The 144,179-nt window shown below is 39.3% G+C and overlaps 1 pseudogene; it reads left to right on the forward strand.

Moving 5' to 3' along the window:
* The first annotated feature begins 58,096 nt into the window (after positions 1-58,096).
* LOC149241176 (protein PMR5-like) lies at positions 58,097-109,209 on the forward strand (annotated as a pseudogene).
* Positions 109,210-144,179: the final 34,970 nt, after the last annotated feature.

The following is a 144,179-nucleotide window of genomic DNA, read 5'->3' on the forward strand; positions in this document are numbered from 1 at the left end:
GACGTATGTAGTGTGACTTTGCTCTCATCAATGTCCTTTGGGACCTTTGCCTTGCCTCAACATGAAGGAATGTATTCGAGCAGTTTAGAGATAGGGTTGGACCCTTCAACGTCAACGTCCTCTACCCCCATGTCAATGTCTTCCCCACCCATATTGATTTCTTCACTGTCTTCTTCAAGTTCCAGGTCAACTACCTTGCCCTTCTCCTGCGCGGTGGGCTTTTCCTTCTGCGGGTGTTTTCTGGGTGACGCGCGCACTGACGGTGTCACTTTCTGCTTATCTTTCTTCATTTTCAGACCCTCTTTGGTCGGCGTAGGCCTCGGCTTGGGTGACCTTGGTGATTTGGGTACCTCTGTAGGTACTTCAACACTTGCTATCTCTGGGGCAACTTCCTCAACTACCATTGCTACCTCCGGGGCAACTCCCTTAGCTGCCATTGCTTCTCCAGCACTCATGGTTTCTACGGGCGCCGACATGATGCTAGTCAAAAACTCTTGTGTTTCCTTCGGCAACCTCTCAAATGCTGAACTCGCTATCAAAGCTTCAAAGTTCTCATGGTTCATACGCGCCTGAGAGCTCAACACCTCAATTCTAAAAATGACAAGTGTTTTTCACTGGGAAACCATCTGTAATTTATAGGCGTTTCCGAATTCAAATCCGACCTTTCCCTCCAAAATTCGTTCATAAATGCTAGATTGGCGACATATTTTCAAAGATCTTTTCCTTAAATTTTGACTTAAATGTTGCACCCCTGCTCCATTTAGCCATTTTTTCATCGTCAAATCATGAACAGTGACCATAACGGTCACTTTTCAGTTGCCCTGCGCGGTCCTTTCTTCGATAGCACAGCTCCCCGCGCGTTTCTGTTGACACCGTGACATTCCTTCATTCCGCGCAGTTCCATAATCGCATAGCTCCACAACCCGGGCAGTGTAGTTTATAGTCTTGTGCCTCCTTTCAGCTACTTGGAGCGCTAAGATTGTGCTTCCATCATGTAGTCATCTAGCCGGATCGCCGGTGTATGGCTTCAATCGGTTGCCATTCACCTTTCCTGGGAAGGGTTATCCGTTTAATTTTACCAACTGGACTGCTCCAACGTTGGTAATCTCCTTGATGACATATGACCCCATCCAATGCATCCTAAACTTTCTTGGAAATTTAGCAAACTTGCTATCATATAATAAAACTAAAACATTTACCTTCAAGGTCCGCAGTTTGATGTGCCGATCGCGCCATGCCTTTTCGCGCTCATTTTGAACTTGTTGATGGAATCCAACTAGAAATCTATCCTCTTCAAGCTTTGTTAGATGCGCGAGCCTCTCCTCCAGGGCTCTGCGGTCTGCCATTCCTGTGAATGCCGCTATGCGTAGACTAGGTACAATGTATTCCATCGGCATCACAACTTCAACGCCATAAACCAGCCTGAAAGGCGTTTGTCCAATCAACTTCTTACAAGTTGTTCTATAAGCCCATAACACCACAGGTACGCGCACATCCCAGTCATTTCTTTGTGTATTGCAAACCTTCGTCAACGCGTTTTCTAGTATCTTATTAAACGCTTCTACCATTCCATTAGCCCGCGGGTGATATGGCGTGCTCTTTTGATGGCAAACTTGAAATTCCTCCGTCATCGCGCTGATCGTCTCATTAAGAAAATACGTACCGCGATCACTCATTAAAATTTTTGGACAACCAAACCTTGTTAGCACGTACTCAAATATGAATTTTTTTGTTTTCGCGCTTGTACAGTCCTTCACAGGCTGCACCTCCGTCCATCTGGTTAAATACTTAATCGCGATGATGATGTACCATGCACCTGTCTTCTTTCCTGAAGGCTTAATTGGTCCTAGAAAGTCAATCACCCATTTCTCAAAGGGTTGTAACGATATCTGCAGATTTAGCGGTAGCTCATCCCTCCACGAGGGTCTGTCAATTCTTTGGCATGCATCGTATGTCCTACAATATGCCTTTGAATCCTTATGCAGTGTCAGCCACCACAACCCAGCGTGTAGAATCTTCGCACTGTTGATTTTCCCGCATAATGTCCTCCCGAAGCTCCTCCATGAGCCTCAGCGAGGATGTTGTTTCGTTCAAATTCTGGCACATAGCGTCACAGTAATTTATCTGATCCCATTCTATACAAGTGTCCTGCAATGATAGAAAAGTCTGTCGCGCGCGCCACCAGTTCCTTCTTCTATTGACTTGTATATCCTTTTGGAGCTATTCCTGTCGTCAGGACATGTATAATATCTTCAATGTGACTGTCCACGACGTGCACTGCAAAGAGTTGTGCATCAGGCAATCCTTCCTCCAAATTAGTAGGTTGTTCTCCAGTTTCAATGCACGACAGATGATCCAGTCTTGTATTCAATCGTCTTGGTTTCACAATGACTTCAAAATCATATTCTTGGAACAACAACAACCACCTGCATATCTACCCCCCAACACAGGCTTGTTGACCATGTATTTCAATGTAGAATGGTCTGTATACATCTTAAAATGTCCGCCCAATAGATAATGCCTAAACTTCTAGAGCGCGTACACCATAGCTAATCCTTCGTGCTCTGTCATGGAATAATTTTCTCAGCTTTGGACAACTTCCTACTTGCGAACGCTATAGGATGATCCAAGTCCCCTTCACCGACCTGTGTCAGTACTGCTCCCAGCGCAATACATGACGCGTCCACATGCACATGAAATTCCTTCTTCCAATCCGGGAAGACTAGGATCGACACAGTGACCATTTTCTCCTTTAGCACATCCAAGCTCTTCTGACATTCTTCATTCCAACAGAACGTAACATCCTTCTTTAACAGTTTTTCCATTAGCGTGGTGATCTGGGCATAGCTCTTGATGAATTTCCTATAGTATCTCGTATGCCCCAGCATTGCGTGCAACTGTTTCACACTCCTTGGCGCCTCCAAATTGATTATGATCGCGATCTTCACAGGGTCTACCATCAAGCCTTGTCTGCATACCACATGACCCAGCAAGATCCCAAAAGGGACACAAAACAAACATTTCTTCAGATTGAGCGCGATCTGGTACCTCTAGCATGTATCTAGCATCAAGCGCAGACTTTCCACATGGCGCTTTACCAATCCAAACACTGTCCAATCATCAAAGTATACCTCCAGAAATTTATGAATGAAGTCCTTGAACGTCGCGATGACTACGCGCGAAAAGATCGCCGACGCATTCTTCAGCCCAAAAGGCATTACAGTGTACTGAAAGCATCCCCACTCGGTCGTGAAGGTCATCTTACTTCTATCATTGGGTGCAATTTTGATCTGATGGTACCCTGAGAACCCATCAATAAACGAATATGCTTCTTGGCCGCCAACATTATCCAACATCTCATTAGTAAATTGAGTTGGGAAGGGATCATGCACGCAGGCATCATTCAACTTCCTAAGATCTATGCATATCCTTATTTCATCCTTCTGCTTCTTTTCCTGAACTACTATTGGGCTCACCCAATCAGATTCTTCCACCAGTTCAATAATACTTTTGAATCAGTGACTGGAGAATCCACAGTATGAACATTTTTATGCCAACGTTTCAAATCCCAAATGGGATCCATCATCAAAACTTATGAATGATGATAAAAGAAGAGATGCTTAGAAAGAAATAAATAATAATGAGGATAAATTTAAGGATCAGCACAATGTCGGCTGGGATATTTATTTATTAATTAATTTAATTTAATTTTAATAAATTACTTTTATTTTTATTTTTACTGTTGAGTTTTATATATTAATATTTATTGAAGAGTTAATACATTAATTCATAACCTAATGATTAAATTAGTGAATTGTATTAATATTTAAAAATTATTTAAATTTTATTTAGAAATAAATAATAAATTTTTTTTATTAATTAATTTCTATATAAATTAATTAATATATTAAACTAATTCATATTAATAAATGTTAATAAATCAAATATTTAATAATGTTAATAGATAATAATAGGGTTAAAATATTAATAATAATTAATTAATAATGTTAATAAATATTAATAATATTTAATTAATTAATGATCATTTAATAATTAATTAACCGTAATTAATATTAATAATAATTAATATATCAATTAATTGCTATAAGAATTAATTAATAAATTAAGCTAATTAAAATAAATAAATGTTAATAATGTTAGAAAATCAATATTAATAATGTTAATAGAAATTAATAGAGTAAAACTATTAATAATACTCAATTAATAATGTTAATAAATATAAATGATATTAAATTAATAATCACCTAATAATTAATTAATAATAATTAATATATTAATTAATTGCTATATAGAATTTGTCCAAGCTTAATAATTAATATATTAATTATTATAATAATTAATATAATAATTAATATAATAATGAATAATTATTATAATAATGAATAATTAATATAATAATTATTAATAATGAATAATTATAATAATAATGAATAATTAATTATAATAATGAATGATTATTATAATAATTAACAATTATAATTGATTATAATTGATTAGTATAATAATTAATATATTAATTAATAGCTATATAGAAATTATTATATTATTGTATTTTAATGTTAATTATTATATTTGTTATTATTAAAATAGGGTTACTGACTTTTAATATTAGAATAGGAGAGGGAAATCTTACCTATTAAATGCTATACCTGGGATGTGTTGGCGATCTTGATTTCCCTGATCAAGGGAAGCCAGCTCCCGCTAATCTCCATACCATTGTCTCTGTTCAGATTATGAGGATGCTTGATAATTTCAAGTGCTTCTCTGATCTTTCGTCTCTGATGCTGTTCTTCCCTTGCGATAATTGATGCGCTTTCCAAGCAGATATGGTGCTTAGTCTTTGAGGAGTGTTCTGCCAAGGCTGAAGTACGAGATCTTTCATTCCTAATATCAGCGCCATGTTCCTTGAGCCTTGTCTGGAGGGAGCGACCTGTTTCACCAATGTAGCTTTTTCCACATGAACAATCTATTTTATAGACTCCTTTAAGCTGATGTTTGTCAATATCATCTTTTACAGACCTCAAACCTTGCCTAATAGTTCCAGGTGCTGAGAAATGTGTGATAATGTTTTTCTTCCTTAGGATTTTAGCGATTTTGTCTGTAACTCCATGGATATAAGGTAGAAAAACTTTACCACACTGAGGCTGGTCTTGAGCCTTAGGTTCATGAGATAACAACTTTCTTTCACCTTTCTCTATGGCTCTTTTAATCTCTTGTTCTTTGTAGCCTATACTCTTAAAGGTTGAAACTAAATGCTTCTTTTCTTTGTTCAGATGCTCCGAGTCAGAAATTCGAAGGGCTCTGATGGCAAGAGTGTTTAGAACACCAAACTTCTGGGCTGGGTGATGGTGGGAATCAGCATGGAGGTAACTTTCTGTGTGGGTTGACTTCCTGAAAACCTTATGCCCTAAAGAGCCATCCTCTTTTCTGATGATTAGAACGTCTAAAAATGGGATGCTCATGTTTTCTTCAAGTTCCATAGTAAATTTTATTTCTGGAGAGATAAAATTTAAGTGAATGAAAAACTTGTCAAGCTCTGCTTTACCATGAGTCCATTTTATATTGGTATCATCGATCTCTTAAATTCAATAATACTTGCTGCAAGCATTTTATCCAACTCCAAACGAACCCTTTCTTTATACTTCGAATTGAGGCGGTAAGGTATTTGCTTAACTGGCTTTGCATCCAGTTTTAGAGTGATCTTCATGACACCCAAGTCCCCTATTATCCCTTTTAGATCTGAAAACTTCATGGGGAACAAATCCTGATATTCGCGGAGTAGTACGGCGACCTTATTTACTGTTGCGTCGTCCCAGTAGTCTCCAATATTTGCAAACTTTGGCTCTGCCTCTATGCCAATGTTCACCTGTCTAGTTTTGAGTGGCTCGGTTATGTCTGGGTTCTCTAATTGCGGTCCCTCAACTTCGTGGTGACCTTCAGTCTCTAGAATATTAATCTTCCTCAGGTCTTTGTCTTCTTCTTCCGTTGTTACATTGTAGCACTCTAGCGCGTGGCTCAACTGGGTAGTCCAATCAAGTTGAATCAAATCTAGAGGATCTTGCATTATCTTGAAGATCGCTACTTGAAGCTCCTAAAATGCTCTGTAGATACATTCAAACCCATCCTCAAAGTTGAACGTCATAAAAAATCCTTGGCACAAAACATCCCATTCTTCAGTGCCATGGCGGAGTTCCGTCTCCAAGTACAAATTCATCGGTATAACATCCAAAGTGTGACAAAATAGATGTACCCACTTCGGCTGAGGCTTCGCTCCATACGCTTCAGTCCATTTGGCCAAATGGTCGCGCAGATCATTTCTCCCATCATACTTTTCTGTTAGCTGCACTTGTGGGTGACGAAACCACACTCTCATCATTTTTCTGTATACGCGCTAATCATCAAAATTTTCCTTGTGTGTGCCCCACCATCTCGCAGGTGTAGCATGTAGCGCCTAGTCCAAGGCTTGGAAGCGATGCTTCTCTAGCACTTCTCTCTCAAATGCATCCAAAAAGTGATCAAAATCAATTAAACCATCATAGTAAGGCAGATTTCTTACCTCTGATGATACACAACGCAATGACTTGGTCATCATATTACAACGTAGTGTAGATACTTCATGCAGTCGATTCTTCTAGTGCTCCAGTTCTTCGTCTGAATCTGACGTGTAGGAACTTTCACGGTCCCATGCAATACATCCATCTATTATCGGATTCACCCAGTCCCAATCTTGTGCCGTTATCTTATAAATCTAGTCCAAATCGTCATCACTTTCATAATCGCGGACCGGTTCAGTATAGTGTGGTCCTTCTACAGGGTCTAGGGGTACCACTACGCAGAGCGATTTCTTCTCAAATATCATCTTCTGCTTCTTCAGATTGATTACCCCATTCATGTCAGTGGCCCAATCGATCCTAAGGAGTGCGGGGTAGGGATTGTTGTCATCCACAATCTCTATCACTTCAAAATCAACTAGTGCGCTTGCGCCTTCAATATCAATTGTTACCCCCTGCAACCTCCCCATTGGGATGATTTTCTGCTGATTCGCCATCCTTAACTAAATCAGAGACCACTGTAGCGTAGGTCTCCCCATTCTCTCCCATGTTTGTTTTAGCAAAACGTTCGCGTCCGACCCCAAATCTAAAATAACTTGATCCATCTCATATTCTCCTATTTGCGCGATGAGTCTCATCTCACGTCTAGTTATTGCCTTATACTTGCCAATATTTCTGACTACACGCGGTCTCTCAGTAGCGTTTTCCTTCCCAACGCACCTATTGATCATTTCTTACAGTCCCTTCACAACCTTGCTATCACGTAGCAGTTTCATGCAGGTCTCCAAGAACGTGGTGATCATGGATGGGTCCATTTCTTCAATCAGTTTCTCCTGACTCCCTGAGGTAGAGGCCTCAGCAAAACTTTTGTTTTCCTCCATAAACGTTTCTTTGTGCATTCTAGATCAAACCCGGTCTCATTTTCTTACGCTTTGTCGAACCACTCACCTTCTTCAAGCTGCTTCCCCTTGCCTTCACTAGTCGTTGCTCCACTCCACAACACAATATTTACCTTAGGGTCTTCCTAACGAAGCTTAGCCCTCATCATCTACAGGTTCTGAGTTGGAAGCTGAGGTTGCGCCCCCTTCTCGCATATTTTAGCCAACAATATAGGGCAATCCTCCATTGCATGGTCAAACTGAGTACATTAGTGACATGACAGACATGTCGGATTCGGGCAGTCTCGCACGTAGTGTCTTGGTTCTCCACAATTGTAACAAATAACATGCCCTCGACCTCTACTAGGTCCTCCTCCACCTCAGCCTCGTTTGCGCCCCTGATACTCGCCTCACGCTCCTTCAACGCCTTGGCCTAAAGGCCACATTTCTGCCTGCACCTTGTATGCAGGTGCTCTGTCCATCATTAATTCGTAACTCCGATAATTTCACTCATCATGACCCACTGATTGATAGAAGTTGCAGAAGAGCTATTACAGTGTCTGTACAAATTTCTGTAGTAAATGGTAATTGTCTGTCACATATTTCCCAGCTACCTGACATATAGCACACCATAGTGCGGGCCCTATACTTGGCCCTGTTGCAGCTTCCGACCTCAGAGGCATTGGTCCCCCTGCTGCAACATAATTTGCGAAAACTAGACAATGATCTTTGTCATGCCCCTGGATTTTGCACTTCAGGCACCAAACTTCTTTGCGTGCCTTGGGCCAAGCTTTTCTATCTTTATTCAGACTCTGAATTTCTAGGAAAAGGTTCTGCCACTGTGCATGAATCTGTTGAACTCCCAGATTAGCATCTTGCATTGGCGTCTCATGCAATCTCATCGCGATTTCCAGAGCTTCTGCCTGGGTCCCAATCTTCTGTTGTGATAACACAACCCTTAGATGAGGCAGGAGTGAGGCCACAAACCATTCGCGGTGTTGCCCATTAGTCAGATTCATGTTAGCCTCGCGGATCGTACACTTCAATCTTTGATCCAAATCCCAGGGTGTCTCACCAGGCTTCATCATGATCTCTTTGAATCCCATAATTTATTGCGCTTCAGACTTAGGTCTACTGAATTCCTTATTCAATGCAGTTTGGATATCTACCAACATGGACATCGGATTATCAGTGCAGTACTTTATGTACCACGTTAGTGCATGGTCCTGCAAAGCACTAACCAATGTTGCTTTCTTCATTTGATCATATGAGCTTCCCATATAGCCTTTGCGACAAACCAAAACTGGTCTGGATCTTCATTTCCCACGCCCTTGAACACATGTAGCTTTACGGAGTTCACCATATTGAACGGTGGCGGTGGTGTAGGCAAAGGCGTATGCGGCGGAGGTGAAGATGGAGGCGGTGTGGGTGGGTGAGGTATTCACGGGAACCCTTGCTTTATCAACTGAACAACGCTCTGCGAAGATGCTTGTGTTGCTTCCTCGTTGTCACTCAGAGGGGGTTCAATTAGTGGGCTATATTCAGGGCCTGTTCTTCCCTTGTTCTTGAATGTCCTTCCACTTCGCGTAGCCCCAAACATCAAGGTAGCTGCATAACCCACTTTTCACACAAGAGCATATTAATCCAAGTATTTAACGATTTTAAATACTTACCTCGTGGCCCCTTGAAGAAGCGGTGCTCTGCTTCATTGTAACTGACCGAGGTATCGACTATGAACTCTGCCACGAACCCTATAATGATATGATCGAGCTAATGATCGACAGCGCACATGATCTTATCTTCAGAGGCTTCTAATCTCTGCACTAGCTCCGGGGTCCAGACTATTGGACCGTCAAGCTTCCACCTTCCTTGGCCATCTGCCAATTTCACGATCCACTCGTACAGCTCGACCGGGAAGGAACAAAAGAAGATCTCGTGTATTTTTGTGTACAGGTATCTGTCCAACCATTGTTCTTTCGTTAATCGCGGATTCCTATTTTCTTGTGTCGCAAATTCGTGGATCTTTCTATCCAACCAGTCTTCGATCTCTTTCTTAGTTGGATTCCAATGATGCAACATCACACATCTTGTTATGTAGATCCCGGTCTCGACAACGAAACCATTTGTTGGCTTGATGGGCCCTGACCCAGGTTCAACATTAAGTAGCCAAACAAATCCCTACACTACTGGCCCTTTCGGCATCAATCGGCGGAGTGCGGACTGAAGTCTCACTCGAAGCAGTATGGGGGGATGCAGGAACCAAGTTTTTGCACCCGGAGATGGTAGCGATGTCGCTTTTAGACCTTCACTCTGCCTTTGTGCAGATCGATAAACCCTTTAGGGCTTATCAATGTACTTCTCTTATTCGTCCTTGAAGCCTCCGTGAAAGTCTCTGATCGTCCTTCACGGACCCTAAATAGCCAATTCAGGCGCTTACATGCCTCTGTAATTATCCTTACTTCGGTGTCTACCCCGATTAGCTTAAGTATTTGTTAACTTCAACATGCATTATGATTATCGTGTGTAAACATATATTCTTACTTTCATTCATATGACAAAGTAAAATACATAGATTCGCGCATCAATATAGCATTAATTCATAAACCCAGTATTCAACATCACATAATCGCAACAATCATAACAAAAGTAAAATAACTCATACACAAATATCTCTAGAATAATTCTCTTTATTGGTAATCCAAATTTCCAGTACAAACTTTGACTACCCTGCGCACACAGCTGCAGGGGTCCGCGCACTCAGCGGTGGACTTCTACCCTAGGCCTTTGCGCACTCAGCTCTAGAGCCTCTTCTTACGTTAAGACTCTTTGCTCTTAGCTCTCACAGACCCAAAAAATTGCTTAGAACTCTACCAAAGACTTGCTTAAACTCTTCTAAGACTCCCTTTTTTATACATTCCCATGGCCTGCGGACCAAGGGCGGATCTCATCAAGCCGACACAAACTATCTAAACTAAGGGCGGAAACCCTTTTTAACTTTTTACATCTTCGCGCTCCGCGACCACAAAATGCGGAGACTTTACATTCTTTATATAAAACTTGGGCCTTTAGCCCCAAAACTTGGGCTTTTAACCCCAAAATTGACCCCAGGGGACCCGTTCCCAACAAATTGAATAACTATATTGATGAAAGGATTAAATCATGCCAAGATAGGAGGGTTTTACAATAAAAAGCTGATGTCTTAATATCTTAATCTATCTATTTTTTGTACGAAGAGATTCCTGTAGATAAGTCAATGACAATTCTGAGTGGCTTGGATGCTAACCACATTGTAATCACTTGGAAAGATAACATGAAATTACAAGGTAGGACGTATGTCCATGAGCCCCAAAAATACAATATAGGCCCTTATGCTTGTCCTTGGACCATGATCAAGGCCTTGCCACCTATCCATAATGTGCCAAACTATTTATGAGTGTCAATATTAAATAATTTGGGGTAATGATTCGACTTATAAAGCCTTTGTGGTGGCTTCAAACCCTGCATATTCCATGAACCATAAAAGAATCCTTTAATACTCATTACATTGCTTTCAATTTTTGGAGCATGGGTTGTGGCTTGAAATTCATATACCATGGAAGACCTTGTAATGGTTCCCTTATGACCATATTCAAGACCTTGAGAACCATCTTTGATGAGAAAAATCTCTATATATATCCTACTTGTTGGCTAAATATACCCTCTAAATGGTGAGAGTAGTGGTTTAATACCTCCATAACCACTAGCAACCTCATTTAGGTCACACCGCCCTTTTTTTCCTCACTCCACCATAGTCATGATCTTGGGATCTATCCAGAGTCTAAAAATCCCTTTGTAGATGCCCATAGAGGTCAAACAACCATTTTATTGTGTCTATTTGGTTTTCTGAGATGACATTCATGGAACATATTCTTAAAATTGTTACACAACATATTTTATGGCATATTTGTTTGGTTTTTAAGGCTTCTCAAAACTTTTGCACGAGTAAACTAATCTTATAGTAAAGGGACTTTGTTTATGACCATAGATTTGATAGGAATAATGTAGAAATTTTAAGTAAAGTTTCACTAATAATCCAAGACCTTCACATGATGGAATAATGCCTTTAAAATTTTTGTCTAAATTTAATTTGACTAAAATTATTTAAATTTTAAATAAATGTAAACTTAATTTATTATTATTATTTATGACCTTTTTTATAAATTAAATACACTCACTTATATATATATATATATATATATATATTTTATACTATTTTAATAATATGAAAATTATAAAAATAATTACGTAGATAATGATTATTTATTATTATAAAAAGGCATTTAGTATGGTTAAATTAATAAAACATAGATAATAATTATGTGTTATTATAAGAAGCATTTAGTATGTTTAAAAATATTATTAAGAAGCATTATTTAATTTCATAATTTTAATGCGGTTAAAAACATTATTCGATATGTTTAAAAATATTTCTTAATCCCATTATTTATCTCTATCAATGATGGTTGTGTCATTTTAGAAAATTGATGATATGTCGTACAGTTTTGTAAGCCACGTGGTTTGAGTTTATGTCGTTAAAAAAAGCTAACAGCCATATTTAGAAAAAAGCCGTGAAACCAGGAAAAATGCCATAAAACTAGAAAAATAAAGCTAAGAAAAAGCAATAAAAGCCATAATAGAAAAAAAAGCCATAAAAGCCAAGAAAAAGAGGAAAACATATGACCAGGTGTTGAAGTGAGTTTGAAAGGAGGGGGATTCGCTGGGAGAGAATGAGGAAAACATATGACCAGACGTTGAAGTGAGTTTGAAAGGAGGGATTCGCGGGGAGAGGTGCGCTACTGGTTCGACTTTGGCATTGATGAGATGTGATGGATCTTCTTTGGTTATTTTGTTTTGTTTTGGTTATTCACGGGTGATTTTGTTTCTGGGTTGTTTTTTTTCTTTTCAGCATGGCCATGCTAATTTGCTGATTTTCAATTTGATTCTTTTGATTTTGTTTTTCATCTTCTTTCTTATTACCTTTTTTTCCCTTAGTTTTTTCTCTCTGGGTTGGGTTGGGTTTAATGACAGAAATGAAGGTTGCCCAAATAGCCTACTGATACAATGGCTACAGGTGAATGCTAAGGTATATTTGATTTTGGGTGAATTTATGATATGTGTATGCAGGGTGAATTTGTTATAATTGTGGATTTATTTATGTGATTTAGGGTGAATAACTGACCTCAAATGTTGACGAATTGGTTATAATTGTAGGATCTAACCGACCTGATGAAATTCTGCAAGAGTGGAGAAGGGAGGTGGAAAATTACTTTAAGGTATTTGATTCTTTCGGTTCCCATGGTGAAGCAGCAGAATGGCAACTGCCATGACTAGGAAGTATAAATTATCTCTGGAGGCACCCTTTATGCCACTGGGAAACCACTGATGAACCTCTTCGCGTTCAGGTAAGTGGCTTCGCCCCTTAGAGATACATGAACTCTTATGTTCCTCTGCATGACGGTAATTTTTGATGCATTATGATTGAGTATAGAAGGGTAAGTAGGTATGATACATGATGGTAAATACGAAGAATGTTGTAGTAGATGATGAATGAAACGATGGTGATTGATGGGTGAGTTGTTCTATATATACGAGACAGTTTCTGTAATTGAATATATATAGTTGTTGATGTCTTGGTGTTTTCCGATCAAAGAGAATCTGACAGAGTTTCTGTAATTGAATAGAGATAGTTGTTGATGTCTTGATGTGTTCTCCGTTCAAAGAGAATCTGGTTAGTGAAGAGTAAAGTGAAGTGCTGCATTGTTCTATCAATTGATTGTTTTATTTCTCTTTGGTCTAGTTTTGATCCTGTAATTGTAAAAATGAAATGATAATGTAAATTTAGGTGATGTATGAGCTGTGTATTCGGTTGCTTTTCTCCCCTTCACTGAGTAAATTGCTTTCTTCATTATGGTCCGCAGCTGAAAACTGACTGTGTATGTATGAGCAGCTTGTTTGTTGAAGTTGTTTGCCCCTTGTATTTTCCTAGTTAAACTATTTGTCAAACTATATTAGAATTTGATATGTTTTTTTTCCATGTCTGATGTAACACACCCCTCTCGATGTGTTTTTTTCCATGTCTGATGTAACACAACCCCTTCACTATACTAACCCAAAACTCAGGGTGCTGTCATGAGAATGGGGTAAAATTTCCTCTCGTTTAGGGTATCTTGGACGTTGAACCGCTTTCAAGTACTCATTGTAGTAGCTAATTCAAACATTTGTTTGGATCATTTCTTCAAGAGTTTACTTCAACATTTCGTTCAAAGTTTTCTCATCATCACCGATGAGGCTGAGTTTTAAACTCTTCTTTTAGGGTTTTACCTTTATACAAGGTTTCCACTTTCCTTTTTAGGGTTCCTTCAGCTCTAAGGTTTTATTTTACTCATCATCACCAATGAGGCTGAGTTTTAAACCCTTCTTTTAGGGTTTTACCTTTATACAAGGTTTCCACTTTCCTTTTTAGGGTTCCTTCAGCTCTAAGGTTTTATTTTACCCTTTTTACCAGAACAACATTCCTTCTCAGGTTTTTGTTTTCCCTCTCTTCAAAATCCAACGCAATCATCTTGTTCGTTTTTTTTGCAATACTTATTTCTCTGTGGTCCTAAATAAAGAAACAATACGTTACAAATTTCTTGGAAGAATGGTATTATTTCCTTTTTTGGTTTGCACAACGGGTTCCTTAAAGACTTACAAAGCCTTTTTCTTTGCTGACCCTAATGACCTTAGAATGACACTCTGCCCTAATCAACAGGGCAACTTATATTTGGGAAAATCTGATACAAAAGAACTCTATATGCAATGATTACCATACAGAGAGTGGTGCCTTTAAGTTTGGCTTACTTATATCCATAGGATGAAGAGTTTGTGGAGTTATAGTTTGCAATAGGGATCTTCTAAATGATATTGCTGACACTGTTATCCATCACACTCCAGCTCTATGCCAAACATTCTAGAAAAACTACATTTGTCCATCTTAATCTAAACTGAAATTTCTGAGAACAAAATCTTCATTTTTCAGTCATAAGAAAACTTTTAAAACTGAGATTTATATATTATAAACCCAGAATTTCTCTTTTATATCAGCACAGTAGATCTTAGAAATTACATCTTTTATTCTACACTTAAATCTGCTCCTAAGCCTGTAAAAGTCATTGAATAAAACCTGTAACATCTGACAGGTGATTCTGTCTCATAAATCTGCAATCCTTAACAATCTAATAACCCTTGAGTCAGATTTATAATAAGTCCTTAAAACCTCCAATATTCATTATATATTTTAGGACTTAGCGAAGTTAGGGAGGTCATCCTTGTGTTGGCACTACACCATCCTAAAGTGAGGGAAGATGTTGCTCACGTAACAGTGATGACTCTTCCATATATCACTTGGATTTCACTTAATGAAGACTTTACACCTAAGGGATGGTTTCAATTACGGGTCCTTCAGCTCCATCTTCCCTGCCTTACAGAGATTTCCTGTTTTATTGATTGGTATATTGCTACTTGCAGTGGAGGAAAGTACAAGAAACATTGATCTTTCTCTTGTGTAGGACTTTACTGCACTGTCAATTCTGCCAAAACATCTGCCAACTACTTGGCTGGTCTTCATGCATAATTATTAATAGTTGAACGTTGCAGTGCACATAAATGGCACAGAAATAATTTTGGATAAAATGGCACTGTAATTGCAATTACATGTAGAGTCCTGCTAAATTTGTAAATAACTAGACCATGTCTGCTGAAAATTCACAAATGGGCACTATGGTCACCCCAAGCCATTGTGAAAACGAGTATTTAATAAGTATGGACTGTAGAGTTAAATATAAGCAGTTGAACTGTACCTTCCAACGCCATCGCGAGTAACTATAGAATTACATTTAAGATGTGGATGCGGACGTACCAATCCATCACAGTCGATATACAGCATAGTGTACAGTTTGCTGACCAAGTAGCCGCTATGTCAAATTGTAACTATCGATTTAGACTAATAATTAAAATTAAATGTAGTTCTTTAATACTTGTATCAGAGCCACAAGTTAAGTAATCTCCTAGCTAAGTGAGCACAAAGTCAAGTCTACCAATCAAAAAGCCTTTCACACAAATAGTGATATCACCACCTGTGAATTATTCGCTGCAATAAACAGCATATCACTATTTGTCTTCATCTAGCATCTGGTTCACAGACATCATAACCAACATATTCCTTCTTGCAATCAACACAGTGTCCTGACTGACCACGGAGATTACCATTTTCTAAAATACAAAAGCAATAATTCGCTTTGACTATGCGATATTAGTAGCACACATGACAGACATCAGCTCCAAAAACTAATCGTTCAAGGTTCCTTATTTAACATTTACGAATTGATCGCATTGCTATGCTCTAATCATAATGAATCAGCTCTTTGAGTAGGTCAAATTGTTAAAGGTGCATATTCGGTCGTTTACTCAATGGATATGATTTGGGCAACATATCATTTACCCTATCGGCATATCGGCACATTTATATATACAGTACAGCATACATGACAGTTTGAAAAAGAAACCAAAAGTAAAACCAGCATAGATTCATCTTAAATACGGATTTAACATGAGTCGAGAGGGATCCATTTTTTTTATGTGTAATTTTTTTGATGAGCCGATATTATTTAATGTTTTGTATGGTTATTTTTTAGATTTTAAAATGTTTTTTTATTTTGGTCGACATGAGCAAAATTTCAATTTTGATGACGGACTGACATCCTTACACATCATACTGGACTGTAGATTCTAGAATGAGCCTCTGGGCTGAAACACAAAATTGTTAGGAAATGCAGCGAGTTCACTTCAAGAACAGAGCATGAAAACTCTCGTGTTAAAGAAAACTTATTGAATCAAAGTACAAAGATAGATAATGGACAAACCCATAAGTGGGCTCAAGTTTATTTTAGGCAGAGATGAGCTTACAGATCTAACTAGCTGGGTATTGCTTCGCTTTCTGTACTTACCTGTAACATTTGTCACAATAGTTGTATTTTATGAAACACATGACTATAAGTTAGCATCCTTTACAGAAGACTTCTAGAAACTCTATAACCAAAAACACCTTATCAATGGAGTGTAGTGGCATCACAAACACCTATGGAAATCTAACATCCTGCAGGTTTTTGTTTCCCCAAAACTTCATTAAAATAAACATAACCAAAATGGCGAGGGTAGTGAAAGTGAAAGGGAAAAACCTGAACCGGACTTGGTCAGGATTCAACCTGTGAACGTAAGGAGGATGCCCATTAGGAGCAACCTTTTATAATTTCCTATGCTTTTGCTGCCCAGGGTGTTCATGAAGTCTGCTACCAGTCATTCCATATTTGGGATGCATCTTGCAATGCATTTGGTTAGTTTACACCAGACTATGATCATCGCGCAGACGTTCATGTTGTTATATATATATATAGGTAGTAAGTTTACAAACCATGAGCAGTGATATGAGGCGACCATCATAATCACACTCTATATTGATTTGCGTTCATCTACGCTATATTATATGACCATAACCAACGTTATCCAACAGTTCAAATGCCATCATAACAGGAGGAAAGCTTCAGATGTGTAGCACATTTCTCAATGGTTTTGAGCTCATTTTGTACCCCAGTTCTATGCTCATCACAACTCTAAGCGATTTGCCCAAATGCCATCATAACAGGAGGAAAGCTTCAGATGTGTAGCACATTTCTAAGTGGTTTTGAACTCATTTTGTACCCCAGTTCTGTGCTCATCACAACTCTAAGCGATTTGCTTACTTCGTGGCCCATCATTATGGTTGGAATTTGCCCTTTTAACCTCAGAAATTTGCTCCGGTTTTACTTCATCAACATTGTTATCAACATTCTTTTCCCATGTTATAGGTGGCTTGCTCTCAGCCTTTTCTATAATATCAAGGTTTTGCTTTCTAATGTGTTCAAATTCAACAACTTGCAAAATGACCTAGGCTACCACTTGGAAAGGATGATCACCCTCTTCATTATGACCTGGGCTACCATAATTTGGCCAAAGAGTTCTGTCATACTGGTTATGCTGCTAGTTACATTTCAGGTTATTAGGTTATCACATGTTCTATCCAACATCAAGTTGTATGCATTGTTCTCAGGGAAATAAACAAATTCTCCCTATAAAAGAAATCTTTTTCCAAATTTGCAGTGCTTCCATCAATGATATAAACTACCATCAACATCACCCTCACACACCTCAAAATTATTAATACTCTTAGTATTACCAAACTTTTGTGTGACAATATCACTACAGCAGGGTTGTCCATTTTTAGGCCATGATTAATCCACGATCCTTTACATAAAGTACTCGTAACAGCTTATTCCTTGTTTTTTTCTGCCCAAGAAAATTGACAAATGGATGCATCTTCAGGATTTCTTTCCATGTCATTACAGAATACAAAGAAATGCTAGCTATTTCCTCTCATTTTGAGGATGATACCTAGGGTATACCCTAGATTCTTTGGGGCACAAGGCTAGTTCAAAGACAAGGATTCGATTCATTACAACAATATTCTCATTAAGGGCTCAACATGTCACTTGTCGGAATTGAACTTGGGTAGGGAGGATGACACTCCTCTCAACCACTTAATTTAAACCTTATTGACCAATTTGATGTTCTTGGTTTGTCATACTTTTGTTCTTTAGTAGCTCTCAGGCCTCCTTTATCCACTTTTTTAGTGAAACGTTATGCCTTAGAGGGTTCAAAGATGCTTTCAACTTCTTTCATTATACTAGAATTGTCTGTAGACTTCAAGGCTTTTATAAGATACACTAGTTTTTCTTATATGTAGTTTTTTGACATTATTGTACCTAGTAGTCCCATTGATCTATTTATGGTCCTTTGTTAGACATTGACCTTATATTATTTTTTCTTATTTGTTAGCAACCATTCTTATTTCTTCCAAATCCATGTTGTGTTCTGTCTAGGGTAGCCTCTCCATAGCTGCATTATCTCATTACAATTTAGTGCAGCTAAGTGACATGCTCTAGTTATCTAGGTTTTGATAAAACTTCCATCTTAGATCTATCTTAAATATGGATCTAACATGAGCCTAGAGGGATCCAATTTCTTAATGTGCAATTTTTTTGGTGAGCCAGCATTATTTAAATGTTTTTTGTAGCTATTTAATTTTTTTTTTCGCCAACATGAGCAAAATTTCAACTTTGATGACAGACAGACGGACATCCTTACACATCATACGGGGCTGTAGAATGAGCCTCTCTGCTGAAACACAGAATTGTTAGGAAAAGCAGCAAGTTCACTTCAAAAACAGAGCATGCAAATTCTCGTGTCAAAGAAAACTTATTAAATCGAAGTACAAAGATAGATAATGGACAAACCCATAAGTGGGCTCAAGTTTATTTTAGGCAGAGACGACCTTACAGATCTAACTAGCTGGGTATTGCTTTGCTTTCTGTACTTGCCTGTAACAGTTGTCACAATAGTCGTATCTTGATAAACACATGACTATAAGTTAGCATGCTTTACAGAAGACTTCTAGAAACTCTATAACCAGAAGCACCTTATCAATGGAGTGTAGTGGCATCACAAACACCTATGGAAATCTAGCCTCCTGCAGGTTTTTGTTTCCCCCAAACTTCATTAAAATAAACATAACCAAAATGGAGAGGGTTGTCACAATAGTCGTATCTTGATAAACACATGACTATAAGTTAGCATCCTTTACAGAAGACTTCTAGAAACTCTATAACAGAAGCACCTTATCAATGGAGTGTAGTGGCATCACAAACACCTATGGAAATCTAACCTCCTGCAGGTTTTTGTTTCCCCCAAACTTCATTAAACTAAACATAACTAAAATGGAGAGGGTTGTGAAAGTGAAAGGGAAAGGCCTGAACCGGACTTGGTCAGGATTCAACCTGTGAACGTGAGGATGCCCATTAGGAGCAGCCTTTTATAATTTCCTATCCATTTGCTGCCGAGGGTGTTCAACTTCATGAAGTCTGCTACCAGTCATTCCATATTTGGGATGCATCTTGCAATGCATTTGGTTAGTTTACACCAGACTATGATCGTCGCGCAGACTTTGATGTTGTTATATATATATATAGGTAGTAAGTTTACAAACCATGAGCAGTGATATGAGGCAACCATCATAATCACACTCTATATTGATTTGCGTTCATCTACGCTATATTATATGACCATAACCAACGTTATCAACAGTCCAAATGGCATCATAACAGGAGCAAAGCTTCAGATGTGTAGCACATTTCTCAGTGGTTTTGAGCTCATCTTGTACCCCATTTCTGTGCTCATCACAATTCTAAGCGATTTGCTTGCTTCGTGGCCCATCATTATGGTTGGAATTTGTCCTTTCAACCTCAGAAATTTGTTCCGGTTTTACTTCATCAACATTGTTATCAACATTCTTTTCCCATGTTATAGGCTGCTTGCTCTCAGCCTTTGTTATAATCTCAAGGTTTTGGCTTCTAATGTGTTCAAGTTCAACAACTTGCAAAATGACCTAGGCTACCACTTGGGAAGGATATCACCCTCTTCATTATGACCTGGGCTACCATAATTTGGCCAAGGAGTTCTTTCATACTGGTTTATGCTGCTAGTTACATTTCAGATTATTAGGTTATCACATGTTCTATCCAACATCGAGTTGTATCCATTGATCTTAGGGAAATAAACAAATTCTCCCTATAAAAAAAATCTTTTTCCAAATTTGCGGTGCTTCCATCAATGATATAGACTACTATCAACATCACCCTCACACACCTCAAAATTATTAATACTCTTAGTATCACCAAACTTTTGTGTGGCAATATCACTACAGCAGTGTTGTCCATTTTTAGGCCATGATTAATCCACGCTCCTTCACATTTAGTACTCTTAACAGCTTATTCCTTGTATTTTTTCCGCCCATGAAAATTGACAAATGGATGCATCTTCACAAGGATGTTGAGCTCAAAGACTGGTATTTTCACGATTTCCTTCCATATCTTTATTGTTACAAGGGTCTTTAGTACAGAATACAAAGAAAGGCTAGCTATTTCCTCTCATGTTGAGGATGATATCTAGGGTAAACCCTAGATTATTTAGGGCACAAGGCTGGTTCAAAGACAAGGATTCAATCTATTACAACAATATTCTTGTTAAGGGCTCAACATGTCACTTGTCGGAATTGAACTTGGGTAGGGAGGATGTCGCTCCTCTCAGTTAAACCTTATTGACCAATTTCATGTTCTTGGTTTGTCATTTTTTTGTTCTTTTGTAGCTCTCATGCCACCTTTATCCACTTTTTTTAGTGAAACGTTATGCCTTTGAGGGTTCAAAGATGCTTTCAACTTCTTTCATTATACTAGAATTGTCTGTAGACTTCAAGGCCTTTATAACATAGACTAGTTTTTCTTATATGTAGTATGTTGACATTATTGTACCTTGTAGTCCCATCGATCTATTTATGGTCCTTTGTTAGACATTGATCTTATCTTAATTTTTCTTATTTGCTAGCAACCATTCTTATTTCTTCCAAATCCATGTTGTGTTCTGTATAGGGCAACCTCTCCATAGATGCATTATCTCATGACAATTTAGTGCAGCTAAGTGAAATGATCTAGTTATCTAGGTTTCGTTAAAGCTTCCATCTTAGATCCATCTTAAATAAGGATCTAACATGAGCTGAGAGGGATCCAGTTTCTTCATGTGCAATTTTTTTTATGAGTCGACATTATTTAAATATTTTGTATAGTTATTTAATTTTTTTTTTAGATTTTTTTTATTTTTTACTTTTTATTTTGGCCGATATGAACAAAATTTCAACTTTGATGATGGACGAACAACCTTACACATCATAATGGGCTGTAGAATGAGCCTCTCGGCTGAAACACAGAATTGTTAGAAGAAGCAGCGAGTTCACTTCAAGAACAGAGCATGCAAACTCTCGTGTCAAAGAAAACTTATTGAATCGAAGTACAAAGATAGATAATGGACAAACCCATAAGTGGGCTCAAGTTTATTTTAGTCAGAGATGACCTTACATATCTAAATAGCTGGGTATTGCTTTGCTTTCTGTACTTACCTGTAACATTTGTCACAATAGTCATATCTTGATAAACACATGACTATAAGTCAGCATCCTTTACAGAAGACTTCTGGATAACCAGAAGCACCTTGTCAGTGGAGTGTAGTGGCATCACAAACACCTATGGAAATCTAACCTCCTGCAGGTTTTTGTTTCCCCCGAACTTCATTAAAATAAACATCACCAAAATGGAGAGGGTAGTGAAAGTGAAAGGGAAAAGCCTGAACTGGACTTGGTCAGGATTCAACCTGTGAACGTATGGAGGATGCCCATTAGGAGCAACCTTTTATAATTTCCTATGCCTTTGCTGCCCAGGGTGTTCATGAAGTCTGGCTACCAGTCATTCCATATTTGGGATGCATCTTGCAATGCATTTGGTTAGTTTACACCAGACTATGATCATCGTGCAGACTTTCATGTTGGTATATATATATATATTAAGTTTACAAACCATGAGCAGTGATATAAGGCAACCATCATAATTACACTCTATATTGATTTGCGTTCATCTACGCTATATTATATGACCATAACCAACGCTATCAACAGTCCAAATGCCATCATAACAGGAGCAGAGCTTCAGATGTGTAGCACATTTCTCAGTGGTTTTGAGCTCATCAGTTCTGTGCTCATCATTATGGTTGGAGTTTGTGCTTTCAACCTCAGAAATTTGTTCCGGTTTTGCTTCATCAACATTCTTTTCCCATGTTATAGGCTGCTTGCTCTCAGTCTTTTTCTATAATCTCAAGGTTTTGGCTTCTAATGTGTTCAAATTCAACCACTTGCAAATTGACCTAGGCTACCACTTGGAAAGGATGATCACCCTCTTCATTATGACCTGGGCTACCACAATTTGGCCAAGGAGTTCTGTCATACTGGTTATGCTGCTAGTTACATTTCAGATTATTAGGTTATCACATGTTCTATCCAACATCGAGTTGTATGCATTGTTCTTAGGGAAATAAACAAATTCTCCCTATAAAAGAAATCTTTTTCGAAATTTGCGGTGCTTCCATCAATGATAAACACTACTATCAACATCACCCTCACACATCTCAAAATTATTAATACTCTTAGTATCACCAAACTTTTGTGTGGCAATATCACTACAACAGTGTTGTCCATTTTTAGGCCATGATTAATCCACGTTCATTTACATTTATTTCCCTTAACAGCTTATTCCTTGTTTTTTTCTGCCCAAGAAAACTGACAAATGGATGCATCTTCACAAGGATGTTGAGCTCACATGCTAGTATTTTCAGGATTTCCTTGCATATCTTTATTGTTACAAGCAGGCCTGGAATTTCAAATTCTCTCTGCCAGCCATTTAAAAATTTGATGACGTTTTTCATTTTTCATGCCCTTCATTTTACGTTCTACCCAAATTTGTAAGTTTTAAACTCCCTTATTTGAAAATTATCTTTCAACTACTAAAATATAAAGTATAAATATTGGGAGAAAAACTATTATACTAAATGATGGCCTTTGTCTTCTTTCAGAGATAGCCCTGGGAAAATGAGTGAGTTTCGACATATATCGGATTCTTCATTGGTTATTCAATCTTCTTTTGGAGAGATTCATGGGAAAATGAGTGAGTTTCAACATATATAGGATGCTTCCTTGGTTATTCAATCAATGAAAGGGAAGATAAAAATTCACTAGGTTCCGTTGGAAGATTTGGTAAATCAGTGAAAAGAGGCATCAAATGTTTGAGACAATATCATTCGCTCATTTAATCATGAAACAATATCTTGGTTCCCCTAGATGAACTGTTTTGGAAGACTCTATATCTTGAACCTTGATGCAATCAAGGTATTCTATCTTTTGATTTGATGTCTAGTTTTGATGAGTCATTTTCACTAATTTTTTATTGTCTAATTATAATATATATTCCTTATAACTCAAAACTGCCATGAGATTTATATTATGGGGGGTTATTTTGGGAGGAAAGTTTCTAGAGTGGACTATAGGGCTCATGTAATCATGAAACAATATCTTGGTTCTGCTGGATGAACTATTTTGGAAGACTCTATATTTGGAACTTTGATACAATCAATGTATTCTATCTTTTGATTTTATGTCTAGTTTTGATGAGTCATTTTCACTAATTTTTTATTTTCTAATTATAATATATATTCCTTATAACTCAAAACTGCCATGAGATTTATATTATGGGGGCTTATTTTGGGAGGAAAGCTTCTAGAGTGGACTCTAGGGTGGGATTTTTTATTTTTGTGATCCACATGTATTCAGGGCAAAATATTAGTCTTTTTACTTTCCTCTACCTTTGTACTTGTGCTTAAAGCACATTAGGCATGTGATTTCTATTCTTTTTTTTAAATAGAAATTGCAATTTTTTCCACAAGGAGATTTAAAAAAAAAACTATATAGAACTTTAGAATATAGCTTCCACTTGATACCAGAAAATATATCACTATCACCATGCCCTCTTTATACTCATTAGGATATGTTAGGATATGTAGCAACATTGGATATGCATTCCTGCATTATCTGTAAATATATCATAACATTTAAAATTCCTCATTGTATTATTTGGAAAAAAATGTTGTTTATTATGAACAGTGGAAGCATAAAGAAGAACAAAGACTAAGTAGAGAATCTTCAATATATATGCAAACCTAACTAAAATGAGTTCTCATGGGCCATTAAAAAATAAATTTCCGTAATAACAGATAAAGTGAATCAATAGAAATTGTGTCGAGAGACCATTGACATTCTTGACAATTACTACAAACTAATTCCAATTTGTTTTCCTCAAACATAAGTTGCAAAATAAAATTCTAATGGTAAATTAAACCCTTAATAAAACATGACAATCCATAACTTGAATACCTGAAAAGCTGCTCAAAAAACTAATTATATCTCAACATACAACATAATGAGTGATTTATACAATGATTCAACACTCGGGATCTAACAAGGCCAACCAAATGAAAGAGATTGGTGAAGTCGGGTTATCAAGGCCCAACACGTTCAAGTTGCTACTTTATATGGAAAACGAAATGTCAAATCCTTGGGCAGTTATCACCTAGGCTTCTCTACATTAATCTATTTAATTCAATGTAGTTTTATCTTAAAAGATTGTATGTTCAGTTGTGGTTCAACAAGAAGTTGGGGCACTTGCAGTGAATTTGCTAATAGACGAGGACATGAATGCAATTCTGGATGATTTTGATGGGATGAATATTTGTTAGTTGTCATAGCTTAGAACTTTTTGGGGATAAAGAATAATTTAATTCAAAAAAAAAATTAAATAATTGAAAATAAAAACTAATTTCACAAATAAAATTAAAACCATTTCTTAAAAATCACTAAGTAACTAGAAACTACTACATCTTACTATTTCTCCAATTTCCTTTAAACAAAATCTGCATGTTGATAAGTTTATAAACATAGATTGGAAAACCAGGTAATAGGGAATGAAAGCGAAATTTCAAATTCTGAGAGACAAACCAAAAGATCACGGAACAACAATTCAAATTATGATGGGTAGTGGTCAAATTTTATACTTCACTAGGTTGTCGACGGTTCAAATCTTATTAGGAATGGACGAGGCCTCCAAGAATGGCATATGATAGAAGAACAAAACAAAATTCATGGGCACATAGCTCAACGATTTTTTTGGATTTTTTTTAAAAACTAAAAGAGAATAATAATCCATGAGGTGTTAGAGAGAAATGAAAAAAGCTTATTCTTGGTTCCCCTGAGGAAGGCCTCTGTTCAACCTTGATGTTATTATGGAGTAAATGCTTCCCAGGGGCAACTTAGTCACAGCGAGCTGCTGTTTGAATGGATTGCCTGCAAAACATTTACAAAATTCTGAATGCTATTCACGCAGCAAAGAGCTAAATAAGTAGGGATAAGAAACAAGACCTCCCAGTGAATGCAGCTGATGGAGCTACCACCATGATCACTATTATGCTAGTTTCAACAGGTGGGAATAGTAAGTCTTTGTTAGTATGGCTGAATTTGAATACAACTCATGTGATAGTATGGGTGGATTTGTTTGGAAAAAGCGGTCTAGCCTGTAGGTATCCCGCTCTCTCAATAAAGTCAAGAAAAATATCAAATGTTAATGACTCATAATCAATGGATAATTAATACAACCGTCATATGACCAGTGACTATCAACCGATTAATTGAAATGCCCAGGAAGGTTGTAAGTTGACGACCGGGTAATCACTCGTACGAATAATTGGTTTGAACAGCTCAGGCTCGTTATTTTAAATTACAAGGGCCACCTTAACACTTCTTCATGGCGTCGCACTATTCTCTGACCAACTACATGTTTTGACGAATTCAAAAAATTACTGTGCTTGAAGTTCGAAGTCGAACTCTATGGTCGAGTGTCCCATCATTCATAATTTCACATTGCTTGCAACTTTAGGTAGGATGGAGGTATCATAAATTTTTACGGTTTACATTTGAAATCAAACGTCAAAATGACGGGATGAAGAGGTATAACACAAGTCAAATATGACGTGAAAAAACTTACAACAACCGTCAAATACGTCTTCGAATGCAGAATACGTCCTACAGGACGTCAAATTCCAGGCCTGGTTACAAGGGTCCTCATTACAAAATACAAAGAAAGACTAGCTATTTCCTCTTATATTGAGGATGATACCTAGGGTAAACCCTAGATTCTTTAGGGCACAAGGTTAGTTCAAAAACGAGGATTCAATCCATTACAACAATATTCTCGTTAAGGGCTCAACATGTCACTTGTCGGAATTGAACTTGGGTAGGGAGGATTACACTCCTCTTAAGCACTTGAGTCAAAGACCAATTTCATGTTCTTGGTTTGTCATTTTTTTGTTCTTTTGTAGCTCTCATGCCACCTTTATCCACTTTTTTAGTGAAACGTTATGCCTTTGAGGGTTCAAAAATGCTTTCAACTTCTTTCATTATACTAGAAATGTCTGTAGACTTCAAGGATTTTATAACATAGACTAGTTTTTCTTATATGTAGTTTTTTGACATTATTTTACCTAATATTCCCATTGATCTATTTATGGTCCTTTGTTAGACATTGATCTTATCTTATTTTTTCTTATTTGCTAGCAACCATTCTTATTTTTTCCAAATCCATGTTGTGTTCTATCTAGGGCAGCCTCTCCATAGATGCATTATCTCATGACGATTTAGTGCAGCTAAGTGAAATGCTCTAGTTATGTAGGTTTCGATAAAACTTCCCTGCAAAGATGACATTTTCAGTCATACAGGGTGCACATACATTGGTTCCTTCGAAGTAATGTGTTTTTTTGCACATGCCCTAGAATGGAGTTCAAATGCAAGCCAAACTCGAATGAGGAAATGAAACATTAAATTATAACATAATATTCCATTCCAAGCTCTCTCTATTCATGCATGAAATGTTCCTTCCAAAAAAAATTTCCTCATGAATTGCCCTGTTAGGGAACTTTCCATTTAGGAAGTGATTTCTTCCATTAACATGTCCTCTCCAAATACTTTTCGATTTTGGTTTTGGTTTTGATGCTTTTCTTCTTATGTTTTCTCCCTAGAAAACCTAGTTTTGCCTTGTTTTCCTTCTTCCTATCCTCTTCATCTATCTATATCACTTGATAACAGGGCTAAACCTTATTTTTTGTAATGTTATCTTTGTTAGATTTTGGGTAGCTCAGAAGGTATTTCCGAGAGAGGACAACCCATCAAAAAGTAGTTTGTCAGGCGATTTACCCCAAAGTGGAGTCTTGGACCCAAAGTGTGGGTTTAGGACCAAAAGAGAAATAATCAATTATTATAAGCGTTAAGAGGTTAAAACCCTAAGTTCTAGTGGTTTCATAAATGACCCTAGAGAAAAATATATAAGGAGCCTAAGGAGAGGCTCATGAGACATATCGATGAGAAGGACTTGATTGTGTGCGAAGGCTAGAGGGATGTAGCCCTAGAGGAGTCAAGTTTAGAGGATGAGTACGGCTGAAAAAGAAGCCGAGTCCTGTCCATGAAAGAGAGGCCGAGGGTTTCTGTTGTAGGGACCGTGTATCTTATGTGTAAGGGAAGGTGGATTTGTGGCTATAAGCAGAGGTAGGTTGCAACAAAGATCAAGATCCTAGTTGCAGCCTACAAAGGGTTTGTCTTTTAGTAGGAAGGGGCAAAAAGGGTCTAGCAGCAGATGACAAGAGACTTGACTCGATGCAGACCTATAGGACGCAGATACGTAGGCCAAGACCTAGATCAGGTGTTGAGGGTTGGAAAGAGAGGTCTATTGGTTAAGCCTAGGACGTAAGAGACTACAGGGAGAAGGTCGAGTGTGTGGGATAAGGGCTGGAACGAAGGGTCAGAAGGACAAATCTAAGAAGCCACAACTGTTAATAAAAAGGCTGAGGTGTGAAGGGTAGTAAAGGGTTTGTTTAGGAATGCAATGGATGTTGATTTTTGGTAGCATCGGATGTGCTCTAGCCATGAAAATTGGTGGAGAGGCTAAGGCACATGACATCTCCAAGACCCAGAAATTGTTTGGAGAAATTCCACCTGGATGAAGAGATATTAAAATAATTAATATTTTTAATGAGTCCCTAAGTCTAAACTTAGGAAAATTAAAATATTAATGTGTATTATGTGTATTAATATAAAATGGGCGAGAAAGTTCTAAGACGAGGATCAAGCTAGATCTAATCTTAATTTTTGATTAGGGACTTAATCTCGGCTATTGAATCGTCAACAAGAAAAGTATAAGAGGAGGCTTGAGGGTTAGTTGGAGACACACAAAGAGAGATCAAGAATTCGATTTTCTGGGGCTGGGTTTGTTGAGGAAATCGAGTTAGAGATTAGTTGCAGTGAGGGGTGGTTCAACAAGGGATTTCGATCCAAGGTTGAAGAATACATATCAGAGAGGCAATGCAAAGCCGGAAGAGGCAACGCAAAGTCTAGGAGGGCTGACGCAAAGGCTAAGGAGGCCAGCGCAGAGGAAGCAGAAGCTACAGATGAAGACGCAGAAGCTGACGCAGAAAGCCGTAGAGGTAGACGCAGACAGCGCAGAGGCTGATGCTGGGCTGAAGAGGCTGTGTTGAGGAGGTTTTGTGGGGCTAACTGAGAGCAGATTAGTCGGGGGAGGGTGACGCAATTCCAGAGCAGTGCTTGGAGTTGCTTTCACTGTCCAGCACAAGGAACAATCAGAGTAACTGTGGGGTTGTTCATCTGACTGCTGATTTGTTAGAATATTTGTCTCCGGAGAGAGGTTCTACTCCCAAGGAAATTCTCTGAAGGGTAAGCCATTTCTGGCACCCTAGTTGTATTCAGAATTTTCTTAATAATGAAACCCTGTATATGTTGCATTGGTTTTCCTGCATTGGGTTTTTCCGGGGATGATTGTCCAAAAATAACGGTGTCCCTTGTGTTGTCTGGGTTTATTTCAGTTGTTGATCTATATATTTGTGAACGCTGCATTTGTGTTTACTTTGATATTTATGCATTTAAATAACTTGTTAATGCAAAGAACAAGTAGGAGATAGTAAACCAGGAAGTGCAGTAGGGGTTTCTGATGTGTTAGATTTAGGAATTTTCACATGGTATCAGAGCGATTGCAGATCAAGGAGGACTGAAGACACCAACAGAAGAAATCTGAAAATTTGCAACAGAGAAGCAATTGTCTCGAGAGACAGTGTTGTTCCAGAGCTGAAGAGGCAAGAGGAGTGACGCAGAGGCTCACACAGAGCATGCGCCAGCATTTTGAACCAGGAGGGGAAGACACAGTAGCTGGGAGGAGCCCACGCAGTAGTTGCGTCAACAGTCCAGGCCAGCATAGAGGCAGAGGGGGTGCAGATCAGGCCTACGCAGTGCCTGATCATCTTTCTCAGCCAGGAAGGATCGACGCTGAGGCCAGGAGGAGTTGATCCAATTCTCATTGTGATTGCATAGAGCCATAAGGGCTCAAATTCTTCAGTTGTCGGAGCTAAGGGAGCTGTGCAGAACGATGTCTAAGGAGACGAAACCAAGGTAGAGGGAAGCACTACCTCGACGGATTTCTAGCCAAGAAATCCAGATTCGAGTTGCAGCAGCAAAGGGGGATTGGAGAGGAGTGATTCGACAGTTGGAAAGAGGATTTCCAGGAGGGAAGTCGAGACTCAGAGGGAGTCTAGAAGAGGAGCAGAGATGGCAGTGAACGGATTAAGGGATCAGGACAGATTGTACGGGGCTTCCAATTTTGTCATTTGGAAGGCTAGGATCATGGCAATCCTGGATAAACATCGCATCAAGGACTATGCCTTGAAAACCGTCGCTGTCCCAGTTGACCTTGATGCAAATGAGATGTATGGGAGGCCATGGCGAAAGCGAAATGCATGATCCTAGATGGGGTCAAGGATCATGTCATACCATATATTGCTGAGAAGACCACAACAAATGAGATGTGGCAGACGCTGACCACCTTATACCAGGGCTCTTTCGTGCAGCGGAATATGTTATTAGAGAATCAGCTGAGGTCATATCAGATGTAGAAAGGAGAGGAGATAGATCACTTCCTCCTCAGGTTGCAAGGAATTCGTGACCAACTTACTACCGTGGGGTCTACACCGGATCTAGAGTTTATGGTCAGGACTGTTCTAAATGCAGTCTTCGAGGACTGGGAGACATTTTTCTAGAGCATTTTGGGCAAAGAGACTCTCCCCAGTTGGGAAGAGATGTGGGTAGCTCTACGACAGGAGGAGATCAGGAGGTTGACCAAGGCGGGGAGTAGTGGTAAGGGAGTTCGAGTCAAGAAAAAGGAGGAGGAGGATGCAGCTCTAGCATCTGCGGGACAGCAAGGGAAGAGGAAGAAGAAGGACATCTCAAAGGTCAAGTGCTTCAACAGTGGGGAGCTGGGACATTATGCATCTCAGTGCCCTAGGAAGAAAGGCAAGGGAGAAGCTTCCGACTCTAAGGCAACTCCAACAAAGGCGGAGAAGGATGTCGATATTTATGCATTTAAATAACTTGTTAATGAAAAGAACAAGTAGGAGATAGTAAACCAAAAAATGCAGTAGGGGTTTTTGATGTGTTAGATTCAAGAATTTTCACAATGGAGTCCAGAAGTAAAGACGAGGCCTGAACAATCTAAGAAAAGTCTACTTGGAGCCAAAATAATGCTAGATTTGCGAAGACCGAACAAAGTGGGTGCAATCTAAGAGTGGTAAAGGTGGACTATAGTGAGAACAAGGGCAAGGACAAAGTTCATTAGGATTTGTTATGTGCTAGTCTTGTTGAGGAGCTTGCCAAAGAGGCATGTGAGATTGCTAGCTTATGAGGTCTCTCAAAAGTTTGATCAATGCCAGTTGTGGTAGACATTTGATGCGGGAGCATGCGACTCAGAGGGAAAAATCTTCCAAATTATTCCAAAAATCCAAAAAAATTTACAGGCAAGGGAGTGGGGTCCTTTAGCCTGCAATTTCTATGCTTTCTTAGTTAAAAATAGAATAAATTCTAGCAATAAATCATGCTATTTGTAACAGAGCTTTTCAAGCTTTAAATCATCCTGTAAAGCATGCTTTTCTTTGTATCGGATAAGGACCGAGAAGGCCTATCCTTAGTTATAAATAAAGAGGCAGCGAAGTTCTAAAGGGAGAGAAGGAGGAGCGAGGCCACAACATTATTATTAAACTTCCTCTCGGCGTGTGCATGCATAGATTATTGTATCGTGCCTTAACAGTGTTAATTATTTATTCTTTTCTGCATGTCGACCATACTGTGTAGTTAACCATTGGAATCATCTTCTCTTTCAATTGTGCTTATACAGGCTTTAACTCTTAATTTACAATTGCACATATATTTCTAAGAATTCTTGCAATTTTCCATTAAAGTGGCTGTAGCGGGAGTGAATTATTATAATTATAAGTTCTTACCCATATCAGGTCCGAACCCATATCGGCGTCGGAGAGAATCTTTGGAACACTTAGTTGTGCACTCCGAATTTCCGAAGCCGATTTGTTATAGAGGGCGGCGTATAAAGCTTTTCGGGTCCGAAAGGATCCCATAGCGCAAAAGCTCTGACTGAGCTTTCCATATCCGGAGCCGAAATCATATAAATTACAATATATTTATTGCCGGGTCCATCATTTCGGAGGTGGGAGAATTGTTAATTGTGGCGACTGCTGAAAAGCGGACTCGCCGAAATTATAAAGGCAGTGTATATAAGTGGATCAGGTCTGCGGAGGCCTTGAAAGATCCGGACCCGAAATCTTTATAGGGCAGTTTGGAAGGAGGCATCGGGTCCGTTAGTTCGGAGGAGGAGATCATTTGGTTGGAGCGACTGCCGATACATGTATCGGACCCGAACTCAACATAGGGGGGAATATATATATATATACGTCGGGTCCGTAATATATCGGAGCGTGTGTTCTATTGCAAAGCCGCCGATAGTGATCGCCGATGCGATATCGCATCGGGGAAAAGATAAAAGAGACATTATAAAGCGGGATTATATTATAAGGTAATTCTGTGGAATTACTACCCGATAGTGTGTGCGTAAGTCCTTCCCTTGCAAGCCTCGATAGTGTTGTAAAGCCTCCGATAGTGTGTTGGCGTAATTCTTTTAGAATTACTGCCGATACAAATAAAGCCACTGTTTTAGCCAATAGCACTTGGGAAATTCTTTTAAGAATTTTCCAATACAACCACTATGTGTTAACGAAGTCAGATTAGGGGGTTGTTAAAGAAAGAAATGAATATATCAGTTTAATGACTGATACGCCTAAAGAAAGGGAAGTTGATCAGAACATTGAAGAACTTGCTTGCAGACTAGAGAGACTGTCTCTAACGCCTGCACGATCACCATCATTAGTGGTATCAGAGCCATCAACTGACATTGAACTGAATCTCAGGAGCGGAAGAAGGATGGCTTTCAGAGTTGCAAGAGGACGAGGACGTGGTGGAAGAGGACGACTTGCTGCAAATGTTGAACTAATGGAAACAGTAGAAGAGCTGCGAGCTCGAGTGGATGCATTAACTTCAGATAGAAATATAGATGATGGAGATGTCAGTGAGCCCGAAATTGAAGCTGCGGAAGAGGAGGAAACTGTACAGGTTACTCCTGAGATGAGGTTCTTTCAGTCAGTATTGAAATCCACAGCCAGGCCATGGAACCAATTAGTACCGATATATCAAGGAGGACTGAATCCAGAAGAATTGATCGACTGGATTAACAACATGGAGAAATTCTTCGATTACGAGGAAACAGAGGATGAGAAGAAAGTAAAGTTTGCTGTCACCAAGTTAAAAGGCCATGCAGCACTCTGGTGGGATGGTGTGCAGGCGGAAAGGAAGAGACTTGGTAAGCAGCCAATCAAGAACTGGAGCCGAATGGTAGCAAAGTTAAGAGGTAAGTTCTTGCCAAGTAATTATCAGCAAACATTGTTTAGACAAATGCAAAATCTTAGACAGAGAGCTTTAACAGTAAAAGAATATACAGAAGAGTTTTATAAAGTAAGCATAAGAGCTGGAGAAGCCCAAGACACAGATGAGAAGGTGGCTAGATATATGAATGGCCTCAAGATGGACATTCAGGATGAGATAAGTTTGCTGTCTCCTAAAACAGTAGAGGAGGCTTATCAGATAGCGCTGAAAGCTGAGGAAAAACTCATGAGGAAGCAGTCTGCCAAAGGGAGAGGGACTTTCAGAGGAAAAGGAAGTCAAGGTGGTAGAGGAAGATCTACAGCACCTAGAGATGGAGCTAGCAGTAGCTCAACCCAGCATGCACCCAAAGAAGGTGATGCAAGAGGTAGAGGGAGTTTTTCCAGAGGAAGGGGAGGCAGAGGAAGAGGCAGAGAATTAAGATGTTACAGATGTAACAAGCTAGGACACAGAGCTTTTGAGTGCCCAGAGAATGCAGACATAAAGCAGAGGAATGCAATTGTTGCTCCAGCTGAAGAAGAAGCACCAGCGACAGCGGTAGCAGAAGAAGAAAATACACCAGAAAGAGGAGAATCTCTGGTGGTTAATAAAGTCTTACTTAAGCCAATGAAGGAGGTGGCTACTGAACCGCCACAAAGGAAAACTTTATTCAGGACAGTGTGCAAAGTCCAAGGGAAATGTTGCCAGATGATCATTGATAGTGGCAGCACTGATAATTTGGTCTCTACAGAAGTAGTGGAGAAATTGAAGCTGAAGACAATGAAGCATTCAACACCTTATAAGGTGTCATGGTTACAAAAGGGACATCAACTATTGGTAAGTGAACAGTGTGAAGTGGAATTTCAAGTGGGCAAGTACAAAGATAAAATTGTTTGTGATGTGATGCCAATGGACGTGTGTCACATATTGCTTGGAAGACCTTGGCAATATGACAGAGGAGCCATACATGATGGGAAGAGAAACACCTACAAGTTTGGAAAGGATGGCGTAAATCATACATTGTTGCCTTTGCAAGAAGAAGATGTACCGGGACAGAAGACTAGTCCAAAAACTCTGTTGCTTGGAGGGAAAGAATACTTGAAGTAGATTGAAGAAAATGAGGTAAACTTTGCTGTAATTTGCAAGCCCAAGGTAATATTGACTTCTACTAAAAGTTCTGAATTACCCATTGAATTTGAAGAAATGCTGGAGAATTATTGTGATATTATTGTTGATGATTTTCCTCATGAATTACCGCCAATACGAAAAATCAGTCATCATATAGATTTGATTCCTGGAGCAAGCTTACCTAACAAAGCAGCATATAGAATGACTCCTGCAGAAAATGAAGAAGTTAAGAAACAGGTGCAAGAATTGCTTGACAAGGGATTGATCAAAGAAAGCCTGAGTCCTTGTTCAGTGCCAACAGTGCTGAGCCCGAAGAAAGATGGAGGCTGGAGAATGTGTACAGATTCAAGAGCCATTAATAAGATTACAATCAGGTATAGATTTCCGTTACCCAGAATTGAAGATTTAATGGATTGCTTGTCTGGCGCAAAATATTTTTAAAAGTTAGATCTTAAAAGTGGCTATCATCAGATAAGGATAAGAGAAGGGGATGAATGGAAAACCGCTTTTAAGACCAATGAAGGATTATATGAGTGGAGAGTGATGCCTTTTGGGTTGTCCAATGCACCAAGTACATTCATGAGGCTTATGAACGAAGTTCTTAAAGAATTCATTGGTAAATTTTTAATAGTATATCTGGACGATATATTAGTCTATAGCAGGTCCAAAGAGGAGCACTTGAGGCATTTACATTATGTCTTACAGAAGCTACAACAATAAAAATTATTGTTGAATCTGAAGAAATGTTTATTCATGAAAGAGGAGTTGGTGTACTTGGGATTTGTTATCTCAACTGAAGGATTAAAGATGGATCCAGAAAAGATCAAAGCAATTGTGGAGTGGCCTTCACCCAAGAGTATTTTTGAGGTAAGGAGTTTTCATGGTCTTGCTAGTTTTTACAGAAAATTCATTAAGAATTTTAGTAAGATTAATGCACCTGTTATTGAGATCATAAAGAAGGATAAACAACCATTTAAGTGGACTGCTGAAGCAGAGAGAAATTTTCAGCTGTTAAAGAGGAAAATAACTGAAAAGCTTGTTTTGGTTCTTCCTGATTTTAACAAAACTTTTCAAGTTAAGTGTGATGCCAGCGCAGAAGCAATTGGAGGGGTTTTAAGCCAAGAAGATAGACCAATAGCTTATTTTAGTGAAAAGCTAAATGATGCCAAAAGGAAGTATTCTTCTTATGATAAGGAGTTTTACGCAGTTGTGCAGGCACTAAAGAAGTGGAGGCATTATTTAATGTTGAAAGAATTTATTCTTTATTCAGATAACCATGCATTGCAGTTTATAATGCAGCAGCCAAAACTCAGCCAGAGACATGCTAAATGGGTAGAGTATCTTCAAGGCTTTCATTTTGTGTTGAAGCATATAACTGGACAATCAAACAAAGTGGCAGATGCCTTAAGTAGGAGAAGTGTATTGCTGCAAGAAAGTCAAATCCAAGTGTTGGGTTTTGATTTCTTTAAAGAATTATATGAGACCGATTCAGATTTTAAAGAGGCATTTGAGGCTTGTAAGAATCTTGTTTTGGCGGACAGGAGCAAGTGGCTGGATTATTTTATACAAGATGGACTGTTATTTAAAAAAAAATCAACTGTGCATACCCAACTGTTCAATGAGAGAGAATTTAATCAAAGAGAAGCATAGTGGAGGACTTGCAGGACATTTTGGTAGAGAGAAGACCTTTGAACAACTCAACAGATTTTACTTCTGGCTGAAAATGAAATCTGAAGTAGAGAAGTATGTAAGAAATTGTAAAGTCTGCCAGTATGCAAAAGGAAGGAGCCAGAACATAGGGTTGTATATCCCACTGCCAATTCCAGATAGGCCTTGGGATATGGTAAGTATGGATTTTGTGCTAGGATTGCCAAAGACTCAAAGAGGCTATGATTCAATTTTTGTTGTAGTGGATAGATTTTCAAAAATGGCACACTTTATTCCATGTTAGAAAACTAGTGATGCTTCTCATATCGCTAACTTGTTTTTTAAAGAAATTGTAAGATTACATGGATTGCCCAAAAGCATTGTTTCAGATAGGGATTCAAAGTTCGTGGGACATTTCTGGAGAACACTATGGAAGAAGTTGGGAACTAAATTAAATTTCAGTTCTGCCTATCATCCACAAACTGATGGACAGACTGAAGTTGTGAACAGAAGTTTAGGCAATCTTTTGAGGAGCTTTACTGCAGAACATCCAAAGCAATGGGATCAAGTGTTACCACAAGTTGAATATGCATATAATGACTCACCAAACAGGAGCACAGGACAGAGCCCATTCCATATTGTTTATGGAATGCACCCAAGGGGAATATCTGAATTAAGGAATTTGGGAAAAGAAGAAGTGAGAAGTGCAGAAGGTGAAGACTTTGCTTCAAGAATGCAGGCGATACATGAACAGGTGAAACAACAGCTACATGACAGCAACATTCAATATAAAACCAGAGCTGACATGAGGAGAAGAGAAATGAACTTTGAAGTTGGAGACTTGGTTTTAGCACACCTCAGAAAGGAGAGATTTCCAAAGGGAGCATATAATAAGTTAAAATCCAAGAAAATTGGGCCATGCAGGATATTGAGAAAGTTCTCTGCAAACGCTTATGAGATTGAATTACCACCTGGTGTGGGAATATCACCAATTTTTAATGTTGCAGACTTGTACAAGTATGAGAATGAAGCTACAGATGATACATCACAGGATCAAGAGACTCCAGAGATTGACTGGGTAAAACAATTACCCACAGCCAAGAATTTACAGCCAGAAAGAATTCTGGACAAGAAAGTGTATAAGAAAACATGGGCACGAGAGTATTTCCAGTATCTGGTGAAATGGAAGGGACAGTCGATCGCTGAAGCTACTTGGGTTACAGAAGACATTCTACAAAAATTGGGCAAATCTGTAGATGAGCTCATGGACAGGAGCCCATGAAGAATTTTGTCCTCAGGAGTCTGATGCGGGAGCATGTGACTCAGAGGGAAAAATCTTCCAAATTATTCCAAAAATCCAAAAAAATTTACAGGCAAGGGAGTGGGGTCCTTTAGCCTGCAATTTCTATGCTTTCTTAGTTAAAAATAGAATAAATTCTAGCAATAAATCATGCTATTTGTAACAGAGCTTTTCAAGCTTTAAATCATCCTGTAAAGCATGCTTTTCTTTGTATCGGATAAGGACCGAGAAGGCCTATCCTTAGTTATAAATAAAGAGGCAGCGAAGCTCTAAAGGGAGAGAAGGAGGAGCGAGGCCACACCATTATTATTAAACTTCCTCTCGGCGTGTGCATAGATTATTGTATCGTGCCTTAACAGTGTTAATTATTTATTCTTTTCTGCATGTCGACCATACTGTGTAGTTAACCATTGGAATCATCTTCTCTTTCAATTGTGCTTATACAGGCTTTAACTCTTAATTTACAATTGCGCATATATTTCTGAGAATTCTTGCAATTTTCCATTAAAGTGGCTGTAGCGGGAGTGAATTATTATAATTATAAGTTCTTACCCATATCGGGTCCGAATCCATATCGGCGTTGGAGAGAATCTTTGGAACACTTAGTTGTGCACTCCGAATTTCCGGAGCCGATTTGTTATAGAGGGCGGCGTATAAAGCTTTTCGGGTCCGAAAGGATCCCATATCGCAAAACCTCCGACTGAGCTTTCCATATCTGGAGCCGAAATCATATAAATTACAATATATTTATCGCCGGGTCCGTCATTTCGGAGGTGGGAGAATTGTTAATTGTGGCGACCGCCGAAATTATAAAGGCAGTGTATATAAGTGGATCGGGTCCATGGAGGCCTTGAAAGATCCGGACCCGAAATCTTTATAGGGCAGTTTGGAAGGAGGCATCGGGTCCGTTAGTTCGGAGGAGGAGATCATTTGGTTGGAGCGACTGCCGATACATGTATCGGACCCGAACTCAACATAGGGGGGAATATATATATACGTCGGGTCCGTAATATATCGGAGCCTGTGTTCCATTGCAAAGCCGCCGATAGTGATCGCCGATGCGATATCGCATCGGGGAAAAGATAAAAGATACATTATAAAGCGGGATTATATTATTATAAGGTAATTCTATGGAATTACTACCCGATAGTGTGTGCGTAAGTCATTCCCTTGCAAGCCTCGATAGTGTTGTAAAGCCTCCGATAGTGTGTTGGCGTAATTCTTTTAGAATTACTGCCGATACAAATAAAGCCATTGTTTTAGCCAATAGCACTTGGGAAATTCTTTTAAGAATTTTCCAATACAGCCACTATGTGTTAACGAAGTCAGATTAGGGGGTTGTTAAAGAAAGAAATGAATATATCAGTTTAATGACTGATACGCCTAAAGAAAGGGAAGTTGATCAGAACATTGAAGAACTTGCTTGCAGATTAGAGAGACTGTCTCTAACTCCTGCACAATCACCATCAACATTAATTGGTAGCAAGAGATCTATGGGCAAAAGGGTTTAGCCCAGGTATAAGAATGCTGCCAGGAGAAGTTTAGAAGGATGTTGAGTTTGTCCTAAAGTCTCTTGACAAATGAAGTTGTGAACATATAGTGCATTTTGAGGACTACTATGTAATGGGTTGATGGATAATATCTACTGTGAGTAAGCTGATTGTTGGAGGGCTAATATACAGTGATTTGAAGGGCATATCCACTGTGAGTAGTAGAGATATTATGGGATGATATGTAGTGAATTTGATGGATCAAGCCACTGTGAGCAGCTGCGTGTGATAGAGGGTAATGTGGACTGAAAGGGCTGAAGGAGAGGGATTCTCCAACAAGTCAGATTGTTTATCCTTGTATGTTTTGTGGGCAGATTGTAGATTTGAAGCAACATATCACAAGCCCTATGTTTGCGTGTACTATGTATACTAGCTGTACTAGTGATCGAAGGCCATGATCCCTAGTACGAGAGCCCCATGATTCTTTTATTGATGGATTAATAAAATAATAGAGCTTTGGGCTCCAATCTCTGTGTACTAAATTGATTTCATTGCTAAATATTTTTCATTGTGCAAAGTGCTAGAAAGTTGTGGGTTCCTAGTGTGTTTGTGTGCGTGATTAGCCTCAGACCAGATCTAGGGCCTAAAGAAAATTCAACATGGTATCAGAGCCACTTTGAAGAGCACGTGAATCTGAGTGTGCATAGGAAGCATAATGTTCTAGTGAAGGTTGTGTAGACTCAGAGGGAGTCTAGATTTGTACTAAATTGATTTCATTGCTAAAGATTTTTCGTTGTGCAAAGTTCTAGAAAGTTGTGGTTCCTAGTGTGTTTGTGTGCTTGATTAGCCTCATACTAGATCTAGGGCCTAAGGAAAATTCAACATGGTATTAGAGCCACTTTGAAGAGCACGTGAATATGAGTGTGCATAGGAAGCATAGTGTTTTAGTGAAGGTTGTGTAGACTCAGAGGGAGTCTAGCTTCAGAGGGAGGACAATCTGCAAAGGATTGTCAACTACCCTATGGAAGTTTCAATCTTCAAGTTCTATCGAGATAAAGGAGTTTTCAGCCCATGCAAGGACAATCACAAACAATGAGAGAACATTCATGGTGGTGCAAGGAAAGCTGTAGATCCTATGATGACAGTCATGGATCACGCTAGAAAAGTCATGTTGCATGTGAGAACATTCATGCACCATGCAAGACAAATCTTGGCAAAATACAGAGAAGTCGTAGGACATATGGGGCAATATATGACTACACAAGGAAAGTCATTACTCATGCGAGGACGATCATGAGCATGCAAGGAAAGTTATGGAGCTGGAAGCGTGAAGGAAATACCTTCCTCACCAAGAGGGAGAGTTAGATTTTGGGTAGCTTGGAAGGTATTTCCGAGAGAGGAAAAATCAAAAGTAGTTTGTTTGGCGATTTACCCAAAAGTGTGTGGTTTTGGACCCAAAGTGTGGGTTTAGGACCAAAAGAGAAATAATTAAAACCCTAAGTTTTAGTGGTTTCCTAAATGACCCTAGAGAAAAGTATATAAGGAGCCTAAGGAGAGGTTCATGGGACACATCAATGAAAAGGACTTCATTGTGCATGAATGTTTGAAGGATGTAGCCCTAGAGGAGCCAAGTCTAGAGGTCGAGTAAGGTTGGAAAATAATTCTAGGGTTTATGTTGTAGGGACCATGTATCTTCTGTGCAAGGGAAGGTGTATCCGTGGCTGAAAGCAAAGGTAGGCCATAACAGAGATTAAGATCCTAGCCACAAGCTACAAATGTCTGTCTTGTAGCAGAAAGGGGAAAAAAGGGTTTAACTGCAGATGACAAGATACTTGATTCGAGGCAGTAAATGAAGGGATGAGACCTGCAAGTCGCAAATTTGTAGGCCAAGACCTAGATCAGGTGATGAGGGTTGGAAAGAGGGGTTTGTTGGTTAAGGCGAGGACTTAAGAGACTATAGGGAGAAGGCCGAGTGTGGTGGAACTGGAAGGTTTGCTAAGGGTTGTAACGAAAGGTTTGAAGGACAAATTTGAGGAGCCACAACTGGTAAGAATAGGGCCAAGGTGTGAAGGGTAGTAAAGGGCTTGATTAGGAATACAATGGAGCCCAAAAGTAAAGGCAAGACCTAAACAATCTAAGAAAAGTCTACTCACAGCCTAAACAGTGGTAAATTTGTTAAGGTCGAGGCCCATACTTGAAAGCCGAACAAAGTGGGTGCAATCCAAGAGTGGTAAAGGTGGACTACAGTGAGAACAAGGGCAAGGACAAAGTTCGTTGAGATTTGTAATGTGCTAGAGTCTTGTTGAGGAGCCTGCTAAAAAGACTTGTGATATTGCCAGCCTATGAGGTCTCTCAAAAGTTTGATCAATGCTAGCTGTGGAAGACATTAATGGGTAGCAAGAGATCTATGGGTAGAAGGGTTTAGCCTAGGTCTAAGAATGTTTTTTTTTTGAATCTAGGATAATCGGTAATTGGTGAGAGTTATCCTGAACAGACCCAGGATCAAATCTAACTGGTTGCCACTATAAACCTAGGCTACGTGCAACAACCTGCAAGCCGCACAATAGCAGGAAACTTATGCCTCAACAAGAGCAGAGACGTCCTCTATGGGGTCGCCTACTCTTCTAGCCAAGACACAACAGGTCATATATATACTCAATGGGATTTGAACCCTCATCTTGTGGGTTTCACCCAGCGAAACTCACCGCTAAACCCCATATCACTGTATTCTAGGTCTAAGAATGTTACCAGGAGAAGTTTATAAGGATGTTGAGCTTGTCCTAAAGTCTGTTCACAAATGAAGTTGTGAACAGAGTGCATTTCGAGGGCTCGTATGCAGTGGGTTGATGGACAATATTTATTGTGATTAAGCTGATTGTTGGAGAGGTATTATAAAATGATTTGAAGGGCAATCCACTGTGAGTAAAAGATATACTATGAGCTAATATGTAGTGCATTTGATGGATCAAGCCACTGTGAGCAACTCTGTGTGATAGAGGGTAATGTGGACTGAAAGGGATGAAGGAGAAGGGCTTCTCTAGGAAGTCATATTTTTATCCTTGTATGTTTTGTGGGCAGATTGTAGATTTGAAGCAAAAAATTGCAAGCCCTATGTTTTTCTATATTATGTATACTAGTTGTACTAGTAATTGAGGGCCATGATTCCTGGTACAAAATCCCTGTGATTCTTTTATTGATGGATTAAGAAAATATTCGTGTTTTGGGCTCAAATCTCTGTGTACTAAATTGATTTCACTGCTGAGGATTTTTGTTGTGCAAAGTGCTAGAAAGTTGTGGGTTCTTAGTGTGTTTGAGTGTGTGATTAGCCTCCTAGGGCCTGTTACTGCTCAAACTAGCAGGGGTCTTGGGAGGGGATCCTATAGAGAAACTACTAGGTCAAGTGGCAACAATGGAGCGATAATGAATTGTCACCTCAACTAAAGCTCCTTGCTCTTTACAAACTTTCATTGATGGGAGGAGTCCTGGTATGAGAGGAATCACTAGGAATAATAGATCAATGATGGGATGAGAGGTGATTCCTAAAGCCTATTCACAAGAGAGGCTCAAATATTGGGCTTGCTTGCTATGAAAGCAAGATAGATGGCTCTCTTAGAAGGGCTATGAGGACACTTAGACCTAGGTTTGGGGGTTAACACTTAGCAAGGGGTATCCTAGGCATAAGAATCCTAAAGAAATAATGGTTTCTATGTAATCCTTGTGGAATTTGAGTCACAAAGTTGCGAGACCACAAAGAACCCAAGTGGGCCCAAACTAGGTCAAGGGTGTGGAGTTGATCAACACTAGAGGGGCTTGACCAGGTTTTGGAGGATAATAGGATCAAATGAGTAATTTTCTTTTGAAATTCAAATGCAATGATCCAAATGGATACTAACCCAAAGCAACCTAGGGAGAGGAATGATCCTTGAGCTAGGGCTTGCAATATCTTAGGATTCCACTGTCAGATTGAGCTCAAATTTGGAGGACCCCTTGAGAAAACCCCAACGTTGTTGTGGACCAAATTTCAAGGGTTTTGGATGCCTATAAAATATTTCATGTGATGCGCTAGGAGGCCTTCTAGGGTTAGGCCTAGAATTGGGAGAAGGGAAGAAAAGAACGATTATTTTGATCACCAAAGGAAAGCGAGGATCAATGCCTTGCCTCTTTGGGCTAATGGAGTCAAGATACACTTAGATCGAGAATTTTCATATGCTAAGGAGCCCTAATTGACCTTTACTAGCCCTTCCAAGTGCAACAACTAAATCATTAGAGATTTATTCTTAGGCTTGCAAAAGAGATGAAGTTTCAAGGCTTGTTAACCTATTAGGGCGCCTCTAGGAACATTTACCCTCCCTCTCAATGACAACACATGCAATATATCAATTATTCAAGGCTCTAAGAGCCCCTCATCTATTTATACATTCCAATAGGGGTTCAAATAGCCTAATTGGCCTAATTGAGCCCCAAATAATAAAATAATGTACAATAATGACATGAGTTGGTGACAAGGCCACTGAGATAGCTCCAAAATAGAAAGATAAGCCTCTCAAGAGGACAAAATAGTAAACATGATGAGTCATTGGGTCATTGAGGAGGCCTAGTGGAGTCCAAAGTGTGCCAATGTGAGAGAATAGGCTCCAAACATAGTGATCAAAGGGTTGGCCCGTTGATATCCAAGCAAGTCACATGTGGTGTCCTTAAATGGGCGTGGGGGCACAATGACATCCTCATGGGTCTCCAAGTGGATCGACAATGCCTGTAAACCATCTGTAAGGGCTAGAATGATGACATGAGCCTTCCCTTTGTCTCCCATGGTGAGACACATCCTCATATGGGCCTTGGAGCGTTTGCCAAGTGTATGGTATGACTATGAAGCTGATTGGGTGTGGTGAACCAGGTGCATCATCCTCATCCAAGAAGGTGGAACAGGAGCAATCAATGAATGGTGTTGGGGATCCATGAAGTGCTCTCTGCTATGATGGAGGCCCATGGCTCCCAACAATCACCTTACAAGTGCCAATGTGACCCTTTGGAGGGGCTTGGACCCTGTATAGGGAGACCAAACACCGAATGGAGACCCACCTACAATCCTGTATAAGATTCAATGCGTCCCCTTGCCTTCCAGTACAACAAATCATTAGAGTAATAGAGTAAAAGAGCTTACAAATCATGGAATCAAATGGACACTTCATGTTGGCATGCCCTTCCATAGTGGGCTTTAGCATGTACAGGTGTCTCCAAGCTGAATAAGGGGGTTAACCAAGGACCCTATTAGGTGGTTTCTACTTTTAAAGGGAGTTACATATCCATGGTACATCCATCAAGTGGTAGGTGGCATATGAAATGATGGTGGAACCAGTGTTGCAGGAATCGCCCCCCCCCCGGAGGATCCAAACCCGGAACCGCGGTTCGGAGCGAACCGTCCCGGAATCCATTTGGGAATCGCGATTCTGAGGAGGAGGGGGCGCGGTTCCGTCTTTTATACGCGGTTCCTGCCATATAGGTTGCGGCCACCCCGGAACCGCGGATCCGAGGGCGGTTCGGGCACGGGTGGCGCCAAGCTTCCGGCCCGGAACCGCACGCCACCCGCACGGTTCCCAGGCGATTCCGGAAGCAACCCGCGGCATCATTTTTTTAACTTGATTTTTTTTTAATTTGTTTTAACTTGAGTCTTAACTAGCATGAGGGGGTGGGTTAGGTTGGTTTAGGGTGAGTCTAGGGTGACTTTAGAAAAGAATAAAGCCCCCATTCTCTTCTCATTTTCTCACTTTGAGTTTATGAGAGTTGGAGAAGAGAAGAGAGGAGAGGAGAAGAGAAGAGAGGAAAGGAGAGGAGAAGAGAGGAGAGCTTGGAGGAGTGAAGAAGGAGGAGCTAGGAGAAGGAGGAGGAGCTTGGAGCAAGAGCTTGGAGGACTTCATCTACAAGAGCTAAAGAGGTAAGTTCAAACCCCAAACTCCCTTGTTTTTTTGAAAAAAAAATTGTATTTTTCTCCTCCCTCTCCTACTCTTTCCCATTGTTTCTACTTGCTCCTTTATTTACAGGTTGTCCACCACCTATATCCATATTCCAAGATGGTGTTCTTTTGGCTTCTATGTATCATTCCACTCTTGGTTTTAATGATGGCAAGGGTGAGGAATAGAGGGGAAGAGGAAGGGGATGAACTTGGTCCTAATAGTAGTGACCCAATGTATGATGAGGAGGAAGGGTTTGAAGAGGAAGGGGATGAACTTGAAGAGGACACTGAAGCACAAGATGGGAAAGGTACATCAAATCCCTTGTGGACCTTTGTGACCAAACTTGAAGGGGGAAAGGGTGGTGGATCTTACAAATGGATGTGCCCTCATGGTTGTCATGGAGGAAAACCATATACGGGTTCATATACCCGTCTGAGGAGGCATCTTTGTGGGGTGCTAGACAGTGATGAAAGAAAGGGTTCCGTGGGGGTAACCATTTGCCCAAACATTTCAAGTGAACAAAGACAAAAATACATCAAATTAGAGATGGCTGCACAAGGAAAAAACAAGAAACAAAAAACTCATTCTGAATCAAGTGCAACCTCTAAATTTGGTAGTTGCCCATCTCCTCATGGTACTTTTGCAACCTCTGGAGGTAGAAAAACAATAGGGGATTTCCTTAATGTTACTGGGAGGGATGATGTGGATGGAAAGATAGTCCGTTTTCTTTGTGCTTGCGGTGTACCATTCAATGTGCTTCGCTCTCCCTATTGGCATGACATGGTAAAGGCCATCAATGAAGCCCCAAAAGGATACAAGGCCCCCAACTATGAGAAAGCTAGAACAGTGTTATTAGAAAGAGAAAAAGCTAAGGTTCAAAGAGCTTTGACACGTTTTACACATGAGTGGGTGGATTATGGGGTATCCATTGTATCAGATGGGTGGACAAATATTAGAAACCAACATTTGATAAATGTTCTTGGTGTTTCTTCTAGTGGTGCAGTATTTATTGCATCTCATGACTCCTCCTCCATCAGTGCAACTGCACAAAACATTGCAGATCTCCTATTGAAATCAATCAAAGATGTTGGTCCGAATAATGTGATTCAAGTGATCACAGATAATGCAGCAAATTGTAAGTTAGCAGGAAAAATTATTGAGCGTACTCATCCACACATCTTTTGGTCTGGGTGCCTGGTTCACACATTGAACCTTTTGATGCATGATATTGTGAAACACAAAGATTGTGGGTGGATTGCTGAGGTTTACAGGAAAGGGAAGCAGCTCATTAAATTCATCACAGGGCATACAAGGGTAAACTACTTCTATGGCACTTACTCCAAGTTGCAATTGCTTAAAATTGCAAAGACAAGATTTGCTAGTTATTACCTCACCTTTAGGCGGCTAGTGAGGGTGAGACAAGCTTTAACTAATCTGGTGTGTGCTGAAACATGGGATGAAATTAACAATGACACAGATGGTGCTAATGAAGTCAAGGACATTGTTCTTGACAGTTACTTTTGGTCACAGGTTAAATATGTTTTGCAATTCACCAAACCAATTTATTACATGATCAAGTTTGCAGATTCAGATCGACCAGTAATTGGGGAGGTGTATGAGCAAATGGATAGCATGTTGGGGCAGATTAAAGACATTGTTGAGCCTAGAGATACCACCTTGTACAATTATATTCGTGAAGAGGTGGTAAAACGATGGGATAGCCTAAATGTTCCATTGCATGCATTAGCATATGTTTTGACACCTAAATACTATCATCCATCATGGCTTTCAAAACCAGCACCTGGGGGGGGAGTCAGGAGAAGACCACACCAAGATAAAGAGGTTCACGAAAAATATATGGCTGCATTGAGTAGATTAATCCCTGATGAGGAGGAGGCTGCATTGGTACGGAGACACGTGAGCAACTATACGAGCAGCACTGGTCCATTTTCGAGCATGCATGCAATTCAAGATCGAGAGAATTTTTCTGCTCTTGAGTGGTGGAACATGCATGGAGGGCCTACTCCACTTCTACAGAGTTTGGCATTGCGGGTGCTATCACAGGTGGTAAACACTTCTTCTGCAGAGAGGTGTTGGAGCTCTTATTCTTTCATCCACAGTGTTAAAAGGAACAGGTTGAATTTAGACCGGGCAGAGAGCTTGGTTTATGTTCATTACAACTTGCGATTGTTGTCCCATTACTGTGAAGATGCAAAGTCTAATAAAGACTTGTTGACTTGGGACAAGAATCCAGAGGAGCCCAATTTGGAGGATGGAGTGTTGCGACTAGAGCAATTAGAGGATTCTCTTATCCAGGTATGTCCATTGTGGTATGAATTTTCCAATTTTCCCTTATAAAGAATTCATGTTTTTAATTTTTTTGTTAACTAGTGTTTTTTTTTTGCATGAATTTTTTGAGCGATTCTAGGATGATGACACGGGTGTTGATATGCCACCACCCCCACCCCCATCTGGTCCCTTGGTTTCTACTAGAGGAGGTTCTTCTTCATCAGTTCCAGTGCCACGACTTACACAGGGACCATCTTCTTCATTGCCACCACGTGGAGGCCCGCCATCACGTTCTATTCGTGGTGGAAGGAGGAGAGATTAGTAGATATATTCACAATCTACTTCTTTTTGTCATAGATTACTCATTAGACTTGTAGACTTGTGAATTTGAATTTTGAACCTTTTTGGCTTGGCGGTGACCAAGTGACATATTTTGTAAACATTATTATTTGAATTTTGGACATGACAAATGTTGACAGTTGCTCACTTGCTAGATAAATCATAATATGCTCTATGTTTTATGTTTTATAATATGCTTAAATGTTTTATGTTTTATAATATGCTTCAAAATTTGATGTATGTTTGTAATAGCTAGAATATAGATGATTGTTGTACATACTAGTAACTACAATGGAATCATGGATGCCATATCTATCTTGATTTATGCAAAAATATGCATGTTTTCATGTCTTCTACAATTAATTTGGTATTTGGGATGTTTGTTTTGAGTATAAATGCAAAAAAATATAAAAAAATATATATATATAGCAGACGCTTCCGCGGACGCTTCGCTCCCTAGATTTTTGGAAAATGACGCTTCCGCGCTCCGCGCTTCCGCTTCGCGCTTCCGCTTCGCTCCCGCTTCGTGCAACATTGGGTGGAACAGAGTAGGGCAAGAAAGGGAAACTCTGGGCCACATGCCATGGTACAAGGGTAACTAAAATAAGGGAAGCCCACACTTGACTATATGAATGTAGGAAGGAGCAATTGTGGTACATGAGTTATCCGGGCCTTTGTTTTTCCACCCTTCTTCATATGCCTTTTGTCATTGATTGATTTTTCTTCACGACAACTCGGGGCTCCAGGGGATGAGAGCATGATGTGTAGGATATAGCAGTAGATACCCCCTTAGAGTGGGCCATTTCATTTCTCACCAAGGGTTGGGACAATCATGGGTTCCTTAATGATGGAGGGGGCTCATCTAGGGCCCATACGAACTAGGGTGATGGCCATAAATAAGGGGTAGAGCTAATGTTTGGCTTTTGCCCACACGCTAAATTTTTATGTCCCGACCATCTTTTGCATTTTGTGGTACATTTCCTGCTGAGAGTGGCCAAATTATGCTTTTTCTTTTCTTTTTTTGCTGCATCAACCTCAGGGGCATCGTTCCAGGCCTGACCCAAGGTGTGGACAAGGGCGGGGGGGCTAACCCCTTATGGACCCGGTGGACAAATGTGGACCTAGATGGGAAAAATGATGAATCGGGTTGTAATGAGTGGAAGGGGAGTAATGTATATGGTATTAAGAAGCGGGACCACACCACCAAAATTAGGGTTTCCCATGTGGTGCCATCCTTAAAACATAGTAACCAATAAAGGAGAGTCCACGAGACTAGGATACAAGGTTAACCATCAAATTGGGTAGAGGAGACAAGAGTACAAACCTAGTCCACTCTTTCCATCGAATCCCCCCACTAATCCATGCCCACAAGTGTCCATGATAAGTAAACAAAAATACCCAACTACACAATGAAAAGCCATACCTTCAGGGTTGGAAAGCCCACCTTCAAACATACGATCAAAACAAATGGGCGAGGGACCACATGGCTGGCTTATGTGGTGGAGAAAATGTGACATCGAGTTATCAGGTGGTTGCAAGGGGCTGTTGGTTGCTGGATGAGGACCATCTAGGAGAAAAATTCTCTTATGGATATCACCCACAAAGTGGTAGGTAAGAGGGCCTAAGGAAAATTCAACACTCTTCCCCCTTGTACACATGTTAGTAATGAGCTCCATTCCTTAAACCTAGTAGAATTGATGTTTGTCCTAATATGTTGTCCTCCTATTTTTGTAGACTTAAATCATCACATGCAGTGGAGCTAGGAGACAACAACATCTATGCAGTCAAGGGCCTTGGATCTACATCATTGAAGCTGGAAAGTGGAGCAAAACTACACCTCAACAACATCCTCTATGCCCTAGGTTTGAAAAAGAATTTACTTTCCATTTCTTGTTTAGAAGATAAAGGAGATAGGGTTGCTTTTGTAGATGGTAAAGTTGTGGTTTGGGGAAAGGATTCAAGTATTGAAAAGGCAAAGGTTATTGGAGTTTGTGAAGGAAGACTATATAGAGTTATAACACCATCTCCTCAAGCCCTAGTTCACATGGAGATCAATCCTATCGAAATTTGGCATAGAAGATATGGGCATATTCATTACAAGATAATACCCTCTCTTAGTCAAATGGTAAAAGGCATCCCCAACATCAAAGAAGATCATGAAAGAGTATGCAAGGGATGTCCTTTGGGAAAAAATACTGGGAAACCTTTTACAAGTAGTGATACACGGTCTAAGGAGATATTAGACCTCATTCATTCCGATGTGTGTGGGCCAATGTCTAATAAATCTCTTGGAGGCCATATTTACTCTAGAAAGACATGGCTCTATCTTCTCAAGAAAAAGGACGAAGTATTTGAAAAGTTCAAGGAATTTAGATCCGAAGTTGAGACCTTAACCGAAAGAAAGATAAAGACTTTGAGGTCTGAGAATGGAGGGGAATACACTTCAAAAGAGTTGAATGCATATTGTAAAGAAGCAGGTATTGAGAGGGAGCTCATTGTTCCCTACAACCCCGAGCAGAATGGAGTTGTAGAAAGAAAGAATAGAACCATTGAAGAATGCATAAGGACTATGATATTTGATTAAGATCTACCAAAATTTCTATGGGGAGAAGCAACCATGAAGAATGGAGGATTGGGTAAGCATTTGGCATCTGATACTCTTTGAAGATGTTGTAGGGCATCCAAGATAAGAGTAGTCGTAGAAGACCGATATTCTTTGAGGATTGGGAATCCAAGATAAGAATAGTCCTGGAAGGATATACCGTGTGAACACTCGGGTGAGGTATGCTCCTTGAGAGACAATGATGAAGGTGTCTATAAATCATTGGTCTCACCGACATTGTGTTTTGATCTTGTGGAGAGATAGAGTTATTAGTCAAGGCCTTGTTATGTGACAATGCTGAATGATATGATGCTATATAGATGGGTTACCAATCTGACTCTTCTGATGAGAATTCTTCAGATTGAGAATGTCCAAGTGCCTTGTATGGATTATGAATACCTCCCTAGTTAAGAGAGAGCGTTGAAATATGTAACTAGGTTCGGTCTTCATAATGACAAATGTAATCATGATTTTATGTATTTGATGTAATGAGAAAAATAAATTTATTATTGATCTCAAGGCATGGGTTTTATGCTCAAGGAAATTTATTTTTATAGGTCAAGCTCCCATTGTGAGCTCTTAGGGCTTATTAATCAAGTCTACAAGTCATTAAGGTCATTGTCATGTATAAAAGGCTCATTTGGGCATGTTACATATTGTAAAAGGATTTATGTAAGTCTAGTCAAGTCAAAGAACTCTCCAAGGACCAAGTCATAATGCAAAAGAACAACTCGGCCTTCTCAAGCATCGAGTCAGCCTAGAAACAACTTCAAGTCAGCCTAAAATCATGGAGGAGTAGTCTATATATAGGACTCTACCTCACTTAAGTAGGAAATTCATTCATCATCATCAAGTTCGATCTAAGTAAGAAGTGATTGAAAAAGGGCAGCGAAGGAAGAGATAATCTCCAGCAAAAGAAATTGAAGATTTGCATCTCTTTTAGGGCTTGAATTTGTCACACGTCCGAGGAAGGATTACGACATCCACCTGTTGCAGAAAGGCTGAATTGCAGACCTTTAGGGAGCTGAATCAAGACAAGGAATTGATCTATCTTTCAAGCCGAGATCACAAGAAGACTAATTCTAGTCAAGTGAAGGAAGAAAATGATCGAAATTAGCCTAAGTCTACTATGTTGAATTTCCACGACCTTGGGTCTAGGATAGAATCTTAAAATCTCTGACGCTACCAAACCAAGAATCTCAACAAAGCTACTTTGCACAGCGGAATATAAAATAGCAGTAAATCACACATGCACAATTGTAGATAACTTTTTTACAAAATATTGTACAAATATGTACAACAACCCAATATTCGTTACATTAAACCGATTGAATAATACAATAGTCTAGGGCTCCCACACAAGGGATACAAGATACAATGACAATCTCGCTGCAATCTCTATGTCGTATCTCGTCCTGTCGGCCTTTCACTTCCGTTTTGCTCTCTAGCTGCCCCTTAGTCCATCAAGAGACAACACATAGAGTCTCTAGGAGGGTTGCCACCTATCACTGCTGCAAGTCGCTTTTGCTTCAATGAACACAGGCTGATACAATCTGCTCTTCTAGGCTGGACAATCCCTGAGCTCTAATCTACCAATCTAGTAGTCACTTTCGACCATCAAAGTGCTGCACATTAGGCTCCAATCTTCACCCAACCTTCAACTGTCAATGTCACTTTATGACTGCTTGTCAAGGGCTACTTTGGGCTACCAACATGCTGCCCTCCACCAGTTTAATGATGCCCAATTCTCCACTGTGAAATCTGCTACTATGATAAGCTTTCATCCACCAAGAGAAGTCCTCCAAATGGCTTCCACAGGCTACTACAAATTCTGTCCACACATGGACACCATCCCTTGCATCAAATCAACAACCAACCATCCATACATACCTTAGTTTGTTGGTCTGTTCACTGTTGCATGTTTTGCTCCTGGATAGGGCTAATAACCCATCGCTACAACCCTCTATTCTCCCTTTGGAATGCTACAACCCTCTATTCTCCCTTCAGAACCACTCTAGCAACTGTGACTTAGCTCCAATCTGCTCCTGTGGTCAAGCATTGTGTTCTAGGGAGAGGTTAGCCCTAGATCGGGCCTTCCAGCCCTCTCCAAACGTCACTGCTCTCCTCAACACTGCTGTTTAGGCTTGCAGCGTCCTACAACAACCTTAAACAGTCCTCACAACACTCCAAGATGACCACACTACCTCACTGTAATAAATAGGGTCTTCTCCCACCAATCTGCACCCAAAACAAGCCTAATCACTCCTCTTTGTAATGCAACTACTTCCCTGCAAAAACTCGGATCTGTACCAAGCCAAAAGACACTTCAAAATCACAGAAAATGTCCCACTTTGTCCTTGTTTGCATCTGTCGCTGCCTTAGAGAAGTATGGAGGTGATTTGATGCACTTGGATGGGATGTGAAGTGACCTCAAACATCACTCTACGAATCCATGTGGTGTTAAAACATGACTTGTGGCACTTCAAATTGTCAAGCCGACCTCCATTTGGTGTCACATTAACCCAAAATTTACTTCAAAAAGTCATATATCAAGTTCCAAAGCTCCAATTTGAGTGATTTTCGAAGTGTTGGATTCGCCACGCCATCCTCTATCACCTCAATTTTTCTCATGCCCATATGTCTCATGGTTTTGGCCCAACTCCTTTGGGTACAAAACCCCAACCTTGGGTTCCAAGTACACAAATGACTTTTGTGGCGCTTCACCCTCCAAACCCTGAACCCTAGGGCTTGGAGTACCTCCCAAACTACTCAAAAATCAACATGCCACATGTGCGAAAAGTACAGTCCATTGCAGGAGGCCAAAAGTTGCAGTTAAGGAGGCCGAGAATTTCAGACTAGTGTTGCAGGAGCGAAGGTTAAGTTGAAGAGATTTCTGTTGAACCAATAAAGGATTAAATTTGACTTGAGGCAAGTTGACTTGGTCTTGGAGAAGTTCTTGGTCAAGGGTCTAGGTCTTGGAATTCGTCAATTGAAGATTCTATAAGAAGAAGAATTATTATGTTTTTCCTCTCAAACTCGGAGAGGTTTTGGCCCTTGCTGATCGGCTATATCTTGTATCCTCTGTCTCATTGTTCTTTATGATTTGGTCGCTGTTTGATGAAGAAAACACTAATAAAAATCAAGTGAAAAAGAAGAAGCTAATTTAAAAGAAGTAAAATCACATCATAAATAGTTATCATTTTAAGAGAAATCACCTACACTTGCTGCCCTGAGATTTCTCAATAGAATGAATGTGGATGAGTTCTATTGAATATCTTTGTGCGAGAGCCAGATGGTAGAGTGTGAGTCCTCACAGACGGTAGAGTGAGTCCTCTTTTGGTGCAAAACCCTTGTAAGCCTCATTTCAAATGCAATTTTTTGTTCATAGATGTAGGGTGTAAGATCTATTGTTTTTTCATAGAATGTAGTTACTTTTGCATATATTTTGTGTTAAATGTTTTTTTTTTTCATTTAATATGTAATTTACAATTTGCAGTTAATATCTCATGATATTTCAACATCATTCTAAGTTCTCATACAATTTCTTTGTCTAAGGATAAGATTTCTCATGAGTTCTTCATGTTTATAAAATAAATATTCCTCATTAGATTTCCAGTTTTAGACTAGAATATAATGGATGCCCAAAGTCTGCCCCATGCACTTGCTTTGTCAAATGAATCTCATTATCTTCTTCTCCATCCACTTGGGAAAATTATCTTTTTTCAAATTTTTCAATTTCAACAAGAATGAAGTTATAATCCTTATTACTTACTACCATATTCCTGCAACAAAACTTTTTCAATGATGCCATCAAGGTTGCTGTCATTAGATCCTTTACAAAGCTTCAAATGTGTAGCACATTTCTCAGTGGTTTTGAGCTCATCTTGTACCCCAGTTTTGTGCTCAGCACAGTTATGAGGGATTTGCTTATTTCGTGGCCCATAATTATGGTTGAAATTTGCCCTTTCAACCTTGGAAATTTGTTCCTGTTTTACTTCAACAACATTGTTATCAACATTCTTTTCCCATGTTATAGGCTGCCTGCTCTCAGCGTTTTCTATAATCTCAAGGTTTTGGCTTTTAATGTGTGCAAATTCAACAAACTGCAAAATGAGCTAGGCTGCCATTCGGAAAGGATGGTCATCCTATTCATTATGCCCTGGGCTACGATAATTTGGCCAAGGATGTTGAAATTTTGATTTTCTATGCTGCAACAATTACTTATTACAAAACTTCTTTCTGCTGCAATATCAGTTGAGCAATTGTAGATAGAGCATAAACAACATAAACCATATGCACAATGGAAGACAACCAAGAACAAAATCAAACATAGAGGATTTAGGTCCATTGACCAAGGTAAGACCCCTAAAAGGGGAAAACACAACCATATTATTCTATTAGATATCAATTGTTCAGTAGCGATACATAGTACAATGAGAGATCAAGAGAATGAATAAGTTCACCCAAATTTGAACAAGTTGCAACATAAAGATCACTAGTAGTAGCAACAGATGTAAACACTGAATCAACCTTGACTTCTCCCTTTAACTGAATCAACAATGGAACACTGAAATACTAAATCACTGAAGCAATCTTGCCTCACCAAGTCTTGCTCTTATTCTCCAAGTCTCTCTCTCACAATCTTCTTCAAGTCTCTCCAACTCTCTCTCTCTCTTTCTCTCTCAAATTCGAATTCTTCATTCACAATGCATGTGTAATAAGATGAAATGATATGTGATAGATATATAGGAGGTACAATGAATTCATGGCATAAAGGAGAGGCAACACATGCCTTAGAGAAGTGTAACTTATGCCATTAAGGAAGGCAATGCATGCCTGAGAGAAATGTAACTTATGCCTTTAAGGAGAGGCAACACATGAGTGTCATCATTGAGGAGAGAAACATATGGCATAAATGAGGAGAGTGTAAAATATGCATTAATGAGAGTGTAACGAGAATCTTGCATGCCATGCCTTTAATGAGTGTAAGAGAGAGTGCAATGTATCCATTAAGAGACAAAAATTAATGTAGTGCCATGTGTGTCATCAAGGAGAGAGGTGTGAAGTATGACATGATTGAGCGTCATGTAGGAAAGGTGACTTGTATTTCCTTTTGATAATAATATCATAATATCATAAAGGGGATAGATAATATTGATGATAAAATATCAAGTCGCGATTGAACTATTAGGATTGGTTAATGATGAGTTAAGTGATTTTCCATCAACTATAGTTGATTACCAATTGATGTAAGACAATTTACTAATTTTGAAAAGTCGTACTTGAGATGTTAGACATGACTTTCATTTTTTAGAAAGTCACTACAAAATTTCAGAAATGAGATTTTATTTAATGAAATTCATCCCCGAGCTGCTAATTTTCATCAAAGGAGTTCTGTCATACTAGTTATGTTGCTAGTTCTGTCATTGAGTTGTATGCATTGTTCATAGGGGCAATAAACAAATTCTCCCTATAAAAGAAATCTTTCTCCAAATTTGTGGTGCTTCCATCGATGATATAAAATACTATCAACATCACCCTCACACACCTCAAAATTATTGATACTCTTAGTATCACCAAACTTTTGTGTGGCAATACCACTACAGGACGCATGGTTGTCCATATTTAGGCCATGATTAATCCACATTCCTCTACATTTAGGACTCTTGTCAACTTGTTCCTTGTTTTTCTTCCGCCCAAGGAAATTGACAAATGGATACATCTTCACAAGGATGCCAAGCCCAGAAACTGGTATTTTCACAATGGCCTTCAATATCTTTATTGTTACAAGGGTCCTCATTACATAATACAAAGAAAGGCTAGCAATTTCCTCATCGTTTTGAGGATGATATCTAGGGTAAACTGTAGATTCTTTAGGACCCAAGGCTAGTTCAAAGACAAGGATTCAATACGTCAAAACTATACACTCATTAAGGGCTCAACCTGTCACTTGTCGGAATTGAACTTGGGTAGGGAGGATGACACTCCTCTCAACCACTTGAGTTAAACCCTATTGACCAGTTTCATGTTCTTGGTATTGCCATTTTTTTGTTCTTTTGCAGCTCCCATGCCTTTAACCACTTTTATAGTGAAATCTTATGCCTTTGTGGGTTCAAAGATGCTTTAACTTCTTCCATTATACTAGAATTGTCAGTAGACTTAAGGGCTTTTATAACATAGTCTAGTTTTGATTATATGTAGTTTTTTGACATAATTGTACCTAGTAGTCCCATTAACCTATTTATGGTACTTTGTTAGACGTTGATCTTATCTTATTTTTTCTTATTTGCTAGCAACCATTCTTATTTATTCCAAATCCATGTTGTGTTCTATCTAGGGTAGCCTCTCCATAGATGCATTATCTCATGACAATTTAGTACACCTAAGTGAAATGCTCTAGTTTTTTAGGTTTCGAGGAAACTTCCATGTGAAGATGACATTTTCAATCATATAGGTTACACATACATTGGTTTGTTTCAAGGATCAAACCTTGATATTCATTTCTTAAAGTAGAGTAAGGATAGTCCCTAATACCACCTCACTAATGTGTTTTTTTGCACATGCCCTAGAATGGAGTTCAAATGCAAGCCAAACCCGAATGAGGATATGAAAAATTAAAGTATACCATAATATTCCATTCCAAGCTCTCTCTATCCATGCATCAATGTTCCTTTTGAAATTTTCTCCTCATGAATTGCCCTATTAGGGATTTTTCCATTTAGGAAGTGATTTTTTCCATTCACATGTCCTCTCCAAGTACTAGTCTCACATTTTCCATTTTGATTTTTATGTGTTTCTCGTTATGTTTCTCCCTAGAAATCCTAGTTTTTCCTGGTTTCCTCCTATCCTCCTCTCCTATCTATATCATGGATAACAGGGCTACAACTTATTTTTTGTAATGTTTTCTTTGTTAGATTTTGGGTAGCTCGAAAGGTATTTCCGAGAGAGGACAACCCACCAAAAAGTAGTTTGTTTGGCGATTTACCCAAAAGTGGGGATTTGGACCCAAAGTGTGGGTTTAGGACCAAAAGAGAAATACTTAATTATTGTAAGGGTCAATAGGTTAAAACCCTAAGTTCTATTAGTTTCATAAATGACCCTAGAGAAAAGTATATAAGGAGCCTAAGGAGGATTTCATTGTGTGTAAAGGCTAGACGGATGTAGCTTTAGAGGAGCCAAGTTTAGAGGTTGAGTAGGGCTAGAAAAGAAGCCAAGGTCTGTCCATGAAAGAGGCCATGTTGATTTGGCAGCTCAGTGACAAATTCCAACCATTAGACTAGATTCCTCTTTTTGGGAGGACCAATTTTGACTTTTGAAGAACTCAATTCAGATAAGGGGAAGTGGATTTTTGAGGTCTAGCCCACAAGTACAAAATTTTCAAGGTCGGCCTTGGGTCAAATGGAGACAAGATGGCACCCCTCAAGTTGCATATAAATACATGTTGAGTCCTCCTCATTTGGCAACTCATCAACTCAACACATCTCTTCTCTATCCTGATTTACTTGGTTCGTGCAACTCATAATTGCAGGGAATCTCTCACAGGTGTGAAGGGACAAGTGTCTATTTCAGATTGACAAAATTTCAAAGTTGTTGCAGTGCATTGACCAATGTTGACTTGGGTGTGTTTGGCATGTTTTGATTGCGTTTTTGGGTGGAATATCCTTGTTTCTCGAGGCCGCATTGGAGGGCACACAGATGGAGGAAATCTAGGCAATTTGACTAGCGTTGAATTTAGGGTTGACTGCAAAGATAAGTGCAGACTTTGACCAAGTTTGACTGGTTGTTTTTGGACTATTTTGGGTTGACTTTGACCAGCATTCTAGGTCGCATTTATTGTTGCTTTTGTCGAGCTCTTTTATAGAGTTGATTGTTGACTTTGTGGACTGGTTAGCGCTGACTTTGCTACTGTTGACTTGGACAGATCTACAATTGCTCAAGAGTTGACTTTTGTTATCTCTCTCTCTCTTGTCTCTACTTTGACAAATAGCATGGCATTTTGACTTGATCAAATAATGGACATTGGTTTTGGGTATTGGCTAGTCAAAGCTTGACTTTGACTCTTGGATGATATACTCTCTCTGCTGAACGTTTGAAGACAATCTAATAGAAGAAGATTTGCAAAGGGTTTTCGCCCTAGTGGGGTTTTTTAGAGTCATTGACCAAATATTGTGTCTTTTGTCTCTTGGCTGTCTTTCATTGTGCATTTGTATAATTGTTCTATCTACTATTGCTCTACTGTCATTGGTTAATTGAAGAAGTGAAAATTATTAAATTGGATGTTATTGGATATTGTTGAAGACATAGTTACATCGTAGAACAATTGATGAAAACTTAACATGGTATCAGAGTTGAGGTGAAGAAAAACCTAAGAGACATAGAGCAAGAGCATCCATCTTCTAAGAAACTAATTGAAAGGGGAAAATCTTTTGGTAAAAATGTCTACCTCCTATTTCAAGGACAATGAAAAGCTAGCTGACTCATCTGGCTTTGCAACGTGGAAGACCATGAGCAATGTTGCTTTAGATGAGTATGATGTCTTGGAATACGTGGAAGGAAAGATTTCACCACCACCAGAAAATGCTCCTCAATCTGCCAAATCCAAGTATAAGAAAGGTGAGATTAAAACTAAGAAGTTCATTATTGATTCCTTAAGAGATCATCTACTTGTTTATATTTCATTCTTGAATGCCTCTAAAGAAATGTACAATAAGATTGTTGGCATGTATGAAGTGAATAATTTGAGCCATATTATGGATTTGAAAAATTAACTCAATGAATCTAAGATGCACAAGGGAGAGACTATACAATCATTCTTCATGGGAATCACTGAAATTAGGGATCAACTCCAAACCGCTCAAGAAAATATATCTGACAGGGAATTGGTCATGACTGCTCTTAGTGGTCTTCCTTCACCATGGGACATGTTCATTACTTCTATCAACAATAGGGAAAGGATCCCTTCTTTTGATGAGCTACTTGCTCTATGCAATCAAGAGGAAAGATTGATGATATCTAGAGGGAGAATTCAAAGGCCAAATGAAGGAGAGTCCACTGCCTTCGTTGCTCAAGGGAAGAAGAAGAATGTGAAGAAAGGAAAGGGAAATACATCTAAATCAAGAAGAACTCCTCAAACCAATAGAGATTCCAAGGATTCAGGAAGGCGAGATGGAGATGTTGAATGCTACAATTGTCATCAAAAGGGTCACTATGCTCGGCACTGTCTCGAAAAGAGAGATGATCCAACAAGAAACTCTTCAAGGTCCTAAAACAATAACCGTGGCTTCAACAACAACAGGTCATATGAAAGAAGAGATGATAGAAGAGATGAAAGAAGGAATGAAAGAAGAAGAAGAGACCCTCCCGATGATTGTGAAGATAACTACTGTCCACCAAAGAGGTCAAGAAATTCTGGGTATGAAAGTAATGCTACTAATCAATCCAAATATATTCTTATTTCCGTATTATCTAGTTCATCTCCTTATGATCCTTGGGATAGTTGGTTGGTTGATAGTGGGGTCTCTCATCATTTCTCTGGATATAAGGAGGTTCTCTCTAACTTGGTAGAGAGGGAGTCCAATTTGAAGATTATCCTGGGAGACAACTGCACTCATCCCATTAAGGGCTTTGGTTCTATCAAATTTTATTTGGATTCTGGGGATTCTGTTTTGCTTTATGATGTGATGTATGTTTTGGGATTGAAGAAGAATTTGGAATCGATTTTTGCTTTGGAGGATAAAGGAATGAGGGTTGCATTCATCAAAGGAAAAGTACTTGGCCTATTGGATCCTATATGCGAATTGCCTTCACATTAGGATCTAGGTTTGAAGGACACTGTAGAGTCACTAGAAGACCTCTTCTAGTTATCGTCCATGATACAAATCATCAAAGCGAGCTATGGCACTGAAGGCTGGCCCATCTACATTATGATGCTCTTCAAAAATTGAAGAAGTTGGTCTTTGGGATCGCTGATTTTCAAGCTCAACATGATGGAGTATGCGCTGGGTGTGCCACTGGAAAGAAGACAAGGGGACCATTCCCTTATAGTGAGAATAAAATGAAAGACATCCTTCATCTCATTCATTCCGATATATGTGATCTGTTGCCTATACATTCACTTGGTGACCATATCTATTACATCACCTTCATCGATGATTTCTCAAGAAACACATGGATATATTATTTGAAGCACAAGGATGAGGCCTTCTAAATGTTCAAGGAGTTCAAGGCTTTGGTTGAAAATCATACAGGGAAGAAAATAAAAATCTTCAGGTCTGACAACGGTGGGGAATACATCTCAAATGAATTTATAGACTTTTGCAAGAAGGATAGAGTTAAGAAGACTATTTTGCCCTACAATCCCGAACAAAATGGAGTGGCTGAGAGAAAGAACAGGTCCATTGTGGAAGCTGCCCGAGCCATGCTCCATGATCAAAATTTGCCAAAGTTTCTTTGGTGTGAAGCAACAAACACAACGGTATATGTTCAAAATAGGGTGCCTCATCAAGCTTTGGAAAACAAGATCCTCGAGGAAGTATTTACAAGTGTCAAGCTCGATATTGGTCATCTCCGGATTTTTGGTTGCCCTGTATTTTCCATGTGCGAAAGGACAAAAGAACCACGTTGGAAGTCACAGGAAGAAAGTGTATGTTTGTTGGATATAGTGAAGATTCTAAAGTATTTAGAATATATATTTCTAGTGAAAGGAAGGTTGAAATTAGCAGGGATGTAACATTCGATGAAGATGCTGTGCTTGGAAAAGCGAGAGACCTCTCTCCACCTCCTCCTGAAAAAAAGTGATGATATGGATATTCTAGAAGGTCCTTTTGTGCCTGAATCTAAGAAGGATATTGTTGATGATACCATGGAGCTTGTAGACCCCTTGGATCCTCCTCCAAGTGATCCTTCAGCGAAGAAAAGACCACTTTGGCTCAAAGATACACTACAAGATGCCAAGAGACGTGTTGCTGCTCGTGGAACATTCAGGGAGAGCAAGAAGCAATGCAGATATTGAGCATATGTTGTAGCTATGAGCAATGTGATTCAAGCTAAGCCTCATACCTTTGAAGAAGCTGTGAAGGAACAAGTCTGGAAGGATTCTATGGCCAAAGAATTTGAATCTATTATGAAAAATGACGTATGAGATGTTTTGTTGAGATTGAAGAATAGATCAGTGGTGACCTCCAAATGTCTCTATAAGATTAAGCATGGGTTTGATGGAAAAGGTTTGTAGCTCATGGATTCTCCCAAAAAAAGGGAGAAGGTTATGATGACATATTTGCTCCTATGGCCCGATATACAACCATTCGTTCGATAGTTGCCCTCACTGCCAATCAGGGATGGACTCTTCATCAAATGGATGTGAAGATTTCTTTCTTACATGGTTTGCTTCAAGAAGAAGTGTATGTTGAACAACTTCTAAGATTTGAAGTTCATGATAGGAAGACTCATGTATGCCAATTGAAGAAAGCTCTCTATGGATTGAAGCAAGCCCCTCGTGCTTGGTATGCCCGCATCGACAGTTACTTGATGAAGCTGGAATTCACTAGTAGTGCTAATCCAAACTTGTACTTCAAAGTGGTCTAAGATATGCCTCCCATTTTGGTATTATATGTTGATGACTTATTCTTGACAGGTGCATACCCTCTCATTCTAGAATGTAAGAGGGAGTTGGCTTTTGAATTCGAGATGAAAGACCTTGGTTTGATGCACTATTTCCTGGGACTAGAAGTATGGAAAAGGTTGGGCGAGATATTCCTTTCACAAGGAAAATATGTTGTGAAATTGTTAGAGAGTTTTGGCGTGGTAGAATGCAAGTCCTTGCCCCTACACCTATGGAGATGAATTTTAAGAAGCTATGTGGAGAGGTTGCTGGACCAGACCTAGCAAACCCCTCTGAGTATAAACAACTGGTTGGTGCTCTAATGTTCCTCGCGAACACTCGCCCCGACATATGATTCACAGTTAACACTTTAAGCCAGTTTATGACCGAGCCTCACCATGTACATTGGGTCGTTGCCAAGCATGTATTGAGATATCTACATGGGACTATTAACCTTGGACTGAGATATGTTGTTGTAGATGTTAGACTATATGGATATACAGATGCAGATTGGGCTGGTAGTGTTGTCGACAGGAAGAGTACTTCCAGATGCTGTTTTAGTCTGGGATCTTCCATGATATCATGGATAAGCCGGAAGCAGAAATACATAGCCCTTAGTATTATTGAGGCCGAATATATTGTAGTCAGCCTGGCAAGTTGTGAAGCTGTTTGGTTGAGAAAGCTCTTTGGAGAGCTATTTGAGTAGGTTCTGGACGTGACAGTTATCTATTGCTCCTACAACAGTGGGATTCGTTTATTAGAGAATTCTGTGTTCCATGACAAGTCCAAGCATATAGAGATATCATTACATTCGAGATATGGTGCAAAGAGGAGCTATGAAACTTCTTCACATTTCGACATATGAGTAGATAACCGATATCCTCACCAAGGCTTTGCCAAAAGGGAAGTTCTTGGTCTTTAGAGAGCAGCTTGGACTGGGTCTTTGCTGATCAAGAACACTGAGCAGTGCTCTTCCCCCCTGGTTGATCTCCTAGGGTGAGGAATGGAGCTATAAGGCTCCTGGGGATGAGAGACCTCTGACCGATAGGATGTTGAGACCCGGGATTTCCCCTAGTCAGAGTATGCCCCAGTTAGCATCCTGCCCACTTTGTGGGATAACCTCCCCATCTGGCCAATGGGATGAGGGACTTGGGATAGAGTGTGATCCCTACCCCTTGCAGTAGGTGGATCTTTCCCAAGTTGGTGGATGCAAGTGTTCTACTATCTAACACTTTAGGGTTAATATGAATTATTAGGGACAATAGGGTAGAGTGTGATCCTTACCTCCGGTAAGTTGATCTCACTTATTGTCAGGGACTTTGGGATAAAGTGTGATCCCTACGCATTGGGGTAGGTTGATCTCGCCCATTGCCTTGGGTGGTAGCCATGGCTCCCTGATGATGATGACAATGATGATGATTTTGGGTGGTAGCAGAATCTCCTGATGATGATAGAGACATGGTGGTAGTTGGAGCTCCCCTACAACAATTCTTTTTCTTTAGATTCGAGATTGTTCAACTTGAGATGGGTAGAGACAAGTAGAGATAAGCAGAGATGCACTTGATAGGATGTTGAGATGATGATGATCACATGATGCAGTTGGAATTTCTCCCTAGCTGAGAGGGAGAGTTAATTTGGCAGCTCAGTGACAAATTCCAACCATTGGACTAGATTCCTCTTTTCAAGAGGACCAATTTTGACTTTTGAAGCACTCAATTTGGATAAAGGGAAAGTGGATGTTTGAGGTCAAGTCCACAAATACAAAATTGTCAAGGTTGACCTTGGGTCAAATGGCACCTTTCAAAGACAAGATGGTACCCCTCAAGTTGCATATAAGTACAAGTTGAGTCCTCATTTGGCACCTCATCAACTCAATACATCTCTTCTCTCTCCTCATTTAATTGGTTTGTACAACTCAAAATTGCAGGGCATCTGTCACACGTACGAAGGGACAAGTGTCTTTCAGATTGGCCGAATTTTAGACTTGTTGCAGTGCGTTGACCAATGTTGACTTGGGTGTGTTTGGCATGTTTTGACTGCATTTTTGGGTGGAATATCTTTGTTTCTCTAGGCTGCATTGGAGGGCACATAGATCGAGGAAATCTGGGCAGTTTGACCCGCATTGACTTCAGTGCTGATTGCATGTTTCACTGCAGAGATAAATGTGGACTTTGACTGGCTATTTTTGCACTGTTTTGGGTTGACTTTGACCAACATTCTAGGCCGCATTTATTGTTGCCTTGATTGAGCTCTTTTGGAGAGTTGACTGTTGACTTTGTGGATTGGTTAGGGTTGAATTTGTTGCTGTTGACTTGGAAAGATCTGTAGTTGCTCAAGAGTTGACTTTTGTTGACTTTCTCTCTTGTCTCTCCTTTGACAAATAGCATGGCATTTTGACTTGATCAAATATTGGACATTAGTTTTGGATATTGGCTTGTCAAAGCTTGACTTTGATTCTTGAATGATGTACTCTCTTTGTTGAACATTTGAAGACAATCTAATAGAAGAAGATTTGCAAAGGATTTCCTCCCTAGTGGGGTTTTTCTAGAGTTGTTGGTCAAATACTGTCTGTCTTGTCTCTTGGTTGTCTTTCATTGTGCATTTGTATAATTGTTCTATCTACTATTTCGATATTGTCTTTGGTTAATTGAAGAAGTAAAAATTGTTAAATTGGATGCTATTGGATATTGTTGAAGTAATAGTTGCAGCATAGAACAATTGATGAAAAATTGATAGGCCAAGGGTTTCTATTGTAGGGACTGTGTAACTTTTGTGTAAGGGAAGGTGGATTCGTGGTTGAAAGCAGCGGTAGGTCACGACAAAGATCAAGATCCTAGTTGCAGCCTAAAAAGGATCTGTCTTGTAGAAGAAAGGGGCAAAAAGGATCTAGCCGTAGATGACAAGAGACCTGATCCAAGGCAGTAAATGAAGTGCTGAGACCTACAGGATGTAGATTTGTAGGTCAATACCTAGATCAGGTGCCGAGGGTTGGAAAGAGGGCTTTGTTGGTTAAGCCGAGGACCTAAAAAATGACAGGGAGAAGGCTGAGTGTGTGGGTGGTCTGTTAAGGGCTTGGAACAAAGTAAATGGTAAGAACAAGGCCGAGGTGTGAAGGGTATTAAAGGGTTTGTTCAGGAATGCAATGGAGCCCAAAAGGAAAGTCAAGGCTTGAACAATCCAATAAAAGCCTACTTGCAGCCTAAAAAGTGGTATATTTGCGAAGGTCGAGGCACAAACTTGAAGGCCAAACAAAGTGGGTGCAATCCAAGAGTGGTAAAGGCGGACGACAATGAGAACAAGGGCGAGCCTGCGAGGACAGTGTAATGACCCTGATCATCTTGCAAATATGTAGATATTGTGCTAATGGTCCCGGTCATAGTACATTCATGTACATGATCTAAATATTACCCTGGTCACTTTGCATTTGTATAGTTATTGTAAATATTTTCTTAGTTATCCTTGTATACAAGTTGAAGTTGCATTTATATGGTTATTGTAAACACTTTCTTAGTTATCCTTGTATATGTGTTGAAGATAATAAATAATACTTCGCACGATCGCCTTACAATGTTTTAGGAGTAAACTGTTACTTGGCATGCATAATTATGTAATTAGTGGAAAACATGATTGCCCATTAACTTCCAAAATGGGTAGAGGACTTGGGTGTGGATATAAAGACCAAGGGTTCAAGGATTACAAGGGGAGGGAAAGAATCTTGACCCTGAAAATATTCTTAATAACTAATCCAATTCAAGACACCAATTAAGGCATAGAAAAAGAAACAATGGAAATGTTAACATGGAAAGAGGATTAGGGTATGACACTATTTATCAATGTATATTTCTCTTTATGTGGTGCAATTCAAGGTTATAAGCCCAATCTTATGTTAGTCATTGTTGAAGTTTCTAAGTCTAACAGTCAGAAACCCTCTGTGTACTTACTGGTTTATTTCTGCCTACTTGTTATGATTAATTAACAAGTTATTTACCATGTAAATACTGAAAATAAACACAAGTACATGCTCAACATATTACAGAGCATCAACTGAAGGAAATAGAAACAAGCACACAAGTGACATTGTTGTTTTTGGACTAATGTCCTCGGAAAAACCCAATGCGGGAAAACCGGTGCAACTATCTGAGGGTTTGATTTATTAAGCAGTTTCAGAATACAATCTAGGTGCCAAATCTGACTCACCCAACAGAGAAAAATCTCTGCAGTAGCACCTCTCTACTCGGAAGCAGATATTTCGGCTAAAACCCTGGATAAACACTCTGGCAGTGCCACAACTCCAATTTGCCCCACGAAACCCCAACATCAGCCTCTAGGGACTGCGTCAGCTCTCCCGGCAGTTCCGGCTGTTCCCAGCAGTTCCGACTTCTGCCCTCTGCATCAGCTTTCTTGGCTGTTCCGGCAGTTCTCAGCAGTTCCGGCTGTTCCCGACAGCTCCGGCTTTTGCCCTCTGCGTCAGCTTTCCCGGTTGTTCCCGACAGTTCCTGGCTGTTCTTGGCAGTTTCGGCTTCTGACCTCTGCATCAGCTCTCCTGGCTGTTTCAGCAGTTCTCGGTGCTATCTCTGCCTCTCTGCTTATGTATTCACTACCCCTCAGCTGCAACTCTGATCACTCTCTCAACTTTCTCAGCAAACCCAACCCCAGAAAGTCGAAATCTTGATCTCTTGGTGTGTTCTCCAAGTGACCCTCAAGCCTCCTCTTATACTTTTCTCATTGATAGATCAATGACCAAGATTAAGTCCGTAATCAACAAATAAGATTATATCTGGCTGGATCCATGACTTTTGGACCATTCTAACACAGTTTTATATTAATTCACATTAATATTTTAATTTCCCTAAGTTTAGACTTAGGGACTCCATTAAAAATATTAATTATTTTAATATCTCTCAAACTGTTTAGAATCTGCCCAAACCCTTTCTGGGTATTGAAGATCTCATGCGCATTAGCCTCTCCACCAAATTTCGTGGCTAGAGCACATCCGATGCTACCCCAAATCAACACTTCCTCTTAGCAAGGACTGTGCTCTAGCAATACTCCTCACTGAGTATTACTCTGATCATCCGTCATCGGTCCCTGATGCTAGGCCTGCTGCCCATCATCTGCACTGCTGCATCTCGTACTGCCACCCATGGCTCTGCCACTACCATTGTTGCATCTGTACGACAACTCCCTCTACATCCATGCTGCTGCCCATGGCCCTACCACTGCCACTGTTGCATCTGCATTGCATCCCCTCTCATCATGCTGCATCATGCAACCCATAGCACCACCACTACTAATTGTTGCACTGCAAATCAGTTACTGAGAAGTAAGTAACTGATCTCCCAACTCTGACATCTCTGTTAGGCTAGAGACACCCACGATGCTGAAACTCCCTTTGCCGCTGATAACTGCTCCCTCTCCGACCTCTGCGTCACTGCAACTACTCCATGCATCTCGCATTGTTGCACACCTCTCTGTGCCATATTGCATTGGTGCAACACTCTCGTGCTTCTCACATTGCTGCCTCACGCTGTCCTGGGAATCCTGCACTGTAGCTCCCTCTATCGCTCCATCCTCATCCGTCTCTATTGACATCTGCCAGTACTGCTACTCTTCTTCGAGGCTCTTGTAGCAAGGTGTAATCCAAGATGTTGGGTGCCTCGAGGATCCTGCCCCTCATCACCTATAGTCCGCCTGACTACAGCTCGATGGCTCCCCACTTCTTCTCAAGTGGCACATGAGTACTCATGGCACAATCGTCATCCCTCAAGGCGAAGGCCTTGATACGATGTTTATCTAGAATGGACAGGATCCTGGCCTTCCAAACCACAAAGTTGGACGCTCCGTCCAGCTTATCTTGATCCCTCATCCTATTCACGACCATCTCTCTACTCTTCTCTATCGACTCCTCCGAGTCTCTCTACTTCCCACCTGGGAGTTCTCGGTTCGACTCCTGCTGAGTCTCTCTACTTCCCATTTGGAAGTTCTTGGTTCGACTCCTCCGAGTCTCTCTACTTCCCGTTTGGAAGTTCTCTTCTGGACTCCCTTTGAGTCCCGATTTCCCTACTGGAAATCCTTTTGCCAACCGTCAAGTTGCTCCTCTCCGATCGTTTGTGCAATTGCAACATTGATCCGAATTCCTTGGCTAGAAATCCACCTCGGTAGCAACTCCCTCTACCTTCGTCTTGCCCTATTAGGTACTGTTTTGACTATAGTACCCCACCAGCTCCACTATGCAACTTACCCACAACTTTCTAAACCCCAACAACCTGAAGGTTAGAGCTCCTAGGCTCTGCACAATCCCGACACCGGCAAATCAACCTCCTCAGCCAACTGCGTTAGCCCTTCTGGCCTCTCCATGAGCCTGCCTTTGCCTCCCTCAGCCTTTGCGCTGCCTCTTCTTGGATCAAACTTGATGACACAGGCACTGTGTCACCCCTTCTTTGCTGCTACTCTGCTAGGAACAACTTCTGTCACTCAGGACAACTGTTTTCTGCTGCTGCTGCTCTATTCGGCTGATGTCCTCAGTTCTCCTGTGATTTGCAACCACGCTTTGATACCATGTTAAAGTTTCTAAGTCTAACAGTCAGAAACCCTCCGTGTACTTACTGGTTTATTTCTGCCTACTAGTTCTGATTAATTAACAAGTTATTTACCATGTCAATACTGAAAATAAACACAAGTACATGCTCAACATATTACAGATCATCAGTTGAAGGAAATAGAAACAAGCACACAAGTGACACTATCGTTTTTGGACTAATGTCCCTGGAAAAACCCAATGCGGGAAAATCGGTGCAACTATCTGAGGGTTTGACTTATTAAGTAGTTTTAGAATACAATCTGGGTGCCAAATCCGACTCACCCAACAAAGAAAAATCTTGGCAGTAGCACCTCTCTACTCAGAAGTAGATATTCCGGCTGAAACTCCGGATAAACACTCCGGCAGCTTCACAACTCCAATCTGCCCCACGAAACCCCAACGTCAGCCTCTAGGGATTGCGTCAGCTCTCCCAGCAGTTTCAGCTGTTCCCGACAGTTCCGACTTTTGCCCTCTACATCAGCTTTCCCAGCTGTTCCGACAGTTCCCGACAGTTCTCGGCAGTTCCAACTTCTGCCCTTTGCGTCAGCTTTCCTGGATGTTCCCGACAGTTCTGGCTGTTCCCGACTGTTCCGGCTTCTGCCTTCTGCGTCAGCTTTCCCGGTTGTTCCTGCAGTTCGCGATTGTTCCCGACAGTTACGGCTATTCCCGACTGTTCCGGCTTCTGCGCTCTGCGTCAGCTTTCCCGGCAGTTCCTGCAGTTCCGACTGTTCCTCGCAGTTCCGACTTCTACCCTCTGCGTTAACTTTCCCGACAGTTTTCGGTGCTATCTTTGCCTCTCTACTTCTGTATTCACTGCCCCTCAGCTGCAACTCTGATCATTCTCTCAACATTCTTAGCAAACCCAGCCCCAGAGAGTCGAAATCTTGATCTCTTGGTGTGTTCTCTAAGTGACCCTCAAGCCTTCTCTTATACTTTTATCGTTGATAGATCAACAACCGAGATTAAGTCCGTAATCAATGGCTAAGATTAGATCGGGCTTGATCCATGACTTTTAGACCATTCGAACACAGTTTTATATTAATTTACATTAATATTTTAATTTCCCTAAGTTTAGACTTAGGGACTCCATTAAAATATTAATTATTTTAATATTTCTCAATCTGTTTAGAATCTGCCCAAACTCTTTCTAGGTATTGGAGATCTCATGTGCCTTAGCCTCTCCACCAAATTTCGTGGCTAGAGCACATCCGATGCTACCCCAAATCAACAGTCATTACGATTTGATATAGCGTGTATAGTGCAACACCAAGATCTATTATGTCCATATATGCTTGCAGGCATTGGTGTTCGTATGACAAGTGAATATGTACGCAATCAAGGATCCCTCAAACGCACTCACAGATATTTACGGGATTATTAGCACATGGCCGAGGATATTTTTCTTCAAATCTTGCCGATTCTAGAACAAGCGTTGGGAGGATGGCAAATGGCAAGAAAGTAGATGAAGAGAGGTCAAATGGAAGGAAACAAATTGGCCTACAAAACTGAGTAGTAGTGATAGGGCTAGGAGGGGAGGGAGGACACCTCTGGCTGGTCCAGAGGGGCTGGGTCTTAACTAACTAGGGTGAGTGTTTGGTTAGTAGAGAAGTAGCGGAGATCAAACCAGGAGGGGACATGGGAAAACACAAAGAGCCAAAAGAAGCGAACAGTGGAAGCGCAGTAAGAGAAGAAAAGAAGAAAGCAATAGCAGGAAAAACATGGAGAGAAGGTTTGTATTGAATAAGCATCTGAAGAGCGTAATTCAAGGCATTCGTTGCCAAGTAAAGAGAGGCACGAGCTTGGAATCAAGTGGTCAGCATCAGGAGGGCAGCAATGGGGACCTACAGCACTAGAGGTAAGTCACAGTGAAATTGCAGAGAATTATGTTATAGATTCTTACTGTTTTTATGCCTGGGTACCAGGGTTTATTTTAGCAGACAATGTTGTGTTGAAACTAGGTTAACTGAGGTATATGTTGTGAATAATTTAGCATCTAGAGGCTAGTGTGTATTCTAGCAGCCTGCTTTGTTTGAAACTAGGTTAACTGAAAAACAAGTGGTGAATAACATGATTTAAGCCATCACATTGATGTCAACCCTTATCGTTATTTTATTGCTTGATGTGCCTTGGTTATAGGGTATTCATACCTGCGTACACACTTTGTTAAAACAATTGTCTGATTGTCCTTATTCTATAGAGGGCGAAAACCCTGTGGTTAAGTCTTTTCTGCAAGCAGACTGGTAGTAACGCTATTGCTTGACTGCCATTACCATTCAGAGAAAAAAGACATGCATTCACGTCAATTTGACATAACTAATTTCCAATTGGTTTGGTGGGAAAACACTTGGGTCAACCTTTATGGCTCATACCATTACACTGTAGACTTAAATTCCTTATTTCTGTTGATGGAATTATTGTTTAAGTTCTCTGGGGTACTTGAATTGACTGAGGGTGGAGATCTCCATCTCTAGAGTCCCTCATAGCTAAAGGGCAGAGGGCTCTGCCTGCCCTAGGCTAGGTTCTTTATTGAACGCAGAGAATTAGCACACTTAGGATTCCCAACATTGGGTGGAGTTGCTAGGAAACCTCATGGTGGAGGCAAATCCCTGGAATCCCTGAAATAAGTGAGGGTGGGGATTTTCGTCTCTGGAGTCCCTCATTGGCTGATGGGTGTAGGAGAATTACTTCTGGAATCCATGTACAAGCATACGACTGAACACCTATATGCAGGGTGGAGGTGGGACACACCTCTGGAATCTCTGGTTTGGTCTTTGGGACAGGTTTCACAAGCTAGGGGGTGGCAGTTGCATTGCTGGCAGTTTGTCAATGGTTGGGAGGAAAATTATGAACTTTATACCAATGCCCATTATGAGGTACCTTATTGACTGTAGTTATCTGAATGGTTCACCATATACTAGGGTAATGCTGCACGTTTTGGTATTGTTATTAACCCATATTCCAAAGGTACTTCCACAAGCTGGATGGTTTATTCGACCTCTGGGACATTATGGTTCTTAGGGAACGTTAACATGATGCAAGGCCTCAGGTCTCCTTAAGATTGAGCTCACCGGGTACCATGATTTGGCACTTTGAAAAACCTCATAATGTTAGGGTGGAACTTCCCTGGTAGATTCAAATACAATTAGTGAGATTCATATGAAGAATGCCTAGTGTACCTAAGTCATCTAGAGTGACGTTGCTCGTCTTATGCACAAATTTGACATATACTATTGACTGTGGATTATTGTAGTTCTGTTCCCAGTATTTCCTTGTGTAAGCTATATGCTGACCTATACTATTACTGTGGCTTATTATAAATCCGTTTCTGGTGTTTCCTTGAATAAGTTCTGCTGTTACTACCACTGTCCCTAGAAATTATGCTATTTCCTCTTTAAGGACAGTGCAACTGATAATTTGCTTTATCTACGTATGCCTTTCTAAGGATTGTGCAACGGTTAGTTTTTTCATGCATATGTATACATCAGAGTAGAGATGCCCATACCAAATTAATCGTTGTAGCTATACTTGACTGTTTAACATAGACAACAAGAAAAAACTCAAGACTATGCAATTTCTGTAGCCTTAAATTGCATTGTCATCTTGCACGAGCATAACATATTGTCATTCAAGTATGTGTTATCCCACCATAATATTTTGGTTAATTGCTATGTCTTATTTCATCACGAAGTTTTGCTACGAACTAATGGTACGTAAACTCAATCTGTTGTCATTAAGTATTCATGATGGGGCATGCTATCAAGTGTGATAGTTTATCTCCACCCTGGGCAGGACATGTTTCTTATAACTGGTTGGGTATGATGTTATATGTGATCCTAACACTAAGCATATTATACTGTTACAAAATGTGCTATCATTAATTATTCATGTTGGGGTGAGGTGTCATGTGTAATTCTCCATTCCAACAGAGGGTATGATGTAACACTGATCAGAGTATATAGTTACAAAATGTGCTATCATTAATTATTCATGTTGGGATGCGGTCTTATGTGTAATTCTCCATTCCAACACAGGGTATGATGTAACATATGCAGCCTTTGATTCATTACTGGGCAGAATGCATTGTTAGAATAGCATGTTGCTATGTGTTTTGTTACTTACATTGGTTTTTCCACCATGCATTTAGTATCTATTATATGTGTTTTAGTAATGTACATTACAGTTCTATGAGCTACCGAAATTGATTAAAAATTGATTGTTGTATATGCTGCACCTCTTGTTGTCGCACAGATTGTCACGACAACGCTCAGACCGGGGGCTGTCACCCTGATCCCCGATCTCTCCATTTAAGCCTGTCTCCCACGGCTAAGGGGGGTAGACCCTATGAGGTGATGAAGACTCACAGTCAACCAGCTGGGTTGGGAGACATGAAGAAACAAGCACTAGATTGATTTGCTGAATTAATGGACCAGTGCCTTGTGGGTTTAATGGCTGAATGATTATCTATCAAAAGCTGTGGAAAGATGAACTCATTAACAATCATTTACCATCAGATAACTCAAGCAAATGCAAGATATTCGATAAACGCACAATGCTCTTATAGTGATCCAGCGATTAAAACTCAATAACGATATTCCAGCAATTAAAATCTCGAAAGATAAATGCTTTAAACAACCACGTAATTTCAAATGTTATCCAGATCATTTAAGCATGCCAAATCACATAAAAGATGATAAACATTAATCCCACATCAAAAATTTTAGCCTCAGCAGGAAAAAATAAAACATGATAAATATCAGAGCTAAAATTTGAATCTGGCAAAAATTTTCAACAAAATTTTATTTTTATTTTTATTTATTATTATTTTTTAATACCTTTTCAATTTTAATAAAACCTAAAAAAAAAAAGTCAAATCTATTAAAAATAAATCTAAAGCTTAAAAAATTAATAAGATTAAACTATCAAACTAAAACAAAATTTAATTCCTAAACTAAAAAAAAAAACTATTAAAATCTAATATTAACGTCTATTCTAATACTAAATCTAAACTAAAAGTTAAACTTAAAAAAAAAAACTAAAAGGTGAAACGTATATATATACATGAAAATATAACCTAATTTAATACGAATCAAAAATCATATCGATTTTTTTTTTTTTTTTTTTTTTTTTTTTTAATTTCAAAAATCCTAACAAAAACTAATGCATATCGAAGTTTTTATTTGAATAAAGATAAAACAAAAAAATAGAAAGGGACTTACGCTTTTAAAAAAGAAACTAAATCTACGCTTACGTTGAAACCAGGACGGTGCTACAGCATAAAGAAAACGATGCTTTTCTTATGAATCGGGATTTTACCTGGCATCCACGGGAGAAGAACGGTTTATGTGAGATTTGACTGCGCTCATACTCTCACCTGATGCCCATACGCAGGTTTTGCAGGTGTTTTTCAATGGATAGAAGACAGCAAATGCCGACAGCGTGGGAGAGAGCCACCTGAAACCCGCACGCACAGTCACGAGACCCTCTTACAGCAGGCTCGTGGCACCCTTGACCGCTTGGATTGCTGGAGACTTGCAGGCGGAGGAGGCCTCGATGGAAGACAGCAAAAACTTGTGAAAGATTGCTGGACGGATATACGTAACAGAGTTTTTTTTTTTAAAAATTCAACGCACCAAATCACCACGCCTGCGATTTACTGTTTTATATACTTGTTAGCCCGACGGCGGTAGGAGAGCCCCAAAAAAAAATGTGAATGCGCGGCGGTGTGTAAAAAAAACTTCTTTGATATCTCCTTTCAGGCCAGGTTTGCAGATACGTGGAGATTTTTAGCAGCTTGATGGTGGCTACAGTGCAGTAGCGTGGGTCCTTAAAAAAAAGAATTTTAACCAGTGCTGAGAGCTTGAAATCGTTACCCACAATGCTTGGCGGCAACCATAAATTTTTTAAAATTTTGAATCAACTGCTCCACAAACCCTTTAAACGTTTATCAAACAAAAATGCACCTGTACTTGCAAGAAAAAAGAAAAAACCCTAGCATAAAACAAAAATGAAACCCTAGATCAATTAAGTAATTTACAACTTTTTACTCTTGAACAACTAAATTTAGCAATAACAGCAATAACATTATCAGAATTTAATTTTAATGCAAAACGCTTCAGAAAACCCTGCATGCATTTATAAAAAATATTTCGAATGATAAGCCCGGGATCAAGAACTGGCTGGGCTCTTTCAGAAAACACAACTCGGGAGTTGGTTGGTTCAGCCGAGAACTTCCCCTAACGTCGGTAATATGAAAAAAGGATTTCCTGCACAGCTTAAATTCAACCATCAACATAGAAGGAGAAAACAATAGTGAAACCCCGATCAAATCGAGATACCTGCCAATATATTTCAGAATCTAAACTATCATTCAAACCCCAAAGATTAGACAAGATACATGTGCCTAGATCAATCTTCATTAAGCTATCATTAATGGCTGAAAATAAAATTATGTAGAACAAATAGAACAATCTTACAGCATTTTCAGAAGAGTAACACCAGCAAGATTTTTAACTCCAAAGTCTTCTTTATTGCACAAAAAAAATGAACTACAAGAGAGCTTCTTCAGCACAAGACTCACAGATAGAATGATCTCAAATGACCCCCTAGGACCCTATTTAAAGGAAAAAATTCCCAACGGCTAGTTCGAGTGATCCATGTTGAAATGATCTCGACCGTCGATGAGAATCAAGATATCTCTTAATCTCATCCGTCGAATTAGTTAATTCATTAAAAAATGAAAATTTGCATTATTTACTCAAAAATATTATTTTATTATTTTTAGGGGTTTTGCTTTATTTTATTATTTTTATTTATTTATTTATTTTATATATATATTTTTTATTTTTTTAATTTTTAATTTATTTTTAAATGGATCCGCGAACTTAGCCTTTGGAAAAATCACCTAGGACTTAGGACTTATGAGGGGATTAAAACATTTTCTAACCCTCAAGACACTTTAGATCATGACTTTTACAACTTTACATCTTAAGGGGAAAAACCCATTTGACATAGACCCTCATAAATCACCCAGTTCTGTGACACAACTTATAATCTAGCAGACTAACACACTAGGATTCTCCTAAGATTCTAGTGACAAAATCCATCCCGACTTTGGGGTTAGGCTGAAGGAAAACTCTGCCGATCATGGATCGGTGAGACGAAAAACCTTCCGGGACGTAGATTATCACTTAGAAAATTAGGTCCACCTAGGCAATTTACAGACATGACTCATATCTGCTAAGATTATTTACAATTTATACATGCATACTGGGTTTACAACATAAATTGATCAAGTTGTCGATGACTGAAGGACGGCACGGACATGTCGATCGAGCGCTACCCTTTTTGCAAAGAAAAGGGGGTGTACTGCTATGGGTAGTTGACCGGTAGTGGTCAACACCTCTATTCCTAGCATTTTCCTTGTGTTCTCTTGACCTATGCTCTTACTGAATTGATGCACAACTGTTGAATCTTCTTATATATATATATACTAGTGAAGAAAAGTTCAATATACGGCAGTTGACAAAGTATACAGGTTCCGCGTTCAATGGTGTGCTGCCATATATAGTGATTAATGACGTGTTGTGCACATTAACTCACCACATGGCATGCAATTGCTTTAATTCTAGTTTGCTTTCAACTTGCCCTATCCATAATTTTAACCCATTCTGTAGCAACTAGAGAACATCATTCTCTAACCATAAAATCTACAAGGTTAAATCTCTCGAGTTCAAATCTAGTTGCAATGACATTATTTATATATTTCATAAGATATGTGATCAGTATGTGACATTATGTATATAGTTCATAAGAATGTGATCCTTTGAATGAGAAAGATAGCTGGTTAATGATGTTTGCATTGCTGGTGTTTAACATTTCCATAAGAAATGTGATTGTGTGAATGGGAAAAATAGATGGTTAAGGATGCTTACATTGCTGGTGTATAACATTTTCATCAGAAGTTAGATTGTTAATGTATTAGATGTAAAGTCAGTGGCATATTCTCTTCCAATGAGGGGAGTTGGTTGATATTTTACTCATATCCACCATATGGATGCCAGAAACCAAGTTTTGTACAAATAAACTAACTCCACCACTGTCACAACTGAGCAGACCAAAATCAGATTGCCACAAGCAAATAGAGTCATCCCAACAGATTGAGTAGTTAGAGCCTGAGGATAAATGAGGTCATGAAAGACAATTCTACGATTAAGGAGTATAAGAGGGACCGCCATATTGATATAATCACTGATAGGTACACTTGATGACCGGAGAGAAATTCATAACACGGGTTTTAGATTACAGGGGAAGGTTTGCCATACAGTCTTGTCAGACCAGACAAGGGCTCCAAAGGCAATACACCAGAACAAATTATCCTTCAGAAAGATCTCAGAGCAGTCCCCATGAAATCATATAAAAAAATGGGTTGCATGCATAATAACCAGGTAGGATTGGCATTATATGACAAATACAATCCCCTTGTTTTAAGAATCCCTCTGTTTAATACACATAGGTAGAGGGAAATCTATTATCACCATTTGACATCCAGCCCTATTATCAATGGGGCAGGAAGGTACCTGTGGCGCATCATGCTAGCTCATTAACTCAGTCTCCACAGACTTAGAATATTTAACACATCTAATCCTTCAAGGAATGGTGCTATAGGGCAAGCACCCAGGTATAAAAGGAGACCCACTTGAAAGAGAGGACCAAACCATTTAATACACCTAGCAAAAAAAAAAGAGGTTGGGGGGAGGGGGTGTTACAAGTTGTATTACAACACCAAGTTTCAACAATGGGCCTTCGGGTAGAAATAATAGACCAATATATTAATGAATTAAAATGATCATGTATGTATGTGTGTGCTAGTTGGTATTAACAACTAGAAGTCTAGAAGACATTGGTATAATGCACCTCTATCGAATATAACTGATAGTTGCATGCTTCGATGTCAACACATCACAGGCATTTTCTTTAAGTTCTCTTGACCTATGCTCTTATTGAATTGCTGCACAGCTGTTGAATCTTATATATATATGTATATGTATATGTATATATATATATATATATATATATGTATACATATATATATATATATATGTATACATATACATATATATATACATATATATATATATATATATATATGTATACATATATATATATATATATATGTATACATATATATATATATATATAGACACACACACACGTGAAAAAAAGTTCAATATATGGCAGTTGACAAAGTCTATAGGTCCTGTGTTCAATGGTGTGCTGCCATGTATAGTGATTAATGATGTGTTGTGCACATTAACTCACCACAGGGCATGCAATTGCTTTAATTCTAGTTTGCTTTCAACTTGTCCTATCTATAATTTTAACCCATTCTTTAGCAACTGAATAACATCATTCTCCAACCATAAAATCTGCAAGGTTCAAGCTCTTGACTTCAAATCTAGTTGCAATGACATTATGTATATAGTTAATAAGAAATGTGATCTGTATGTGACATTATGCATATAGTTCATAAGAAATGTGATCCTTTGAATGGGAAAGATGGCTGGTTAATGATGTTTGCATTGCTGGTGTTTAACATTTCTAGAAGAAATGTGATCCTGTGAATGGGAAAGATAGCTGGTTAAGGATGCTTGCATTGTTGGTGTATAACATTTTCATCAGAAGTTAGATTGTTAATGTATTAGATGTAAAGTCTGTGACATATTCTCTTCCAATGAGGGGAGTTGGTTGATATTTTACTCATATCCACCATATGGATGCCAGAAACCAATTTTTGTACAAATAAACTAACTCCACCACTGTCACAACCGATCAGCCCAAAATCAGATTGCCACAAGCAAATAGAGTCATCACAACAGATTGAGTAGTTAGAGCCCGAGGATAATCAGGTCATGAAGGACAATTCTACGATTAAGATGTATAAAATGGACCACCATACTGATATAATCGCTGATAGGTACACTCAATGACCAGAGAAATTCATAACACAGGTTTTAGATTATTGAGGAAGGTTTGCCATACAACCTGTCAGACCCAGACAAGGGTTCCAAAGGCCATGCTTGAGGGTTTTAGTGCAGCTGCACAAAGCATAAACATCCCAGGAAACAAATTATCATTCACATAGATTTCGGAGCATTCCCCATGAAATCATATAAAAAAATGGGTTGCATGCATAATGACCAGGTAGGATTGGGATTATATGACAATCATAGTTATCAGAACCGGATTGGTCATTGAAATGGTAGAGCCTCCGGACCGAGAACTGGTCAGAACTGTACGGAACACAGTAAAAAAATTGGACCAAAAAAATGGTCAACCAAAAACACATGAAATATTCAAATTTTAAAGAAAAACATATATATTCATGTGCATCCATATGAATCAAAACCATTTATACACAAATAAGCAAAATTTTCATTTAGATAACATGTAAGGGTGCACATAACCAAAATAGCACCGAGTGCATTCCATCTCTAAACCAAAAATACATTAGCAAACAAGTTCCATATTGCCTCTAGCATCGAAAAAAATTATGCTACAACAAATACCTACATATGATCAAAATCATTGCCTATATTGGGATCTTCGTCATCAATATCACCCTTTAAGCATTAAAATAAGATAGAAAAATCGTAGCATATCAAGTCAAGATTTTGTTTGAGTGATGGGTATTATTTTTAGTAGGCTCATGATAGAGGAGTTCATCAACCAATGCCACTAACATCAAGGTACATAGAGGGGTTTGGTGCTCTTAATTAAATACTAGTTCCATACCCTTGTACACGAGAAAATCCAATGTAGTGTTGCAATCCCCCCAATCCCAAAATCCTGGAAAACTGTTAAGTTTGCTGGATTTTGAGTGAGACCTAAAATTCTACTTTCTTCATATGAAATCCAATGAGGTCAAAACCACTCTTAAACATCCTGAGTCATTTCATGGTAATGTTAAAAATTTAAGTAAAAGTAACATCCTCCTTTATCATTCATTTTCATCCTTTTACTTCAAGAATTTAACATTACCATGAAATGCTTAACAATAGTAAGGCCATATGCTTGAATATTAGGCACCTATTATGGGCTAGTGCCCAACTAAGACGAACATTAAAAGAAAAAAAAAGCAAAAAGGCCCAACTTGTTGCGTTCTATGTGGCTTTACCGTACCGAACCAAACAAAAACGGTTCAAGTCATTGGTTCGAGCCAGTTTTTAACTCAAAACTGTTGGACTGGTTTGAACTGGCCGGTCTGGTTCGGTCCTTATAACACTAATGACAATCTCCTTGTTTTAAGAATCTGTCTATTTAATACACGTAGGTAGAGGGAAAGTTGGTAATATGCAATGCAACCTTCACATATTCAACATGGTCATCACCATTTGGCATTCAACGCCATTATCTATGGGGTAGGAAGTTACCAATGCCGCATCATACTAGCTCATTAGCTCAGTATCCACACACTTAGAATGTTTAACACATCTAATCCTTCAAGGAATGGTGTTACAGGGCAAGCACCCGAGGTATAAAAGGAAACCTACTCAAAAGAGAGGACCAAACCATTTAATACACCTAACAAAAAAAGAAGAGGTCGGGGCTTTGCTGGTGTTTAACATTTCCATAAGAAATGTGATTTTGTGAATGGGAAAGATAGTTGGTTGAGGATGCTTACATTGCTGGTGTGTAACATTTTTATCAAAAGTCAGATTGTTAATGTATTAGATGTAAAGTCTGTGGCATATTCTCTTCCAATGAGAGGAGTTGGTTGATATTTTAGTCATGTCCCCCATATGGATGCCATAAGCCAATTCTTGTACAAATACATTAACTCCACCACTATCACAACCGAGCAGACCAAACTCAGATTGCCACAAGCAAATAGAATCATCACAACAGATTGAGTAGTTAGAGCCTGAGGATAATGAGGTCATGAAGGACAATTCTACAATTAAGGCATATAAGAGGGACCACCATATTGATATAATCGCTGATAGGTACCCTTGATGACAAGAGAGAAATTCATAGCACAGGTTTTAGATTACAGGGGAAAGTTTGCCATACAACCTTGTTAGACCCAAAGAAGGGTTCCAAAGGTCATGCTTGAGGGTTTCCGTGCAACTGTGCAAAGCATAAACACAACATAATTTTTTTTATCCTTCACATAGATTTCAAAGTTGTCCCCATGAAATCATATAAAAAAATGGGTTGCATGCATAATGACCAGGTAGGATTGGCATTATAAGACAATCCTCTTGCTTTGAGAATCCCTTTGTTTAATACATGTATACATAGGGAAAGCTCATGAGACACATCAATGAGAAGGACTTCATTGTGCGTGAAGGTTAGAAGAATGTAGCCATAGAGGAGCCAATTCTAGAGGTTGAGTAGGGTTGGAAAAGAAGCCAAGGTCTGTCCATGAAAGAGGCCAAGGGTTTCTATAGTAAGGACCATGTATCTTCTGTGCAAGGGAAGGAGGATCCATGGCTGAAAGCAAAGGTAGGCTGCAACAAAGATCAAGATCCTAGTCGTAGCCTACAAAGGGTCTGTCTTGTAGCAGAAATGGGGAAAAAGGGTCTAGTTGCAGATGACAAGAGACCTTATCCGAGGCTGTAAATGAAGGGCCAAGACCTACATGTCATAGATCTGTAGGTTGAGACCTAGATCGGGTGTTGAGGGCTGGAAAGAGGGGTCTGTTGGTTAAGCCGAGGACCTAAGAGACAACAAGGAGAAAGAAGAGTGCGTGGGAGGTCTGCTAAGGGTTGGAATGAAGGGTTTGAAGGACAAATCTGAGGAGTCACAACTAGTAAGAAGAGGTCCGAGGTATGAATGGTAGTAAAGGGCTTGTTTAGGAATGCAATGGGGCCCAAAAGTAAATATGAGGCCTGAACAATCCTGGAAAAATCTACTCGTAGCCTAAATAGTGGTAGATTTGTGAAGGTCGAGGCCTAAAGTTGAAGGCTGAACAAAGTGGGTGCAATCCAAGAGTGGTAAAGGAGGACTATAGGGAGAAGGCAGAGTGGTACCTGTGGCGCATCACGCTGGTTCATTAGCTCAGTCTCCATAGACTCAGAATGTTTAACACATCTAGTCCTTCAAGGAATGGTGTTACAAGGCTCTTGAGGCATATCAATAAGAAGGACTTCATTGTGCATGAAGGTTAGAAGGATGTAGCCATAGAGGAGCCAAGTCTAGAGGTTGAATAGGGCTGGAAAAGAAGCCAAGGTCTGTCCATGAAAGAGGCAAAGGGTTTCCATAGTAGGGACCATGTATCTTCGGTGCAAGGGAAGGTGGATCCATGGCTGAAATCAAAGGTAGGCCACAACAAAGATCAAGATCCTAGCCGTAGCCTACAAAGAGTCTGTCTTGTAGCAGAAAGGGGCAAAAAGGGTCTAGCCGCAGATGATAAGAGACCTAATCCTAGGCAGTAAATGAAGGGCCAAGACCTACATGATGCAGATCTATAGGTTGAGATCTAGATCAGGTGCTGAGGGCTAGAGAGAGGCGTTTGTTGGTTAAGCCGAGAACCTAGAGACTACAGGGAGAAGGCAAAGGGTGTGGGAGGTCTGCTAAGGGTTGGAACCAAGGGTTTGAAGGACAAATATGAGGAGTCACAGCCAATAAGAATAGGGTTGAGGTGTGAATGGTAGTAAAGGGCTTGTTCAGGAATGTAATGGAGCCCAAAAGTAAAGTCGAGGCCTAAACAATGAATGAAAAGTCTACCCCGTAGCCTAAACAATGGTAGATTTATGAAGGTCAAGGACCAAAGTTGAAGGCTGAACAAAGTGGTTGCAATCCAAGAGTGATAAAGGAGGACTATAGTGAGAACAAGGGCAAGGAAAAAGTTCATTGAGATATGTTATGTGCCAGTCTTGTTGAGGAGCTTGCTAAAAGGACCTGTGAGATTGCTAGCCTATGAGGTCTCTCAAAAGTTTGCTCAATGCTAGCTGTGGAAGACATTAATGGGTAGCAAGAGATGTATGGGCAAAAGGGTTTAGACCATGTTTAAGAATGCTACTAGGAGAAGTTTAGATGGATGCTGAGCTTGTCCTAAATTTTGTTCACAAATGAAGTTGTTAACAAAGTGCATTTCGAGGGCTAGTATGCAGTCGGTTGATGGACAATATCTACTATGAGTAAGCTGATTTTTGGGGGCTAATATACAATGATATGAAGGGAAAATCCACTTTGAGTAACAAAGATATTGTGGGTTGATACGCAATTCATTTGATGGATCAAGCCACTATGAGTAGTTGTGTGTAAAAAAGGGTAATGTGGACTGAAAGGGTTGAGAGAGTAAGGCTTCTCCAACAAGTAAGTTAGTCAAATTGTTTATCCTTGTATGTTTTGTGGGCATATTGTAGATCTGAAGCAACAAAGCACAAATCCTATGTTTTTGTATTATATGTATACTAGTTGTACTAGTGATCGAGGGCCATGATCCTTGGTATGAGAGCCCCATGTTTCTTTTATTGATGGATTAATAAAATAATTCAAGCTTTGGGCTCAAATATCTGTGTACTAAATTGATTTCACTGCCGAAGGTATCTGTTGTGCACGGTGCTAGAATGTTGTGGGTTCCTAGTGTGTTTGTGTGTGTGATTAGCCTATGACCAGATGTAGAGCCTAAGGAAAATTCAACACTGTCCCCCCCTGTACTAATGTTAGTAATGAACTCCATTCCTTTAACCTAGTAGAATTGATGTTTGCCCTAATATGTTTTTCTCCTAATTCTATAGACTTAAAATATCTCTTTTCCCTCCTTTGATATATTTGCTCTCCTTCATTGGCAATTAATGAGCACATCTGCAAGATACTCAAAGATATTTTCTTTAAGGTTTTGCATTTGTCTTAAAGCTCTCCTTCACATTCTCTTACCTCCTTGATATAGGCCTTATATCCTTTCTAACTTTCTAAAGGTTCATCCTTAGTGTTGAAGACGGACTTGAGAAAGACATCTTTCCCCTCCTCTAAATAGTCCACTAGTTATTCCTGTTGAGACTTCAATAGGCCAATGACTATGTTAAGTCTCTTAACTTGATAACTATTTGTGTTACCTTTTACTTATTAGCTTTGTTCATTATTATTCCAATGTGCAATATATCAAACAACTACCAAAACAATAAGTACACTGACACAATATATAGGCTGCAATCCAAGGCAAAAACCCCTCTTCTTGAGGGAAAAACCTATAAATCTCTTCTCTTCTTATAGATATTTCAATTGACGAATACCATGACCTAAAGACTCAGACAAATACCCTCCAAGATCAAGTTTACCACAACCTTGTTAGGTCCCTATAATACTAGTGATTCCCCCATTACGATTGTCATTGTAGCCCTTATTGTTATTATTGTGCCCCTATTGTCCCCATATTGTTATTAGTGTGCTCCATAGAAACCCACTATTGTTATTGTTGTGTCCTTATATTATTACTGTTATGTCGGATTTGATTATATTGTGACCCCTTAGACTCCTATATATAGAAAGGAGGTTTAGTCATTTGAATCATCCAAGAATTGTTCATTTGTGTAATGTAAAGGATGTTGCCCCCTCGAAGAGGTTGATTTTGAAGGCGTTCATCTATCTTTTATTTTATTTTGTGCACTGGTTGCATAAAATTTGGTATCAAAGCTTTGCATTCTAGGCTTTTGCTGCTCCAAACAGTGCATTGTAGCATTTTTGCTATAATTTTTATTTTTTTTATTTTATTATTATTATTATTATTTATTTTTATTTATTTATTTTATTTTAATTTTAATTTTTTAATTTTTAATTTTAATTTTAATTTTTTTTTATTTTTTTTTTCTGCGACTTTTGAGAAGCTACAAAAAATTCCATTTGAGTTGAAATCGCTCTGAACCTCGGGTTCGAATTTCAGAACTTTTCTCGCTATATTTTCGGAGATATGATCCAGGGAAGTTAGGGTTTTTGTAGGATCCCGAATTATATCTCAAACAAGTGACCTAGGGAAAATCGTCATAACTTTTGTTCTGAGCATCAGATTGAAATTTCGTAAGAAGTTTCAGAAAGAGGATGGCCTATAGTTTTCTGTATATTAGTTTCAGGTACTAAGGTCGAAACAATGACACGTGGCACTTTGTACAAGTTCGCTCTACTAAACCAGTCTATAATTAGGTCACCGTGGGAGATTTGGAATAACTCTTCCTTGGAGAATCAAATCTTGATCAAACTTGCGGGGTTAGAAAGAGGACTCAGAGGGCTACCGCAGTACACAATTTCAGATCTTGGAGATCCGCAATTACAAACATACAACAGATTCAATATCAAGCTCTTATAAAGTGAAAAAAGGTGTGTAGTTTTTTATTTTTTTTAATTTTGCATCAGATTGGTTTGAAAAATTAGTTTGAAGGAATTCAAAGGGCATAGTGAAGCATTATTAGCATTAATTGATGCCCCGAAGAAAGAAAATGGAAACACCTAGTAAACAACCTGAAAGCTCTAGCATGACTCATGAAGAAGAGGAAGAAATGCAACATGATATATCAAAATTACGAGACCAAGTGCAACAAAATTCACTCTCACAAAAAGTAACAGAAGCTAAGATGGATGGTTTAAAGAAAGGCATGGAAGATAAAATGGATGGTTTAAAGAAAGGCATGGAAGCTAAGATGAATGATGTGGAAGCTAAGATGGATGGTTTGGAAGCTAAGATGAATGATGTGGAAGCTAAGATGGAAGGCAAAATGGACGATTTGAAGACAGATTTGACAAAGTTGCTACAAGAAATGTTTACGAACGGAGAAAGGGTAGTAAAGGAAACTCATGATGAGAACAAAATAAATGTTAATCATGATTTCATAGACTCTAACGTTGGATTGAAGACCCACCATGTTCCAAAGATCGATACGAGGAAGTTTGATGGCAAGGATCCTGTAACACGAATACTACAGATGGAGCAATTTTTCGGTCTCCATAATGTGCAAAACACAAAAAGTTTGTATGGTATCGATGGGTTTGCTCTCGTAAACAAATTGTCACTTGGGAAATTTTTACGGAAGAAATGATAGCACATTATGAGGATACAAAAAGCAACACCTTTTTTAGCCAATTGATAAATCTCAAACAAAAGGGTTCAATGATGGAGCACATTAAGGACTTCCAAAAATCGAATATAAGGGTAAAAGATATTCCAGAGGAGCATAAGATTGATGTGTTCATAGAGACTTTAAAGGATAACATCCAACATGAGGTTCGCCTTTGGAAATCTAATTCATTGGAGAAGGCATTTAGGTTGGCAAGAAAAATGTAAAGCAAAATTATGGTAACCAGGAAGCCTACCACTCACAACTATAAATATGGAAGTGTTGTTGCCCCTAGCCTTCCACAACCTACAAGGTTGACACCACAACAATTGGAAGAAAAAAGAGCAAAGGGCTTTGTTACAGTTGTGATATCCAATACACTAAAGGTCATAAGTGTGCTGAGAAGAAATTATTTTACATAGATTGTGAAGAGGAGGAAGAAAAGGAACAAGAAACATCAAAAGAAGAGGATATACACTAGGAACAAACCCAAGAGAAAGAAGAAACGAATCTGACCATATCTTTTAACGCATTGGCTGGAATTACCACTCCTCGAACTATCAAGATAGAAGAACATATTAAAAAGAAAAAGGTAATAGTGTTGATTGATTCAGGCAGTACCCATAATTTTATTCATTGTAAGATAGCCAAGGAATTGAATTGCTTCCTATATCCAACACCAGAGTGTCAAGTGATGGTTGCAAGTGGAGGAACCATAAATTGCTCTGGAAAGTGCCATAATATCAAGCTATCCATGGGAGAATATGTATTGAATAGCCCAATGCTTTCCATTCCAATGGGTGGTGCTGATGTTGTACTAGGAGTCCAATGGCTACAATACTTGGGTACAATCACTTTTAATTTTCAAGAACTTTTAATGAAATTTTGTGCGGAAGGAAAGGAAGTTGAATCAAGGGTTATCGCAGGGAAACCGGGAAAGATAATCAGCTCTAACGGAATGACAAAGCTTCTAAAGAAAGAAGAACAAGGCGTAATTGCACAATTATGTTCGCTAGAGGTTCTCACATCGAAATCATTTATTTCTCCAGATCTCCAAAAATTCTTGGAAAATCATTCCAAGGTATTTGAGACTCCCAAAGGCCTCCCACCTATTCATGATCATGATCATGTTATTCATTTGATTCCCGGAAGTGTTCCCCCAAACATCAGGCCTTACAGATATCCCTATGGCCAAAAGAGTGAAATTGAACGTATGGTTGCAAAAATGCTAGAGGCTGGTATAATTCAACCTAGTCAAAGTTCTTTCTCTGCTCCAGTAGTATTGGTACACAAGAAGGGTGGATCATGGCGCATGTGTCCGGATTATAGGGAGCTCAACAAGCTCACTATTAAAGATAAATTTCCCATTCCTGTCATTGATGAATTATTGGATGAATTGCATGAATCATTTTACTTCACCAAGTTGGACCTTTGTTCAGGATATCATCAATCAGAATGAACACTGGAGACATTCCGAAAACAACGTTTAGAACTCATGAGGGTCATTATGAATTTTTGGTCATGCCTTTTGGCCTTACCAATGCACCTTCTACATTTCAAGGTTTGATAAATTCCATTTTCAAACCCTTTGAAAATTTGTGTTAGTATTTTTTGATGATATACTAATCTACAACAAGTCTTGGAAGGATCATGTTCAACATGTTGACAAGGTACTCAAACTATTGGAGGAGAAACAATTATATGCAAAAAGCTCCAAATGTTTCTTTGGAGTACAAGAGGTGGAATATTTGGGTCATATTGTATCTCATGAAGGTGTTAAGGTAGACCCTAACAAAATTAAAGCCATTAGGGAATGGAAAATCCCCACATCCATAAAGCATCTGCGAGGATTTCTCGGGTTGACAGGGTATTATCGCAAGTTTGTTAAGAATTATGGGAGAATAGCAACACCTCTAACAACATTATTGAAGAAAGATGCATTTTCATGGACTCCAGAAGCAACAAAGGCCTTTGAACATCTTAAAGAGGCAATGTGCCAAGCACCGGTTTTAGCTACGCTAGACTTCACAAAAACCTTTATTGTGGAATTTGATGCTTCAGGAAATGGGATCGGTGATGTTTTAATGCAAGAAGAAAGATCCATTGTTTTCGAAAGTCGTCCAATCAAAGGAAAGTATTTACACAAAGCTATTTATGAGAAGGAAATGTTGGCAATACTACATGCACTTAAGAAATGGCGACCCTACCTAATGGGAAGACACTTCAAGGTAAAAACAGAGCATGATAGTCTTGAATACTTTTTAGAACAAAGATTATCCTCTGAAGAGAAGCAAAAGTGGGTCACAAAGATGTTGGGTTATGACTTTGAAATCATCTACAAAAAAGGGAAGCAAAATGTTGTGGCAAATGCACTCTCAAGAAAGGATGAGGATGTGGAAGCATTGCTTTGCACCATTTCTATTATCCAACCAGATTGGATAAACGAAGCAAGGGATGAATGGAAGAATGACGAAGAAGTGTTGGCACTCATTCAAAAGATACAACAAGATCCCAATACATCTGATACATTTAGCTGGAAAGATGATTCGTTATGGTACAAAGATCGCTTATAGCTATGTAAGAATTCCCAACTCAAACAAAGGATTCTTATGGAATTACACACTTCTCCCTTAGGAGGGCACTCAGGATTTTTAAAAACTTACGACAGGGTTAAGAATGATTTTTTTGGGATGGCCTTAAATCAGATATTCAAAATTTTGTGGTGGAATGTTTGGTTTTCCAACAAAATAAATTTGAAACAATTAAGACCCCAGGTCTATTACAACCTTTATCCATTCCAAGCCAACGTTGGGAGGAGGTTTCAATGGATTTTATCATAGGTATACCCAAGTCCGAAGGAAAGAGTGTCATCATGGTGGTAGTTGACAGACTTCCAAGTATGCACACTTTTGTGCATTATCGCATCCATTTAAAGCCAATACAGTTTCTACTGCATTTATGGAAACAATTCAAAAGCTACATGGAAACCCAAAGATTATTTTAAGCGACAAAGATCTCATTTTCACTGGAAAGTTTTGGACATAATTATTTTCTTGTCTCGGTACTCAGTTAGCTCATAGCTCATCTTATCATCCTCAATCTGATGGGCAAACTGAGATAGTAAACAAATGTTTGGAAGGATATCTTTGTTGCTTTGTATCTGATAAATGGACACAATAGGTCAAATGGTTGTCTCTAGCTGAATGGTGGCATAACACTTCGTTCCATACTGTAGCAAAAATGACCCCATTTATGGAACTTATGGATATCATCCACCATCCATCACATCATATTTAAGAGAAAATTCTGAGGTTCAAGCAGTGGAAGATCACATCGAGCATCAACAACGAGTTCTCCAACTCTTAAAGGATAACCTCACGTTGGCGAAGAATTGAATGAAACAATAGGTAGATCAACATCACAACGAAATAAGTTTTGATGTAAGTGACTGGGTATTCCTACAGCTACAACCATATAAACAAATGTCCCTCAAGGAAGCTAAGAAGGATAAAAAATTATCACCAAAGTATTATGGTCCGTACAAGGTGTTGGAAAAGATTGGTATCATGGCATACAAATTGGAGCTTCCTGCAACTTCCCGAGTGCACCTAGTTTTCCATGTTTCATGTTTAAAGAAGGTTATAGGTGATAAGCTCCTAGTTCAAACAATATTGCCAGAACTTGACAAGGAAGGAAAAATCATATTGGAACCTGAAGCAGTCACAGAAACAAGAACTTGACAGCAACGAAATCGATCAATTTCGGAGTATCTAATCAAGTGGAAGAACTTACCTGCTGAAGATTCCACATGGGAGGATGAGAATTTTATACAGAAGCATCTAGAACTACTCAAGCGTTGAGGACAACACTTTTTTGAAGGAGAGGGGCATGTTAGGTCCCTATAATATTAGTGATTCCCCCATTACTATTGTCATTGTAGCCCTTATTGTTATTATTGTGCCCCTATTGTCCCCATATTGTTATTAGTGTGCCCCATAGAAACCCACTATTGTTATTGTTGTGCCCTTATGTTATAACTGTTATGTCAGCTTTGATTATATTGTGACCCCTTAGACTCTTATATATAGAAAGGAGGTGTAGTCATTTGAATCATCCAAGAATTGTTCATTTGTGTAATGTAAAGGAGGTTTCGCCCTCGAAGAGGTTGATTTTGAAGGCGTTCATCTATATTTTCTTCTATTTTAGGAGACGGTTGCATAACAAACCTCCTGCTGCAGTATCTTCGACTTCCCAATAGATCCGAAATTTTGCCCCTCTAGCAATTGTTGCAACTGCTGCTACTTCTCTTGGAGACTTCGATCTCCATCTAATAGCCTTCCTCTTGACTTCACTTGCCTTGCCTTGCCTTGAGTCTTAGGGCTAATAAGATGCCCTAAGAGACCTTCGCTTGCCTTCCCTTCTCTTCTTTTTCCAAGATCGAATCATAAAATATCCAAGCGCAACAACCCTAAATAAGACCCAAAACACTTTGACTTCTTTGACTTCCTCTTCTTTGCACTTCCTTCTTCTGCTTCTTTGCATATCAGAGATGAATGAGTGATCAATGGAGGACAAGTTACTCTCTCTATATAGGCTTCTTTAAGGGTGGACGTGGCTCTTCATGTAGGCCGACTTGATCTTGGAGGTATCTGTAGGGAAATCTTTCCCAGTTGGAGAATTCTCAGCAGAGAAGAGAGAGAGAGATCCAATAGAGGCAACGCAGAGCCAAAGAGGTTGACATAGAGGCAACACAAAAGCCAAGAGGGAATCCGAAAATTTGCTAAAGGAGTTGATTGTAAAAGCTAAAAGCCGGGGTGTGAGACCGGGAGGTGCAAATCGAATTTCCTGGGCAACAAATCGATCAGCTGAAGGGGTGACGTTGTCCCAGAGGGTGTGACGCTGGGTTGATGCAGTGACTGCACAAAGGTAGCGCAAAGGTAGTTCATTCAGTGGCTGGATCAGCCAGGATTTCCAGTGATAGTGTGAGGTAACCTCACTTATCTCTTTGTCAGTGATATTCTCTGTAATTGGATTGTCGAGAAGGCCTCCAGAGATTGTATTCAGAAATTAATACTGCGTAATAATAAAACCCTCAGAGATTCCGCACCGGTTTTCCCGCATTGGGTTTTTCCAGGGACATTTATCCAAAAATAACTGTGTAGATGTGTTGTGTATTTCTTTCTTGTTCAGTTTCTTGTTTCCACATTTTAATTAAATGGTGAAGGTTGTAGTGTATTTGTTTTAGTGTTTACTGTAGGAAACAATAAATAATTAGGTTCGGTAATTAACGAATAGGAGAAACGTAATCAGTTGTTGTAGTAGGAATTTGGGCATCCAAATTTTCACAAATAATAATAATAATTTTCTTTTCATTTTATATTTACAAGAATACATTTCATACTCATGAAGACCGAACCTAGTTACACATTTTTCAACACTCCCTCTTCACTAGGGAGGTATTCATAAGAGGTACATGGTCATTCTCAATCTAAAGAGATCTCATAAGAAGAGTTGGATTGGTAACCCATCCGTCGAGCATCATATTAACTAGCATTGTCACATAGCAAGGCCTTGACTAACAACTCTATCTCTCCACAAGATCAGAGCACAATGCTGTCAAGGCAATGATGTATATACACCATCATCATTGTCTTGTTGATTTGGGGTAGCATCGGATGTGCCCTAAGCCTCAAATTTTGTAGGGAGGCCTGGGCACATGCATTCCAAAGAACCCAAAAACCGTTTTGGGAAATTCCACCCAAAGACGATTATATTAAAATAATTAATATCTTTAACGGCGTTCTTAAGTCTAAACTTAGGAAAATTAAAATATTAATGGGTATTAATATAATTGTGGGTGAATCTTCTAGATAAAGACGGAGATCAAGTCAAAATGATCTGAGCCTTTGATTAAGAGTTAATGTAGGTCATTGGTTATTGAACAGGAAGATATAAGAAGGGGCTTGAGGGTCATTTGGAAAACACACCAGGAAGATACTTAGTTGCCAGAGTAAAATTATTTTCTCACTGGTCGAAGTTTGGCAAGAGAAAATCGATTTAGAGGGAGAGTTGTAGGTGGAGGAGAGACAGAGAGGGTCCAACATCAGTTAGAGAGACAAGGACGAAGATGCAAAGTAGTAAAAGGACAGTGATGGGCAAATTGATGCTAGGAGAGGCAACGTTGGCTTGGGTGACGCAGGCATTGTGCACGCCAGTCCAGGGGCCAAAGAAAGTGACACTGGGCAAGCCAGAGAGACGTAGAGGGTGGTGGAACTTCTCTCTTGAGTCAGATACTTGTTCAAGAACATCTGTAAATTTTTCTGAGAAATCCTTGTTCTATACTGCTAGGTGTAATTTGTACATGCAGATTTTTCCTGAAGAATAATAAATCATCTGTTGCACCGATTTTCCCGCATTGTGGTTTTCTGGGGACAATTGTCCAAAAATAACTGTGTCATTGTGATTGTATTTGTCACAGCATTTTACTTACATTTATTTCTGCAATGTTTTAATTGTGAAGGCTACAGTAGAATATATTTCGATATTTGCCATAAGAATACAATAGATAACTTATTGTTGAAGTAATAAGTAGAAGATCATATTAATCACTCAATAGGATTTCTATTTAGAAATTTTCGCATGGTATCAGAGAATCATAAGAGAGAAGCGGAAGGATCCAGTGCTGAGAAGAGAAGGGAATTCGAAATTCCTGTAGGGGCAGAAATTCGAATCTCCCAGAGGATTGCGTAGTTCAAATCAAGGAGATTGGATTTCGTGGGAAAATTCTCTCTGAGTGAGCCGACAGAGAGGTAAGTCTTTTCCAATCGAAATTTATCAGTGGTAGAAGGGACAACGTAGTAGAATATTCAGCAAGGAGGATTATCTCAGGGGGGATGCAGGTTTTTTCCTACAACAATTGCTGGGATAGGTTAGCATCAGGAATTAGCAGAATATGGATACTCAAAGTGTCTCAGATTTATCTACCAGATTAGATGAAGAATTCGTATGCCTAGCTAATTCAGCATCAGCGAATGTTTGGTACATTGATAACAGGGATTCAACTCATATGACTGGAGTATGAGAACATTTCTTGAGCTATCAACGAGAACAAATGGACTTCCAAATAACTATGGGAAACAAAACGAAATGTACTATATTAGGGAGAGGCACCATAAATTTTCAGACAGAAGCAGGGACCAACATTCGAGCCACCAATGTTTTGCATGTGCTAGGATTAGGAATGAATTTAATTTCAATGTCGCAGTTACAGGACAAGGGATATGATGTATACTTCGTTGGGCAGAAAGTATATGTTAAGCATCCATGCTGGAAGAAGAAAAAGCAAATTGGGGTTTGAAAGCAACAAGTTATATAGGTTGTAGCTCGAATCGCCAATGGCACCGATAAGAAACAACTATAATGGTGAGAAGGACCGAAATGAATTATGGCACATGTGAATGAGGCACTTACACCATGGAGAACTGAGGATGCTCAGAGCAACTGTTACAGGGGTACTGGTCCTTAGTAGTGAACATGATGCCTTGTGCAGAGGATGTGTGCTAGGAAAGTATGCTAAAACAACTTTTTCCAGAAGTAACAATAGAGTAGAGTGTGTATTAGGATTAATACACTCAGATATCTGCGGTTCTATGTCCATAAGGGATCTTAGTCGTGGCAAATACTTCGTCACTTTTATCGATGATCACTCCAGAAAAACCTAGATCTATTTCTTAAAGAACAAGGATGAGGCCTTTGATTGTTTCCGAGAGTTTAAGGCTCTTGTTGAAAATATGATAGGTAAAAAGATAAAGGTTTTGCGTTCAGATAATGGTGGAGAATATATAGACAAAGATTTCACAGATTTCTGTGCAAAGGAGGGCATCAAAAGAGAGTGGACAACTCCATATATTTCAGAGCAGAATGGAGTGGCAGAACAGAAGAATAGAACTATTGTTGGGGCAGCCAAAGCCATGTTGTATGATCAGGACCTACCTAAGTATCTATAGGAAGAAGCTTGCAACACAACAATATATATCCAAAATAGAACTCCTCATAGAGTATTGGGGAAGAGAACGACCAAAGGAGTGTTCATAGGGAAGAAGCCGAATCTCAGTCATCTCAGGATATTCGGAAGCGTGGCTTATTGCCACATTCCAAATGAGAAGCGCAACAAACTGGATCAGACTGTAGAGAAGGGGTATCTCGTAGGATACAATGAGACCTCAAAGGCATATAGAATCTACATTCCTGAAAGCAAGAAGATTGTAGTAAGACGAGATGCAAAGTTCATGGAAGATAGAGCTTTTAGGAAATCTCGTGAAATGCCTGCAAAAGATCAGTAAAGAGATGTTTTGTTAGTCCAAGAGCAGCAGCGACAGCAAGAAGGACAGGCAGGAGAGCATACACCTGGGTTGAGTACAGTGACTAGCACCAGTATCTCCTCAGAGGGAGGAAATGCAGATGCTTCTCAATAGACGGAACGATAGAATCAAGAGGAAGAGTTGGTTGAGCCTCCCACCACCAGTGGTAGAACGAGCAGAGAAGTGCGACAAACATTGAGGGACGTAGAGGAGTTTGTTGGAGCTCCTAGAGTCGAGAAGAGGCAACGTAGACAACTAGATAGATACGAAGCATTGGTAACTCAGGTTGAAGAACTCTCTAGGTTTCAGGAAGCTGTTCAACACCAAGTATGGGTGGATGCCATGGTCGAAGAGTACAACTCCATCATGACGAATGATGTCTGGGAAGTAGTACCTAGACCAGAAAATAGATTAGTTGTAGGATCATGATGGATCTACAAGATCAAGTATGCTGCCGGCGACAACATAGAGAAGTACAAGACAAGGTTCGTAGCAAAGGGGTATGCTCAGAAAGAAGGAATAAATTATGAAGAGACCTTTTCCCAGTTGCTTGATACACCTATATCAGATCTGTTATATCCCTAATAGCGCAAATGGGATGGGAGATTCACCAGATGGATGTCAAGACAATATTCTTGAATAGAGTGATAGAAGAGGAGGCGTATATAGAACAGCCCGAAGGCTTCGAAACTCATGAGAAGAAATCTCATGTTTACAGGTTAAAGAAAGCCCTGTATGGGCTCATGCAGGCACCCAGAGCATGGTATGGTTGAATTGATAGTTGCTTGCAGCAGTTGGGATTTGTCAAGAGTGATGCTGATCCCAATCTCTACTATTTACTGGTAGAGAATGATCCACTTATTTTGGTACTATATGTAGATGACTTGTTCCTAACTGGGTCATCTAGGCTCATTCAGGACTACAAGAAGAATATTGAAGCCAAATTCGACATGAAGGACTTGGGATTGATGCATTATTTTCTGGGGTTGGAAGTTTGGGAGAAGAACGAGGAGATCATCCTTGGACAAGGAAGGTATGCTACAAAAATTCTGAAGAGATTCAGAATGCAGGATTGCCGACCCATGGCAACTCCCATGATCACCAACTGGAAGAAAATAGATGCATTAGAGGACAAAGAAGTAGATCCCACCTTGTATAGCCAGCTCATTGGGTCACTTATGTATTTTGGTCAACACTAGGCCAGACATTTGTTTTGCTGTCAACACTCTTAGTCAGTTCATGGTGGAACCAAAAAGGGTGCATTGGGCAGTAACAAGACACATACTTCGGTATGTATGTGGAACAATCATATATGGGTTAAAATACTCCAGAGGGGAGGACATCAGTTTGAGTGAGTTCACCGATGTGGATTGGGCTGGTAATTCAGTAGACCAAAAAGGTACCTCAGGGTACTGCTTCAGTGTTGGTTTAGGGATGATATCTTGGTGCAACAAGAAGCAGAAATCATTAACATTGAGTTTAGCAGAAGCAAAATATATGGTAGCCAGCACAACTACGTGCGAAGCCATATGGCTCAAGAATTTGCTTGTGAGCCTATTCAGAAAAAGGTTGGAAGCGACCAAGGTTTACTGCGATAATTAGAATTGCATCAAACTCTCTGAGAATCTAGTATTTCATGATCGGTCGAAACATATATATATCTGTTGTCATTTTATCAGAGACTGTGTTCAGCATGGGGCAGTTCAACTACAGTATGTTCCCAAAGGAGAGTAGGTGGCTGATATATACACAAAGGCTCTTAGAAGAGCTAAGTTCACTCAATTCAGAGAGCAATTGGGTATGGTTGAAAACCCATTTCAGTAGCAGCAATAGTTTGTAGTGCAGGGACAATTGGCAGTGGCAGTGCCAGCAATAGGGACCTATAGTACAAATGTAACATTAGCAGTGGCAGTGTCAAAGGCAGTAGTACAGTTGCAGCAACAACGCAGTAGTTGGTGGACAGCATGTCAGACATCAGCAGCGTAGAGGACAATGCTTTAGAGTCATAGTAGTGTGCAGCAACAGTATATTGCTAGAGCACATTCCTCGCTAAGAGGGAGTGTTGATTTGGGGTAGCATCAGATGTGCTCTAAGCCTCAAATTTTGCAGGGAGGCTTGGGCACATGCATTCCAAAGAACCCAGAAACCGTTTTGGGAAATTCCACCCAGAGACGATTATATTAAAATAATTAATATTTTTAATGGGGTTCCTAAGTCTAAACTTAGGAAAATTAAAATATTAATGGGTATTAATCTAATTGTGGGTGAATCTTCTAGATAAAGACAAAGATCAAGTCAAAACGATCTGAGCCTTTGATTAGGAGTTAATCTAGGCCGTTGGTTATCCAATAGGAAGATATAAGAAGGGGCTTGAGGGTCATTTGGAAAACACACTAGGCAGATACTCAATTGCTCGAGTAAAATCGATTTTCTCACTGGTCAAAGTTTGGCAAGAGAAAATCAATTCAGAGGGAGAGTTTCAGGTGGAGGAGAGACAGAGAGGGTCCAACACCAGTCAGAGCGACAGGGACGAAGATGCAAAGCAGTAAAAGGACAACGCTGAGCAAATTGATGTTGGGAGAGGCAGCATTGGCTTGGGTGACGCATGCATTGCATAGGCTAGTCCAGGGGCCAGAGAAAGTGACGCTGAGCAAGCCAGAGAGACGTAGAGGGTGGAGGAACTTCTCTCGCGGGTCAATACTTGTTCAGGAACGTCTGTAATTTTTTTTGAGAAAACCTTGTTCTATACTGCAAGGTGTAATTTGTACATGAAGTTTTTTGCTGAAGAATAATAAAACCCTCATTTGCTGCACCAGTTTTCCCGCATTGGGGTTTTCCTGGGACAATTGTCCGAAAATAACTGTGATTGTGATTGTATTTGTGCCAACGTTTTAGTTACATTTATTTCTGCAATGTTTAATTGTGAAGGTTTCATTAGAATATATTTCGATATTTGCCGTAAGAATACAATAGATAACTTATTTATGAAGTAATAAGTAGAAGAAATCATATTAATCACTGCAGTAGGATTTCTATTTAGAAATTTTCACATGTCTCCCATGGTACATACTCCACTCGGGTGTTCACAGAGTATGACCTTCCATTGGACTATTCTTATCTTGGGTAGCTAATCCTCAAAGAATATCGGTCCACGACTACTCTTATCTTGAATGCCCTACCACATTCTCAAAGAGTATCAAATGTCAGATGGTTACCCAATCCTCCATTCTTTCTTCCCAAGTGAAGACAAGAATGTTGTTTCTATCTCTCCCTCTCAATTAGGGAGGATAAATCAACCAAACCAAGCTTGTCCCTTAAGTATACAAGCTTCTTGTTCGAAAGTGATTTCGTTATTATGTCAACGACCTGTTCATTAGTGGAGATATATTGTCGCTGCAGCACACCATTTCATACTAGCTCTCGAATATAGTGATACTTATTGTTGATGTGCTTTGTCTTTCCATGAAACATTGGATCCTCAGACAAATGAATACAACTAGTGTTATCACAAAGTATCATTGTAGGGTTCATCGATCCTTCAAACAAGTCAGATAGCAACTTCCTTAACCATATTGCTTCTCTGCTTACTTCACATGCTGCAACATATTTAGCCTCAGCACTACTCAAAGAAGCGATGTCTTGCTTTCTGCTCATCCATGAGACCATGGAGGAACCTAAACTGAAACATCCTCTTGTAGTGCTTCTACCATCCTGTTCACTACCTCCTTAGTCGAAATCTGTATATCCAATCAATTAGACATCATTCCTTTTATCATATTTCAGACAATAGTTGATGGTTCCTTGCAGATATCTTAGAATATGCTTCGCTGCTATTCAATGCTCATGCTTCGGCTCCACTTGGAATTGACTGAGTACATTTACTGCAAAACACATGTCTGTTCAAGTATTCACCAAGTACATCAATGATCCAATGAGTTGCCTATACTTGGAAGGATCCATAGGGCTTGACTCAGAACTTCTTACTCTTTTCAAGTTTGTGATCATTGAAGTGGTCATAGGTTTACAGTCCATCATGTCGAACCTTTTAGTATCTCGATCACATACTTTCCTTGACCTAAATAGACTTCATTTGGTCCTTGCCAGACTTCTAGTCCCAAATAGTAATGCATCAACCCAAGATCCTTCATGTCAAATTCTGCTACCAGTTGCTTTTTACATTCTTGAATTCGACCTTCTACACCTGTTAAGAGAAGATCATCTACATACAAAATAATAATTATAGTTTCATTATTTACAACCTTAATATAAAGGTTCAAGTCAGCAGAACTTTTTGAGAAGCCTATTCTTTGTAGGTATGCATCCATTCTAGCATACCATGCCCTTGGTGCTTGCTTGAGGCCATACAATGCTTTCTTTAATATGCAAACATATGCCTTCCTATCTTTCACTTCAAATCCCAAGGGTTGTTCTATATAGAATTCTTCATCTATAGTGCCATTCAGAAACGCAGTTTTGACATCCATTTGGTGGATGTTCCATCCCATGGATGCTGCCAGAGAGAATAATGGTCGAATCGTTGTATATCTCGCTGTTGGAGCAAATGTCTCTTCATAGTCGATGCCTTCAAGTTGAGAGAAACCTCTAGCCACAAATCTTGCTTTATACTTATCTATACTTCCACTAGCTGCATGCTTGATCTTATAGATCCACTTGGAAGTAACCACAAATTTGTCTTCTGGCCTAGGTGCATCTCCTAGACACCATTCGTCATTATAGATTGATACTCTTCATTCATGGCATCCTTCCATTCTCGATGTTCTACAACTTCTTCAAAGGTGGATGCTTATGCTTCTATTAATTTTGCCATGTATGCAACATACCCATAATATTTATTGGGTCTCTTACTTTCTCTAAATGATCCTTGCTCTGCCCATGACCTTTTAAATCAAGTAGTGTGGATTTCAACCTATGTTGCATGAGTTTCTGGAACGTGGGAACGTTGAGAACTTGGGTACGGGTATCGGGAACGGCTAGAGGTTTCCCCAAAATTTACAGGAAACGGCTAATTGGGAACGGTAATATTATATAATAAAAAAAATGAAAAATAAAAAATAAAAAATATATAATTATATAATAATCAAAAATTTTCAAATATTAAAATCAATTTAAATATATAGTCTCTCTTATATATGAACATATTCTCTGGGTGTCTCTCTTCATGAGTCTCTCCCTTATATATATATATAAAATATTAAAATGTCAAGTTCATTACCAGTTCTCTGATACATGACCAGTGTTTGAAATAATCTGCCCTAAATATACAAAGGAACAATTTTACCTATGTTTCTCTAGTTATTCTTATGAGAAAAAGTAAAGCGACTCTAATGGTTAAGCATTCACTGCCACATACAATATGCACACAATCTTCTGCGATACATATACATAAACAAATAAATAAATACTCATCACCATGACATCCCAGATATCACCCTTACATTGAGGTGTCACACGCTTCCTTAACCCATCAAGAGATTGCTCCAGTTTCTCAATTAAGGATATCGTGTTAAGGATGTCTTTGGCCTTTCTTCCTGCGAAGGTTTCAACAAAGCCTCATGTTTTGTGGGCAGTTCAACATATTTGTCTACATGCTTTGTATTCCCCAACCCCAGGGAACGCGGGAACTCCAAAAAAAACAGTCTTCAAAGCTCTCAGAACTTTCACAAGCTCCCATTGCAGCTCCCATAGAAAAGGAAACGTTCCCATACAGTTCCAAAGCATTCGGGAGTGCGAGAATCACTGGAATGAGTTTCCCACCTCTAGGGAGCGGTTCTTGTGTAACAGAGATTTCAACCAATTAGGTCTTTCCTTGTTTCTAGAATGACCACGGGTTGAACAGGTTCACTAGGCCCTTCTTCTTCATGGTGTGATTCTTCTCCTTCCTTGTCAAATTCTTCCTCAAATATCGGAAGTTCTTCATCATCAGAATCTATAGAAAGTTCTTTTGACATTTTGAATTCTATACTCTCATCAAATATGACATCACGACTAACTTCAATGTGATATCCATCTTTCATATAGATTCTATAAGCTTTTGATGAGTTACTATACCCAACAAATATACCTTTCATATTGGAAGGATCCAACTTCTTTCTTTTGTCCTTTGGTATATGAATATGCACAGGACACCCAAAGATTCAGAGATGATCTACAGATGGCTTCTTTTCAGTGAACACTTCTTCTAGAGTCTTGTTATCTAGAGATCTATGAGGACATGAATTCTGAATGTAGACCGCTGTCTTTGTTGCCTCTCCCCACAAAAACTTACGTAGATATTGATCGTGTAACATTGCTTTTACACTTTATTCAATAGATCTATTCTTTCTTTCTGTGACTCCATTTTGTTCGAGATTGTATGGGGCTATCATCTCCCTCTTAATCCCTGACTCCTTACAAAATGCTATAATCTCTTTGGATGTATATTCTCCTCCATTATTAGATCTTAGTATCTGGATTCTCCTTTCTGTAAGGTTCTCCACTTCAACCTTGAATTCTTGAAATTTTGTAAATACTTCATCCTTGGTTTTCATTAAGTAAACCCAGGTCTTTCTTGAATGATCATCTATGAATGTGACATAGTATAGATGATCTCCAAATGATTTTTGAGTCATAGGGCCACACACATCAGAGTGAATGAGATCCAAGATTTCTTTCGACTGCGAAGCACTACTTCCAAATGGTCTCTTGGTATTCTTGCCCAATGCACATCCCTTGCAGACACCTTCATGATCCTCCTTCAGATTCGGGTTTCCATCTACTATGGAACTTAAAGTTGGAAGAATTTTGAAATGTAGATGACCAAACCTTCGATGCTAAAGTTCACATGGACTAATCTTAGTGTGAACTAGGGCTTCGTTTACATGAGATATTAATCTGTAAAGCCTTCCTTCTCGGATACCAATAACTTTAGCTTGATCTATGCTTGAGTCTTTTCCCAAAACAACTACCTTTCCATCAATGAAGGCTACTCTATCTCCTTTGTCTTCTAAACTTGAAATATAAAGTAAATTTTTGTGCAAACCTGGAACAATTAGAATGTTGTTGAGGTGGACTTCAAGTTTTATGGAAGTTGATCCAATGCCTTTCACAGGATAACTTTTGTTGTCTTCAAGTTCCATAGAGTAAACAGATTTTCCTTTTGATAAGGTCTTCAATCGGTTCGAGTGGCCGGTCATGTGCCTTCATGCACCACTATCAATTACCCAGATGTCTTGGTCTTGAATTGTACCAGAGAGAGCCAAGAAGAGACCTTCATCCCTTTCATTGATTGATGCCTTCTTTGAAGAGAATAAGAAACTCCATGCTTCCTTGATACCTTTCTTGAGATGGCTTGCAATTTTCTTGATGACCTTCTTCATTGTAGAGGAGATCTTCATGATGCCCTTATAGAACCAAAGGTTTGATACCATGTTGAGAATTCAATAGGGCAATGAATATGTTAATTCTCTTAACTTGATAATTGTTTGTGTTACCCTTTTTTTATTGGCTTTGTTCATTATTATTCTAATGTGCAATACATCAAACAGCTAGCAAAACAATAAGAATAGTGACACAATATATAGGCTGCAAGCTAGGGCCAAAACCCCTCCTCTTGAGGGGAAAACCTGTAAATCTCTTCTCTTCTTATAGATCTTTCAATTGACGAATACCATGACCTAAAGACTCAAACAAATACCCTCCAAGATCAAGTTTACCACAACCTCCTGTTGCAATATCTTTGACCTCCCAGTAGATCTGAAATTCAGCCCCTCCAGCCACTGCTGCTGCTTCTCTTGGAGACTTCTATCTCCCTCTAATAGCCTACCTCTTGACTTCGCTTGCCTTGCCTTGAGTCTTAGGGCTAATAAGATTCCTTAAGAGACCTTCGCTTGCCTTCCCTTCTCTTCTTTTCCAAGATCGAACCACAGGAGATCCCAACTTAGAAAGCCTAACTTTGATTTTCCCCAGAGATATAGATAAGACCCAAAATAATTTGACTTCTTCGACTTCTTCTTCTTTGGACTTCCTTCTCCTTCTTCTGCTTCTTCACATATCAAGAGATGTGTGAGTGATCAATGGAGGATGAGTTCCTCTCTATATATAGGCTTCTTCAAGGGTGTACGTGGCTCTTCATGTAGGCCGACTTGACAGCTCTTTAGGCCGACTTGATCTTGGAGGTATTTTGACACTTTAAACTTTAAAGACAATAATTTTTTCTTTACAATTTACAATGTGCCCATAGGGTCTTCAATATACGACAATGACTCTTTTACCTAGGACAAACCCTAGAAGCACTCAATGGGTGCTTGACCTATAAAATAAAATAACTTGAGCATGAAACCCATGCTCCAATAATAATAATAATTTTCTTTTCATTTTATATTTACAAAAATACATTTCATACTCATGAAGACCAAACCTAGTTACACATTTTCAACAATTCCTCAATTGCATCCTCTCCCCTTTTTGATAATATAATGCACTCTATGTTAATAATTTTCATGAGCTTTTGGTGTATTTCAAAGATTTCTCATAAGGTTTTCTGGTTTTGTTTTCATTTAGTGGGTGAGGAAATTAGTGCAGACTCAAACAACTTAGTCGATGCAGATTTTGTAAGTGAAGGCTAAAGATAAGATATGTATGGTTAATTTATCTCATTTTATTCTTCATAATTACATAATGTGTTATTTTTTAAAATTTAGAGGCAATGTAGGTAATGGAAAATGTAGGAACATTGTTGAATATCTTTGTGTAAGAGGGTGCCAAAGGGTGAGTTCTCTTTTGTTGCAGAACCCATGTAATCCTCCCCATTTCAAATACAATGGTGTCACTCCCTCCGTACTTTTGCATAAGATTTTTGGTTTCCATTAAACATTTCTTATAGTATATTATAATTTGTTTAATATTTTTCATAAGAATTGGTATGTTTTAAAGATTTCTCACGAGGTCTTTTTATTTTATTTTGTTTTTTTGTTAGATTTAATGGTTGGAGGAATTAAGGTTGGGTCCTAGCATTAGTAGGGGAATGTAGAGGATTAGTGATGAAACTACTAGGTTTGTGCGAGATAGATCGTAGTAAAGTGTAGAGGTTGAGGAAGAGGTGAGTTCTTTTGGTGCCAATTCCATGTTATGATCAATTGTGACAACCTCCTTATTTCAAATACAATGGCTCCCCTCCCTTTTTATTTTTTCAGGGTTTACGATTTTTTATGTTTTTATAAGATGTATTTACTTTTTCATAAGATTACTTATAGGGTTTTTGGTCTGTATTTAAAATTTCTCGTAGGATAATTTGGCCTTTGTTTCATATTTATTTTAAGATAATTTGTGTTTATTTAGTATTTTGTAGAAGTTCCACGAAATCCTGCAACTTCTATGATGACAAATCTGAAACTAATTTTGTTGCACCAAGATACAAGATTTCTCTACGATATATAAGCAGTGAAATAAAAGAAACATAGAGATAAAGAACACAGTGACACAATAACACTATTTTTCTAGGGAACCCAACTAGGAAAACCCTCTCCTCGCCAATAAATTTTATTGAGAAAAATTTGAGCAAACAAAATTCTTTACAAGGCAATTTGTTTCAACGGAAAACAAAGCCGCTCTCATGGCTAATACTTAGTTCAAAACCTCCCTGAAAGAACTCAACCCAACTCCTATTTCCTTGCATTGTCTGGCTCGTATTTCCTACCACTGGAAATCCCTATTTCCTAGTGCATATTTGAGCCCCTTTTTCTTACGAAGTTCTCCCTAAATCCTAGCGCACATCACAAGGAAAATTCTCTCTCTCAAACTGCATATAGGCTGCTCCTTACACACTTTGCTAGCATGAAGTATTTCTCACACAAACTCGTGCTCAACAAGAATGGTTCAGTGATGTCCCTTCGACCTCGTTTTAAGCTTTTCGACTCATGATAAATCTGGCAAGTTAATTTTTAGAACTCAGACTTGTGATTAATTTGTTAACTAAGTCAAATTGACTCTTCTTACTTGTCATAACCTCAATTAGACATTGAAACTCTTACTTGTCCTTTATCAAATATAAACCCACACTTGGAGACAAACAAAACTGGGCCTCCAAATTCTGCGCGAGTTAATTTCTCCATGACTTGTCTTCGAACTCATGCATGTAAAGAATGACTGATCGAGGTTTTACTTCACTAAGGCACAATTCAAGGATACCTTTCTTGCTACTATTTTCAACACTCCCTCTTATCACGGAAGGGATTTTGTACAACTCCCAACTTATCTCTGAAATGAACAAAACTGTTTCTCGCAAATGCCTTGGTCAAGATATCTGTTGTCTGCTCCTATGTTGGAATGTACGGTAGCTTCACTATCCCTTTCTGTACACAGTTTCTGAGATGATGATACCTGATCTTGATTTGCTTCGGGTGATTATGAAACACTGGGTTCTTAGAGAACTTGATGCAACTATGATTATCATAGTGTATCACAATAGGCTCCATCCTCTGTCTGAATAGTCCCACAAGCAACTTCCTCATCCAAATAGCCTCGCATGCTACCAAACTGGTGGCCCTGTACTCGACCTCTGCTGCAATGAGTGCAACTAAAATATGCTTCTTTCTGTACTAGGAAATGACTGCTGACCCAATGCTCAAGACGCCACCTGAAGTACTCTTCTAATCCATGGAGCTCTGCACCCAATTTGCATCTGTGAAGCCCTTAAGCCTTACTCCATCAACCTGTCTATACCACAATCCTTACTCCAATGTGCCTCTGAGATACCTCAAAACATGCTTCGTAGCAACCCAGTGAACTCTGGTCTATTCTGTCATGAACTGACTCAGCTGGTTGATTGCAAAACAAATATCAAGTCGTGTGTTGACCAAGTACATCAATGACCTGTTGTCTGTATGCTATATCATCCCCTCGCTCTGCTCTACTAACATCCACCTTCCTCTTATTTGTGACTAGAGGCGTGGCCATGGGCATGCAATCCTGCATATGAAATCTTCAGAGAATCATTGTAGTGTACTTCATCTGCGCCACGAAGATCTCACTATCACACTGGAAAACCTCCAATCCAAGGAAATAGTGCATAAGCCCCACATCCTTCATCTCAAACTCCATTGCAAGGTTCTCCTTGTAATCCTGGATCAAGCTGTCTGCTCTAGTCAATATAAGGTTGTCAACAAAGAGCACTAGAATGAGCGAAAGGCCTTCAACCATGATATAGTATAGGTTGGCATTTGCCTCACTCTTAGTGAAGCCCAATCCTCGAAGGTAGTTGTCAATGTGAGTGTACTATGCTCTCGGAGCCTGCTTGAGCCCATAAAGAGCTCTCTTAAGCTTGCATATATGTGTCTTTGCTGAACTGCTCAAATCCCTTTGGCCGCTCCATATAAATCTCCTCCTCAACCACTCTGTTGAGGAATGTTTTCTTCACGTCCATCTAGTGGATCTTCCATCCCATTTGTGCTGCAAGTGCCAAAATAGTCCTAATGATGAATACTGTGCTACTAGGACAAAGGTCTTATCATAGTCTTATGCTCTCAATTTGTGAGAAGCCCTTGGCCACAAACTTGGCCTTGTACTTCTTCACACTCCCATCTGCTCTATGCTTCACCCTGTACACCTAGCGTGAGCCAACTACTAATTTGCGTTTAGGTCGTGGAACAATCTCCCAGACATCGTTCTTCACGATGGAGGAATGTTCCTCTACCATGGCATCTTGCAAAACCTGTTGCCAAACTTGTTGAGAAGCTGCCTCCTTATAACTAGAAGGCTCAGTGCCCACCACTTCTATCATCATTGTCATATATTCTGTGTACCTCTATAGCTTCTTGCTTTGCCTGAACATAATGCTAGGAGCTTCAACCCGCTCCTGGGCTTCCTGAATCAACTTCTCGACCCACTTGGCTTTCTTCCTCCCTGTGCTAGGAGTCTCTGAGTAGCTATCTATTCTCGTTATGGTTTCTTCTCCTCATCATCCTGCTCTGCATCCTTTTGTGGGTGTTGTTGTGCAGGACTCTTGCCATCTCGCTGAGGCTCCTCCTTGGGAGTGGGTAGCTCCTCCATCTTAGGTACTCCATCTTGCTCTCGCTCTAAGGACTCCCTCAGAGCTCTTGGCTCCTCAAACCTCACATCCTGCCTAAGAACCGTCTTCTTGAGTCCTGGTAGATACACCCTGTATGCTTGAGTTGTCTAACTATATCCCACAAAAATGCCCTTTTCTGTTGTGGGTTCCAACTTCCTCCTGCTATCTTTGGACACATGGCAATAGACTTTTGTGCCAAAGATACAAAAGTGTGAATCATCATGCTTCTTGCTTGTGAAAAATCCTCCTCTGTTGTAACTCAACCAATAAACTTGTGTGGACTCTTGTTATGCAGAAATACTGTAGTGTTGCATGTCTTAGCCCACAAGAACATGGGTAGTCCCTGATCATGCAACAATACTATGGTTCTTCCTCTTAGCCACCCCATTCTGTTGAAGATTATGGGGTGTTATCAACTCTCTGCTAATGCCCTCCTTCACACACAAATCCTTTAAGGCATTGGAGACATATTCTCCACCATTGTCACTTCTCACTGTCTTGATCTTCTTCCCGGTCTAGTTTTCTACCAAGGCTTTAAACTCCATGAACTTAAGAACTCATCTTTCTTCTTCATAAAATATATCAAATTTTTTCGAGAATAATCATTAATGAAAGTAACATAATACTTGTCTCATAAGAGACGGAGAAGAGAAGGGCCTGCATACATCTGAATGCACCAACTCCAAAATCCCGTTGGCTCTACTGCCTCGGCCTTGAAAGGAAGTCCTGGCATACTTGTCAAGTGTGCACCCCTTGCACACATCATGTTGGTCAAAATTGCATGTTGGTAATCTTGTGGCTGTTTGTCGAAGAATCTTCAACACCCGATGATGCAAGTGTTCCACGTGCTTGTGCCAAAGTTCTCCAACATCTCTACATTGCTCATCACCTTCCTTGTTGCTCAAGGCTGCACACGTCTCAACCTGCAACCTGTAAAGTTTCTTTACCCTCAGACATATTTGCTTCACTGCTCTAGAAGCTAAGTGCCTAGGGTATGCCTTACCTCTGTTGAAGATGACATCATATGCCTTGTCCTCAAGGGTTGTTACTGAAACAAGGTTCTTCTTCTGTCTTAGAACATAGAGGACATCTATGAGTTTGAGAGGGCTCCCAGACTCCCTCTCAAAGCTGATAGTACCAACTCCCTTAGATACGTACTTGCCATCATTTCCTAGCTCGGTCTGAAATTGCATGTCCTTCTCCTTCAACTGCCTGAAATACTTCGTGCTCCTGGTCATGTGGAAGGAGGCTCCTAAATCAATATGCCAAATGTTGCTCCCTTCTGAGCTTGCATGCAAGCTATCAATGAGAAATGTTTCTGGAACTGAGAAGCAAACACATCTACCTCAGTTGATGCAACCACATTATTCTTACTAGAGCCCTTATTCCGATTAGGACACTTAGTAGCATAGTGCCCAAACTCATGGCAATGGAACAACTTGGTCTTAATAAGATCCTCCTTCTTCTTCTTCTTGCCCTTTTGACTAGACTCAGACTTCCCTTTGTCGTTCTTGCCCTTGGCTTTGCCTGACAGAGCAAAGTTCTCCTCGTCCTCTGTTTTTATGTATTTATCATCTCTGGTCCCTCTCTAGATCTCTTCTTGAACGCAATCAGTCCATAATCTTTCTCGATTGGGAAAATTCTCTCTGCCATTGACAACATCCTGGAAACCATACCAAGACTTGTGAAGTCCTAGTAAAGCAAAACTGACAAGGTCCTGCTCAGGTATAGTGACACCCACACCACCTAGCTCATCTCAAACCTGAGTGAACTTCAAAAGATACATGACGATGGGCTCTCCTTGTCTCATCCAGATACTCCTTAGCTTCTCCTTAAGAGTAAGCTTCCTGGCATCACTGGTACTCTCATATAGATATAAAATAGTTTTGAACGTCTCAAAGGTTGTCTTCTCCTCATGGATACGAGGAACTATATGAGCTTTGACCTCTTCTAGAATAATCCTCTTGTTCTTGATATCATTCTTAGTATGTTGGGTCAACTTTGGGGATTTTGTGGTGGTGGTATAGCATTTTTGACGAAGTCTCCCACCCATTAGCCTCCAATACTATCACGATCCTCCCTTTCCAAGAGGCGAAGTTAGAGGCTCCCTCTAAACAGTGTTTTGATCTCAATCCTTGGAACATCATCTTGCTTACCCAAAGATCTCTCATTCATAATCTAGTGCTCACCTTCTGGATTGATCTGCGCTGGTCACAAACTCATCTCAGTGCTAATATTTATATTGATCGCTGCTCTGGTACCTTGTGGAATTCCCAAGACATCCTATGACTGCTATGATGACAAAACTAATTTTGTTGCACCAAGACATAAGATTTCTCTACGATAGATAAACAACAGAATAAAAGAAACATAGAGATAAAGAACATAGTCACACAATAACACAATATTTTTCTAGGGAACCCAACTGGGAAAACCTTCTCCTTACAAATAGATTTTATTAAGAAAAATTGAGAAAACATAATTAGGCTGATAGGCCTTCCTATTTATCAACAATCGTCAACACTTTTACCCTGCTCCGTTGGATCAGGTGAGACACTTTCAACGATTGATTTGAAGTGTGATTGCTTTTTCCAAATATCAGCTGAGTTGCCTTACTGCTTTTTCCTGGCAAGCATGCACTGCACTTTCACTGCTTTTTCCAAATATCAGTTGAGTTGCCTTCTTTTAACCTCCCGTTCTGCTGTGCATTGAACCTGGCCCTGTTATGCAAAGAAGAAGTTAAATCCATCCAGAACCTCACAATGTCGGATGTAGCTATTGGAACCAAACGCAATATGTTCTCTAGGCACTGGGTTCACGATTTATCGTACCCGCTGTATGATTGGAGTAAATGCCCTTGCCTTCTTCACGCAGCGTTGCCGCAAGGCAGAACATACGTGGTTTCTGGAGATACTCTTTCCAGTTTCAGAGCCATGGTGGGTACTGGTAGCTTAGTTAATATGATCTCTGTGATGTTATTGTATTAAGCTAAATTGTTATGATTTGGGTATTGGCAGGATTACGGAGTTACAATGTCGTTTTATCGAGCTCCGCACCTGGTGGATATGGTGACCACTACAGTTCAAGGACACCAGAAAGTGGTGCTTCGTCTGCACTCGGCCGAGAGTAATGGCAGAGGATGGAAGGGAGCCGATATTCTTGTTTTTAACTCCGGCCATTGGTGGACTCACACAGGCAATCTCAGAGGGTACTTTTATGCAAGCCATTAATGATAACTGTTAGATTTTTGACTGTGATCTTTTATGGCACTGTGATCTTTAATGGCGGACTGAATGACTGACACTTTGTTCGGGTAAAAAAAACAAAACAGTTGGGATTACCTGCAGGAAGGGAATACTTTATACACGAGCATGGATTTCATGGTGGCTTACCGGAAAGGAATGACTACCTGGGCAAACTGGATCAATTCCAACATCGATACCAACAGAACGAAAGTCCTTTTCCGCAGTTCCTTGCACTCGCATTCCAGGTTTAGTAATCTCAGATACGGTTGGAAATGTGAAAAAATTGCTTCTGATGAATGACGTTTGCTTGATTTTTTAATGAATCTTTGTGCTTTGCAATACTATGAATGGCGGTAACTGTTACTCCGAGAAAGAACCTACGGCGGGGACTTTGTATCTGGGCACCTATCCTCCCCAATTCCAAGTGGCGGAAAGCGTTGTGACAGCTATGAGATCGCCTGTGTCGTTTCTCAACATCACGACGCTGTCGTTGCTCAGAAAAGACACGCACCCTTCAATATACAATAACGATTTGACAGTCGGGCAACGGAAAAATCCCTAGCGCTACACAGATTGCAGCCACTGGTGTTTGCCTGGGCTTCCCGATATCTGGAACGAGATCCTTTACTCGACTCTCTTCTACCCCTGATCTCAAGCTCCTTTATTCGGCTCTCTTCTACGCCTAATCTCATCATTTGTAAACATTTTATTGTTGTAAGCTCCTTTATCAGCTCTTTTCTGCCCCTCAGCGCATCATTTGTAAACATCTCATTGTTGTACGCTTGGAATTGTCAATACATCATTGGTGGGATGAGTTTTGATCACGAGACCCCTTGCAATAATAAGCTAGCGGGACGAGTTTCGAGCTTGGGACCCCTTGCAACAATAAGCTACCCGCCCAGTTCATTGTTTACACTTTGTGATTCGCCGTTGCTCAACGTTAGAGCCAATAATTTTTTATTTCCCATCTGTATCATTATTTATAAGTTTGTTTTAACCTCAAGTTGAAATTCCAAGAAATTCCAAGTAGCTCCATATTTATATTTTTGTACCTTTATGTATAAAAATAACTTCATTGATTTTGAGTTTATGTTCAAATGTAAAGTTGGATTCCAGGTCTCTTAGTACCGAATTTCTGTTTTGTTTGTTTTTTTCACATTAGTGAATAAAGGCAAGCATTGATTAGTATTAAGCATCTCACAGAGCACGTTCTGACTTTCATCTCATCATTTTCTTCAATACTCTGCATTGCATTGGCTTGCCTTATTTCTTGTTCAAGTTTATTTTCTTTGTTGCATGGCTATGCATTTTGGATTTTACAGTGTTTTATTTTCGTTATGTTTTTCTCTGTTTTGAATTTAATTTATGTTTTTTTTAAAAGAGTGTTTGCATGGTTTATCTTGGCGATTCTATTTTGTTGCTATTATGTTGAGTAGAAGAATTGATAGAGATGAAATTCTTGATCCATTGGAATGAAATTCTCGAATTTTTTTATGGATAGAAGCAGGTATGCTTTTGGTTTTCAATATCTATGAGTTTTACTAGTAAATTTGTACAGGGAAAAAGCAATGTACGTTGTAGATAAATGCTCAGTGACCAGTTCTCTCCATCACAATTTTTTCCAGAGGCACAATTTTTTTTTAAGTCCCGGTGTGTGGAAGTTGGCCTCGATATTTGAATAACGCGAGTAGCTTGGAAGTTGGCACGAGCTGAGCTTTTCGAGTACAGTAGTAATAGGTGTGGTGGTATTGCAGAAGGTGTCTTTGCAAATGTCTTCTTCATCTGATTTCCTACATCTACCGTTTTTTTTTAATTTATTTATTTATTTATTTTATTCTTTTTATTATGGTTTATTTTCATTCGTCCCCACGAAAATGAGAAAGCGCATCTTGAAATTTACTGCAAGAGGAAATCTATGGAAATTTGAAAACAATATTCTGATTGTTTTATCAAATGACAAAGTGCGTTTAGAAGGGTAGTTGCACAATGATCCAGTCCAAGAAAACAAGGTTTTCCATAAACCAATTAACTATTCTAGAAAAATTCAACAATTCCAATTTAATAATCCTATCGGCCTCTCTTTGTACCTTTTGGGACAATTGCTAGTTATTTACAAGGCAAATTGTTTCAAGAGAAAACAAAGCTACTCACTTCTAATACGTAACTCAAAACCTCCCTACAAGCTATGGACGTAGCTCCTATTTCCTTGTGCTTTCTGGCTCCTATTTGCTAGCATTGGAAATCCCTATTTCCTAGCGCAGATCTAAGCCCCTATTTTAGGAATTTCTCTCTAAATCCTAATGCACATCACAAGGAAAATTCTCTCTCTCAAACTGTGTAAAGGCTGCTCCTTACACGCTCTACTATCAAGAACTCTTTCTCACACAAACTTGTGCTCAACACTAGTGGTTTAATGATGTGCCTTCGACCTCCTTTTAGGCTTTTTGACTCATGCTAAATCTGGCAAGTTCATTTTTAGAAGTCAAACTTGTGATTGATTTATTAATTGAGTTGAATTAACTCTTGTAACTCATCTTAGCCTCAATTAGACTCTGAGACTCTCACTCGTCCTTTTCCAAATATAAACTCGCACTTGGAGACAAAAAAAACTAAGCCTCCAAATTTTGCGCATGGGTTAACTGCTCCATGACTCGTCCTCAAACTCGTGCATACTAAAGAATTGATCGAGGTCTTTCTTAACTAAGGTACAAGTCAAGAAGACCTTTCTCACTACAATTTTCAACATATATCTCATAAGATTTTTTGGTCTCTTTGACTTTAATTTGTGCTATGCAAGGTGTTCTTTGTTCACATGTGGATGCATTTTGGGGTTGCAATGTAGAGTTTGTCTCTACATTTCTCTCTATTTGTTCCTTTTTGTTTTTTTATTTTGTTTTTTGCTATTGTTGTTTGTATATTTTGCTATTGTTGTCGCTATTTTTTGTTTGTTTAAATTTAAACGTTTCTGAGCATGACTAATTTGTTTAAATTTAGATGTGATGTAGTGTAGGTATAGGAAGATGGAGGATTTTGATGCGACTCTTCAAATTTCTTTGTGAGAGAGATGTGGGCTAGTGCAACAGAGGTGAGGTAGATGGTAAGTTCTTATTTGGTGGAAAGCCCATGTATGCTATGCTATGAAACTGTTCTCATTTCAAATAAAAAGTTGTCCTCCCTTGGCTATTTAGGGTTTGTGATTTTGTTCTTTATAAAATGTAATTGATTTTGCATAATATTTTTGTTCTATTTTTGTGTCTTTTCAATAATTCTCATTAGATGTTTTGATCTTTATGTAATATTTTATGGTTTGATTTTTGTTTAGTTTAGTGGGTGGGAGATTTAACTAGGCCCTAATGGTCCAAGATTTCATAGATGTACTAGGTAAAGGTGAATGTTGTGGTGTATCTATGATCACATACATGTGTTTGTTTAAATTAGAAGCATTTTACATTATTGGTAATTTGTTTAATTATGAGTGCAATGCAATGTAGGTAAAAGAATGCAGAGGATCACTAATGAAACTACTGAAATATCTTCATTGAGAGAGACATTATAGTGGAGTGCAGGTACAACCGTGGAGGTAAGTTTTCATTTGGTGCAAAATCCATTCATAATCCACTATAAAATCTACTTGCAACAAACACTATAGTTCGTTTCGCTCTTCACTTATTTAGGGTTTACGATTTTTGGTGTTTGAATAAGATATATCTTTTGTTGCATAAGATTATTAATAAGATATTTGGTCTCTGTTTCAGATTAATATTTTCTTATCTCTATTTAATATTGCTCTATTTTTCGATGTGCAGGGTTTCCTTGGTTGGCCATGGACACTTTTTTGGGTTGTAAAACATACACTTGTTTGCCTTTTTGTGCTTTTTCTTGTCATTTTTGTTTTTTATTTTAATTTTTGGTCATATTTTTTGCTATTGTTTTTTTTGTTTTTTGTTTTTTTGTTGTTGTGTCTCTTATATCTTTGACTTTCTGAGCATGGCCATGCTAATTTGTGGTTTAGTATTTTGTTTTTATTTTGTCTTTTGATTTATTTTTCTCTTTTTTTTAATTCAATGGGTGGAGAAATCAAGAAATACCTTAGCAACCCATAATGTGGGTGTAGGGTTGATGTGGAGTCCACAAGTGTAGAGGGCAAAGGTGAAGAGGTATGTCATTGGGGAATCTACTTGTTTATGGGCAAAGGCAAAAAATGTATGTATAATGGGAATTTACTTGTTTGCTACTACATAATTATGTCATTTCATGCCCATTTTAATTTAACCGATTTGTTTCTTCATCCTTATATCATGTGTTTGTTAAAATTTAAATGCATTGCTGAGTAAGAAAGGTGAATGAGCACTAATGATACTATTGAAAATCGTTGTGTGAGAGAGACATGGAACACTATAGAAAAAGTAGAAGCAAAGGTAGTGGGTAAGTTATCTTTTGGTGGAAGGATTATGTGGCATGTATGTTCTACTCTAAAATACTCCTAGATCATTTAGTTTAGATACCATTGTTTTCCATCCTTCTTGCCAATTTGGGATTTTTAATTTTTCGTAGCATAAGATGTACTTCTATTTAAATTATATGCATCTTCGTTTATTTGGAATTCTCTTATTTATTGGATGTAGTGCAAATGCAGGTAAAGGAAGATGGCCGAGAAAATGTGGAGGAACAATGATCCAGGTGGATATTGGTGGCCACCTGCCAAGTCCACTTGGACCCCCACCATTGTCTTTCTCAGCATTTTCAGTTTCTTTAATTGTAGCACAACTTACTATTTTTAGCAGTTTTTCAGGTCCTGAAATTCCGGAGCCGTTTTGTGGGAAATCTACTGCCAGCGATTTTTCTGATAAAAATCGTCTTTTCCATCGTAGTCCTCGGAGAGATCTTTCCAACGGGCTATCATGCACGTCAAACGGAGATAGTATGACCAATTCGCGACCCCGGGAAGTTGATGTACCAACTTACCCAAAAACGGGGCCCACAATTTGGCGTTTCATCTTCTAGGGTTAGGTATTGGAATGTGAAGGGTTTTCTATTGTTTCTCAACAATAAATAGGCCTCCGAGCCTCATTGTAAGACAGTTCAGAGGCATGTAGCCATCACATCTCTTCTCAGAGATAAGCTACCATCGCCCTAGCTAGTTTATTTCCATTTCTGTTGTAAGCATATTTGAGTATTTTCCATTAATGAAATGAAGTATTATTTCCGCTGCATCTTTGTGTATATGGTTATCTCTGTAATTTGTTGCGTTCCTGTTTAAATCTGGATCAGTGGTATCAGAGCGGTCTGCTTTTTCTCTGTTTTTCTTTGCATGTCCCCAACAAGGTCGGGATATAAGGAGTTAGGGCTTGAACTGGTTGAACCTTTGCAAGACCAGCCTCGCAAATCCCGACGGCCTCCCATGGCGGACGAGAAGAAAGACGAGGGGGCAGGAGATCCCATCAAAATCTTGCTCGAAGAAGCCCTCGAGCGACAACGGAACGCGATGATGGACAGTTTTGCCCAGATCCTTCAGCGGCTACCGAGAAGCAACGCATCGGCTTCCAGCAACTACTCTGGAAACGCCACACCCTTTAAGGTACAAGTTAATTTTGAAATCCCCATATTCGAAGGTCAGATAGACGCAGATGCCGTAGATAAATGGTTAAATCTGCTAGAGGGTTATTTTTCTGTTCATGAATTTTCGAGTCGGGAAAAGATTGTTTTTGCTCTCCTCAAAGCAGCCCCCCACGTCAAGGACTGGTGGGAAACCTACTGCGAGCAGAAGGATGAAAGTACTGGCTCACTATTTTCAGCCGCACCCACCTGGGATTCGTTCTGGGATGCTATCAAGGAGCAGTACTACCCTGTCGGGAGCTATGAGGATGAATACATAAAGTGGACCACGCTGCGGCAGGGAAGGGACCAAGACGTGCCGGAGTTCACCAATCTTTTCCATACCCTTCGCACAAAGTTGGGTATCAAGGATTCAGAGCAACATTTGATACTCAAATACCGTGGCTGCCTGCACAAGTACATCCAGGAAGAAATACAATTCCTAAACATCCCCTCGCTCGGCGCAGCATACCGGTATGCCGTCAAGGTCGAGAAGAAGTTTAAACAAAAGAAGCGAGACTTTGGATCTGCGAATCCAAAGCAGGGGAAAGGTGCCCCTAAACCACAGAACAAAGGACAAATCCAAGGCGGGACAGCCCAAGACAACCAGCCGAAGCTGCAAGCAAAGAACAGCGCCGCGAAGCCGAGAAAGGACACTGGAAAATGGTGCGAGTTCCATAAGAGCTCCACTCACAACACAAGTGAGTGTCGGGCCAAGCAGCCACTGGTGGCTGAGCTAAAGGTTTTAGAATCAGATGCATGTTCCGACACGGAGTCAGAACCCGATAAGGGGTATGAAAAAGGGAAGCAGATCATTGATGCGGACCCCAGCGCCACTGTTGCTACCGCAAAGATCCAGAAAAATGAACCCGAAGATCCAGAGGAGGAGGAGCGTCTCTTCCACTCCCAGATGTGGGTAAAGGGCTCCCCGATACAGTTCATTGTTGATAGCGGGAGTCAAAAGAACCTCATTTCGGCAGAGGTCGTGAAGCGGTTGGGCTTACCGACCACATCACATCCACAACCATACACCATTGGGTGGCTTCACCAAGGACGAGATCTTCGTGTGAGCCAGCAGTGTCGCCTTCCATACAACATCAAGCCCTTCACGGATGAGGTATTGTGTGACATTGCTCCCCTTGAAGTTTGTGATGTATTACTAGGACAACCATACTTGTGGAAGCGACATGCTGTGTATGAATCGAGGCCCCGTGCAGTTATTATTACATTGGGAAATAAGTTGTTCAGGATACCAGAGGTAGCACCACCTGCCGCCCTCTCTTTGATTACTGCAAAACAATGCAGTAAGATCATTTCCAAAACCAGGAAATTTGTTTTCCTGATGATACGCCCTCAAGGAAAGAAGAAGACAGTGGCCGCGGCCTCCAAACGGGGACAAGATTGTGGAGGAGTACGAGGACATCTTCACCTCCCCGGCAGGGGTTCCTCTGCACTGTCAAGTCAAGCACTCCATCGATCTGACCCCAGGTGCACCGCTACCCAATGGACCAATTTATCGGCGCTCCGTTCTGGAGAACGATGAAATCAAGAGGCAGATTCAGGAGCTCCTGCAGAAAGGTCACATCCGTCCGAGTTCATCACCCTGTGGGAGCCCGATCGTGTTGGTACAGAAGAAGGATGGGACGTGGAGACTCTGTATTGACTATCGGGCGCTGAACAAGATCACTGTCCGTAATAGGTACCCGATCCCACGGATTGATGACCTCCTAGACAAACTAAAGGGGGCGAAATATTTCAGCAAGATCGATCTGAAGTCAGGATATCACCAGGTACCAATCGAACCCTCAGATGTGTGGAAGACTGCCTTCAAATCCAAGGAGGGCCTCTTCGAATGGTTGGTCATGCCTTTCGGATTGACGAATGCTCCTGCAACCTTTATGAGGCTAATGGATGACATCTTGCGGCCATTCACCAACTCCTTTGTAGTAGTATACTTGGATGACATTCTGATCTTCAGCCAGAGTTGGGAAGAGCACCTCCACCACATCCAACAGGTTCTCCAAACACTGCGGCAACACAAGCTATGTGCGAATTTGGAGAAATGCACTTTTGGCATGACCGAGGTTCAGTATCTGGGATACATTATTGATGAACAGGGGGTGCATGTCGATCCAGCCAAGGTCCAAGTCATTCAGGATTGGCCCTCTCCAACCACTCTAACAGAGCTACGCAGCTTTCTAGGTCTTGCCAACTTCTACCGCAGGTTTGTGTTGGGGTTTTCTCATATTTCTTGGCCCTTGAGTCAAGTCACCAAGGGCGGGGCGAAAGCAAAATTCTTTTGGTCTGAATCTCAACAGAAGGCATTCAGGGAGTTGAAGGATCACCTCTGCACGGCACCAGTGCTCGCGTTACCAGATTTACAACAACCATTTGAGGTCGAGACAGATGCCTCTGACTATGCTATTGGGGCAGTCCTTACTCAACATGGACATCCAGTGGCATATCACAGTGAAACACTTTCAGACACAGTCCGGAAGTACCCCACTTATGATAAAGAGATGTATTCCATTGTACAGGCCTGCCGACAATGGAAGCATTACATTTTGGGGAAGGAAACGGTCATCCACACAGACCACCGACCTCTGCAGTTCATACAGACCCAAGGGAAATTGCAAAATGATCGCCATCAGAAGTGGTCTACATACCTGCAACAGTTTCACTTGAATATCAAGTTCAAAAAGGGCAACACCAATAATGTTGCAGATTGCCTCAGTCGACCACCGATCATGGCGCTAACCACCGTGCTCAACTCCTGCGGGCACGAGACTTCTGATTGGCCACTTCTCTACAAAAGCGACCCAGAATTCGGCCACACATACCAGACACTCTTGGAGGGTCGGCAGGTTGCAGATTTTCACCTCCAGGATGCCCTATTATGCCACCTCGGTCACCTTTGTGTTCCTTCAAGCGAGCGTGCCAAGATGATTTGGGAAGCACACTACAGTCGGGCTACTGGGCATTTCGGGGTCGAGAAAACAGTGGCAGTACTGCAAAATTATTTCTATTGGCCGAATCTTCGACAGGATGTTGGGAAGTACATCCGATCATGTACTGCCTGTGCCATTGCCAAACCGACCATTAAGAAGCAAGGCCTCTACACCCCGTTGCCTACCCCTAGTCGACCTTGGGAATCCAACTCCATGGATTACATGTCAGGCCTTCCTTCCACTAAGCATGGAAATGACTGTGTTTTTGTGGTCGTTGACAGGTTCTCAAAGATGGCCATTATGATGGCCTGCAAGAAGAATATCACAGCAGAAGCCACTGCTAAACTCTTCTTTGAACGAGTGTGGGTGCACTTTGGGATCCCACAGTCTATCATCTCAGATCAGGACAGTCGGTTTCTCAGCACATTTTGGTCCAGTCTCTGGTCAATGATGGACACCAAACTCACGAAGTCCACAGCCTTCCATCCTCAAACTGATGGCCAGACAGAGGTTGTCAATAGGATGATTGTGCACATTCTGCGCATGTATAACTCAAAGCATCCACGCACATGGGACGAGAGCCTCCCCTATGTTCAGCATAGCTACAACCGAGCTCTTCACAGCTCCACTGGCCATAGCCCTTTTCAGGTGGGTTTGGGATTCCAGCCACTATGCCCCATTGATGTGGCCATGCCACTTGCAGCTACTCACATGAATTCAGCTCATGTCCAGTCCGAAACAGATAAGGCCACCAGCTTCATTGAGCGCATCCAACATATTCGCCAGCAGGTCCATGAAATTCTTGAGAAATCAAATGCCAAGTACAAGCAGCGACATGATCAACATCGGGTGCCACACAAGTTTCAGGTGGGCGACAAAGTCTGGTTGCATTTGCAAAAGGAACGCCTTATTGGAGCCTATCGGAAATTGAGACCACTCCGATATGGTCCTTACACCATTACTAAGGCTATGGGAGATAATGCATTTGAGCTCAGTATTCCCCCATTCCTTGGCCTGCACCCAGTGTTCAATGTGGACCGCCTTCGGCCATACTTTCCACCATTGCTAGACACATCCGACATTGCAGAACAGCTCAAACCCACAGAATTAAATCCAGATTGCATGGAACAAGCTGCAACTGATCGGATCATGGACACACAGGTCAAGAACACTCGCCAACAGAATATCCAACTGTATCGAGTTGTCAAAGCAGGCCAACTCCTTCAGCAGGGCAAGTGGCTCACTAGGGAACAAGTTCAGCAGAAGTTTCCTCATCTCATGGAGGATCTCAACGCAATGGGGACCATTGCTTCCTAAGGGGGGAGGAATGATCCAGGTGGATATTGGTGGCCACCTGCCAAGTCCACCTGGACCCCCACCATTGTCTTTCTCAGCATTTTCAGTTTCCTTAATTGTAGCACAACTTACTATTTTTAGCAGTTTTTCGGGTCCTGAACTTCCGGAGCCGTTTTGAGGCCCTAAACGACGTTTTTTGGGAAATCTACCGCCAGCGGTTTTTTTGATAAAAATCGTCTTTTCCATCGTAGTCCTCGGAGAGATCTTTCCAATGGGCTATCATGCACATCAAACGGAGATAGTATGACCAATTCGCGACCCCGGGAAGTTGATGTACCAACTTACCCAAAAACGGGGCCCACAATTTGGCGTTTCATCTTCTAGGGTTAGGTATTGGAATGTGAAGGGTTTTCTATTGTTTCTCAACAATAAATAGGCCTCCGAGCCTCATTGTAAGATAGTTCAGAGGCATGTAGCCATCACATCTCTTCTCAGAGATAAGCTACCATCGCCCTAGCTAGTTTATTTCCATTTCTGTTGTAAGCATATTTGAGTATTTTCCATTAATGAAATGAAGTATTATTTCCGCTGCATCTTTGTGTATATGGTTATCTCTGTAATTTGTTGCGTTCCTGTTTAAATCCGGATCATTTGGGGTTTTTAATTTTTCGTAGCATAAGATGTACTTCTATTTAAATTATATGCATCTTCGTTTATTTGGAATTCTCTTATTTATTGGATGTAGTGCAAATGCAGGTAAAGGAAGATGGCCGAGAAAATGTGGAGGAACAATGTTGAAACTTCTGAAATTATTTTGTGTAAGAGAGACTTGGAGTAGTGTAGGAGAGTGCTAAGGTAGAGGGTGAATTCTCTTTTGGTTCCAATATGCTTATCTTCTCATTTTCAATACAATGGTTCTCCTCCCTCATTCCTTATTTAGGGTTTATGATTTTTGGTCATTGAATAAAATGTACTTTTGCATAACATTATCGATAATTTTTTTTGGTCTTGGCTTATGATTAAGATTTATTATATTATTTTTCAACGTTTGTTTAATATTTCTTATAAGATTTTTGTTGTTTGTCTTAGAACTTTTTGATTTTGATTTAGTATTTTATGGTTTGGTTTTTGTTGGATTTAGGAAGTGGAGATATAGATGCAGGTCTTAGGAATGGTGCAGATTGCATAAGTGCATTTGGTAAGGGGAAGACTAAGTAGGAGGAGGAGGTGGGTATGGTTTCATTTGTCTGTTTAATTTAAATGCATTCTATATTATTTGAGATTTATTTGTTTGGTGAGTGCAATGCAAATCTAGGTAAAGTAAGGCAGAGGAACACTGATGAAACTATTGAAATCTTTGTGTGAGAGAGACTTGGAGAAGTATTGGAGAGTGCAAAGGTACAAGGTGAGTTGTCTTTTAGTTCCAACATGTTTATTTTCTCATTTCAATACAATGGTTCCCAGATTGCTTCACATTTCTCACAAGATATTTTGTGTATTTGATATTTCAATTAATGCATCATATTTCTCACAAAATATCTTGTGTGGTTGATATCTCTTTTTTGTTATTCAATGGATGGGAAAATTAATGGAAGATCTAGTAGCTCATATTGTGGGATTATAGTTGATGCAAATTCCACACATGTAGAGGAAAAAGGTAAGGGGGAGGTATGTATTGCTTGCTTTTATCTACATAATTTTATAATTCCATGGTGTTTTAAATTAATTCAGTTGTTGCATCAAAATTATATAATGTGTGTTTATTTAAATTTAGAGGCAATGAAAGTAAAGTAAGGCTGAATTCTAATGAAATTATTGAATATCCTTTTGTGAAAGAGACGTGGGATGCACTATAGACGAGACAAAAGTAGAGGCAGAGGAGTTATGGTCCAAGACCCATGTACGTTTTGCGTAGATGGTTCTCATCACTTATTAATTTAAGGTTTACAATTTTTGGCCTTACATAAGATATACATACTTTCGCATATGATTATTCATAAGAGTTTTGTTGTTTGTTTAATATTTCTCATATTTTATTTTGGTTTCTTTTGATTATATCTCATAAGATTTTTAACTCTATATTTGATATTTTTTAGTTTGATTTTTGTTGGTTTTAGGCGATGGAAAAATAAAGACAAGTCTCAAGGTTCAAGGTGCTTTCAATAAAGAACACGACTCAAGATGAGGAGGTATGTATGGTTCCACGTGTATTTGATTAATTTAAAGACATCACATATCATTTGTGATTTATCTATTTATGAATATGATTAAATGCATGTAAATTGAGGTTGAACGCTAAAGAAACTATTGAATATATTTTTGTGAGAGAGACGTGGGATGCACTATATATGAGGTAAAATTAGAGGTAGAGGAGTTATGTTATGGTGCAAGAACCATGTATGTTTTGCATAGATGGTTCTCCTCCATACTTATCTATTTAGGATTTACGCATTTTGTCCTCTTCATAAGATTTACTTTTGCATATGATTATTCATAAGGGTTTTGTTGTTTGTTTAAGATCTCATACTTTGTTTTAGTTTCTATTTAATATCTGTAATAATATTTTTTGCTCTGTATTTGATATCTTCTAGTTTGGTTTTTGTTTGTTTTAAGCAATGGAGAAATAAAGACAAGTCATAAGGCTGTTGTAGATTCTACTTGTGCTTTCAATGAAGAACACAACTCAAGATGAGGAGGTATGTATGATTCCATGTGTGTTTGTTTAATATAGAGGTATCACATATCATTTGTGATTTATTTATTTATGAATGCAATGAACTGTAGATAAAGAAAGGAGGAGCAAAATCAGAGGTGCTCTAATGAAACGAGTGAAATATTTTCATGTGAGGAAGATGGTGGCAATGAAGGAGAGTGTAGAGGCGGAGGTGGATGGTGAGTTATTTTTTGGTTATGTTATGAATTTGATTTGTGAAACTCTTGGATCATCTATGTAGCAACACTATATTATAGCGAAGGGGTAGTAGTAAAGGTGAGTTCTCTTTTGGTGCAAAATCTGGTCTATGCTATGAAATACTCATGTTGGTCTTTGTTTTATATTTTTCCAAATATATTTGGTATATATTTAATATTTGTCATAATATTTTATGGTCTCTATTTAATACTCTTCTATTTTTTAATCTACAGGATGTCCTTGATTGGCTGTAGACACTGTTTGGGATTGTAAAGAAGAGTTTGTCTACTATTTCACTTTGTTTGTTTTGTTTTTGTTATTTTCATTTTCTTTTTGCTATTGTTGCTGCTATATTTTGTTATTCCTTTGTTTTTGTATAGCTACTGTTATTTTTTTTGCATTTGTGAGCATGCCCATGCTAAATTGTGGTTTAGTATTTTTTATTTTCATGATTTCTTTCTTTTTATTTTTTATTTTTTTTATATACCTTTGTTCATGGTTTTTGTTTTGGGTTCTATGAGTGTGGAAATTAAGGCAAGCCTCAACAACACATATTGTGGATTTAGGGCTGATGAAAATTCAACAGATGTAATGGGCGAAGATGAAAGAGGTATGTATGAGGGAATTCATTAATTATTTGCTACGTAATTTAATGGTTCCATCTTGTTTTAATTGAAATCTTTTGTTTCTACTAATATCATGTGTGCTCATGTAAATTTATTATAGGCAATATGGGTAAATTTATTATAGGAAATATGGGTAAAGGAAGGTAATTGGAATCTTCAAGCATAAGCAAAACTTTATTCTTATTGAGTAGAGTTTGTAGATATGGATGAAACAAAATATAATTTTCAATCCAAGCTATGACATACTAGTTTCCCTCTACCTTTGGGAGGGGTACTAAGCACTTTGTGCAATCCAAGTTGTGGCATACTAGTTTTCATCTACATTTGGGAGGGGTACTAAGCATACTAGTTTTCATCTACATTTGGGAGGGGGTACTAAGCACTTTGTGCCATTGGAGAGTATAGGTTTTTTAATCTCAACATTTTCATTAAAACATGAGACATTTGTCCTTTTAGCCCCGTAATAATATCTACAACTTTCTATATTGTTGCTTTATGATAACTTGATTCTAATTGAGTAGTGTGGTCGTAGATATGGATGAAACAAAGCAATTTTCCAGTCCAAGTTATGACCATACTAGTTTTCATCTATAATTGGGAGGGGTACTAATCACTTTGTGCCACTGGATGCCCACCTTCCAGGGTGCATCACCGTGAGCTAGGAAATTTTCAGCACAGTTCCCCAACAACTCGTCCCACTTCTAGGGCTTCTACGTACCCTTCGAGGCCATAAACGATTTGTCTTTTGGTTAGTTCTAGAACCCAAGTGGCACTTTCTTCTTCGGGACTTTGCCAATCCTGTTGTGGTGCCCACTTCCCAAGGCTCACCAACCGATCATTTGAACTTCAGTCGGTTCCTGAGTTCAATTACAAAATTCACCGATTAAAAATCCCTAGTCGGTTCCAAAACCCACACTGGGTTCATTGATGTTGGGCATTGGATAATCTAGTGCTCCCCGTGTGTTTGCATCCGTTTACTATCACATGCGGGTTTTGGTGTAAGGCCAATTGTGATTCCAAAAAGTGGTATCAGAGCTAAGGGTCTTGAGTTTGAATCACACCCGGCTCGCGTTGGGGGGAGATTGTTGGGCATTGGATAATCCAACGCTCCTCATATGATTCGTGACATGGCTTAACCGCCTCTCGTGGATTCGTTAACTCTGGCGATGCGGCCATTTACTAACACCTGCGGGTTTTGGTGTAACGACAATCGTGATTCCAATAATCGATTGGTACATAACCATGAATCACTAAATAATCCTCCTGAATGAATGACTGGGTAACCAACTCCCCCCTTTTAAAAACATTTTTCTCCTTTATTTAATATAATAATATTTTATTAATATTAAAATATTACCTTTTCATCTTGACACCTCTTTTCATGTCGTTGAGTCATGGGATCCCCATACTCCGTTTTCTAGGTCTGTCTGCAGCCATTATGTGTTTATTAATATTCATAAATTAAACATATTTACCACACCAGGTCTTGCAGCCTCATAGCATATACAACCATAATCATGCGGGCACACCAATCCCAACACATAAACACACATACACATGGGTGTACCGCCCTAGAAGCAACTTTCATCTCACCAGCCTAATAATCACAGTGTTCAGATGCATTACATAGGCACACCGACCTTAATCATATTTGTAACTTGGCCCATTGGCCTAACATGTACATACACATAGAGGCTTACTAGCATCACGAGTCTCAGACTCACCAACCAACACACTTTTTACATGGTTATTACATTACTCATTCAGGGGTTGGAACTAGGGTTGTTACCTGTGTACACAATTTGTTAAAACGTTTGTCTGATTGTCGTTATCCTTTAGAGGGCAAAAACCCTGTAGTTAAGTCCTTTCTGCAAGCAGACTGGTAGTAACACTACTACTTGACTGTCATTACCATTCAGAGAACAAAGACTTGTAGTCATGTCCATTTGACCTAACTAATTTCTAGCTAGTTTGGTGGGAAAACAATTGTGTCAACCTTTATGTCTCATAACTTTACACCGTAGACTTAAATTCCTTATTTCTGTTGATGGAATTATTGTTTAAATTCTCTAGGGTACTTGAATTGACCGAGGGTAGAGATCTCCATCTCTGGAGTCCCTCATAGCTAAAAGGCGGAGGCCTTTGGCTTCCCTGGGCTAGTTTCCTTGTTGAACGCTCAAAATTAGCACACTCTGGATTCCCAGCATCCCTAAAATAATCCCTGGGATCCATAAAATAAGTGAGGTGTGGGGATTTCCGTCTCTGGAGTCCCTCATTGGCTGATGGGTGGAGGAGAATTACCTCTGGAATCTGTGTACAAGCATACAACTGAACACTTATATGTAGGGTGGAGGTGGGACAAACCTCTGGAATCCCTGGTTTGGTCATTGGAAGAGATTTCACAAGCTAGGGGTTGGCAACTGCATTGTTGGTAGTTTGTCAATGGTTGGGAGGAAAATTATGAACTTTATCCCAATGCCCCATTATGAGATACCTTATTGACTGTAGTTGTCTGAACGATTCGCCATATACCAGGGTTACAAGATTGCAGTACTTCCTAAATTGCATGGTAGGAGGTAATCAATGGATTTTGTCGTCATGGATAATGTTGTACCTTTAGGTACTGTTATTAACCCATATGCCAAAGGTACTTCCACAAGCTGGATGGTTTACTCAACTTTTGGGACATTATGGTTCCTAGGGAACGTTAACATGATGCAAGACCTTAGGGCTCCTTAAGATTGAGCCACTGGGTACCACGATTTGGCACTTTGAAAGACCTCATAATGTCAGGGTGGAACTTCCCGGGTAACTTAAAATACAATTCGTGAGGTTCATATGAATAATGCCTAGTGTATCAAAGTCATCTATAGTGACATTGCTCGTCTTATGCACAAATTTGACATATACTATGGACTGTGGATTATTATAGTTCTGTTCCTGGTACTTCCTTGTATAAGCTATGTTGACTTATACTATGGCTGTGGCTTATTATAAATATGTTTCTGGTGTTTCCTTGTATAAGTTCTGCTATTACCACCGCTGTCCCTAGAGATTATGCTATCACTATCCCTAGAAATTATGCTATGCCCTCTTTAAGGACGGTGCAACTGATAGTCTGCTCTGTTACTTTGTTGTATCTATGTATGCCTTTCTAAGGACACTGCAGTGGTTAGTTTTCTCATGCATATGTATACAACAGAGTAGAAGACCATACTGAATTAATGGTTGTAGCTATACTTGACTGTCTTACATAGACAACAAGAGAAACTCAAGAGTATGCAATTTCTGTAGCCTCGAATTGCATTGTCATCTTGCACAGTCATAACATATTTCCATTCAAGTATGTGTTGTCCCACCATAATATTTTGTTTAATTGCTACGTGTTTTTTCATCACGAATTTTTGCTACAAACTAATGGTATGTAAAGTCAATCTGCTGTCATTATATATTCATGATGGGGCATGATATCAAGCGTGATAGTTTATCTCCACCCTGGGCAGGACATGTTTCTTATAACTGGTTGGACATGATGTTATATGTGATCATAACACTGAGCATAGTATACTGTAACAAAATGTGTTATCATTAATTATTCATGTTGGGGATTCATTACTAGGCAGAATGCATTGTTAGAATAGCGTGTTGCTATGTGTCTGTTACGTTGGTTTGCCCACCATGCATTTAGTGTCTATTATATGTGTTTTAGTAATGTGCATTACCGTTCTGTGAGCTACCGAAATTGGTTAAAAATCGATTGTTGTATCTGCTGCACCTCTGTACCTAGCATTTTCGTTATGTTCTCTTGACCTATGCTCTTACTAAATTGCTGCATAACTGTTGAATATATATATATACTAGTGAAGAAAAGTTCAATATATGGCAGTTGACAAATAAATAGGTTCCGTGTTCAATGGCGTGCTGCCATGTATAGTGATCAATGATGTGTTGTGCACTTTAACTCACCACAGGGCATGCAATTGCTTTAATTCTAGTTTGCTTTCAACTTGTCCCATCTATAATTTTAACCCATTCTGTAGCAACAATAGAACATCATTTTCTAACCATAAAATCTGCAAGGTTAAATCTTTCGAGTTCAAATCTCGTTGCAATGACATTATGTATATAGCTCATAAGAAATGTGATCTGTATGTGACATTACACACATCATTCATAAGAAATGTGATCCTTTGAATGGGAAAAATGGCTGGTTAATGATGTTTGCATTGCTGGTGTTTAACATTTCCATAAGAAATGTGATCCTGTGAATGGGAAAGATAGCTGGTTATTGCTAGTGTATAACATTTTCATCAGAAGTTGGATTTTGTTAATGTATTAGATGTAAAGTCTCTGGCATATTCTCTTCCAATGAGGGTATTGGTTGATATTTTAGTCATATCCACCATATGGATGCGAGAAACCAATTTTTGTACAAATAAACTAACTCCACCACTATCACAACCAAGCAGACCAAAATCAGATTGCCACAAGCAAATAGAGTCATCACAACAGATTGAGTAGTTAGAGCCTGAGGATAATGAGGTCATGAAGGACAATTCTACGATTAAGGTGTATAAGAGGGACCACCATACTGATATAATCGCTGATAGGTACCCTTGATGATTGGAGAGAAATTCATAACACATGTTTTAGATTACAGGGGAAGGTTTCCCATACAGCCTTGTCAGACCCAAACAAGGGTTCCAAAGGGCATGCTTGAGGGTTTCAGTGCAGTTGCACAAAGCAAAAATACACCAGATTTTTTTTTGATCCTTCACATAGATTTCAGAGTAGTCCCCATGAAATCATATAAAAAAATGGGTTTCATGCATAATGACCAGGTAGGATTGGCATTATAAGACAATCCTCCTGCTTTGAGAATCCCTCTGTTTAATACACGTAGACAGAGGGAAAGCTGTTAGTATGCAATGCAACCTTCACATATTCAACATGATAATTACCATTTGATATCTAGCGCCATTATCTATGGGGTAGGGAGGTACCCATGGTGCATGACGCTGGCTCATTAGCTCAGTCTCCATAGAATGTTTAACACATCTAGTCCTTCAAGGAAAGTTGTTATAGGACTCATGGGGCATATCAATGAGAAGGACTTCATTGTGCGTGAAGGTTAGAAGGATGTCACCATAGAGGGAGCCAAGTCTAGAGGTCAAGTAGGGCTAGAAAAGAAGCCAAGGTTTTTCCATGAAAGAGGCCAAGGGTTTCTATAGTAAGGACCATGCATCTTCTGTGAAAAGGAAGGGGGATCCATGTTTGAAAGCCAAGGTAGGCTGAAATAAAGATCAAGATCCTAGCCGAAGCCTACAAAGGGTCTGTCTTGTAGCAGAAATGGGCAAAAAAGGGTCTAGCTGTAGATGACAAGAGACCTGATTTGAAGCAGTAAATGAAGGGCCAAGATCTATATGACTCAGATCTATAGGTTGAGACCTAGATCAGGTGTTGAGAGCTGGAAAGAGGGGTCTGTTGGTTAAGTTGAGGACCTAAGCGATTACAGGGAGAAGGCAAAGTGTGTGGGAGGTCTGCTAAGGGCTTGAACGAAGGATTTGAAGGACAAATATGACGAGTCACAGCTAGTAAGAACAAGGTTGAGGTGTGAATGGTAGTAAAGGGCTTGTTCAGGAATGCAATGGAGTCCAAGAAATGTCTATTCGTAGCCTAAACAATGGTAGATTTGTGAATGTCGAGGTCGAGAGTTGAAGGCCGAACAAAGTGGGTGCAATCCGATAGTGGTAAAGGAGGACTACAGTGAGAACAAGGGCAAGGACATAGTTTGTTGAGATATGTTATGTGCCAGTCTTGTTGAGAAGCTTACTACAAAGGCCTGTGAGATTACTAGCCTATGAGGTCTCTCGAAAGTTTGATCAACGCTAGTTGTGGAAGACATTAATGGGTAGCAAGGGATCTATGGGCAAAAGGGTTTAGCCCAGGTCTAAGAATGCCATCAGGGGAAGTTTAGAACGATGTTGAGCTTGTCATAAAGCTTGTTCACAAATGAAGTTGTGAACATAGTGCATTTTGAGGGCTAGTATGCAGTGGGTTGGACAATATCTACTCTGAGTATGTTGATTGTTGGAGGGCTAATCTACAGTGATTTGAAGGGCAAATCCACTTTGAGTAGTAGAGATGTTATGGGTTGATATGGAGTCCATTTGATGGATCAAGCCACTGTGAGTAGTGGTGTGTAACCGAGCGTAATGTGGACTGAAAGGGTTGAAGGAGAAAGGCTTCTCCAACAAGTAAGTCAAATTGTTTATCCTTGTATGTTTTGTGGGCATATTTAAGATCTGAAGTGACAGATCACAAGCCCTATGTTTTAAGTTTTTGTATACTATGTATACTAGTTGTACTAGTGATCGAGGGCCATGATCCCGGGTACGGGAGCACCATGATTCTTTTTTTGATGGATTAATAAAATAATCGAGCTTTGGGCTCAAATCCCTGTGTACTTAATTGATTCCACTACTGAAAATTTCCACTGTGCAAAGTGCTAGAATGTTGTAGGTTCCTAGTGTGTTTGTGTGCGTGATTAGCCTCAAACCAGATCTAGGGCCTATGGAAAATTCAACACTCTTCCCCCTGTACTAATGTTAGTAATGAGCTCCATTCCTTTAACCTAGTAGAATTGATGTTTGCTGTAGACTTAAAATATTTGTTTTCCTTACTTTGATATCTTTTGATATATTTTCTCCCCTTCATTGGCAATCAATGAACACATCTGCAAGATGCTCAAATATATTTTGTTTAAGGTTTTGGATTTGTCTTAAAGCTCTCCTTCACATTCTCTTACCTCCTTGATATAGGCCTTATATCCTTTCTAACTTTCTAAAGGGTCATCCCTAGTTCCGCAACATCTCTACGCTACTCACCACTTGCCTTGCTGCTCAAGGCTGCACATGTCTCAACTTGTAACTTGTAAAGGTTCTTCACCCTCAGACCTATCTGCTTCACTGTTCTAGAAGCTAAGTGCCTGGGGTATGCCTTACCTCTGCTGAAGATGACATCATATCCCTTGTTCTCAAGGGTTGTTGCTGAAACAAGATTCTTCTTTTGTCTTAGAATATAGAGGACATCTCTGAGATGGAGAGGGATCCCGTACTCCCTCTTAAAGTTGACAATATCAACTCCCTTAGATGCGTACTTGCGAACATCTCCTAGCTCGATGTGAAACTATGTGTCCTTCTCCTTCAATGCCTGAAATACTTCGTGTTCCCGGTCATGTGGAAGGAGGCTTTGAAATCAATATACCACATGTTGCTCCCTTTTGAATTTCCCATGCAAGCTATGAATAAGAAATCTTTCTCGAATTGAGAAGCAAACACATATACCTCAGTTGATGCAACCACATTATTCTTACTAGACCCCTTATTCTTATTAGGACACTTAGTAGCATAGTGCCCAAACTCATGGCAATAGAACAACTTGATATTAATAAGATCCTTCTTCTTCTTCTCACCCTTTTGATTAGAGTCAACCTTCCCTTTGCAGTTCTTTCCCTTGGCTTTGCCTGCCAGAGCAAAGTTCTCGTCATCTCTTTTTGCTGATCTACCATCTCTGGTCCCTCTTCGGATCTCTTCCTGGACGCAGTCAGTTCGTAACCTTTCTCGATTGGGAAAATTATCTCTGCCATTGACAACATCTTGGAAACAATACCAAGACTTGTGAAATCCTAGCAAGGTCCCGCTCAGGTATAGTGACACCCAAACCACGTAGCTCATCTCAAACCTGAGTGAACTTCAAAAGATACATGATGATGGGCTCTCCTGTCTCATCCAGATACTTCTTAGCTTATCCTTAAGAGCAAGCTTCCTGGCATCACTGGTACTATGACATAGATATAAAATAGGTTTGAACATCTCAAAGGTTGTCTTCTTCTCATGGATATGAGCAACTATGTGATCTTTGACCCCTTCTAGAATAATCCTCTCATCCTGATATAATTCTTAGTATGTTGGGTCAAATTTGGGGATTTTGTGGTGGTGGTATAACTCTCTTGACGAAGTTTCCCACCCCATTAGCCTCCAATACTATCATGATCCTCCCTTTCCAAGAGACGAAGTTAGAGGCTCCCTCAAAACAGTGTTCTAATCTCAATCCTGGGAACGCCATCTTGCTTACCCAGAGAGCTCTCCTTCATAATCTAGCGCTAACCTTCTTGATTGATCTGCACTGATCACAAATTCATCTCGGTACCAGTCTTTATATTTATCGCTGCTCTGATACCTTATGGAATTCCAACGAAACCCTGCAACTGTTATGATGACAAATATGAAATTAATTTCGTTGCACCAAGACATAGGATTTCTCTACGATAGATAAGTAGCGAAATAAAAGAAACACAAAGATAAAGAACACAATCACACAATATTTTTCTAGGGAACCCAACTGGGAAAACCCTCTCCTTTCAAATAGATTTTATTGAGAAAAATTGAGCCAACAAAATTATTTACAAGGCAAATTGTTTCAATAGAAAATAAAGCTACTCTCACTTCTAATACTTAACTCAAAAATTTTCTGCAAGAACTTGACGCAACTCCTATTTCCTTGTGCTCTATGGCTCCTATTTGTTAATGCTGGAAATCCCTATTTCCTAGCGCAGATCTAAGCCCCTATTTCTTAGGAATTTCTCCCTAAATCCTATCACACATCACAAGGAAAATTCTCTCTCAAATGGTGTATAGGCTGCTCCTTACATGCTCTGCTAGCAAGAACACTTTCTCACACAAGCTCTTGCTCAACACTAATGGTTTAATGATGTGCCTTCAACCTCCTTTTAGGCTTTTTGACTCATGCTAAATATGGAAAGTTAATTTTTAGAACTCGGACTGGTGATTGATTTGTTAACTGAGTCGAATTGACTCTTGTAACTCGTCCTAGCCTCAATTAGACTCTAAGACTCTCACTTGTCTTTTTCGAAATATATACTCACACTTGGAGACGAACAAAACTGAGCCTTCAAATTTTGCATGTGAGTTAACTACTCCATGACATGTCCTCAAAGTTGTGCATGCTAAAGAAGGACTGATCAGGGTCTTTCTTGACTAAGGCACAAGTCAAGAAGACCTTTCTCGCTACTATTTTCAACATATTTCTCATAAGATTTTTTGGTCTCTCTTACTTTAATTTGTCTTATCAAGGACTGGTCGAGGTCTTTCTTGACTAAGGCACAAGTCAAGAAGACCTTTCTCGCTACTATTTTCAACATATTTCTCATAAGATTTTTTGGTCTCTTTTACTTCAATTTGTGCTATGCAAGGTGTTCTTTGTTTGCATGTGGATGCATTTGAGGGTTGCAAAGTAGAGTTTGTCTCTATTTGTTTCTTGTTGTTTTTTCTCTTGTTTTTTGCTATTGTTGTTTGTATCTTTCGCTATTGTTGTTGCAATTTTTTTTGTTGTTTAAATTAAATTTAAACATTTCTGAGCATGCCTAATTTATTTAAATTTAGATGTGATGTAGTGTAGGTATAGGAAGATGGAGGATTTTGATGAGACTCTTCAAATATCTTCCTGAGAGAGATGTGGGCCAGTGCAACAAAGATGAGGTAAGGTAAGGTAGATGGTGATTTTGTTCTTTGAATAAATTGTAATTAATTTTGCATAATATTTTTGTTCTATTTTTGTGTCTTTTCAAGATTTCTCATAAGATATATTGATCTTTATTTTTATTTTTTATGGTTTGATTTTTATTTAGTTTAGTGGTTGGGAGATTAATGTAGGTCCTAATGGTTCAAGATTTCATAGATGTACTAGGTAAAGGTGAATGTTGTGGTGTATCTATGGTCACATTCACGTGTTTGTTTAAATTAGAAGCATTTTACGTTATTGGTAATTTGTTTAATTATGAGTGCAATGCAATGTAGGTAAAAGAATGCAGTGGATCACTAACGAAACTACTGAGATATCTTCATTGAGAGAGACATTATAGTGGAGTGCAGATACAAATGTGGAGGTAAGTTTTCTTTTGGTGCAAAATCCATTCATAATCTGCTACAAAATCTTCCAGTAGCAAACACTAGTTCTTTTGCTCTTTACTTATTTAGAGTTTATGATTTTTGATGTTTGAATAAGATATATCTTTTGGTGCATAAGATTATTCATAAGATATTTGGTCTCTCTGTTTCAGATTAATATTTTCTTGTCTCTATTTAACACTGCTCTATTTTTTGATGTGCAGTGTTTCCTTGGTTGGCCATGGACACTTTTTGGGGTTGTAAAACATACTCTTGTTTGTCTTTTTGTGCTTTTTTTGTCATTTTTGTTTTTTGTTTCAATTGTTGGTCATACTGTTTGCTATTGTTTTATTTATTTTTATTGTTGTGGCTCTTATATCTTTGACTTTTTGAGCATGGCCATGCTAATTTGTGGTTTAGTATTTTGTTTTTATTGTGTCTTTTGATTTATTTTTCTCTCTTTTTGATTCAATGGGTGGAGAAAACAAGAAATACCTTAGCAACCCATAATGCGGGTGTAGGGTTGATGTGGAGTCCACAAGTGTAGAGGGCAAAGGTGAAGAGGTATGCAATTGGGGAATTTACTTGTTTATGGGCAAAGGCAAAAAAGGTATGTATAAGGGGAATTTACTTGTTTGCTACTACATAATTATGCCATTTCATGCCCATTCTAATTTAACTGATTTGTTGCTTCATCCTTATATCATGTGTTTGTTGAAATTTAAATTCAATGCTGAGTAAGAAAGGTGAATGAGCACTAATGATACTATTGAATATCTTTGTGTGAGAGAGACATGGAACACTATAACAAAATTAGAAGCAAAGGTGAGGGTAAGTTATCTTTTGGTGCAAGGCTTATGTAGCATGTATGTTCTATTGTAAAATCCTCCTAGATCTTGGTTTAGATACCATGGTTTTCCACCCTTATTGTTAATTTGGGGTTTTTAATTTTTTTGTAGCATAAGATGTACTTCTGTTTAAATTATATGCATCTTCTATTATTTTGAATTCTCTTATTTATTGGATGTAGTGCAAATGCAGGGAAAGGAAGGTGGCCGAGCAAATGTGGAGGAACAATGTTGAAACTTTTGGATTTTTTTGTGTAAAAGAGACTAGTGTATCAGAGTGAAACGGTAGAGTCTGAATTCTCTTTTGGTTCTAATATTCTTATCTTCTCATTTTCAATACGATAGTTCTCCTCCCTCATTCCTTTTTAGGCTTTATGATTTTTGGTCATTGAATAAACTGTACTTTTGCATAATATTATTGATAATTTTTTTGGCCTTGGCTTTTGATTAAGATGATGTATAATATTTTTCAACGTTTGTTTAATATTTCTTATAAGATTTTGGTTGTTTGTCTTAGAACTTTTTTGTTTTCATTTAATATTTTACGGTTTGGTTTTTGTTGGATTTAGGAAGTGGAGATATAGAGGCAGGTCCTAGGAATGGTGCAGATTGCATAAGTGCATTTGGTAAGGGAAGACTAAGTAGGAGGAGGAGGTGGGTATGGTTTCATTTGTTTGTTTAAATTAAATGCATTCTATAGTATTTGAGATTTATTTGTATGGTGAGTGCAATGCAAATCTTGGTAAAGGAAGGTGGAGGAACACTGATGAAACTAATTAAATCTTTGTCTGTGAGAGACTTAGAGAAGTATTGGAGAGTGCAAAGGTACAAGGTGAGTTCTCTTTTGGATATTTTCTTATTTCATTACAATGGTTCTCAATGGTTCTCAGACTGCTTCACATTTCTCACATGATATTTTGTGTGTCTGATATTTCAATTTTTGCATCATATTTCTCACAACATATCTTGTGTGGTTGATATCTCTTTTTTGTTATTCAATGGATGGGAAAATTAATGGAAGACCTAATAGCTCATATTGTGGTATTACAGTTGATGCAAATTCCACACATGCAGAGGAAAAAGGTAAGGGGGAGGTATGTATCACTTGCTTTTGTCTACATAATTTTACAATTCCATGGTGTTTTACATTAACTCAGTTGTTGCTTCAAAATTATAACATTTGTGTTTATTTAAATTTTGAGGCAATGCATGTAAAGTAAGGCTGAATGCTAATGAAAATATTGAATATCCTTTTGTGAAAGAGATGTTAGATGCACTATAGATGAGGCAAAAATAGAGGCAGAGGAGTTATGGTATAATACCCATGTACGTTTCACGTAGATGGTTCTCATCACTTATTAATTTAAGGTTTACATTTTTGGCCTTACATAAGGTGTACTTACTTTCACATATGATTATTTATAAGAGTTTGTTTTTCTCATACTTTATTTTAAGTTCTTTTGAATATCTCTCATCAGATATTTTACTCTATATTTGATATTTTTTAGTTTGATTCTTGTTGGCTTTAGGCGATGGAAAAATAAAGACAAGTCTCAAGGCTCAAGGTGCTTTCAATAAATAACACGACTCAAGATGAGGATGTATGTATGGATCCACATGTATTTGATTAATTTAAAGGCATCGCATATCATTTGCGATTTATTTATTTATGAATATGATGAAATGCATGTAAAGTAAGGTTGAAACTATTGAATATATTTTTGTGAGAGAGACATAGGATGCACTATAGATGAGGCAAAACTAGAGGTCGAGGAGTTATTTTATGGTGCAAGACCCATGTATGTTTTTCATAGATGGTTCTCCTCCATACTTATCTATTTAGGGTTTATGATTTTTCGCCTCTACATAAGATTTACTTTTGCATATGATTATTCATAAGGGTTTTTTTGTTTGTTTAAGATTTCTCATACTTTGTTTTAGTTTCTATTTAATATCTCCCATAATATTTTTTGCTCTCTATTTGATACCTTCTAGTTTGGTTTTTGTTGGTTTTAAGCAATGGAGAAATAAAGACAAGTCAGAAGGCCGTTGTAGATTCTACTTGTGCATTCAATGAAGAACACAACACAAGATGAGGAGGTATGTATGATTCCATGTGTGTTTGCTTAATATAGAGGTATCACATATCATTTGTGATTTATTTATTTACGAATGCAATGCAATGCAGATAAAGAAAGGAGCAACAAAGTCAGAGGTGCACTAATGAAATAAGTGAAATATTTTCATGCGAGGAAGATGATGGCAATCAAGGAGAGTGTAGAAGTGGAGGTGGATGGTGAGTTATTTTTTGGTTATGTTATGAATTTGATTCGTGAAACTCTTGGATTATCTATGTAGCAACACTATATTATAGTGAAGGGGTAGTAGTAAAGGTGAGTTCTCTTTTGGTGCAAAATCTATTCTATGCTATGAAATACTCATGTTGGTCTTTGTCATAATATTGTATGGTCTCTATTTAATACTCTTCTATTTTTTAATCTGCAGGATGTCCTTGATTGGCTGTAGACACTTTTTGGGATTGTAAAGAAGACTTTGTCTACCATTTCACTTTGTTTGTTTTGTTTTTGTTATTTTCATTTTTCTTTTTGCTATTGTTGCTGCTATATTTTGCTATTCCTTTGTTTTTGTACAACCACTGTTATTTTTTTACATTTGTGAGCATGGCCATGCTAAATTGTGGTTTAGTATTTTTTATTTTCATGTTTGCTTTCTTTTTATTTTTTTATTTTTTTTATATACCTTTGTTCATGGTTTTTGTTTTGGGTTCTATGAGTGTGGAAATTAAGGCAAGCCTCAACAACACATATTGTGGATTTAGGGCTGATGAAAATTCAACAGTTGTAATGGGCGAAGATGAAAGAGGTATGTATGAGGGAATTCACTAGTTATTTGCTACGTAATTTAATGGTTCCATCTTGTTTTAATTGAACTCTTTTGTTTCTACTAATATCATGTGTGCTCATGTAAATTTATTATAGGCAATATGGGTAAATTTATTATAGGAAATATGGGTAAAGGAAGGTAATTGGAATCTTCAAGCATAAGCAAAACTTTATTCTTATTGCATAGAGTTTGTAGATATGGATGAAACAAAATAGAATTTTCAATCCAAGTTATGACATACTAGTGTCCCTCTACATTTGGGAGGGGTACTACGCACTTTGTGCAATCCAAGTTATGACATAATAGTTTTCATCTACAGTTGGGAGGGGTACTAAGCACTTTGTTCCACTAGAGAGTGTAGGTTTCTCACATGTGTATTTCAATCTCAACATTTTCATTAAAAAATAAGACACATGCAATATTGGTAAACGAAGGCAATTGGAATATTCAAGCATAAGAAAAACTTTCTTCTAATTGAGTAGAGTTTGTAGATATGGATGAAACAAAACAAAATTTTCAACCCAAGTTATGACATACTAGTTTTCATCTACATTTGGGAGGGGTACTAAGCACTTTTTGCAATCCAAGTTATGGCATACTAGTTTTCATCTACACTTGGGAGTGGTACTAAGCATGCTAGTTTTCATCTACATTTGGGAGGGGATACTAAGCACTTTGTGCCATTGGAGAGTGCAGGTTTTTTAATCTCAACATTTTCATTAAAACATGAGACATTTGTCCTTTTAGCCCCATAATAATATCTACACCTTTTTATATTGTTGCTTCATGAAAAGTTGCTTCTAATTGAGTAGAGTGTTTGTAGGTATGGATGAAACAAAGCCGTTTTTCCAATCCAAGTTATGACCATACTAGTTTTCATCTACAATTGGGAGGGGTACTAAGCACTTCGTGCCATTGGAGAGTGTGGGTTTCTTACGTGTGCATTTCAATCTCAACATTATCATTAAAACATGATGCATTTGTCCTTTTAGCTCCATAATATCTACAACTTTCTATATGGTTGCTTCATGTTTTTATGAAGGAGCTAAAAGCATCATGGAATTCTTCCATCATTCTATCGTAGAGGAATGCTACCCTTGTACCATGGCATGTGGCTTGGAGCCTTCCCCTGATCCACACTCTGTTCCATCATTATATCACATGCCACCTACTACTTGATGGATGTACCATGGACATGCCACCCACCTCAAAGGTTGAAACCACCTAATAGGGTCTTTGGTTACCCCCCCTTATTGAGCTGGGAGACACTTGTACATGACAAAACCCTGTTAAGTTTAGGTATGTTATATGCTTAGAGAAATTTATTTCAATTTTCATAGTTAGCTCAATATCTTTCCCAGATTAGCAATCAGATCAGCGTTAAAGTAAACTATAGATAGAACATAAACATAAATCGCAGAAGACAAGCCAAGACAAGAGGACACAAGGTGTGGCGCTAGCCAGGAACAAACCCCAATATGGGGAAACCCTTGATCAATTCTTCTTACATGTTCTTCAATAGTTCAGCAGAGAGAGAGAGAGAGAGAGAGAGTACATTTACAATAGAAGTCAACACTTTGACTTATCTAGATAAGAGCATAGATCATCTCTAAGAAGATGATACATGAGATCAGTTGAAGACAAGCTGCTTCAACTGATTCTCCATCGTGCTGCATCTCGTCATCATGTTGCACCCATTCATTGAGTTGCTCTTGTCATGGAAATGCAACCAATCATGGTTGTACCCATCACGGTGCACTATGTTGCACCACTCACAGTTGTACCCATACATGCTGTTGTACATACTGCCTCCACTATGCTGCAATCATTACAGTTGTACCTATACATGCTGCTGTACATACTGCCTCCACTATGCAACAGTTGTACCTATACATGCTGCTGTACATACTGCTTCCACTGCAACAGTTGTACCTATACATGTTGTTGTATACACTGCTTCTGTCCCATAATATGTTCAGCATATCATACCCAAACATGGCCCTACTGTTGGTGGGCCTCAGTATTGCAGCAATAATGCTGCAACTCATGGAACTCCCTTCTTTAATTTTATCAACTCGGTAGTTCGTAACAAACTTGGAAGCGATGGTGCTGTATGCATAAGTACTAGCTCTTGCCGCGACTGTCACTTGGTCAGCTGGCACAAGTCCGCTAGGAGCTTAAGACAACTTCTATGAGCTCTTAGAAGAAGCTTTTTATTGATGGACGAAAGCTAACTCAAAGAAGACTGATCTACTTGCAGAAAGAAACTGGAAAGCTGAAAGGAAACGTAAACCCTAGCAAACCCTAATTCTACCAGCTAACCTTACTGATGCAAGAAAGAGGATGCAAGCTACTGAAAGAGATGCCATTGACTTCTAGGAGGGAAAAATGCATGTGTCTAAGCTACTTCTACAGTAACATCTGAAAAGAGCATCTTTTTGTATTTTTGAATAAGTTGCCAAAATTATCATGTATGCAATTTAACTTTTTTTTACTGTGCAGAGGTGGATTGGTGAGAGGAAATGATTGGAGGAGGTTGGGAAGGTTCAGAGAGGGCCTAAGGGGTCCCTAACACCCTTCCAGAGAGTTTCACAGAGTTTGGCTATCAAGAAACCTCATTCGTGAGCTTCTACAGGAAGTCTGCAGGGGTTGTACAGGATGTTCTGGAATTTCTACAGGATATCTGTAAGTTTCTATAGGATGCTCAGAAATGGGATTTTGGAGGATGGATGGAGAGAGAAAGGTGAAGGATTGAGTATGGGGGTAGGACAGGGGTGTGAGGAGGTCCAGGACTTGGTGGATGGAGCTGAGGAGAGATGAAGATGGCTGGATTTGTTCAAAGAGGAGTGAAGCAATGTTGCACAAAAATTAAGGTTATGTGAGCAAATGTGAGGCAAGAATCCACGTTAGGGGATGGAGCAGATGGGATTGATGGAGGATGGGCAGATAGAGAAGTGGTACAGGTGCTCTGCAAGTTGTTTTTCCAACTGAACCAACGAAGACTTGTAAAATCAGAGACCTAGTTACGTTGACCTAAGCTAATCTAGCTAACAGTAAAGAGAATGAACAGAAGTTTATTTGCACTGAAACCATGTATACCAACTATGCAGCGAAGCAATCAAGACTATGAACAGGTAACCAACTTCTGCAAATAAAAATCGAACACTAATGATTGCATGGTGAAGCAAAGACTGTGTTTTTGTTGGCAGCAAGGTTACCTTTGTCCCAGCTCATGATCCCACTGAGGGAGAGGTGAGATCAGAGGTCCTTGATGGCCTTTTTCTGGATATCTTCCCTGTTAATAACCTATCAACTGAATTTGAACATAAAAATCCTTTTTAATCATCAAGAACAACCTAAATAACAAAACAAGATTTAAATCTAAATAGCAGATTTTATTCTAAGAATGCAACAAAAACACATAAAAGTAAACAAAGGAGGTACTGGGAACTTGGGTTGGGCCCAACCCCAAGAGCTACAGCCTCCTAAGAGAGATTAGAGCTGGTGCAAAGCTAGATTCATCTTTATTAATCAAAAGAATAGTTACATTCCAAAAAATGTCCATAAGGGAGGCTCGAAAATGTGCTGAAATGCAGAGCTAATCTACTTCCTAAAAAATGACTAAAATAATGACTAAAATCGAACTACAAACTAGCTAACTTCTGCTTACAAAGTGACTAACTGAAATGAGGCCCTAAGCCTTCTTATTTATACAAATTGAGGACCCCAACAGCCCTCCTAACCTTTAGGAACTCGGTTGCCAAAACTTGTAGTTAACAACACCTTTACTAGCCCTTGCTCGGCTGCCCTTGTGATAATCGATTTGGTGGCCCTTGAACTCCAAGCTGATGGTGGAGAATTCGAGGTAAGGGCCCATAAATGAAGGGGACACCTTCCTAAATATCCTCTCCACGAATTTGGCTGCCAAGTGCTCATTTAAACCTTTGATTTTGTCTCCAAATTGACCAAAAAGACTGCATAAAGCACACATTAGAATTGTTGGCATAATGACTAACCCAATTCACTCTATTAGCATAAATATAATAAAAAACATGCAATAAACTAATGAGAATGGTGGATTAAGTCGAATTAGTAGGCTGAATGAGCCCATATAATTATCCATTTTTGGGGCTCATCATCACCCCCCTACTGAAAGTGTTGCTCATCCTCTGAGCAATTAATTTATCTCTTCATCTTTGATGGCACTTGTTACACAGTAATTTGTCACCATCCCTGTTACTCCTCTTTTCATACCTTGGGGGACACATCCCGGGAGTTATAAGAAGTGACAAAGGCTAAAAACACTTGCATTATGTTCCCCTGAGTATGTACTCCATGTTCCCTAAAGACACCTTCTGCAGATCATCCCTAAAAAGTGCTATTTTTCCATTGGCGCAAGTCCACAGTATTCTACCCGCGCCAATGGTGGAGATCCTCAAAAGAGGGCGCGACCATTGGCGCTCTGTCTTAGAGCAACAGTCGCGCCAACCAAATTTAGTCGTGCTTTTTGCCTTAATGCACGTCCGATTGTTGTTTCCTTTATTACATGGAGCTTTTCTGAGGATAAAAAATCAGTCTTTTGTCGAGCTTTATCCATCTTTATGGCATTTGCTAAATCCGCGAAGGGTGTCCTGGTTCATCGCATCCTCCTCCCTTCTTCATCTATATAAGCTTGTCATTATGCATTGGACAAGCTAGTGGGAGAGTGTTGGTGTTAGTGTTATGCTGGTGATTTGGTGATTGAGTGATAGTAGTGATGATTATTAGTCATGGAGTGTTGGATGTTGAGTTCTTGGAGAAATACTAGTGAGTGCTAGAGAGGTTATGCTACCGGAGAGTAGATGCATGTCAAGACACATATAGTTACTCGCCCAGCCAGGAGAGGGGTCGACGTCAGAACAATGGTTGTAACTTTTCCTGTTTATTAATTGATGAGCAACTGCTATTATAGTTCCAATCTCATTATCTATCATGGTGATATGTTGATTTATTTCCTTTCTGACTGAAATATAGTTGTGCCTTGGTAGTTTTTATGTTGGTATCTGTCTCTTCCTTTGCATGTGCAGGTATTCGTTATGATATGTTGGAGCAAGGGAGCGAGGATATCAACTCTGCTTCAATCATAGCGTTGGACTCCAGGTTAGTCTTCTTGATTCACCTTTGATGCATAACTAGGAACTTGTGTAGCAGCGTGGTTTGTTTGTGGCTAGTTCTGTGATAGGCTAGTGGGATCGCCTCTGTCCGCAAAGGGGATTTACCTTACCAACAAATTGGCGACTCCGCTAGGGAGTAACTCCTTGATTTCTGTCTTGCATGTTAATTTTCTTCTGCATGCTTGAGTGCATGAGCTTCCTGAGTCATTTTTGAGTTGATTCTTTACTATTTGACCCATCTGAGCACTGTCAACCTGACCTGAGGTCGTATCTTTTATCTTTTTAGTTGGCAAGCTTAATTGGCGCGGTTATTTCTCTGACAGTCGCGCCAGTTGGCGCACGTTGCTCAAAAGCAACTCGCGCCAATTCTGTGGTAGCGCAAGTTGCAGGCTGACAGTCGCGCCAACTCTGTAAATTTTTCCTGTGTGTGGGTGGAAAGCTCATTCAGTCTCTTTATATATCTCTTTCGGCCTCTGGAACTGTGTTGAACCCCTGCTTGACTGGTCTTAGCCTGTATCCCTCAGCTGTTTGCTTATTTCCAGTGACTTTGCAAGTCTAGCCTTCTGTGGGAAGTTTCGGTCTCTTGATTATCCAGTCAGCTTGTTGATTGTTCTGCACTTATCCAGTGATTTGTTAAAGCTTGATCTTCTATACTCTGAATACTTCACTTCCAACTTCTTCGGATTTCACTAGCCTTGGTGTTTTCCTTGCTTGCATGGTTCATTTTGTGTTTTATAATTGGTTCTATTTCATTGACTGAACTTGGATTGTGCATATCTCTTAGAATTTGTTTACATGCATCATGCCATCTTAAAGGAAAGAAAAACAAAAAATCTCTTGCATCATAGTAGTTAGCATTTATTATTATTTGTTGCTATTAAAAAGAAAAAGACAAAATTTCGTTTCTTGTTATTAGCTGCATTAAGATCTTTGTTGTTTGTTGAAGTGATCGTTTCGTTGGTGAAAAAGATCTCAACCCTCCTGTAGATAAAATTCATCGAATCAAATGATTTAATTTCGGCATATAGTTTGCATGTAAGAAGTTTTCGAGATATCACATACGGTAGGACCAAAAAACTGAAACATAATCAAAGATAAACTTTAAAATGAACCAAATGAACATAACAACGCATTGGAACATAACGCAAACACTCTAGAGGTCTAGGTTAGAGACGTGTTCCGGCGTCGTTAAACCTGGTAGTTTATCGTTGAGTGGTTGGGTGATTCCTCCACGGTGAAACGATAGCTGCCAATACGGACTGTGCTCCCACGTACCGTCGAGTATATATTGGGAGACCCCTATAGGAATAAAGCCTTTATCCATAGGAAGTCGTGTCAGCCACCCTACAATTCGCAATGCAGTGAACAAAGCATTCACGAAGATCGACCACCCGTACCCTAAAAAGTATTCTGTGGTTTTGCGAAAAGTTTGGCACACCCTCTACCTAGAATTCCAGAGCAGTCACTTTTGATCCTTTTCGGACTCCCTAAACGAAAAGGTGCCTGTGAGCATCTTGTCACTTCGTGCTCATTAAATATTCGAAGGAGACTAGAGTCATCTTTTACCCTTTTCTCGACTCTTAAAAAATGAAAAGGTTAAGTTAAGTGTCTTAAAAAATATTGGCCACGATAACATTACCCAATTAGATTTTGTTTGCGTTAGCTTGAGTAGGGTTATTTCTCGTTCAATGGCAGCCTTTCCGGTGCCCACCGGCCAATGTGTTCCTCCTGATGGGAACCCTCGCCCATTTCCTTCTGTCGGAAATGTTGGCGTTCAGTATATCGCAACATTGTCTTTGCCTGGGTTGACCATTGGTTTACCCGTATGGTTGTTTTCAAACTCGGTGGTCTCAAGTGTGATGACTCCTGTCCCACCACCACCTCCTCCACCCGGACAACACCATGTTGATTCTAAGGTGGACCCCTTTCCTTCTTCGCCTATTGCTGCGTACTCATCTTCTACTTCACCTGGTGAAACCTTGGATTTCACTTACCAGGTGACTAAGAAGAAGAAGAAGAAGACCAACAAGAAGAAGTCTTCTAAGGGGAAGGTCGTATCTACCACGAAACTATCAGAAATAGAACCACCTTCTGCTCCTCCGCGGAAGCTTCGGTCTCCTTGTCGATTATGCAAAGGGGACCATTTTCTTTCTGATTGTCCTGGCATTCCCAGGATCCTAGATATATGGTCCCGTGACCCGACTCGCCCCTTGTTGTCACAAATCGACGATACCTTAGTAGTTGGTAACAGAAAAGGGAAGGTTCGTTTCCCTTGTCGACTTTGTGAAGGTAATCATCTCCTTCGCCTTTGTCCACTTATGGATGAAGCTTCCCGTCTTTTGGCAACTCTGTCGGATCCCTTACCCCAACTACCCGCTGGATATCAGCGTCTTTTTACACCTGCAGAGCGTCTCTCCGCTAACCAAGTGATCAAACATGATTCCTCTTTGGTCCAGCTTTCTCTTCCTGAACCTACCTGTGCTCATCCTGCTCCAGACCAGTCCCTGGTCAGAACAAGTGATTTATGTTCATCATCTACGCACCACTTGATCATCAAAGATGAACTCCCTGAGTCCAAAACAACCGAAAGTCCACAGTTCCAGCTTACAAGTAACCCAGTCTTTCAAAAGGTCCAGCTTACAAGTGACTCGGTTTTGCCTACAGAAGTTCCATCTTTAGCTGCTCTTACATCTGAATCTAAATCAGATGAAAGTCAAAAGGTCCGGCTTACAAGTGACCCAGTTTTGCTTTCAAAACTTCCACCCCTAGATGATCCTACATCTGAATCCAAACCAGACAACAGTCAAACGGTCCGGATTACAAGTGACCCGGTTTCGCCTTCAGAAGTTACCTCCTCAGATGATGTTATCACTGCCAAGAATGACGAACCCACCGTCCAAATTCTATTCATTGACGTAGACGTTAATGATCAAGTGAGCATCCCTCTCATTTCTTCACAACAGGAAGAAAGTCCATTAGAGGCATATCCGGCTGTCTATCCAGTCCCACCTCCGAGCAACCTAGTTATTTCCTTTAATTGGGATCAACTAGTCAATCCTCGGTTACCAACCTCCATACCATTTCGAATTATAGTTCAAGTCTATCGCATGGTTATGGCTGGTACAATTATTGATGAAGGATCTCCTGTGAGTATCCTTTCTTCAACAGCCTGGGAAGCACTTGGTTCTCCACTGCTTCTGCCTGAGATGCGAAGCCTTATAGGTTTCCATCGAGAAGTCACTCGACCTTTAGGAATTCTTCCCAATGTACCTATCACGTTAGAAGGGAAGACTATCCAAATGGGTCTCATGGTAGTCCAAGGTCCGTTAGATTACAATTTACTCCTTGGACGAGACTATATTTATCGCAT

This window comes from Pinus tabuliformis, chromosome 8 (genome assembly GCF_031772625.1).
Source record: "Pinus tabuliformis cultivar Carrire ecotype Pingquan chromosome 8, CPIR1, whole genome shotgun sequence".
Taxonomy (NCBI): Eukaryota; Viridiplantae; Streptophyta; class Pinopsida; order Pinales; family Pinaceae; genus Pinus; species Pinus tabuliformis.